Raw genomic sequence first — 144,179 nt, 5'->3', positions numbered from 1 at the left:
GCAATGGCACTGTGCTTAGAGTCAGTACAAGATAGGTGTGGTCAAGGTCAAAGATTGATGGGGAAAATAAGACATTTTTCAGGGACTAGCAATCTGAATCTGCTCCAGTAACGTAATGCACATTCCTGTTAGTCCATAGTCTAGTCACTGCCCCTTCCTTAAATATCTGGTCTTGCAAGACCTGTTTACCTAAGTACTACTCCCATTTTACAGAGGCCATAAACCGTGAACAATACACAATCCCCAGATGGAGTTATCAGCGCTGGGGCCAGGCCAGGCCTTTAGGTGTGGTTTCACAGCCCCCATCCCAACACACGGGGCTTTTAGCAAAGCCTGCGAAAGGCCCAGAAGTCTGATCCTTATTCGGGGGACAAAGAAACCAAAGGGGTATAAAGAGAGAGCTTCCTCCATATTGGGTTGCTCAGGATTTGGAGAGAAATAGTCTCCCCTGAGTCCTGTACTCGTACATGCAAAACATCTGAAAATAAATGGGTTTTTCCTGTGTCTCCAGTACTCCTGTGTATTTTTCAGTCGCCTGGTAAATTCTGTAACAAGATGAAGAACCTGATCATTTTTATGACACTTGAGTTCAGCACTTTTTTTAAAAAAATATATTTTATTGATTTTTTACAGAGAGGAAGGGAGAGGGATAGAGAGTTAGAAACATCGATCAGCTGCCTCCTGCACACCTCCTACTGGGGATGTGCCTGCAACCAAGGTACATTCCCTTGACCGGAATCGAACCTGGCCTTTCAGTCCGCAGGCCGACGCTCTATCCACTGAGCCAAACCGGTTAGGGCGAGTTCAGCACTTTTAGAACAAAGACCAATGGGACCAAGAATTTGGTCTTGAAGAGCACCTGGCCCTTTGTGTGTGTGTGTGGGGATACATTAATGTATATATTATTATGATTTTTCAAGCACTCATAAATCATCTTTAGTCTTTATATATTTTGAAATCTATAAACACTGGACAGAAGGTATTATTTCCAATTTTTATAGTAAGCAACTGAAACTAAAGGGCTAACAGTTTACTACAGGTCATGCTGCTGTCTAACAAAGAAAGGACTAGATCAGTGATGGCGAACCTTTTGAGCGCGGCGTGTCAGCATTTTGAAAAACCCTAACTTAACTCTGGTGCCGTGTCACATATGAAAGAAATTTTTTGATATTTGCAACCATAGTAAAACAAAGATATTTTTGATATTTATTTTATATATTTAAATGCCATTTAACAAAGAAAAATCAATCAAAAAAACGAGTTCGTGTGTCACCTCTGACATGCGTATCATAGGTTCACCATCACTGGACTAGAGATTAGTAAATTGAGGTTTACAGTCTTCCTTTAAAGAAAGAAAGAAATAGGATGCCAGATTGTTTATGTTTTTGCTATTGAATTGTATGAGTTCTTTATGTCTTTAGATATTAACCCATTATGAGGTATATGATTTGTAAATATTTTCTCCCATTCAGTTGGTTGCCTTTTTATTTTGTTGGTTACTTCCTTTGCTGAGCGAAAGCTTTTTCATTTGCTGTAGTCCACTTCTTTATTTTTGTTTTTGTCGCCTTTACAAATCCAAAAAAATAACCTCTAAGACCAATGTTAAGGAGCTTACTGCCTGTGTTTTCTTCTATAAGTTTTATGGTTTCAGGTCTTACATTAAAGTCTTTGATTCATTTTGAGTCAATTTTTGTGTATGGTGTAAAATAGTGGTCCAGTTTCATTCTTTTGCATATGGTTGTGTAGTTTTCCCAGTACCATTTATTGATGAGACTATCCTTTACCCATTGTATATTCTTGGCTCCTTTGTCATAAATTAATTGACTATATGTACATGTGTTTATTTCTGGACTCTTTCTATTTTGTTCCGTTGATTTGTGTGGCACTTTTCTATTTTAAAGAATTTTGTGTCCACGTTGGTCAGGTGTATTTTTAAAAAAATATGTATTTTTATTGATTTCTCTCTCCTCACTTCCCTCAATCAATGGCAAAAAAATATCCTCTTAAAAAAACCCCAATTAGTTGACACCAAAGAATAATTTAGAGTTCAGAGCTAGTGTGCAATATCTTTTAGTTTGATCAGAGTACTACTGGGAGGGGCAGGAAGGGGGAGAATTGATGTTTTATTTTTTATTGTGGTAAAATATACATAAGAATGGCTAAAATGGTAAATTTTATCTTAAGTGTATAGTTTAGTGGCATTAAGCACATATGCATTGTTGAATACCCTTGATCTTTTCTTTAACTTACTTTCATAGGTAAAAAAAAAAAGGCTGAGGGATTTAGTGACACACACACACATATACACATTTTCATATATATATATATATATATATATATATCCAGTGACCAAATGGCGGAATGACCAGAATGACTGGTTGACTAGTCACTATAATGCACACTGACCACCAGGAGCTGCCCCCTGGTGGTCAGTATGCTCCCACAGTGGGAGCACCACTCTGCTGACCAGGATGAGCTGCTGCTCCCACTGTGGGAGCAGCTGCTAGCAGGCCCAGGGTGAGCCAAGTCTCTGCACCTATCAAATACCTGAGATAATCCAGACTCTGGCCCGACCCCACCAGCTGATTCAGGCCCGCTAAGGTGTGTTCTAGAAAGAGCACGGGGAGCTAGTATAGGTGGATGGCAAGAGGGGAAATGACTGCAGACCCCCCAGGGGAGGCTGTCCTCATGGCTGAGGATCCTGGAGCACAGCTTCCTGAACATCCCCAATGGTGTCACTGACCTGGCATCACATATCAAGGACATTCACCGAGTGGCTTTGGGGTGCAAAGCTCTCTGCCAGGTTCCTCCAGGACACAGAACACGCCTTCACCCGAGACATCACCCTGAAATATCAGCTCAGACTAATTTCCTCATTCAGCAGCCACTCAGAGGGCAGGTCCATAGCTGCTCGGCTGACCAGGATGAGCGGCTTTCCCACAGCGGGCCAATTCCTGCAGGCCACACTCCCTACCAGTGCAAGAATCAATGCACCGGGCCTTTAGTTCTTATATATTAGCCAATGCCCTGGAGCTGTTGCCTCTGCATAGGCCACCAAAATAATAGTGATGACTAAGGCATTCCCATTTTGATAGTAATTATTATGTTGGTTGTAACTTATCTTCCTTAGAAAAAAATGAAGACCTGAAGACTAGACCAACAAAGGAATATGATTAGGTTTTCGGTGCATGAATTTTACTACTGTACGTAAACAGAAACATGCACTCGGCACCCCCCCCCCCCCCCCGCCACTCCCCAGCCCAACACACACTACATACCTCTCTTGCCACCCAACACTAGGTCAAATTAAGCTTTTGACAGCTTTTAGTTGCCATTTGTCTAAGTCTGGGCACTGTGGTATACTCTGCTAACTCAAGCATTATAAATCATCTTTATCCAGAAGGTCCAGGCACTGATCTGCATGCCTACAACACCAAACTGAAAATGAACATAGTGTTCAAAAGTGCTAAAAATAACTTGGCTCCAAGTTTAGACTTAGAAAGACCTGGTACTAAGTATGTCAACTCTATCTGATTTCTGCTTTTCTCTTCTTTAGGAAATCATTGTGGTTTATACCAGTTTCTACAGATGAAATACAGTTGAATCCCAGTCCCTTTTGGGCTGACTTTAAGACAACGCCAGAAGAGTTAGGATTATCAAGTTCTAATTAAACTGACTTCCTTTTTAAAGGAAAAATAAAAACCTGAAGTTGGCATCATGATTTTGTTGAAAAAATTTTTTTTTACTGTACAAAAAAATAATTGGTATGCATTTTTTCTTAGATACCTGATCCCTAAAAAACCCTAATTCAGTGAAGGTCCCGATTTAGTGAAGGTGTATTTTTAGATACTATTATTCATTAAGGGTATGGCTTATTAATTTAATGTTAACTATTAGGTATTTCATATTACCCATTTAAGTTTTATTTTCTGTTCTATGTAGTAAATTCAGCAATATATCCTCAATGACAATAGTTTAATCTATTTGATTTGAACCTCTGAAAACTGTTCTAAATATTTTTTTAGCAAATGTGCCAGAGACTAAAATTTGTGCAGAATTTAAAATGTAATATACTAACTCCCAGGAGAGACCAAGTCCTTTTTTGTGAAGATGCTCTAACTTATGTGTGCTCTCCTAATTAATCAGTAGAATCCTAAAAATAATGTCCATCATAATTGAGTAATTATTGCAGAAGAAATTTAGTTTATATTCTAGAATTTAAGAACCACTCCCTTAATTGAAATTTGAAGCCATGTTTTCCTTTCTCCCCCATATGATTCTTCCACACTTGAAATAATTGATGATTGAGGCCTTTAAGCATAGCATTGTCCTGCCACTGAAGAGCAATTCATTACCTGATCACCCACCACCAGCTGTTTATGCTCTTCTTTTCACTAAAGAGGGAGTCTACCTGGCAATACACCAAAAAACCACTCTTTGGGGAGACTTCTTATATTCAATTGCTTAGTGAAATGTACATTTTGGGTGCTACATTCTCCTGGAAACAGATTTTGCTAAGATATTTTTCATTAAGTTTTTAAAATTTAAAGTGCTTCTATCTTACCATTTTCAATAAGATGTTGCATTTGGTTGTTTACTTGTTAAAGAATTTAATCATTGTCCTAACAGGCTTATCCTTTGGCAGTTAAGACACAGGTAATAGAAAGGCTTAAAATGTATGTCAGTGATACTACCAGCATACTGTGACAACTTATTTAATCCTAATAACCCAAAGAGTTATGCATTCTATTAATGTAAAGATCTTAGTTGCTAAGGCCTTTACATCCATTCTGTCCCTGAATAACTATTCTCTAAGGTGGATACTATGAGCTTAAATTTACAAATGAGATAACTGAAGTCTTAGAGGTTAACTAAAGTCTTAGAGTTTAAGTAACTTCCTCACACAGCTCTTTCTGCAGTTCTAAATTTAAAACAACGGTGGTCAAAGGAATACTTTTTTTTCACTTCCTCATTTCTTTCTTTCTCTTAAGACACATTCTCTTCCCTTTCTTCTTTAGTATTCTATTTGCAATGGCTCTGGCTAACTGTTCTTCCTCCATTCCCTGCCCCTTCCTAGTCCTCTACCCATAGTTTCTGCTTGTATTTTTTTTCCTGCTTGTATTTCTTTTTTTAAAAAATATATTTTATTGATTTTTTACAGAGAGGAAGGGAGAGAGATAGAGAGTTAGAAACATCGATGAGAGAGAAACATTGATCAGCTGCCTCCTGCACATCTCCCACTGGGGATGTGCCCGCAACCCAGGTACATACCCTTGACCGGAATCGAACCTGGGACCCTTCAGTCCGCAGGCCGACGCTCCATCCACTGAGCCAAACCAGCTTCGGCCCTGCTTGTATTTTTTGTTCCAACAATGTGTTAAGCAATTATCTCAAAGTCAGAGATAGTTATTCCTGGCGCCACTTTCCTAACCAACACTATGCCTCCAGGAAGCACATTCTCCAGTTCCCAACAAAACATTTTCACTGCCTCCTCTAAAATGTTGCCGAAGGCAAAGATCCAATAAGCCTGAGTTAGAGGAGGCCACTGCTTTCTGGAAAAAGACACTGTAGTGGTCATTACTGAGTGTCTCCAGTGTCTCCTACCCACGGCAAGATGGGCTTGAGAGGAAAGAAGTCTGTCAAGGCCTGAATCCTGTAGAGTCTCTCTCCACTGTCTTTCTTGTCAAAGGTGTCACCCAGGGGGCCAATGAGGATGTCTGCAAAGTGTTCTGCTTGGCTGCTATGTAGAGATTTGGAACACTGAGCTCTAAGATGGCTTCCTCTTAAAATTTGACTGTGACTCTGGTGCCATGGTAAAATGATACATAGAGTTATATAGTTATTTATTTGGAAAATGTGGGCATGGACGCCCGTACATGCAGTTGTATACCCCTTAGATATATTCAATCCAAGTGTTTGCACCCAAATTCGGCTGCCAGCTCTGGCAATGAGGGCAGGCTGGACACACTTGAGGTAAGGAATTTGGTCAGTGAGTTTCTGCATAAACTCCAGGGAACAGTATAAGGGGCAGCCAGGTTCTGATCTCTACCTCCTCCAATTGCTGGCTGCATGGCCTTGGGCAAGTTACTTAACACCTTTGATGCTCAGCTTCCTCACCTGTAAGATGGAAAAAATCATGACAATATCACCTTTTCACATGGATGTTGTAAGAACGAAATCAGTTAACATAAGAACATTTAGAACAGCGTTGAGAACCAAGATGGCGGCATAGGTTAACGCCGGAGTTTGCTGCTTTGAACAACTACTTCAAAAGTGAAACTAAAACACGGAACGGACATCACCCAGAACCCCAGGAACGCTGGCTGAGTGGAAGTCCTACAACTAGGAGGAAAGAGAAACGCATACGGACACTCAGAGGAGGCGCAGTGCTGAAGTCAAATTCTGAGGTGCGGAGTGCGCGGAGCGGGCTGGCGGCGGAGGGCGCGGTTGTTGTTTTCAATCGGGAGGGAGTCGCAGACTCTGAGCTCCAGATACGGGCGAGTCTTTAGGGACCCAGACTCAAACGGGAGAAGCGGGACTGTCTGGCTTCCGTCAGAGCGAGTGCAGCTTTCTCTCCGAGCTTTGCAGCGGGTGCTGGGACTCGGAGAGGCAGAGCCCCTGGGGACAGGACTGAGAGCCGCCATAACTGCTCTCTCCGGCCCACCCTGTTGATCCTGTGCGACCCGCCCCGCCCAAGCCCTGCACAGAGGCATTTGCCGGATAGCCTCAGGCAAAGGCTAGATTAGCACCTCCCTAGAGGACAGAAGTTCTCTCACTGCTGACACAGCTGATTCTCATAGCCACTTGGCCTGGAGGTCAAACCCTCCCTGGAATTAGCTACAACAATCAAGATTTATCTATAAGACTGCGAACAAAGACCACTAGGGGGTGCACCAAGGAAGCATAACAAAATGCGGAGACAAAGAAACAGGACAAAATTGTCAATGGAAGAAATAGAGTTCAGAACCACACTTTTAAGGTCTCTCAAGAACTGTTTAGAAGCTGCCGATAAACTTAATGAGATCTACACGAAAACTAATAAGACCCTCGATCTTATATTGGGGAACCAACTAGAAATTAAGCACACACGGACTGAAATAACGAATATTATACAGACGCCCGACAGCAGACCAGAGGAGCGCAAGAATCAAGTCAATGATTTGAAATGCGAGGAAGCAAAAAACATCCAACCGGAAAAGCAAAATGAAAGAAGAATCCAAAAATGCGAGGATAGTGTAAGGAGCCTCTGGGACAGCTTCAAGCGTACCAACATCAGAATTATAGGGGTGCCAGAAGATGAGAGAGAGCAAGATATTGAAAACCTATTTGAAGAAATAATGACAGAAAACTTCCCCCACCTGGTGAAAGAAATGGACTTACAGGTCCAAGAAGCGCGGAGAACCCCAAACAAAAGGAATCCAAAGAGGACCACACCAAGACACATCATAATTAAAATGCCAAGAGCAAAAGATAAAGAGAGAATCTTAAAAACAGCAAGAGAAAGAAACTCAGTTACCTACAAGGGAATACCCATACGACTGTCAGCTGATTTCTCAACAGAAACTTTGCAGGCCAGAAGGGAGTGGCAAGAAATATTCAAAGTGATGAATACCAAGAACCTACAACCAAGATTACTTTATCCAGCAAAGCTATCATTCAGAATTGAAGGTCAGATAAAGAGCTTCACAGATAAGGAAAAGCTAAAGGAGTTCATCACCACCAAACCAGGATTATATGAAATGCTGAAAGGTATCCTTTAAGAAGAGGAAGAGGAAGAAAAAGGTAAAGATACACATTATGAACAACAAATATGCATCTATCAACAAGTGAATCTAAGAATCAAGTGAATAAATAATCTGATGAACAGAATGAACTGTTGATTATAATAGAATCAGGGACATAGAAAGGGAATGGACTGACTATTCTTGGGGGGGAAAGGGGTGTGGGAGATGTGGGAAGAGACTGGACAAAAATCGTGCACCTATGGATGAGGACAGTGGGTGGGGAGTGAGGGCGGAGGGTGGGGCGGGAACTGGGAGGAGGGGAGTTATGGGGGGGGGGAAAGGAACAAATGTAATAATCTGAACAATAAAGATTTAATTAAAAAAAAAAAAAAGAACATTTAGAACACACTGAAAGCGAGATGAGTGAACTTAACTGGTGGGTTCTTGGGGAAAAAAAAATCAACATTTCCTCCATTAAGAAAAAGCTATATTGACCATATTAGGGAGCATAGTTAATTTTACCTGAAGGCTGAAAATTCTCCCTGTTAATCATAGTTATTTTTAAAAGTTGTGGTTGAAAAGGGGCCACATTCTAAACCTGACAAGCTCAGGGGAGGCCTGTGTGGTGGCTTTGCAAACACAGAGACCGAAAGTAACCACAAAGGCCCTAGCGCCGGTTTGGCTCAGTGGATAGAGTGTCGTTCTGCAGACCAAAGGGTCCTGGGTTTTATTCCAGTCAAGGGCATGTACTTCGGTTGCAGGCTCCTCTCTGGGCCACACCCTGATTAGGGCTCATGCAGGAGGCAACCAGTTGATGTGTTTCTCTCACATTGATGTTTCTCTCTGTCTTTCCCTCTTTCACTTTTCTTAAAAATCAAAGAAAAAAATATCCTCAGGTGAGGATCAACAAAAATAACCACAAAGAATGGTCTGAAATTAAAACTTTTAAAATAAAAGCAATTTATGGTGGGTAGTCACGTCCTAGGCCAGCATCTTCCCTGACAAAGGTCAATCTTTATCTTAACTGAGCCTGTCTATCTCCTTTTTGCATTTCTGGTAATAGATTGTTGTAATGTCAAAGTAATTTCCCTTTTTCTGGACCCCTCGAAGCACAGGCATGGCTCTGAAGAGACCACAAATCCCCTTATTGTTAGTGAGTTAATCATTGACTGTTAACTATCCTGAACCCATCTATGTAAAAATATGTTTCTAACATCTTACTTTTCATCCAATCCCAGAGGTTTCCCCACTTTGCTTTCTCCCACCTCCTTCATCTATCACCAATGGATTTCATGTAAACCACAAGAGTAAAGGAGCTATGCCCTGACACAGAAATCATGATTTAGATTAGGGACTTTGAGAGCAAGGTCAACATTTATTCTTCAAAGCATGGTGAGAAACTGCAAAGCAGAGAACTAAAGAAATGAGGGCTTTAAAGTCACATGGATCTGGGTTCACATTCTGATACTGTGTTAATTTGAGCAAGTTACTTAACCTCTCTGACCTATTTGTCCTCATCTGTAAAGTAAGTATAATAGTAACAAATACTATTTCAACGGTTTTTATGAGGGTGAAATAAAAGTAAAGCTAACAGGAAACAGCACCACAATTCCTGGACATTGGTCTTGCTGTTGTTGCTCTGGGTCTCTGGTCAGGTATTCAAGGAAGGTGGCACAAAGCCTCACACTTCCACTGTGGCTCCCCCATACCCTCTGATGACTTCAATGGTCTTCTTTTTAAGGTGGAAATTTGATGTTAAAGCTCCTGATATATCTGGCTCCTGATTTATAAATCTACGGCTGAAGTATTTATATATCTGATCTATAAATTGTCCTCTCTTCAAACTGAACTGAATCATCCACAATATCTATAAGTTCCATACCCACAAGTTACTTTTATCTACTTGTTTACCATATGTGCAAAGATCTTTCTACATTACTAATTCTTACATCTCTCCTTAATAGTTATATATATAACTATTTGTTTTTTAGTACATTCAACGATCATTTAGGGAGTGCCTACTATGTGCTATGTGTTGTGTTAGGAGTTTGGCACATAACAGAGAGTGATATTAAACACCTGGGTAGTCTGCATAAATCTTTCTCTTTGCATTTCTGAGGTCATATAAGTGAAGAGACAAAGGTATTCTGTTCAAGTTTGGACTCAGCACTAGGCCTTTAAGACCACCCCTCATTCTGTGAACAATATTTTGTCAATTCTGTGGAACATTAGGAGGTTGATATCAGTTAGTCTCAGACTCTCTCTTAACCTTGGCATCTTAACCATATTTATGGAACTCATACTTGGCTCAGGGTGAGAGAGAGAGAGAGAGAGAGAGAGAGAGAGAGAGAGAGAGAGAGAGAGAGACTATCAGAAGAGATAGTACACTTTCAATGTGTAACATGCAAATTGATGCATATTTATTTTAAATAATTTGAACATTCAGTTTGAGAAAACAATTCTTCAGAAGTGATCTGAAAGCAAATTTCTTTTGAGTTTGGGGAAATAAATGTAGTGTGTAGTGAGAAAAGAACTGTTGCTTGTCAAAGAGGAAGCCAGATGGAGAGTGGATAAAAAGCATGTGCTAATGCATTGTCAGAAGGAGGAAATTCTGTGGTGGGGAAGAAATGTTAGCTCAATTATCTCTTCCTTTCAGGCAGTCATGTGATCAAAACTCATCTTGATAAATTTGCCCCCACCAAAAAGCAAAAACGATTTTATCATATGTTTCAATGTTCACTATTGGGAAAGATGACAGAGCACGGGTATAAGGACCTGTAGTGTGGGCGCAGAAGATAATACACACCTCAGAAAGTGTAGGAAGAAGATGCTGGTGGAAATTGGTATATGAAGCAATTTGGAGGTTTGCATTTTTCAAGGTTCTATTGAAATTTCTTACAAAATAGCATCATGTCCAAACACCGAAGACCATCCTCCATCTGTTTCCTGTCTAAATCTCAAGTCTAATTTCTGATTATTTGTTGCACACATAATGAACTATTATATACTCCCAGCAAATACCAAAACAGGCATTTCTTCAGGTCTTTTCCAGCAGAGGTGGTGTAATTTCACTGAGGGTGAGGAAAGGAATCTCCTGAGCCTATGTTCAGCAGCCTCTGACATATTGTATCATTAGTATCTCATTTGTCGTTCTATTCTGCTGTGAGCTGGACAAGGAACGGGGACCACGGTACTCATCTCTGCATGCTCAGTGATACCAGCAGTACCTGACATGCTGCAATAAGTCCTTTTTGGATGAGTGTATAACTGAATGATGTTTATTTCTTAATTATAATAACACATTGCTCAGGTCCACCAATTCCTGAAGACACAGTGGGAAGATGGCACATGAGTTCATAAATTTTTGTTACAAAAGGCATACTAATACATATATCTTCTAGTGTCCTCTGTTCATATAATTATCTTAGTTTCCTGGAGAATTCGGATTTTATCACACCTCAGAGAAACAATCCAGATGATTAGAGGTACAATTTGTAGTATCTTACAGTTTAATGAAGAGGCATTCAAGGTTATGTCTATAATTAAACTGAAATGAAAGTCTGTGAATCTCACCTGTATATTTGTTTTGTGATAGTCTAGCTAGTTATGCAATTAGAACAAACACATTGGTTTACTGGTAGCTCTAACCCTAATTGTGACATACTGCTCAGTCCAATGCTACTGAGACCTACTCATAGGATTTGCCATCAAGTCCATGTCCCTCAGTGTTTCTGCTAGCGCATCTTGGTCATCACAAAAATCAAAGCAGCAGACCATTAATAATTTAGCGGACAATGGAATCTTTAGTGTGAAATTGTCTCAGTCTGTCAGGAATAGTGCACAGCAGGTAGAACTCTCCCTATTTAGTTTCTGAGACCATCTGTGGCAGAGCCAGATACATTGTGTCCAAAAGAGAGGAAGAGAGAGAAAGATAATAAATACTGAAGTCGGAGATGAATGCAGAGATCCAGAGGCTAAGACATACTCCTACTTGTGAACCTAAGTATGATTTAAACAGGGATGGTAGGCTTTTCAAAGGTACCATGGGAGAGCTTCCGCCATAGAAATGGCTGAACTGGGACGCAAGTAGAGAAGGACAGCTCTCTCTGTTCTGTAGTGTTTTTTTCTCACCTTCTCAATCATCATTAAACTGTTTCATTTTTAGGTCTGTGAATCCTGCTGGTCTCAGGCAGAGTTATTTTACAGCAGTCTCAGTAGACTACTCAATTTTTCCCTCTTCAAAATAGCAAGAGAAACCCTGTTGATCTTAATCAGCCAGTAAATTTATCTGCCTGACGAATGTCTTAACTATAAAGATAATCATTAATGTCATGAGCCAATCCATTTTAACTGTCCACCCAGAGCACACCCTGAGAGGAAGCACACCAAGGCTTGTCTGTCATTAACAATATTCTTCATCACTGGATAGCTCAATTAATTTAAAAAAATGGAGTCGGAAAATAGAAGCAGAGCAGATCTTGCTCTCCCAAATCCACAAGGGCCCTCCAGGTAGGCACAGGTTATTATTTTTTTCATTTTCTGTTAAGTAAATCCATGTTACCTACCTTCTGACCTATTTCTGTTTTTTTTCTTTTAATCTTTACTGTTGAAAGTATTACATAGCTCCTCCTTCCTTCTCCCCTCCCCCATTAACCTCTTCTAGCCCGCTCCCGTCCTCCCCCTCCCCCTCCCCAGGCCCTCACCACCCCATTGTCTGTGTCCACGGGTTATGCATATATGTATGTATACAAGTTCATTGTTATTTTTTTCTATGCTCAGTTATTTAGTGATCCAGACAGAGATAGTCACAATGGTGGGGAGATGGCAATGCATGGACTCAGTCACAGACCTATCTGGTTTAATTAATATATTGCTATACCTTACCAGTAGTTCTCTCTGGTTGATGGGGAGGAAGGTTTGTACTCAGCTTGTGAAACGGGAATAACTTAAGTTTCCTAACAATAGAGAGAGCCTCACATTCTAGGTATGAGGTAGGGGAGTTTGTTCTATCGATATAGGTTTCTAGCTCCGTGTCTGATGTGTGCTAAAGGACAGATGCTTTTAAAAATGACCCTGGGCTCCTTTCTGGGTAGTCTTTGTTAACCTTAAGCTGTGGAATTCTGTCCCACTGTTTTGAGGGGAAATGTTCTTGGAGTGAAGGCCAATAGAGGTGATAATTTAGGTTTACTTTGAATAACAAACATGAACACATGTTAAGACTTTCCTTTGAACAGTTTTGGGAGAGGCTGAAAACAGAACTTTGAGAATCAATGTTGGATTGTTAAATGTTAGGTGTATTCCAAATCTTTAGAAGGGAGAGTATTTCCAGTTAACCTCCTCTGAGGATGAAAACAGGATTAGAAATTCAATTAACCCTTCAAAGCCATTACTTTGAAGGCACATGAAATTGGGTGTGCCAGTGAAAAAATATAGCCACACACATTTCTACGTTAAAAGGACTGAGATATGCATAGGTAAACATGTTTGATCGCTTTTATTTTCACTCATCAGCACAGATTAATTGGGAGAGAACTTGGTTTAATTCTTGGGTTAATAAAAAGACTTGGCACAGTTTTCATTCCATTTTGTCTGCTCAAGTCACTGATTCGATAGCGATCTTGACTAGTTACTTGGACCCTTTGAACCTTAGTTTTTTATTCATTGCAATAAAAATTTTAATTGCAAGACTGTTTTGAAAAAGTAAACAATGAAAGCTTTCCTTTTTGTGAGTTCAAAACTGGACATAGAAAGCTAGAAAATTTTCTCATGACTAAATTTCTGTTTAAACTTCACAGAGTGTCTGAAATTGAACTTTCAGAAGCACCTTTTCGTGAGAGCACCCTACTGGAGAAGGCTGCCCCATCACCACGCCAGACATGGCTGACATTTTTGAAAAGGGAGCTGGAATTCCTAGGGGTAAGTGAGCTTTTTTCAACCTCAATTAAAATAAGGGCTGGTTCTAGGAAAGAGCATTAGGTTGCATCAACAGTTTTCTCAGTAGGATTCATGAGGAACAAAGAATTCAGTAGATGAGTTGACACCAACTGGGTCCTGTGGGGTAGAAAGAAGCATTTCCTCATGAATATTAGAATGAGAAGGCAAATAGGATCTGCCAACTCAGGCCAATAGCTGGTGGCTAATGTAGTATCTTGCTCTGAAGGATTTGTAATCTTTATCTTCTCTTAGATGGAAAGGACAATTATTGATGTCCACCATGTCTGACTGAGTAAAGGCGATGAGAATTATATTGGCCATTCCTGCATTAGGTCATGCTTGTATCAATTCTTAGAGTGATCAGAGGATGCTGGAAAATAGCACATGTGGATCCTTTCTCAGGGCTGCCTAAGGCACCAAAGCAATTTCCCACATTTGGCCTTAATTGTAAGGAAATTGATACACTCTCAGGGAAATATCTTTTTATTCCACAAGAGTTATGCATTTCTCTACAGGTAACACAAATTCTGATTGGTTTCATGTGTTTTTGTTTTGGAACAATTGTTTACTCCGTGTTCAAGATTTCAGAATTTGAGAAAGATTTTTTTTCATCATTTAAAGCAGGCTACCCATTCTGGGGAGCAGTAATTGTGAGTATATTCCTATAATTTTCTCTGAAATAACACTGCACATAGCTTTTCTCTTACCCAGAACAGACCTACCTAGTTGTTTATCTCTAGTAGTCAGATTATATATAATAATACATTTATATTATATTATATATAATAATACATTTATATTATATTATATATAATAATACATTTATATTATATATTTATATATATATACATACATATATATATATATATATATATATATATATATATATATATTATAAAATATATTTGCAGTTTATAAAACTCCGTGGGTTAAACATTTCAGGTTTAACAGTTTTATTACATAAGAAACCTGAGATTAATAAAAGTTAAACAAATTGTTCAAGGGAAATTTAGCCAATAAAAATAGAACCTAAATGTTTGAAATCCAATTCTAGAAAATGTCTCTAATACTCTCATTAGTAAAGTTAGTTTAGTAAAGAGAAGGAAAAGAGACTGCTTAGGTGAGGAGACAAGGTCAAAGGTATTTGATGAACTTCTCTCATGCCCTAGAAAATTTTTCAGGTGCTTTCTCATTGAATCTTTTTTAATCATTTTACTATTTAAAAACTAGATGACTGAATGAAATTACAAACATATCTAGCTTTATTGAGTTATAATTGACATACAATAAATTGCACATATATAAGGTGTATAACTAGATAAATTTTCACACATGCACACATACATATAAAAACATTATCATATCAATATAATGAACATATCCATTATCTCTAAAAGTTTCCTTGTGTCCCTTAGTAGTCCCTCCTTTCTTATATTCCCTGTTTTTCCATCCTTAAGCACTCACTTACTCATCTGCTTTCTGTCACTATAGATTGGTTTGCATTTTCTAGAGTTTTATATAAATGGAGTATTATACAGCATGTTCTCTCTACTGTCTGGCTTACTTCACTCAGCATTAATGATTTTCAATGAATTCATGTCATTTTCTGTATCTATACCTCATTCACCTCATTTTAAGTCTAGAAAATATCACATTGGGGGAGGGTGGGAGGTAAGGGGAGAGATCAACCAAAGGACTTGTATGCATGCATATAAGCTAACCAATGGACACAGACACTAGGGGGCACAAGTGGGGGATGGGTGGGGGACAATTGGGGAATAAGGACACATATGTAATACCTTAATAAATAAAGAAAAGAATCCCATTGGTTTGTCACTCATTTAAAGACTTAGGACTAGATCAGAACTCTCATTGAACGTTGGCTATATTTTATTTGAAACTTCTCTCTACTATCTTTTCATTCCAAACACTTAGCTTATTAGTGTCTCTCAACACATCAAACAATCTGAATCTTTGAGATTGTTTTGAACTTATGCTATTCATTAATATTTTCACATGTACGTTCTCATAATTACTAAATGTCTAGATGATATATGCCAGTCTCTAGAGATATATGTGCCACAAATACATTTCTTACTCAAATGAGCTGACAGTCTAACATAAAAGGTTCTCATACAAACAAATAGTTACAAAGCAATGAGAGTAGTGTTATGACAGAATCATGGAGCAGGTGCTGCTAGACCTTGCTACTCCAAAGGTAACCCATGGCCTGTCAATCTTAGCATCCTGCTGGAAGAAATTAAGAATCTCAAGCCCCTTCCGTGACCTACTAAATAACAATCTGCATTTTAACAAGACTCTCACTTGATTCCTGAGTACATTAACTTTGAGAAGCACTCCATAGGAAATAAGAGTAAGAAAATAGTGAGCTTATGGAAAACCTGAAATGTTAACTTTGTAGAATATCCACAACTTAATCCTATATTTGGAGGAGGGGGAGTGAAAGGGACATAGAGAAGGGCAGAGACTCACTGTGCTTCCTCTCTTCCTTTGGACAGTTTGCTATTTCTGGATTTTTGTCAATTATGTCTGAAAAGAAAAATGCAACATATCTGGTGAGTTGCAATTCTGTTGTTCATCCTTGAGAAGGTAAGAAAAGTTGAATTTTAGGAGTCTTGAGGGAGACATGCCATCGTCTCTTATGTTATGAGATAATGTAGATATGTGACTTTTCCTCCCCACTCTATTTTGTTTTGGTTATAATCATTAAAATATCAGTTGTGTCATTTTAAAACTATAAAGTGTAACTACCTTGCCACTTGTTTAGAAAATATCCTCATACCAGCCTTATCCTTGTAAGTATAGACCAGGGGTCCTCAAACTTTTAAAACAGAGGGCCAGTTCACTGTCCCTCAGACCGTTGGAAGGCTGGACTATAGTTAAAAAAAAAACTATGAACAAATTCCTATGCACACTGCACATATCTTATTTTGAAGTAAAAAAACAAAACAGGAACAAATACAATATTTGTATTTGCATGTGGCCCGTGGGCCGTAGTTTGAGGACCCCTGGTATAGACATTTCTATACTAATAAAAAGGTAATATGCTAATTAGATCAGACATCTTCTAGATGTCCTTCTGGACAAAGCCACGGAGGCGGGGCCTAGGCAGAGGCAGTTAGGGGCAATCAGGATGGCAGGGGAGAGCAGTTAGGGCAATCAGGCCAGCAGAGGAGAAGCAGTTAGGGGGATCAGGCCAGCAGGGGAGAGCAGTTAGGGGTGATCAGACTGGCAGGGGAGCAGTTAGGGGCAACCAGGCAGGCAGGGGAGCAGTTAGGGGCATCAGGCAAGGCAGAGTGGTTAGGGGCAATCAGGCAAGCAGGCAGAGTGGTTAGGGTTGATCAGGGAGGCAGGCAGGTGAGCAGTTAGGAGCCAGTGGTCCCGGATTGTGAGAGAGATGTCCAACTGCTGGTTTAGGCCTAAACCAGCAGTCGGACATCCTCTGAGGGGTCCCAGATTATAGAAGGCGCAGGCCGGGCTTAGGGATCCCCTCCTCCCCCCGTGCACGAATTTCATGCACTGGGCCTCTAGTGATCATAGAAATGATTTGTTTCCAATTAAGGAGACTATCTGAGGAGAGACTGTGTGCCCATGTAGGTTTTCCTGAATGCGGTCCTAGCAAGAAAGTTATAAATCCTTAATAAACAAATACAGTTTAAAGAGCTCCTCTTTTAATCTCTATTTTGTATATATGCAGAATTTACTGTGTACATCCAACCCTGAAATGTTGATGGGTTAATTGAATGCACTGGCAAGTGCAGGAACAGGTCTAAGTGTTTTTATTATCAGGTGCAAGGAAGCCTGGGAGCGAATTTGATCAGTGTCATAGCTGCAGGAACAGGAATCTTTATCCTGGCCACCAACCTAAAGAACAGCTTGGCTTATATTGATATTTGCCAGGAAGCTTATGAAGATGACTTCTGTATGACGGCCTTTTTTTCCGCAGTATGTATTTCTTAATCCTAATCTAAGTAAAGAAACCCCCATTTCCTTTTTTCATGGACACAAATCTTTTTTTGCAACCTCTATCACATAATGTGGTATTCTGTAGGTTCATGCACAGAGATGCTGATGACCTCTTCCCCTCATCCCCAGCTCAATTCTGCAAGGTTGGAGTCATCTGCCTTGAGTAACCATCTCCTGGTTTTCGTGTGTGTGTGTGTGTGTGTGTGTGTGTGTGTGTGTGTGTGTGACTCTGTAGGGACTGATCATGTGGGTGCGATGAAAATGGGAGCTGCTGTAAGGGAATGTACCTCAGGAACACCTAACTTGTGACCCACTCTGTCTTTTTTTGGTTATTGTTCAACAGGAACTTGTGGCAATGATCCTGTTTATTACCATTCTGGGGTTTGGGGCTGCTGTATTACTCATAGTCTACAGAATTGGAGAACTAGTCAAAGAAAATCAGGTAGGCAGAGGCCCGATACTAAATCATGAATGACAGGCTAAAGAATTTGAGCTTATTCCCTAAAACATACGGCCTAAATTTCCTAGAACATTTCTTCCAAGAAAGTATTTCTTGGCTCAGCCGGCATGGCTCCATGGTCGACCTATAGATCAGGAGGTCACGATTCAATTCCAAGTTAGGGCATATGCTCTGGTTGTGGACTCGATCCTCAGTGTGGGGCCTGTAGTGTGCAGGAGGCAGCCGATCAATGATTCTCTCTCATCATTGATGTTTCTCTCTCTCTCTCTCTCTCTCTCTCTCTCTCTCCTCTCTCTTCCTCTCTGAAATCAATAAAAATATAAAAGAAAAAAAAAAAGAAAGTATTTCTCTAAGTTTCAGTGTTTTTGTTCCCAAATCTCATGTTTCAAATCACATTTCCTACTTCTAAGTAGCATAAATATCAGTATAGTTCTGTGACTGAGGGTTAGAAAAACTGAACCTTTATAATTTAAAAAATGCAGATGGTTTGAAATGTATTAGGCATGAAATGAATGAGCAGGTAGCATGTGATGGAACCACTCAGATACCTGGGCTTATTTTCTGTCCCAGAAGAGCTCCCTTATATTTGTTCCCCTTCTGTCTTTTTTCCTTGGCTTTCACCTTACCACTTGCTCTGAAGCCTCAGTTTTTTTTCCTCCTTAATTTACAACTATCACCTGCATTTCCTCTTGCCTTACACACCCATTGCACCTTGGATGTAGGAAAAAGAATTGCTAATACTTGATGCACATACACTTACTCAGATCTTCCAGATGAAACATATTCTCTCGAGTTGCCCATCTGTCCACTTGCCTGAAGCATTCAAGAGTGGCTGTCTTGTTTAGACCACTTTCCTCCAAAGACAATCAAGACAGTAGATGTACTAAAGTTCAGACACACTCACCAACTTGTCATTGACCAACATAATTTATTTTGGGCCCACCAATCTGGCTTGGTTTGTTGGAGATGGAGGGAATAATTAGAGTGTAATGGGAGAGAATATGAGATCCAGAAAGACAAAAAGAGATGATATATATCTCTTGAACAAGTATTCTTGGTGATTAATAGTGAATAATTTTTTCTTCACCAGATTCCAGAAGATCGTCTCTATGAAGAATTAAACATATATTCACCAATTTACAGTGAGTTGGAAGACAGAGGGGAGACATCTCCCACTGACTCATAAGAAGCACATTCAGAACATTCTCATCCATAGCAAAGGATATAGGAAGCCAAGATCTTTGTTTAAGGGGATACTGGCAAAATTTCAGATCTCTCAATGATCCACCAATTTTACATTGTGATTTATTTTCCCCATGGTAATATTCTGTTTCTGTACATCTAAGTATCCCCGTTGCCCAATTTGTCAATATGATTGATTCCTGTTTTTCTTGTTTTCTTCACACCCATCTCTTCTGGGAAATCAATATGCAATAAGCATTTACTGTGTGCCTTTAACTGTGCAAATAGGGAAAGCAAGAGGGAGGCTGGTCAAGAGTTGAGTAAAATTTTAACAGTTTTATGTAGTTTTCAACCCTTTTAGAATTCACAGAAGTGATGGGCATGATACATGTCTCCCACTAGGTTGTAAGCACCATTCAGCAAACATATCCTGAGAACTAATGAAGTGTTTTAAGTTTTCCACACTTGACTCTTTTACATTGTGTATCCCAATATTTCACCCATAGTGGGTGCTGAGTGTATATTTATGGAGTGGATGGGTGTAGATGCAGGGAAAATATGCCACCAGGCCAGGCCAGAGGTAGAGTAGATAAGGAGAAAAAAATGATTCTGAAGTGAATTTGGAGGTAATAAGGAGACCAAATTGGTACATATTAAGCATAGACTTAGAAAGATAGTCAGAAATTTGAATAGAAATTCTGTAATTATGTGTTAAATATTTTGGTTAACAATGGATGCTTCCTGCTAATTTTGATCTTATTATATGGAGAAACATATTATAGTATGTTAGAAAGATCATAGATCTTATGAAATGAAGGGAGTCTACATTGGAATCCCAGGCTGATTGCTTACTAGTTGAGTGAGTTGTGGCAAATAATTTACTCAATATGGGTTTTCTCATCTATAAAATTAAGATTAGGCATAATTTACCTGCCAGCACTAAATGTCTGTTGTGGAAATACACACATACACATATGTGCTATAAATTTAAAATGTCCTAATATATATTATTATATAAATTACCTAATTTATATATACATCTAAGAAATCTCCAAATCTTACTAATCTCCAGTGATATAAAACTTAAGTTTATTTTATCGTAATTTCAAAAGCCTTACTCTCTTGTCCCACTTCAACTTTCTCTTTAATATGGTTTGTGCTTGACCACTTCACATTAGCACCCTGACTTGAAATGTTCTGCTCTCTCTTCTGTACTTCCTTGAATCCCTGCTTTCTTTAATGCCTATCATAAATCCCACCTCATTCTTTAAGATTTTCTAGCCAAGATTGCTCCTCTATCAAGATGATGACTTTTGCCGAGACCGGTTTGGCTCAGTGGATAGAGCGTCGGCCTGTGGACTGGGGGGTCCCGGGTTCAATTCCGGTCGAGGGCATGTACCTGGGTTGCGGGCATATCCCCGGTGGGAGATGTGCAGGAGGCAGGTGATCGATGTTTCTCTCTCATCGATGTTTCTGGCTCTCTATCCCTCTCCCTTCCTCTCTGTGGAAAATCAATAAAATATATTAAAAAAAAAAAAAGATGATGACTTTTTCAAATCAAACACATACACACACACACACACACACACATCTTACACTATGTATAACTTTCTAAATGCAAATATTTTATATTCATAATACATTTATTTTAAGATTCAAAGTTTCCTAAGATCAGTATATTGTCTGAATCATCAGTGCATTCATGGACAAAATACTCAATAATATTTGCTGATTGATGAGTGGGCAGTGGAGAGTTTAATGAAGCTAGTATCTAACGAGATAATAGGACATATCTAAGGAAGAATTCAAAATGAAAGACGAGTAAATTAATGAAGATCTTAGCTAAAATGAAATAAGTGGGCATGGAGAGAAATGATCATATCTAAAACGTGGAGAGAAATACTAATCAGTCTTCTTTTTAACAAGTTGAATAAAAGGATAAATTTAGACAAGCAATTGGGAGTAATGCGTTAAGCGTTTGATTCTAAGATCAAAGGAGAACACCTGGGAATGTTGAAGGAAATGACTGGGAGTCAGAAATATGCATTAATGGGAAGGAGTCCAGTTAGGCCTAAATTAAGCTTCGTTTTAGATGGTCATTTTTAGGAGACCAAAAGAAATGCAACTAGAAAGGGTCTGACAGCATCCACTACAGAGCGCTGGTAAAGAGGTAATATGGTGATGGAGATTTCTGTCATAGGAGAGCTCATTATTTGGTGAAGCAGATTAACACTCTAAGAGAGTTATTTTGAGATAAAAGCGAAGCCAAGTTAACCTTCACATGCCTATAACCAGGGGGAAAGTGGAAGGAAAAATATATCTAGGGTGGAAGATATAAGAATTGTTCAGAAAAGTGCATTGTGAAACAGTAGATAGCGGATAGCCCAAAGTGGAAAGCGATTAGACAAAGAAGGAAAAAGGTAACTGATCAGAGATAGTATCTGCAAGTTTGGGCAAAAGAAAAGTCTGCAGAGATAAATCAACTCCAGGTAAGGCAGGGAGAGGGGGGCAGAGAAAATACCAGTGGTGAATAAATGCAAAGGTGCAGAGAAATTCAAAACAGGATATGGTGATGAGGAAATGAATAAAGCATTTGCAGAGGCATTTAAAGGGAATTGGGGTATATGTGGTGTGAGAAATAATAGAGTGGATTGTGAATACAAAGTAGTGAAGAAAAATTAGCAAAATAATATTGCCATTGATATTATTAAGAGAAGGAAAAAAAAAATTCAAATCTTTAGCCTAAGTAGAAATGTCCTATGGAGGTACTGAAAAATCAGTGTGGGGAGATTATTCACAATTCATTAATAAAATAATTAATTAAAATTTATGTGTTTAGGATACCAAAATTAAAAAGGACAATTAGAAGTGAATTTCCCAGACTATGAAAGTGATCACATAACCACACAATGAGCGATTGACTTGGTATGACTATTTAATTTTAGGACCTCAGGTTTTCTATTTCCATTTTCCCCTCAAAATTTGACAACAGAATGAAAATATACCCTTTCACTGTGTAGCTTGCTAAGCTGTATCTCCACAGATATTGATCATATCACTTCCATGGCATACGTATTCATATCCAAACACTAAGCCTGGTCTACCAGGACCTCTTGAAATGGATCCAGTCTATCGTTACACTTGTATAAGATTTTATAATGCTCTTTCTCCCACTAGATTAATATTTTAACCAAATTGTTGACTGTATATTTTCTATATACACAACATATTTTTTGTCTCCAGACCATTCTGATAGTTTTCCTGTCCCTTACTGTCTTTTATCACATGGCCACTTCAAGTACACACTGAGTATACAACTGCCATGTCTTCCACCCTTTCATTGCTCCAAATTATCTTTCTAAATATTTCAATGTAAAGGTCATCTTCTCTGTGAAGATTATCGACTGCACAGCTATTCATACAGCCTTCATTTCTGGCTTCATGACCACCTTACCCCATGATACAGTATATTGTCATTTATTATCTGTGTACTTGTGATCTCCTTGATGTATCAATGACCAGTATTTCTACAATAAATTGGAAAAATTTAATTTGATTTCTTGTCTCTCGGTATATGTACCAGTATATGAGGGTGAGGGGCTAATCAAAAATAATAGAACTGAAACATCAATTCAGTAATGCCAAATACCAAGAACAGTCTAGACAGTATTCATTTTTTCAATGTTTTATCAAATGGGACAATCTACTACTAACCTCAGAGACAGCAAACAGTTATAAGAACAATCTTTAGTCATCTCTTGTCACTGGGTAGTCAATAAATGGTGGGATGAAGTTGAAAGGGCATTTGACCATGAGTCCCATTTTTTAATTGGTCCTGACTCTAATTTATTTGTGAGCAGTCTGTTCTCTTTGTGCACCTGAGGTTTTCATCTGAAAATGAGCAGTATGGAACAAAAGATCTCACCTGATCTTTCTGTTTCCATGTCCTGTGTTTGTGGGAATCACAATTACTAAGTTTGTGTCTGGGGTAGCAACAGCAATAAGAGCTCTTTGATATACCATCTAGCAAGACAACTGGGACAATAACATTTGTTCTGAACTCCCAAAGAACTGTTTCTGAAAATTATCTTAGAAGTAAAATTTCCCAAACAATTCCCATTCTATGAAGTATGGCTCTACCTACAAAAATTACCTGCATTGGTGCTCCCATGATGTATTGGCAAATGTTTGCAATGGATTCCGTTACTTCCTTCCACAAAAGCATTGGGAGGCTTGTGGTACACAGAGGCCAAAGAACCAATATGGCAGATGAGCTCATCCAGCAGAGTCAGCCTAATAAGATCTGTCTCCTCAGAGATTAGTGGCTTCTCAAGCAAGACTACTTCTTTGGCTGTGACATGGTCCATTGAGAGAAACTGCCAATAAATATGGCCCCTATTTCGAAGATCAGGATTATTAGAATCCTGTGTTGCCAAACTCAAGACCTGGTGTACCACCTCCTGTGTTTCTGATGGTTTCTTGAGAAACAGCTTCACTATGGCAGTGAGCAGAGTGAGCTGTCCCTGGGTACTCTCATCATGAACACCTTCCAGGAAGCTCTCTAGCAACTTATCAACATTGTCGATTCCTTCAGCATATTCTCCCACAATCCAAAACATCTGACTTGAGCATCTGGCTCATCCAGAGAATCTAAGTGCTCATACAGAGTGTCCATGATGCTTTAACACTTGTTGGAGTACTTGTGCAAGATGTCCCTGATGACAACAGTCACCTCTTGGACCACATAATTTACTTTGGTCTGGATGAGATCAAGCAGTGTGCTTATATGACATTCTGTAGATTGCTTTACCTGGATGGTAAAACTGGACACTAAATGTGTCCAAAGCTCCCTGTCACTACTGAGTCAAAAAGCAGAGACAAGGTTGAATCATTTATGAGTCTTTATTTCATACTAGAGGCCTGATGCACAAAATCTGTGCATGAGTAGGGTCCCTAGGCCTGGCTGGCAATCAGGGCTGATCGGGGCCTTCTGGCTGCTGACCAGGACCTTTGTTCCATGCCGCCTCTGGTGGTCAGCACATGTCATAGCGAGTGGTTGAACTCCTGAGGGGACAATTTGCATATTAGCCTTTTATTGTATGGGATTGGTGCCAATATGGAGTGAGGAGTGGTCTTCATGCCCTGGAAAAATCCTGCTCCCCTTTCTTCTGCCAGCTGGCTGACTATATAGGGGTGAGGGAAAATAACTACGTGCAGCTGGGAGTGTAACAAGGGAAGAGGAGTGTAACGTCTGCAGTCTGGCCTCCAGGAACTCAAAGTCTGATAACAAGGTGGCTAATCTTCTATGATGTTAAAAACAGCTTAGCCTGTTCCTGGAACCGGAGAATGGTTGGCGTTCCTGAGGCAAACTCCCAGATGGGGTCAGGGTCCAGACACAGCAACCAAGTCAAAGCATCTCCTGTCTTTGGTCTGCTTTTAAAATATATTTCTTTTCTGAGTAATGGACCCATCTGGCTTCAAGGTTGCATTATCTTTTACAGCCCTGTTTTTCTTCTTGCAATACATCCTCCAGTTTCCCAGGGTCTATAAGAAAACCTCTTATCTATAGTTAGTAAGGTGAATAATCACTAAGCAACTGTGGTCCTATTCCTATTACATGTCCTTCCCCATGGTACACTGTCCAGTGGCCCACAAAGCTTTGTGAACCGTCAGCATCCACCTCTGTGACATATTCCTTCAGCTCTGCCAGAACCTGAGCAATATTGGCTTAGGATGCCAAAGGGATCTGATGTCCAACTTCTGTAGTTTAACACAAATGGAATCATTCTTCACAAAGAAGTCTGTGACTTCCTGATTTAAGATTTCAGGCCTTTTCTGGACAATTAGGTTGATGTTTCTCAGGGCGACGTACTAAACCTCTGGCTTCCCAGACAGCAAAGTGACAGGAGAGGGCCAACTTCTTCAGCAGCATATTGTAGTAGTCAGATTCCTTGGGTAATAACTCTAGAAGTTTCATTAGGATTCTTACTGCTGAAAGCACCACTGCTGTTTTGGATGAGATAGCTGGGGCGATACTTATTCACAGATGCTCTGAGTCTTCTGATCATCTCTAGGGCTGTAATTGGACAGAAAGTCCAGGATGAAAATCTGGCCCTATTCAGTGCACTCATTCAGGGATGTCAGCAGCTTATTAATGTTCTGTGGGTTCAGATCCAGTAAGTTGCTGTTTAGGTGAGAGTCACTGATTTCAGATAACACTGCTACAGCATTAGCCACCACCATTAGATTTGAATCTGCTATGAGATCACACAGAGAATTCAGAAATCCCTGATCTTCCATCATTTGGGCATTGATATCATAGACTTTTGCCATGCAGATAGCTGCTGTTTTCCGAACATGGGGTTCTTCATCTTTCAAGCACTTGGGAGGGGGCTCATGGAGATATTCTGTCATCTTGTCCACCTGGATGCACTCCATGGTACTGACTGCCAAAGCCAGAATCTGAGGATTGGGATAATCACAGTTCTTAGCAAAGCTGTTGACAGCCATGATGCCATATCTGGCTGATTCTTGGCATGGTTCATCCAGTAGAGATACACAAGCTTCTTTAGTTCCAGGTCCTCAGTCTGCACACACTTCACTATATCTGGAAAGAGAGAGCTAACATCCTCCCCTACAGTCATAGCAGCAATCCCTTCTTCCCAGCCTCCTTCCTCTTTTCTTTCTTTTCATTACTGAGCTTAACCTTTAATTCAAAGACTTCTCCTTTTTTTTTGGTTGTGAAGTACTTGGAGTCCATCATGGTGTTGGCTCTTTAATGTGCACTGGAGGCAGGGGCTGGGCTCAGCATTTCTTTTTAAAAATGCTTTGACTTGATGCACTCATTCCATATGATCTTTAAATTAACATCAAGTTCCACAATGGTTTTTTTTGGTAATACATTTTGGAATAAATGACATCCAGAAATATGTCAATGTAGTCAAGTCTCTTTTTATATTCTGTAATAAAAAATGCTCATCTTTCCTCATATAAGTTCTTCACACTTCAACTTTACTGATTCTTTTACCCATCTGGAGCTTGACTCCTTTTTTTCCTCCAAAGAGCCCAACCCTTCCTCTCTGCCCCCCAGGCCCACTCAAGTATCTTTCTGGCACCACTCCTGCTAGATCAAAAGAAAATCAGTATATGGTGGAAATTTTGCATCTTAACTCTTTATGTCTTAGATAATGCTGAATATTCCATCTGCTTTCTTAAAGTTTCGCGAGCGCGTGCGCGCGCGCGCGCGCGCGCACACACACACACACACACACACACACACACACACACGAGTGTACCAGTAGAACACTACACAGAAATCAAAGAAGATCCATTCATTTTTACAGCTATCATGGATTTGAGTACTTTTTACAACTGCCCAGCAGATGGTAGCAAAGTGTCCTGAGAGAGGGTAGAGGGCATTGTAAATGTTAGTGGCTAAGCTGTCCATTTGGAGGTAACAGGACTTAAGTAGGCAGGAGACTGCTCAGTTTCATCTGAGACCCAAAGAGAATAGATAACACAAGGGAGGGAGGGGGGCGGGTAGGGGGCAGTGGGAGGCATCTGGGCCAGGAACAGGCCATTTTTAGATTGGAGAATTTATCATCAATATTGTTTAGAATTGCTTTACACTTAGGTGTTAAAGACAGATGGAAGGTTTGGTGTTGCTTTAAAATTTTCTATAGACAATGCTCCCCCTTGTTGCCTGCACCTGGAGGGACCACTCTTATCACCCTTTTCTTGATTTGCCTGGTAGATGACCATTGCTTCCAATTTACAAAATGAAATGCCATTCACCCAAGAACAAATTAAAAAAGAGCCCCAAATGGTTTTCTCAACCAGCCTTTAAAGAAAAATAAATTTAAAGATTTAGATGGGACTAAGAGAATTTTATTAGAAACAGAAGATTGCTTGAAAACTTTGTTGGAGAATTTCATTATTATGCTAAGTGAAATAAGCCAACTGGAGAAAGCCAAATATCACATGATCTCACTTATTTGATGAATCTAATGAACAAAATGTATTAACCAACAAAATAAGACCCGAAGTAGGGAGGCATGGAACGGACTGACATACTTCAATGTGGGTTTGGGGGGTTGAGAAGAGAACTTAAATATTTATATGCATAGCCCATGGACACCGGCAATAGGGTCGTGAAGACCTGGGTGGGTGGTGGGGCTGAGTAAAGGAGGGGGGATGGGAGACATCTGTAATCAACAATAAAATAAATAAATGAAAAGCAAATTAACTTCTGTGTGTCTTCCCTCTTCCTCCTACTCTATATGAGGAGGAAGAGGGCATTTCCCCCTCTTCGTTAAGCTCAGAGAGACAGGATTCAATGGGACCATGTGGGGATCTTAGCGTAAATAGATTATCACAGTTTGGGGAAGGCAGTAGATGTGAGTCTAACATACTCAGAGGAACCCAAAAAAGCTGAGACTGGGGCTTTGGACACTGATGGCCAGTGTATTTATTTACTTCTGAGTAATGAATTATCATAACCTTAGAGGTTTAAAACAACACACTTTTATTATCTTAGTATCTATGAGTCAGGACTCTGGGCATGGCTTAATTGCATTGTTTGCTTCAGGATCACACAATGCTGAAATCAAAGTGTTGGCAGGGTTTTGGTGTCAACTGAGGCTTGACTAAGGAAAGAGTCAAGTTCAAGCTTCCACTGTTGTTATCATAATCCAATTCTTAGTAGTTGTAGGACAACGGGCCCCATTTTCTCACTGGTGTTTATTGGAGGTCTTTGTAGGCTGTTGGCTAGAGGCCACTCTCAATTCCTAAATGCTGTCCACAGTTCCTTGCCACATAGAGGCCCCTAAATAGCTGTCTGCTTCCTCAAAGCCAGCAAGGAAGAGAAAGAGACAGATGCTACCACCTTCTACACTGCAACTATTTAACCACCTACACATAGTCACATACAGCCTGGTGCCTTTGCCTTATTCTATTGATTTAAAGCAAGCCACTGGTCTTGCCTATACCCAAGGGAGGCAATCACGAAAGACATGAGTTCTAGAAGGCAGGAATCCTGAGAGCCTGCCTAGAGTCTGTCTGCTACAACTATACAGGAAGAATAGGTGGTATTGGGATGGCCTGCCCTACATGTAAGCCATGTGAAAGAAACCATAGCTAGGTGGTCTTAGAGCTCGCTCCAAAAGGACATCAGGAGGAAACAAGGAGATCTTGAAGCTGGAGATTTTCTCAGGACACTCAGGGATGGGGCAAAGGAGGAACTATGAGCAACCAGCTGAGTAAGTGCCTTAGAACTTTGAGGGAACCATAGCCAATGAACCCCATGATGGAACCACAGGACATCCAACCCCTGACATCAAGTTGGGAAAGTACCAATGAAAGAAGACATTTTCTGCTCCTCAGCTCTTCTCATTTCTACCCTTAGCTCAGCAAGAATCAGAAATCCCTTTAGCAAGCTAGCAAAGGACAGATTTAAAAAGAGAGAGAGAGAGAGAGAACATTTCTTTCTTCTTCCCATTTTAGACAGGTGTTCTGTCTAAAGCAGACCCTAAATGAGGAAAGAAAAATGTGTTCACTGTCATTGACAACTGAGTTTTGATTCTTGAGTAAGATTGTGCATTTTGTTACTGAAGGGACAGGAGAACTCTTCACTTGCTGTCAGTAATTCATCTTATATTTTAAATAAGAAGCTGAGGGGAACTAGGCACACTGAGAATGTTTGGAAAGGACAGTTGTGGGGAAAGAGTAAGGCTGTTTCCTTTGAACACTGTGAGGCACAAAGATTTTGAAAATCTGAATAGGAGAAAAGGGCTATATTAGTTTTGGGTTCTCCATGTTGCATATATTCATGCTTTAGGAATTGAACTATTAAATTCCTTGATGCCATAGGATTTCCTTAAAGAAGACTTGGTTATTTGCCAATGATACATCTGATAAGGGGTTAATATCCAACATTTAAAAAGTACTCATATAACTCAACAAAACAAACAAACAGTCCAATTAAAAAATGGATGGAGGACCTGAATATAGACTTCTCCAAAGAGAACATATAGATGGACAATAGCCTTATGAAAAGATGCTCAACATCACTAATCATCAGAAAAATGCAAATTAAAAACACAATGAGATATCACTTCATACTTGTTGGAATGGCTATTATCAATAAATCAACTGACAACAAGTGCTGGCAAGGATGTGGAGAAAAGTGAACACTGTTGGTGGAAGTGCTGATTGGCATAGCCACTATGGAAGACAGTGTGAAGGTTCCTCAAAAAATTAACAATAGAACTGCCTTACAACCCAGTGATTCCACTTCTGGGTATATATCCAAAGAAACCCAAAACACTAATTCGAAAAGATACATGCACCCCTATTTTCACTGCAGCATTTTTTATAATAGCCAAGATATGCAAGCAATTTGCATTTCTCTAAGGAAATATCAGAGAGCAAATTCACTAAGCACTTACTGAGGGGGAAAGTATGGGGTTTTCCAGCTGGTAAGAAGGATGCTTTCTGCTGGTTATGCAAATAGTATACTGAAAACTTGCACTCTGTGTGGGAAAAATGAATTGTTTAAAACAAGTCCTGTTGTTCAAAGTTTATAATCATTCTCCAGTTTCAGTGGATTAAAGTAGTTGTAATGAGACACAAACTCGGCTTTGATTTATTTCCTAGAAATAATTGTCTTTTGTGGTAAAAATTAATTGCTAGCCAAAATTATAGAAAAACATCGATGAACAAATTTTTTAAAATGTCATTAAAATTTGATATAATATAGGGGTTGTGTGAGGGGGTTTAAAGATGAAATATAAAATTCTTTCAAATAATGTTTTTTAATAATATCTGCAAAGTGATAGTAAAATGGTTCTATATCCACTCTCACTGTCTGGTTTAAGAAAATACTTAGGAAGACATCTTACCAAGTCTTAAACATGCCATTTCATAATTTTTTAAATATTTGCAGCTAGATCTTTAAATGAGCTCATAACTAGTTACTTGAAGTATGCAAATAAATTATCATTCTTTTGACTATGGGAAGACAAAAGGAAGCTGATGGTGAATCATCCAGCTTGCTATTGTACAGCTCCCATGAGGATGAAACCCAGTTCAACAAGGAATTATCTTGCAAATTCAACACTAATTGTAAACAGATAATTTACCTCTCTCTATCTGGCCTCTCTGTTTTTCACCAAAATGATGGTGACTTTATTCAGCAATAGAACAGTGCACAGCTAAGAGACTATATTTTGCAGTCTTCCTAGTGGATAGAAATGTCAGTATGATATGGCTCTGGCCAATAACTCCCAAGAGGAATTTTGCTGGAAAGTGCCAATTTCTTATTTAAGGCATCACTCCTCCTTTTCCTATCTTTCTTCTTCCTATGGGAAGGTGAAAGGAAGCTGATGGTAAAGCATCCAGCTTGCTATTATACAGCTCTCAGGAAGATGAAAGCCCACTATGAATAGTTGAGCAGAAAGATAGAGGAGCTCAAAACACTGAGGATATCATGAATCTTCTTCATTAGCTCCAGACAGCCTCCTCTGACATCTTGGATAACCTTACTTTCCTAAGCTTTGGTGTTCAGGAATCTGTGGCATAGAACTAAATACAATCTCTAATTGATAGACTAAAACAGGCATCTCTAGAAAGAATAAACATAGTTCATGCAAATGAGAAAATAAACCTGAAGATATCCTAACAGAGCAAGGCTCAAAATGATCTTCACTAATAATTACCTTATATACCTCTTCCGACACTTTGGGACACGCCATTATTTAATACTAGAGGCCTGGTGCACAGATTTGTGCACATTGAAAGGAAATTAATTAGAAGAAATATTTTAGAGGATGGGGAGGAACCATGGGAGGTTGGCCAGTCCAGCCCGTCTAGCCCAGTCCTGATTGATTGGCTGGACCACAGCTGCAAGCTAACCTACCAGTTGGAGTGTCTGCCCCTTGGTGGTCAGTGCGTGTCATAGCAACCAGTCGAAACAGTTGGACACTTAGCATATTAGGCTTGTATATATAGACTAGAGGTCCGGTGCACAAAAATTTGTGCACTGGTGGGGAAGGGGGGATGGGGGGGTCCTTTAGCCCCACTTGTGCCCTCTCACAGTCTGGGACCCCTTGGGAGATAACGATCTGCTGGCTTAGACCTGCTCCCCTGGTGGCAGATGGCAGGCCTGATCCCTCAGTGCCTGCCCAGCCTCCCAGGGTCGCGCACACAGCAGGGCCGATCCAGGGGTTGGGGTGCCGCCCTGGGTGGGCTGGTGGATCACTGCTGCCCCACCTGGCTGCCCCGGGTCTGGTCGCACACGGACGCCCGCCACCCCAGGTCGCAGGTAGCAGGCCCGGATGGTGGCAGGGCAGGCGGGATGATGCTGTCCTGCCCCACCGCCCCAGGTCGCAAATAGCAGGCTCAGGTGGTGGTGGGGCAGGCAGGATGGTGGTATCCCACCTTGCCTGCAGTATGTAAATTAGCTGCCATCTTTGTTGGCAGTTAATTTGCATATCATGCTGATTAGCCAATGGGAGGCATAGCGAAGGTATGGTCAATTACCATGTTTGTCTATTACTAGATAGGATTATAGTTGTAATGGCCTTAGAGAGTCTCTGGTTTTGTTTATCTCTAGTATTAAACAGGTTGGGAAATGGGGCTGCCCTGAGTTACGATTCAGACTCAGAGCTCCTAACTCCAAGGCCAGTATTGTTTTTATATGGTGTGTTGCCTACAGGGATTCATATAATCTGTTTTCTTCCATTGATTGTTAATGCTCTACAGAACTATTATTACCTTAGGGAAGCAAGATTAGTTAATAAGGGAACAAGTGATGTTATAATACCAGCCTATTATTACACCAATTATCACTAGCCTATTATTACATCAATTTGGATTTTCAGGGTCTCATAAATGCTTTTACCTATAATTGCATCAAAATATCTCAAGGTGACTCTGGACATAAGTAGGTCATGGGTGTAGGCCATTAATTATCTTCAAATGCAATTGTTGAGGAGACCACAGATTTAGTTAGCAAATTGCCTGTGCTATGACCAGGGACACCTCAGTTTGTTTCCGTGAAAGTTTCATGTATGAAAAACACAATGAGCTTGGCGTATGAATAGGATTCAATTTCTAGCTTGAACAGTTACAGCTGTGTGAATAATCAAATGGAAATTTTGGCAGCAGAATTATTTGTGTTGCATTTTTTATTGAGGGAATTGTTTGTATGTATGTCTGTGTCTGCATTTTTTATGTGTTTTTGTTCTCCTGGTTTCTGTATGGCTTCTCATGTCTATAGCAGCGACATCAGCCCAGGTAGATTTCGTAGCCATCAACTAGACATTGGCTTCCCATTTGTTCACTGCACACATAGAAAAATGTAGAATAATCAGATGTGTGACTTTATCATATGTGCACGCTTCCAGAATTTCCCATTCATAATGACACACGAAGGGAGAAGCCACTTCATGTCAACAGAATGGTCTATTGCCTCCCGTGAAGATATGTGGGTAAGAGATGCTCTTCTGTGCTGTGGATAGTGAGCAGAGTTGTGAAGAATTAAAACTATAATTTATTAATGTCTTTCTCCTTAGTGATATAAGAATGATCTAACCTGCTCTAATATCCCTTACATAGAGACATAATTCTGGCCCCCTTGGCTGTTGATACTCTTGCTTTTAAATATAAATAGTACAACACAATGCAAGTGGATTTTATGTTTGTGAATTTAAGGCATTTGAAAACTATGTAGGGGGGAACAAATACCATTACTGTACCTGCATTTGAAAAAAAAGGGTAAGGCAAAAGTCTAGGTGGCCTAATTCCAAGGCCAGTATTGTTTCTTACGGTCAACCAAGAAGTTACCAAAAGAGTGACACTTAACGTAAAAAAGAAAAAAAGAGAATGATCCCTGGTGGAATAAACAATGTTAAGGAAGAGAAAAGGCATTTTTACCTACTTATAGAGAGAAATTAACTTCATTATAAATTCTCTCAAATTTAATGAAGCCCTATTCTAAAAGTTTGTAAAAATTTAGAATAATAGGTATAGGGGACTCTCAGAGGAAAAAGGAAAAAGCAAAGTGTACAAAAAGGAACAATGTCATTTCAGTTAGGGGAAGTGGACAATGACCTGGCGAAGATAAGAAACAGATGTGCATTGTTATCAGGCCCGTTTTAAGAAGTCCTTTTGTATGCAGCTACTTTTTAACAGACATTAACAACAGAAATTTATAACAGTGCTAACAGTATTTGGTTTAGAAAAAAAAATGTGTAAGACTTACTTGACTCTCCTAATTATGGCAAATTTTTGGAACAGATAGCTTAGTCAAATTTAATTGCAAAGACAGTTGTCTGTCTTCTCCCCAAATTTATCACAGAATAAAGAACCACAGCGGCCTGTCAATGTTTTTGTGTTCGGAAAATTCAATGATTATATTACAAAGGTTGGGAAAGCAAGTTAATTGAGGCTTCCTAAAGTTCCTTACATGTCTTCTAAATCAGATAAGTGGTCACCACTCACACTAAACATTTGATGCTATGTAAATGTAAGCATTGGATTGTAATAACTAACACCTTAATAAAAATGAACTCACATCCAGACAAGTACTACAAATTATATGAATAGTGGACTAATATCAGAGTGTGCCAATATTAAACAGAAGGAATTAATGAAAAATCTTTGTTAACAGGAGTATTTTAAATGATTTAAAATTTATAGATAGAATGAAAATAATTCCCTACACTTCCATTTTTGTGCTTATATTCAACAGTTTTGTTCCTCATAACATTCAAATTAGAGGGTGAAATCAATAGAGAAAAACAATTGTCATATGTTTGATAAAATGTCACTTATATTTTAAAAGTAAAAAGCAATATTCTAAGTAATATTGTCTTCTAACAACATTAAATATTACTGTATTTCAATATATATACTATGTTAAAGTTAATTTTTTTCAAGAAGATTGAGAATATAGAGGATAGAATTGGTACCTAGGTGGCAAAGTTTTTGCCTCATCTCATGGAAATTATATTCAAGCTTTTAGGAAAAAAATGATTTTTATAACTGGAAAATGAGGTGCAAATGTGTTAACTGCTAATTTTCAGAAGGTGTCCTATTAATAAGTAAATTATATCTGCTCAATACATGCATAGATGCCCTATAATCTTCTTTCTGTGTTTTAAAAAAATCTTTATTGTTGAAAGTATTACATAAGTCCTCTCCCTTTCTCCTTCCCCGCCCCTGCATTGATCTCTTCCATCACGTCCCCATCCCCCATCTCCCACTTCAGGCCCTCCCCACCCCATTGTCTGTGCCCATGGGTTATGCATATATGCATAGAAGTTCATTGGTTGATCTCTTCCCACCCACCCTCCTCTGCTTTCCCTCTGAGGTTCGACAGTCTGTTCAATGATTTTTATGTATCTGGATCAATTATTTCATCAGTTTATTTTGTTCATTAGATTTCACATATGAGTGAGATCATGTGATACTTATCTTTCTCTGGCTAGCTTACTTCGCTCAGCATAATACTCTCCAGATCCATCCAAGCTGTTGCAAATGGTAAGAGTTCTTTCTTTCTTTTTCATAGTCACATAGTATTCCATTGTGTAAATGTACCAGTTTTTTATCCACTCATCTGCTGATGGGCACTTAGGCTGTTTCCAAATCTTAGCTATTATAAATTGTGCTGCTCTGAACATAGGGGTGCATATATTCTTTCTGATGAATGTTTCAGGTTTCTTAGGATATATTCCTAAAAGTGGGATCACTGGGTCAAATGGGAGTTCAGGTTTTAATTTTTTGAGGAACATCCATACTGTTTTCCACAGTGGATGCACTCTGTCTTATCTATTTCTTGAGGAGAAGAAAAAATCTCTGTCACCTCCATTCAAGGTCAATAGAGAGCTGAGACACACTTCCACTTTTACGAGCTTCACAGTCAGCTTAGGTGGGAGGACGGGAAATTGGGAAATCCTTAGACGAACCCTTGAAGAGATTTTAGCACCACGAGTCGTTTGCCAGTCTAGAGCCAAGGATTCTTTGGAAAGGGCTGAGGATATTTCAATCAATGAGAGAAGAATGAGTTTAGAGTAAACGTAAAAATAATTACACATAGAGGCTAGAGATTAATCTAGAGAGGAAGTACATTTTTCAATAAAGAGGGTGGAAGAAGATGTTGCACCAGGAATACAGATTTTCTTGAATTTTATTATATGTCACACTCTATGCAGGGAATTTTATATAGGACACACATACATGACTTTATGTATGACTTACTCCTCACAACAATTCAGACGAACTTTTTATTATGATTTTACATATGATAAAACTGGCCTGATATTCAACTGATTTTTCCACACATTCCTTCTGAGACACAGGAGAGATGTGAGAGAAGCCCAAATGACCAAGATTCTTCTTTGGCAATTTGTTCAAAGCAGGTCACAGACCCAGAGGAAGTTCTGGACCATGACGGTGTTCGTAAATTAAGATGATGTTGGTCATGGGGATGGAGATGACAAAATGATAGACTGTTGCTGAGGTGTAAGCCTGAGCTCAGCTGCCAAGAGATTTGGATCCTCATCCTGTTTTCCCCCCTGACTTGACCAGTGATCTGTGGTTTGTTCAGCAATATCTGGTCTGGAGACTAAAGAGATGGGATTAAAATTCTCTCCAAGCATTTTCTAAGTTTTTTAAACCCCACTGGCTTAGATTTTCTCCTCTCTTAGGGGCCAGTCTTTCCAGCCTTCAGGAAATTGAGAAAGCATGGAGCATGACATGCTGCCAGCTGTTGCTACTGCCACCTTTGCCATGGCCCTCCTTCTGAGCAAAGACTGTTCTCCCAGCCGCCTTAAAAGGAATGTGAAAATAGAAACAATTCCCTCAACAATCTGTACTTCCCAGAATATGAGCTTGTTTGCAGCCCTGATGGCTCTGCCTCTTGATCCCAATCTACAGACATCCTTCCAAAGATGTGCCTGGACTTCGCTGAGCATGAAGTTAGGAATTTATGAAGCCAGAAGGAGAGAATGAAGAGGCACCCAAAAGAAGTACCAACTAGGAAATGAGTTCCCACGGGTTGCTTTCAGTTTGCCAAGACCTGGGAAATGGGAAAATAAATTCTGCCAAATTCCAATGAACATTACCATTATCACTAATTATTGAGTGCCTACTTTTAATGAGCTCTTAACATCCTTTCTCTTTATTTTTCCCAACAGCCATATAGTGGAATTATTATTCTCCATCCCCATCTAGTAGGTAAAAAAATTCCGACCAAAAGGAACTAGCTGAATTACCTATAGGCATGCAGGAAACAAATTCTAAACAGGACCATGCAACTCACTCGCCCTCACTAGCTCTTCCTTGTGTGTTACTTCTAATTTGTGTCGTTTTCCAGACCTTGAAATGTAGAAAGAGGAAACTTTCTGAGGTACATTTTTTGTATAAACTGCGCATAAGTACAGCGAGACTCATATCTTGTGTAATCATAAACATTACTCTGGATGAGGGACAGGAAGTCTCAGAGATTGGAGAGCAAAGCAGCAAAATCTTTGTGGCAGGAACAGTAGGAAGTTCTGGCTGAGAGCTCCCCAGAAGTGACCTGGACCACCAGCCACAACACACAGGGCTGGGCTGCAGGAACAGGGAGGCACCTTGGTTTGGATCATAAATTTTGGGGGAGATTACTGTGTTGTTGTTTTTTAACAGACAGCCAGGAATTAGAATCTTGCCTTGTCTCTGCTGCTGACCACCTGCATGAATTGGTGAGTTGATTTCCCTCTATGGGCCTCAGTTTACTCTCTTTCCAAATAAGAGAACTGGGTGAAACCATCCTTAAGCTTCCTTCACGCTTTGAAGTTGTGATTTTCTACAATTCTCTGTGTTTTTCTGATGTTTCACTCAATCTTACACAGAATATGCTCTCAACAAATTAGATTGAATCCTGCATTAAGACCCATTGTTCCATTTTAATTTTGTATTAGAGAAAATTGCTGTGTGCAGAGAAGTTGTTCTCCAAGCTATGATTTATTTGTCTCCAAAGTGGGGGTTTTTAGAACTGACTCAGAAATTTGGGGGCTACCTTACGTTTGTATCCATGTGGTGAATGTGGAGGACAAAGGATCCTTCACAGACTGTAGAGTTTGGAGATGATGGTATCAATGTGGAGATTCCTTGTGAAACCATCCTCACGACTGAACTCCACAATTTTTTCATCTTCCCAAACCGAAACTCCATGCCCATTAAACAGTAACACCATGTTTTTCTCTCTTCCCAGCTCCTGGTAACCATTTAATTTTTAAAAAAATAAATTTATTGGGGTGACATTGATAAAATTTTATAAGTTTCAAGTATACAATTCTATGATACATTGTCTGTATATTGCATTGTGTGCCCACCACACAAAGGCAAATCTTCTGTCACCATATATTTGACCCCTTTACCCTTTACTACCCTCCAACCCCCCTTCCTTCTGGTCACCCCATTCTGTTGTCTTTGCCTATGAGGTTTTTTTCTTGTTGGTTCATTTGTTGCTTTCAGTTTTATATGTTTCTATAAATTTAAGTACTCTGGGTACCTCACAGAAGTATAATCATACAATATTTGTCCTATTACTGGCTTACTAGTATTTCAAGGTTCATTCATGTTGTAGCATGTGTCAGAATTTGCCACTTGGCTTTTAAATTTAGGCTGGGTAATATCTATATGTATTAGTGTCAATGATGTCCACAGAATAATGTTTAGTGTAATGGTTAGAATGATTCTGTTTATGTAGAATTGTTGTGTGTTTCCTTCCCACGTCCCACGTGGGTCAGGGTTCAGGAACTGGAAGCAGAGCCGCACACAAATGAATATGAAAAGACAAGAGCTAATTTGGGAATATTGGGGGGCCAGGCGAGCAAGTCCAACTCAAGGGGAAGGACTTCCTCCCGTGCTCAGGCCTCACCAAGCTTTTATTGATCTGGGATGCACCCATAGCATAGCCCTTAGGCAGGTGACCCCCTGCAACAGGCAGACTAGCCCATCAGCAAGGATTTACATAATAATAAATGGGGGAGCAGTTTCAGCCACCACTGTCTGGACAAACAGAGGTGGTGCCTAGCTCCAACCTTTGCTAGGGCTTCAAAGGCACCCAGCCTTCGGGGGGGGGGGGGGGGGGCGGGGGGGTTCTCTATCTATGCTTATCAGATAGTGAAGGCAATAAACTGTTTCCTACATAGAATTATGATGTGTATAAACATATATAAAGAAAGAGGAGGCAAAATGAGAAAGGAGAAAAAGAGACTGTAAAGGCTATATATAAAATAGTAGTAGGTGATAGTTAAGATTTAAGGAAATTTTTTGTTTTCTTCTTCAAACCTTATTCCCCTTTTGATTGCATTTGCTATGTTACACTCTATTAAAAACAAAACAGACAAAATACAATAAAAGAAAATGAATTTGCATGGTATCTGAGAGTGCAGTAAGCTAGAGGCTACCAACTAGACCCCAGGTTCTAGCTTCAGGCTCAGATCAGCACATTTGTAGCCTTTGGGCAGAGAACTGAAATCTGCAGAAAGAAATTCAGAAGTATAGAGACTTTTAAAAAAATCCTTAAGTTGGGGTAAATCTTTGATTTCTTTCTTCCCGATTTTCTTTTTTTTTATTGCAGTAAAATACTTAACAAAAGATTTATTCTCTTGACAGCTTTTTAAATGCACCATGTGGCATCGCTATCTATAGGCACAGTGTTGTGCAGCAGACCTCTAGAATTGATCTTGCACAATTGAAACGTTATACATGTTGTACAGCAGCTCCCCATTCTCTCCTCCCCCAGATCCTGGCAACCACCAATTTAGTCTTTGCTTCTATGAGTTTGACTATTTACCATACCTTATATAAGTTACAGTAAAGCATGTCCTCCTGTGACTGGCTTATTATACTTAGCACAATGTCCTCAAGGTCAGCTTTAAAATAAGAAAGAAATCTTGCAATACATGACAATATGGGTGCAGCTTAAAAGACTGGTTATTAAGATTAGAAAAAGGGGTCAACATGGCATATTTGGTCTATTAAACCACAGAGCAAGGAAGAAGCCAAGTTGCCAAAATATGGGAACAATTCTGGAGCTAGAGATCATCAACTCAAATTCCCTAAGGTCAGAAAGAGTGAAATGATACACTCAAGTCTGCAAAGCAAGTTGTATATAAATTGTCTGCCTCTCGGCTGGGGAGACCTCTAAATGTTTACAGTTTTTTCCCAGGGACATTTTTTTTCTGTCCTCAATGGATGGATTGTATCAAGCTTGCTAGCTTTTCAATGCTTCCCTTGCTTCCCATATTCAGTTATGTTCCTGAAGGACTGATCACCTCTTGGAGAATGAAGAAAAATTTTAAGTTCCTACAAAGTCTGATCTGTGGGAGTTTCATATCATTAAGTCAAACCTAGGGTCCTAACTGAGTTCACTGCCTCTTCCAGCATCTTTAGCATCATGCTGTCACAGTCCAAGACCAAGGAAGCCTTTGACTCCACTCTGAAAGACATCATTATCCCCCCCAAAGAGAAACCTGGACACATTTACCAAAAAGAAGATACACTGCAGAATGATCTTCAAAAAGAAACCACAGTTGTTGGAGTAAGTCCACCTCATTATAAGGAGAACACTAGGGGAATATTGTGAATGTTTCCTGACTACAGATCTACAATGGATCTGGGAGATTCACTTATTTTTCTGTGTGACTCCAGGCTAATTGGGACATGGAATGGGACTTTATGGGAAGATTGTCCTCCCCAGACCTTTCTTTAAATCAACAAAAACCACTGGGACTTTTCTACTTGTAATTTACACAATAAAGTCTCTTATAAATTGGCCTTAATATAGTGGAAATATTGATTTAACTGTATAATTTTACTCAATATGATTAAATTAGGTCACCTTATTTCTTACACATTTTGAGCTCATTTCTTACACATTTTAAGGTGAGACAAATTGAACTAATCTCACCATACATTTTCTCCCTGTTTATCTGAGTAACTATAAGACACCTCAGTGTCCTAGATTCTCATCCTTCAGATTCAGGATTTTAATTCCCACAGGTTCTGAATATCCCCTTTAAGACCCAACTCCTACTCATTCCAGCTTTGGAGACCTGCCCAGTTGTGGCCTCTGGAGTTCAGGGTCAGTTAATTGCATCGTCCTCTTTATTCCCCCAGTTGTGTTTTCCCCCAACTCAAAGGCCTCTTCATCTATGTGCAGACAGAAATCTAGCCCCGAGGGAACTGTTTCCACTCCAACCCTTACTTCCAGGCATGGAAATGAATGCAGTATCTTCTTAGCTTTCCATGGATGCTTCCAGATCAATCTTCCTTTCTCATCTATACTCCTACTTTAGAATCTCACGTAAGCACCCTATTGACTGTGTCCATGGGTTATGCATATATGCATTTAAGGTCTTTGGTTGATTATTTCCAATCCACCGCCCCCCCCCCCCCCCCACCTTCCCTCTGAGATGACATTGGTTTAATTCTCACCCTGCCCATTTTTCTACTCTCTACCTGAATTCACTAACCTTAGTTACACACACACACACACACACACACACACACACACACACACACACCCCTTCTGGTTTATGACCATAACCCCAAATGGACTAAAAAATCTGCCTAAAAGTACCTATTTCTTTCACCCATTCACTTTCTTATTATCCCAGAAAACTATTTCACACATTTCCTCCTTCAAATATCATAAGTTTCTTCCATCTCCATTTATTAGTTTGTTTCCCATAATACTAAAATATTGAGGCAATCTGGATAGAATGTCCATAAGCTGCTACACATCTACAATTACCCATGTCTGTGTCCATACATTCTTTCTCCTCACTCCAGCTACTAAGAATAAAATATCTGTCCAACCAGTGTGGCTCTGTGATTGAACATCGACCTATAAACCAGAAGGTCATGGTTCAGTTTCCTGTCAGGACACATGCCTGGTTGTGGGCTTGATCCCCAGTAGGGGGCATGCAGGAGGAAGCCAATTAATGATTCTCTCTCTTTATTGATGTTTCTATCTCTCTCTCTCCCTCTCCCTTACTCTCTGAAATCAATAAAGATATATTTTTAAAAAGAATAAAATGTCTATCTAATTAGTGACAACCCTCCCTTTGTGCAGTAAATTCCATCCCTTATCATTTGTTCCAGTAATTCTCACTGCAAAATTTTTAATCAATTTCATAACAAAGAATCTAACTCCGATTTTTCTGTCTTGAAAACAAAAAAGCAAAGTCAAATACTTTCAAGTTCATGTTCTCCAGCTAATGCCCCATTCATTACTTGCCTTTCCAGCAACTGTCCTCTAAAAGGTAGGAGGTCAATGACTCCAAATTACTCTTTTTTCAAAAAAAATTTATTGATTTCAGAGAGGAAGAGAGAGATAGAAACATCAATGATGAGAGAGAATCATTGATTGGCTGCCTCCTGCATGCCCCTACTGGGGATTGAGTCTGCAACCTGGGCATGTGCCCTTGACCAGAATTGATGTGCCCTTGACCAGAATCGAACCCAGGACCCTTCAGTCCACAGGCCAATACTCTATCCATTGAGCAAAACCGGCTAGGGCTCTCCATTTACTTTTGAATCACATCCAATGGCATTTGCCTCCTTTACTCCACATTACTAACCCAATTTTCAAGTCTCTGTTGTTAACTTTATTGATTTAATGAAAGTGTTTGATGCAGTTAACCACTCTTCTACTTGAAACATTTCGTTCATTTGGCTTCTTGGACATCACATTCTTCTGTTTTCTTCTCTTTCCTCCTTGGCTGTTCTCGTTATGCTTTTTTTAAATAGTTTTTTTTTTTTTTTATGAATTTTCCTGATCCTAAATTTGGAGTGCTCTTTAGCTCAGTCCTTGCTTCTATTCATTTTCTATATCTGCTGCAATGGCAACCACATCCAGCAATATGACTTTAAATATTATCTCTAATATGACATGGGGAAATAAAACTATCCTTTGCCTGGATCTCTGTTCTAAACGTAAGACTCATACATATAAATGCCTTGGTATATCTCCACTTGGATATCCACTAAATGTCTCTCCTTTATCCTACATAAGACTGAAATCGTGATACTCCTCCCCAAACCCACACCTCATACAATATTTTCCATCTCAGATCAATGTCAACTCCATCATTTCAGAAGCTCAAGTCAAAACACTTGGAGGCAACTTTTATTCCTTTCTTAAAATTTTTAAAAATTGATTTCAGAGAGGAAGGGAGAAGGAGAGATAGAAACATCAATAATGAGAGAGAATCATTAATTGACTGCCTCCTGCATGCCCCCTACTGGGGATTGAACCTGTAACCCATGCATGACAGAAAATTGAACCGTGATCTCCTGGTTCATAGGTCAATGCTCAACCACTGAGTCATACCAGTGGGGCTCATTCTTCTTTCATAATCCACATTCAAACTTTTAGCAAATCCTACTGGTTTAATCTTCATAGTACATCTAGAATCCAACTACTTCTTGCTATCTCGAAATCATTTGGTCTGGCCCTGCCAAGGCATCAGGGGTGACTTAATTAGATGTTTGGCCAAATATAGCAGGCTAATTTTTAAGTTGATAATTTTGTATGGCCCTAGAATGATGTTATAAATATCTAAATGGTCCTTTGCAGAAAAAGATTCCTCACTCCTGAGTCTTGGCCATTTGTGTTGGTTTATACAAGTTATTTTAACTTCTGGTATCTCATTTTTCTTATCTGTAAATAAGATTAGATGAATAGCCAGAATGTAGAGAGTGTTCAGCAAACCCATTATTATCATCATGGATTTCATAAAATAGCAATGATTATTAAAATCCAATGATGAATAAGATAAGATGAATTACAGCACTAAAGAATTCCTGCTCTATTTTATTTCCATTGAAATTGACCCCTTTATTAGCACTTTCTTGGTAAGTTTGCTTTCTATATCCATGTAACTGGACTGCTGTCCAGAAAAGATTTTCTCCATCTACTTTTCCTAGAACCATAAAAAATTTGTCAACATTTTCAAAATAAAGTTAAAAAATGTGCATATAATTATTCCCTGATTTGCTAGTTTAATAATCCTATCAGAAAACAAAAAATGTTAGTAACATATGAATTCTCTTAGAGAATGCCTATTAGCTCCTTCTAGCACATTTTTCCTTTTTAATATGACAAATTGTAACATATTAATCCTATATAATAAAAGGGTAATATGCAAATAGACCAAATGGCAGAACAACCGAACAAACAATCAAAGAGTAATATGCTAATGATATGCTCGGGCTGCTCAACTGCTCGCTATGTATGTCTGCTACCACCAGGGGGCAGACAGTCAACTGGTCGACCAGTTGCTGATGGGCACTGACCACCAGGGGGCAGATGTTCCGACTGGTAGGTTATCTTGCTCCTGGGGTCTGGCTGATTTGGACTGAGTGAGATGGGATGGACATGCCCTGGAGCCCTCTCGTGGGGTCCCTCAGCCTGGCCTGCACCTTCTTGCAATCCGGGACCCCTTCGGGGGATGTTGGAGAGCTGGTTTCAGCCTGACCCCACAGGCCACTCCCCTTGGGAGGGCGCCAGATGCAGGGCTCATGGCTGGTGAGTACTGCTGTGACAGCATGAGCCTCTCCTTATTGGGACTGATTGGGCACAAGCCCACTGCAGGCATAGTGGGGCCAGGATGAGTGAGAGTGGCAGGTAGGAGCTGTAGGTGGCTTTGGACTGTGGGTTTTGGCCAGATACCTACAGGCCACCCAGAGGGACCCCAACTGTGCAGGAATTTGTGCACTGGGCTTCTAGCATTCTTTATAATTCACAATGTACATTCAAATGCCACTTTTATCTATTTAAAGTGTATTCTAGTATTTTTCCTCTTGTCTCTTATAGAGTATCCATATCCTGTGTTGCCTGATGATTTCAAGTTTTGGAGCTATTTTGTTTTTTTCTCCCTACTCTTCCCACCTCAAGCCAGCAGTTTCCACCATGTTGATGTCCGGGTACCCATTTGTAGGAGCTCTGTGCGTGAGTAGAATGGGGTATCCAAGCGGGAATATGCTTTATAAATGCTAACAGCATGCTAAGTAATGGAATAACTCAGTTCTTAGAAGTGGAGAGAGAGGAGAAAAAGGCTAAGACCTTCAATTTTCCTTCTGTTATCATCTCACATCATGTCTCTGCAATTCAGGAAGAACAGAGAGAGGCTTAATCAGTGGTCTTATGTGAGAATCTAAGGGAGTGAATGGGTGGGACAGAAGACAAGAAGATAATGCAGTGGACACACCAGCATTTCTAACCTGGCTTTACAGTATGCCTCTGGAAAAGTGGAACATTTTTTGCATTCTTCTTTGGGCCTTCAATGAAGCCATTGGATTCCCTCCAGTTTAAGAATAGTCTACCTGTCATATAGAGTGAAAAGGTCATTTTTATAATAAAATGACCACAAGTGGTAGGTGCCACAGGTTTGCAGAGAATTAAACCAGCAATTGCCGAAACCGGTTTGGCTCAGTGGATAGAGCGTCGGCTTGCGGACTGAAAGGTCCCAGGTTCGATTCCGGTCAAGGGCATGTACCTGGGTTGCGGGCACATCCCCCAGTGGGAGATGTGCAGGAGGCAGCTGATCGATGTTCCTCTCTCATCGATGTTTCTAACTCTCTATCTCTCTCCCTTCCTCTCTGTGAAAAATCAATAAAATATATTAAAAAAAAAACCAACCAGCAATGGTAAAATTTATGCAAGACAGGGTACTCTTGCTATAAGTTCAACGGCAATCCTGAGCACTTGGAAACCTTGGTTGCTGCCTTCCATCTTAGGACTCATGAAGAAAGGACCTTCTTTTGGACACTAGTCATACCTCTTACACACGCTTCTTTTCTATGTAATATCCTGTACAGAGGAGGAAAAAAGTACACATTCTGGGCAAATGAATTTTATCAAGGCATCACTCCTGTATGGATACAGTCCTTGTGTGGACACAAATTGTACGGTGATGTAAGAAGGCCCTGCTCCTGCACCAAAAGCATAATTTGCCCTTGTCCTTTCTGTTTAACCAGTAGTTATAGCTTCCACATTAGAATTAATTCATTCTGGATCCTCTTGGTGACAACCAGATCTCTAAGCCACAGCTTAACCAACATTTTAGCTTCTCAGAATACCCTTTTCCCACCAACTGGATCCTTTTTTTTTATTGCTTAAAGTATTACAAAGGGTATTACATATGTGTCCATCCCCCCCCCCCCGCCCCGCCCTAGACAGTCCCCTAGCCTCCCCTATCTCCCAGTGACTTATGTCCATTGGTTATGCTTATATGCATGCATACAAGTCCTTTGGTTGATCTCTTACCCCCCTACCTCCTGCCCCCCAACCCTCCCCGGCCTTCCTGCTGCAGTTTGACAATCTGTTTGAGGCAGCTCTGCCTCTGTATCTATTATTGTTCAAAAGTTTATAATGGTCTCTATTATCCATGAATGAGTGAGATCATGTGGTATTTTTCCTTCATTGACTGGCTTAACTGGACCAACTGGATCCTTAACACCATATTGACTTCTGGGGCTTCATGATGAAAGACTCTTCACATCTGACCCTGTACTTTCCATTTTCCTTGGCTCCCAGCCTAACTCAGGCCACCTACACCAATGGCTTGAAGCCCATGTGCTTCTGCATCTTGAACCACCAAGTGCTTCTGTTGGCTGCTCCCATCTTTCTCTCCCTTCAAGTTATTGGTCATTCTCAATCTCCTTTCTTTCAACCATATAATTTTTTTTAATGCACAATGAGATTTATTATGGAATTATTTTAGAAAGTGAAACATTGCAAACAGTGAAATGTCCAACAATAAGAGATAATCTGAATAAATTATACATCAGCCATATGATTAAATACCTTGCAGCCAATACAAATAAGACTTTAAAGGAATAATGATTTAGTGAGAAAAGGCTAACAAGATGATTGTTAGTGAAAAACAACAACACCCACATAAAACAAAATTGTATTTACAATTAAAGCCAAGGAAGAAAATCCATACACATAAACTGTATTTACAATCAGATTCTGTGATTAAAAAATGGAGTTCTAACAATAAATATAAATAATTAAGAACCCCCACAACCTATTAAAAACAGTTGATTCTAAGTGGGGAGTTTCCTGATGCTTTCCATCTCATATCAAGTGCTTTGCAGATACAGCTTCTAGACAAGTCTGGCCTGTTGCAACAACTAGATATCCCTAGACCTCTGCTGTATGGTGATTTCTAGCTCAGACACTAGGCCTGGGTTAGTAGTCAACCTTGTAATTTATAACTCTCCTCCCTCCATGCATACCTCCAGGCTTCCTTAGCTCATATTGATTTTCAGTAATATGGCTCCAGGCTTCCTTAACTCATATTGATTTTCACTAACACGACTCCAGTTCCTGCTGATTCTTCAGTCAATGGTAAACATCCCAAGGGCAGAAATCAGACCTCTCTATCAATATGGACCTACACCATTCCTACAGTGCCATCTCCCTGAAAGTTTTACATTACTTATTGATTGAGTGATTGATACATTTCCACAAAACAAATGAACTGATTATTTCTCTCTTTTCTGAGCAGTTTGCCATTACTGGAATCCTTTCCATTATCTCTGGGAAAAAATCAGCTAAGCTCCTTGTAAGTATAAAAGGAACTTCAGAGTTAATTCTTTCAGTTCAAAATTTCCATTTGATTAGTTAGGGAAACAAGGCTCAGAGCAAGTGAGGGAGCCCAAGTTCTCCCCACTGGCCCACTGGCTGAACTAGGAGTAAAGCCCAAATTCTTTGCCTCCAGACCAGTATTCTTTCCCCTACATAATGGAGCTCCAAACAGTGGAAATTTTTACATATACTAAGGACTCTTTAAAACGTGCCTTGGCCCTGGATATGGTAGATAACCATCCCAGCTAGATCCTAATGATTATTTTTTTTCTAGAAAAATCTATCCAATAATGTGTCAATTTCCCTAAATAGCATGGACAGAAGCAGAGGTGTGTGGGCTTAGATCTTCTCTGGCTATCTCATTTACTCCTTCGAGAACAAGGAATTATCAGACTGTAGTCACTCTCCTGACAAAGGTCAGGAGTTGGGAGGCAGTGGGTGGAAGTTGAGGTCTTTGATCTTCTCCATAGCAACCTTTCCTTTTCCCCTGACATATGCCCACAAAGATGAGTTAGGGAAAGGCCATATCCTGACTCAGGTAGATCCAAGGTCTAGTTAGCCATGGATGAGAGAACATAAGATGTACTATACTGGTATATGCTCCTGATGCTTGAAGCTTGAGTCTGAACCCCAGAATCAGTGGAGAGGGTGTTGAAGAGTTTACAGCATGGATGGAGTCAGAATTCTGGACTTGGAATCAGGAAACCTTTACTCCCATCCCAGCTCAGTCCCCTATCCATCTGTGTGCTTGAAAAAGTTCTTGCCTTCTCTGGACTTCAGGTTTCTCATTTACAAAATGTGAAAGATGAACATGTGTATCTCACAGATGGCTTCCCAAGTGCCTGAATACACTGAAAGGAAAAACTATGCTTGGGATGACCTGACACAATATGGGCTCCACATGTGGGACACAGAATAATATGAGGGCTTGCTGCCCTCATGGCAGCTCCTGGCCAAGGTGCTGCCCATTCACTCTGTTCTTCCTTCAGGGACTCAGAAACTTGAATCCATATAGCTACTGGGTCAAGGCAGAAGAGGATAGGGCAACCATCCTCCCCAACACATGGTATCCTACAGTGGTGTTTAAACAGAAAAGAGCATGCTCTGGGAATCTGGTACATCAATGTCTTTGCAGGAGTCACATCCTGTGAGAGCCCATTTCTCCAAAATGTAGACTATGACCCGGGAGAGAGTGTGGTGATGAGGTTCTTATAGGCCTGACCCACCTATAGAATGTATTCCAACTTCTCCAATTTGCTTCTTCCTTTTTCTTTGAAGCTGCTTCTTTATGAAAGAACAAGCCATGGATTGGTCTTCCCAGGAGGGACCAAAGGCCATATTTAAAATGATTCTAAGTCTGTTGAGGAGTAAAGGGAGATATTGGCGATACCACTTCTGTCTTCATTGTTGCAGAGAGTAAGGAACCCTTCTCCCAAAGCAGGAATTAATCCATAGATTTTCTAATTCAATAAACATTTACTAATTATATAAGGCGATGAACTAGATAGTGAGGAGGGATACACAGAGATGAATGAGACACAGTATGTGCCCACTAGGATTATGCAGATTAGAGGGAAGCTTAGTTGCAGTGCAGTGGATGGAAGGAATCGGAATCATGTGCTATTTCTCTGATGAGACCCCAGTGCAGAATTTCTCTTCCAGGCCATCGGCAGCCTGACCTCTAATGCAGTGAGTTCTGTTGTTGCTGGAGCGGGCCTCTTCCTCCTCGTTTACAGCCTGGTAGCCCTGAGGACGGCCTCTCAATTGTGTGACTCAGAAAAGGAGCATCTATCCTCCTTGCCTTATTCAGAGTACCCTAATCCAAAATATGAAGTCAAGGACTGTGTCCTGGACGGTGTCAGTCTCACAGTAAGTACTTTCAGATTGTCTCCTGTCATGTGAAATCTCTGTCTCCCTTTTGCATAATCTTGCTTTTTCAGCAGTCCCGAGCCCTGTTGGTCTGAATGTCTGAAGACAGACAGAAGAAAATATGGTTGAAAGAGGTCCGTCAGCAGACTGCAAATATGGGGCATGCATTGTGCAAAGTTGAAAAAGGAAATCAAGAAGGGATGTGGGTAGTCCATTCCTATAGTAGTCTTTCTTAAATTAAAAAAAATTCCATTCTCAGTAGGTTTAACTCTCAAAGTGTCCCCTTTTTTGAACAGGCATTTCCCCCCCTCAATGAATATCCCAGAAACACACCTCTTTGTTTGAATTTCATTTGATTTGAGATACAAGCATCCTATATTAAGTTAGATATGGATTTTGAACCTGAAACCTAAACACATAATTACTATACTTTGGCCTAATAGGTCTGGCAGAGAGTGAGAGGAGGATGGGAGATGGATCACCAGTGGATTCGACTTCTAGCAGAAATGCCAACATCTCTGGGCAGCATTTTCTTACCTCCTTTCCCCCAAACTTGATAGTCACCACCTGTTGATGATGATAATCCTGACTTAGTTAATCCTCTCTATATACTGGATCAGAGGTTAAAACCATCAACTCTGGCCCTTTATGGAGAAAGATTTCTTCCTTTGTGATTCCTCTCTATAGGAGCTGTAGAGACAAAGACACTGTCTCTCATTACCTGGGATCTACCTGTCTCATGAATCACAGAGAATGGGTGCCAACTGTCTGGACTCATACCCTTATGTGCAGCTATCCATGTGATCCAGAGGCTGTCCAAACTACCCTTGATCCAGGAGCTTGAGGAAGCAGAAGAGCACAGAAACCCACCTGGTTAGATACCAACATGAAGAGCCCAGGAGATAGTATAACTGTTGTGCAGGGCAGACATTAAGCAAAACAATGGGGCTATGAGATTCATCCTCCCTACTGGGATAGTGGGGGCTGTATTTAATGAAAACTAATCTCAATACATCAAACTGCCTCCCACTCTCACATAACAGGAGTCAAAGAGAACTACCTGCAACATCAGAGGAGTTGTACCTTTGCTGACTAAGCAGTATTAAAAGTTCACTCTCTTTATTAACACAAGGATAACCTGGGCAAGAGCAACAAACTAAAAAATATTAGTGATACATACCCCCGGTTGGAAGAAGGAAGGAAGGAAGGATGAAAGGAAGACAGAAATCAAGGAAGAAAAATATCATATGTCCCAGAAACTAAGAAAAATCCTAAAGCCAGGTCACCAAACAAGAGCTGAGACCAGAAAACCATGGAGGCATGGATAGGAACACAGGTGTTGGAGGCTGGGATCATGAAGTTTTAATGCCCAAGGCAGGATTTGAGGCTCCACAGAAAGCAGGGAATGCACACAGAGGGCCCTGTAAGAATGTTAGATGCTGAAATGGAATATTTATGAAAATAAGACAAGGAAAACTCTGCCCAACATACTAAGTAGCTTTAAGAAAATCTGCCATAAAGGTTTCTGGGATGAAATCACCTCACCAAGTCTTGTGCACATATGGCATCCAAATAAAAAAAATATATATATAAAAGAGAAGAACCTCAAATAAAAGGATTAACTTAAAAACTTCCTGGATCTGTGAAACTCCTAAGATTCTGTCAGAATCATACCTAAAATTAGCCCTAACCAGTTTGGCTCAGTGGATAGAGCATCTGCCTACAGGTTCAATTCCAGTCAAGGGTATGTATCTTGGTTGCAGGCATATCCCCAGTAGGAGGTGTGCAGGAGGCAGCTGATGGATGTTTCTCTCTCATCGATGTTTCTAACTCTCTATCCCTCTCCCTCCCTCTCTGTAAAAAAATCAATAAAATATATTGTATTAGCCTTTGAGTTTGACATGCTTGATCTAGGGCAGTGATGGCGAACCTTTTGAGCTCGGCGTGTCAGCATTTTGAAAAACCCTAACTTAACTCCGGTGCCATGTCACATATAGAAATTTTTTGATATTTGCAACCATAGTAAAACAAATACTTATATTTTTGATATTTATTTTATATATTTAAATGCCATTTAACAAAGAAAAATCAACCAAAAAAATGAGTTCACGTGTCACCTCTGACACGCGTGTCATAGGTTCGCCATCACTGATCTAGGGAGATGTCCATAAACCCAACTTATAAGTTTCCTATATATCAAAGAATCCCCATACCCCAATAACACTCACGCACTGAAATTATATAGTTGCCCAAGAATTAGAAATTATATGATAATAGATTAGAAATGAAAATTATAATATTTGGTGTTAAGAGCTTAGCATATCAGTTAAATAGCAGAGTCAACCTGTCCAAAGAAATAAACAGCAAAATGAAATGCAGGTCTGATTATATCATATGGAACACAACAAGGTAAGATAAAAATTTGGAAAATATGAATGAGAAATTAAAAGACATGGAGGATACAGCAAAGTGAAAAGGTTCAACACACATCTAATCTGAGCTTTAGTGGGACAGCATGGGAGAGAAAAAATATGCCAAGAGACATCACTGAAAATTTGTCAGAATTTAAGAGACATCACTGAAAATTTGTCAGGCTGAAGGAATGCACTGAGTCAGATGCTGCATAAATAAAAACAGATCTACACCTGAAAATACCATTATGATAAAACTAAGCAAAGAAAAAGCGGAAATAATAAAAGCCACCACGAATAAATGGATTACTCTTATTTCAGAATGTGGGACACCAAAGATCTGAGATGAAAGTTTTTATTTTATTTTAATTTCTCTATTTTCTTTATTGTTGACATTATTACAGATGTCCCCATTTTCTCTGCCTTTGCCCACCTCCATCCAGCCCCCACCTCACTTCCTTCTGGCCATAACTACATAGTTGTCTGTGTCTATGGATTATGCATATATGTTCTTTGACTAACCCCTTCACCTTCTTTCATGCAGTCTCCCAATCCCTCTCCCCACTGACAACTGTCAGTCTCTATTTTGTTTGTCAGTTTATTTTATTCATTAGATTCCACATATAAGTGAGATCACGTGGTATTTGTCTTCCTCTGACTGGCTTATTTCACTTAGCATAATATTCTGTGAGATGAAACTGTTGCTGCTGATTCCCCTTTTTCTGTTAAGAGATCCAAAAGAGAAAGCAGGAGAGAGAATGAAACGATTTTCTCTGTCTCTTGTGCTCTCCATTACCAGAGCCTTCATTCCCCAGTTTCCTCTCCGTCAGGCACAAGGGCTGGCTTATGGCACCAACCATCCCTGTTCTGATTTGCAGGGTGTGCTGGTGGTGATGCTTATCTTCTCTGTGCTGGAGCACTTACTAGCTGCATATGCTTCTGTCTTTTGGTGGAAACAGGTCTACTCCAGCAACCCTGGGGTGAGTACTCTGACGTGTCACATGATGCCTGCTGGGTCCCAAGGTTTGAGTTATGATGATCAGGTCACTGGGTATATGTGGAAGGCAACTTTTATAGTGAGAAAAGAGTTCAATTAAAGGGCTCCTTCATGATGACATGCTGGTCATCAAAGACCAGCTGATGCCTAGTGCGTAGCAAACCAGTTAGAGAATTACTTAAGATGAAGCTAGAATCAACGGACCCAGTTCCTTATTAAAGAACCAAGGCTTGGATAAGTCACACAGAGAATGAATGATACGGACTAATGAGCCGAGACTGAGAACTTGCATCTCCTCACTCTTGTCACGGACAGCCACCTGCCTCCCTAGCCCAGTTCCCTTGTGAATGTGATGAGATTTACTAGGACATCTCTGTTCCACTTATGCGTTCCTGTGTTCTTCCTTACTTCTCCTTAGGTCTTGACATTATAATTTTAAATTTAAATGGGACCCAAATCCTTTTTTAAAAAATATATTTTTATTGATTTCAGAGCAGAAGGAAGAGGGAGAGAGAGAGAGACATCAATGATGAGAGAGAATCATTGATAGGCTGCCTCCTGCCTGCCCCCTACTGGGGAGCAAGCCTACAACCCAGTCATATGTCCTTGCCCAGAATCGAACCTGCGACCCTTCAGTCCGCAGGTTGATGCTCTAGCCACTGAGCCAAGCCTGCTAGGGCTGGGACCCAAATCTTTGAAAGCTGTAGTAGAAATGAGAGAGAAATATTTAAGAGGATTGAACAAATTATGATTCAATTATGATCTTATCAGAAGATGACAACATAATTAGCAGATTGAAGAATGGCATTTGTTTGAACTAATATTGTTGCAATTATATATTATAGGAAAGTTGGGAGAGCTAGTACTCTACAACATTTGGGGGGAATGCATTATAAATATGTATTTAAAAAGTCTCCAAAATCAGAGTTTTAAAACTATTAACAATTTTGATCTTTCCTAGAGTTCATTTTCCTTGCCTCAGTCACAAGATCATATCAAACATGTCAAAGACTTCTTCAAGGGTATGGCTATGAGTAACTGTTGGATGTAGAGGAAAAAGGAAGGAGAAATCCAGTGCTCATGACAAAGTGTGATTAGGCTTTCCTGAAATTTCAGCTACTCTAGACTGTGGAAGAAACTTTTTAAAAAATAGCTTTTGTTTTTATTTTGTCCATATGAGTAATTTTATTGCTCTTATAAATAATTTCCCCAGGGCCCAGGTCAGTAAAATTTTATTAGCCTGTCTTCCAAAATGGACATAAAATGTATAAACTTTTTAAAAAATTTATCTTTATTGATTTCAGAGAGGAAGGAAGAGGGAGAGAGAGATAGAAACATCAATGATGGAGAGAATAATTGATTGGCTGCCTCCTGCACATCCCCTACTGGGGATCAAGCCTGCAACCCAGGCATGTGCCCTTGACTGGGGGCCCTTCAGTCCGCAGACTGATGCTCTATGCACTGAGCCAGCTAGGGCTGTATAAACTTTTTTTTTGGTAAACTAAACAGAAAGTGATTGTCTATCCATAAATAGCAAGAGAAAATTTGCTGTTCTGTGCTTGTGTGAATTGGTAAGTCATGTGTCTGCAGGCTCTATTTTCACATGCATATTGCTTAAATAATAGATATTAGGATTGTGAGAACATTTTAATTAAAAATACTTAAAAATATATGGCTCCATTTCTGTCAATTGAATGGATTAAATTCCTCTACATTAAATATAGCTCAATGTTCTGTCTCATTTAATGACTTTATTCTTAAATCTGGATTCAAAGATTATAACTTATCACAATCACAATGCTTTCTCCCACCTAAGTTCTGGACAGAATAATAAATTAGACATATAGAAATAATATCAACTTTATTATTGTATTGGAGTAAACAACATGGCCAACCAAATAAAGAGATTCCTAATATTGCTCCTGAGTCTAGGTGTTGGGTCCTGTCTCAGAGGGAAATATGCAGCAGATGTGCACATGTATATTTTCCAAATGACATGTACAAAAATGGCCATAGAAGTCATACACATAATAGCCCCCAAAGGCAAACATCCAACTAAACAGTAGAAGAAAATGAAAACTGTGTTATATTTAGGCAATGGCGTAGTAGATAGTACTGTGAGTGAACAAAGTACAATGCAGCCACATTGATAAATCCACAAAATAATGTTCAGGGGAACAAAAGCTACATATGAGAATACATACTGTATAATTCCATGTTTATAAAATAAAGTTTGAACACAAGCAAAACTAAAAGAGTGTTAGAATCAGGAGCATGGTCACCTTTGGGGACAATAATTGGAAGGGGACGCAGAAGACCTACTGTTCCTAGAAATGTTCTTTTTTTCCTTTATCTGGCTGCTGGTGCTGTGCATATATGATGTGTTCTCTTGTTTCTCTACTGTAATTGAATAAAAACATTTTTAAACAGTTACTTTTGATCTCTTGTGCTTGTCTAGTTATTGAGCCCTCCCTCACTTCTCCATAGTCAAATTCATTTAAAACATCATCTCCCCAAAGCCTGGAGTCATCCTTGACTCTTCTATTTGCCTCACACACCATATCTAATCTACCATTAAACCCTGCTAGATCTAACTTCAAATATATCAAGTCTGATTACTTCTCACCATCTCATGAGTACTCTGGTTTATCATTTCCTATTGGCTTTATTGCAATGAACAACCAACTGGTCACCCATATCACTCAGCCTTTTCTCCACACAGCAGACGAGGAGAGTTTTAAAAATCTAAAATCATATCATGTCATTTCTTTGCTCAAGCCCATTTCATTTCATTCTGAATAAAAGTCAGAGTCCTTAAAGTTCTTATAAGTCTAAACTCTCTTTCCTCTCTAATCCATTCTCTGACTTCTCTCCTGCTTGTTCCCTCTACTCTTGTCACATTGGCCTTGACATATTATTTTTCCAGAGACTTTACACTTGCAAGCCCCTCTTTCTGGAATGCTTTTCTTGCAATTATTTTCATTGCTTGTTTTCTTACTTCTTTCAAGTTGTCAAATCTCTCAACCTCAATATAACTTTCTCCCACCAAATTATATAATATTGTAACCCTCTTTACCCTTCACTTGCTAATTTTTCTCCATAGTACTTACAGCTACCATTTGAGTCTTTTTAAGTGTATGTGTATGTGTGAATATTTTAAACTAGGGTGCAGAACCTTTGAGATTCCTCTTTATCCCATAAGTCAAGCTATGCAATGCAATTATATTTTATCCAGGATCTATTTCTTATTTTTTTTGTTTTTGTTGGTTCTTTTTCTGTTAATAGAAAATTTCTTCAGACTAACTGGAGAATTATATTCAGAATTGTCTGGGATAATATTCCAAACTGATGGAAGGTGCAATAAGGTTGCACCTTTTGTTTTTAACTCTCCTCCACTCCTCCCACCACCCCAGCCTGGTGGTCTTTTGCAAATGAAATGACCACCCACTCAGTTTCTAAAGTCAGAAATTTGGGAGTCATTTTGACTCCTTCCTTTGCCTCACTACCACATTCCCTTTGGGAAAACAGTTAGGCAAGAACCTCACAGGAAGGTTTAATAAACTCATGGGAAGAAGAGTGAATGGTTTCAACCAAGTCCAGGCAGACATTGCAAATCTTTAACATACTATACATTAGAACTTTGAGTTCTCACTCTTCATCTTTAAAAAATGCAGCTTCCCCAAAATGGTAACCCAAAATTAGTGACTAAGCCACATATACTCAGATTTTTAACACTAACTCTCCAATCCTTCCTCCAATCTTACCTAACTTGGTAAAAGATTCTCCTTGTTCGTCTGATGAAGTAAGTAAACAGCCATGTGAGGTAGCAAGGAACTGAGGGCACCCTCTAGGATATGACAGCAGCCTCTAATCTCCAGCCAACAAAACCTAGAGTCCTTACTCATGCAACCGTAAGGAAATAAATTCTGTCAGCTACCTGAATGTGCTTAAGAATGGGTTTTCCCCAGTCGAGCCTCCAGATGAAAACACAGCCTGGCTGGCACCTTGATTGCAGCCATGTGAGGCCCTGAGCAGAGGCACCCAACTAAGCCATGCCTCACCTCCTGATCCACGAAAGTGGCAAGATAATAAATGTGTGCCGTTTTAAGCCACCTAGATTTGTGGTAGTTACATGACAATAGAAAACAAATACACACTGGATTGGTGCATGGAAAATGGAAGAGGAAAAGCCAAGTTCAAATTTCAGCCCCACCACTTACCAGCAGTAACTAAGGTACTCAGTTATGTCTTCAAAATGGGTATGATAATAAAACTTGTCTTCCCAGGTTGTTGGCAAGGTGACATGGAAACTCAGGAAGAAGACAGATTTAATAAGGGAGTAAATATCTCATTTTATTTAGGCCAGTGTTGGCACATATTAGTGGCTAAGTGTTACTTGTAAAACTCAAGGAAGAGAGGTCTTTTGTAGGTTGAAAGCAAGAGAAAATACATTATCCACTTAAAGAATGTCACCCTCTTATAGATCCCCTAAAGGGTTCTGTCATTTCATTTCCCTATACAATAGCTTAGTTCCTGCCCATTGGTCTGAGTCCATAGGCTGAAATATTAGAAACCCATTTTAAAGAAGTTTGAAAGAAGCAGGAGGAAAAGGAAGAGGCTGACAATCAAAATGATAAAATGAGATGCATTTTGAAATAACCAAGGCATTTGAAATTATAAACTTGTCCTGCTTAATATCAGTAAGTTATTCCTAAAAATCAATAATTCTGCATGAAGACAGTTCTTTTTCATAATTTTAAAGGGAAAAAATATATATGCTATTATTCAACCTAAACTCTCATCCACTTCCCTAAAATCTAAGTAAAAGTTAGTAAACTATCTACATATAAGAAATAAATTAACAGGTTATAAATTACTTGCTCACCAAAATAATCACAACGCTGGTAACAGCTGCTATGTGTGAAGTGTGTGGCTACAGTTAGAGTCAGCACCATCTGGGGTGCATTTCCTTTTATTGCACAGCAGGCTTTTCAAAACTCCACATGATTCTGATGGTCTGTCAGTTCTGCTTAGAATTTAAATACAGACTTATCTCACACTTCTTGTTTAAAATGTTGTGTTGCACTGTAGGCACATAAATTAAAATTTACCTGAATAAACATTGGCAGGAAAATGTTGGGTTGAGAAATACATACCTTCTCTGATGTTTGGGTGTAAAAACCAATGAGGCAGTCTATATATATATATAAAAAAAATAAAGAGGTCACATTCTGCAATTATTTCTATACATCAGTGGTTTTCAACCTGGAATGATTTTGTTCCCCCAGGAAGCAAATTTGGCCATGTCTGGAGACATCTTACAATGCATTTTACTCCCCATAACAAAGAATTACCAGGACCTATATGCCCACAGTGCCAAGGTTGAGAAACCTGTTATGTGTGGTTGCCACAAACTAGGAAATACTCAATATAATATTTGTACATGGTTTTTTTTGAAATTGTTTGCCTTTATGATTTAATAATTAAAATAATAGCAAATATAGGAATATAAAGGATTAATGTGGAAAGAAATATTCCAAAAAGACACTTTATATTACTTTATACTATTTTAATTGTATTTGTATCCTTTGAACCAGGAAGACCTTGAGTAGAATTAGTTTTCCTGGTCTTTGTGAAAGCTAAAATATGCTCTATTAAAGTGGCAACTGCAACTGGGCCTTCTTAATGACTTATTTTTATACTACAAAGGAATATGGTTAAACAATACAGGAGACAGTTCATTAACTACAAGTGGGAATCTGCTTTTGAAAGGGGGTGGAAGCATGGTTGAATAGAAATGGCACAGATTTTGGAGACAGAAACAAAGTTTGACTCCTTCCCCTATTCCATGGTATGTGATCTCAGGCAACTTAGCCTTTCTGTACCTCAGCTTCAGCACTGCAGAATTGTTAAAATATTTTCAATACATGTTAAAAACAAGCACCTTGTACAGCACTTAGAGCATAGTAAATATTCTATACATTTTAGTTCCTTTATATTTCATGAATATAGATACTGGAATTTGTTTTTACATTTATTGTCTGTTTCTAAATAAATTGATGAGAAAGTAAGTCTTGTGGATAACTGGATTCTTCACCAGGAAGGTAGGGGGCTGGATATGCTCTGGAATTCTAAGACACTATGACTTAATGACTATGATTCTGTGGTTCTAGTACTGAGTGGAGAAGTCACTATGGGCTCATTGCTAGGGACTCCATGTAAGACTGAGGGAAGACCATGATGGTGGTTACAATGTTCACTCATTCCATCTTTTTATAGAGCTTGCCATTGAATCATGGATCCATCACTCAAGGTCAAAAGATCGGCCCATACCATCTCTGTCCAACCAAAAGAAACTATACTGACTGCGTTTCCCTATTGGCCTCATAGCTCTCTGCTGGATTTCCTCAAAGGAGAGCCAAGAGTCTTGGGGGTAAGTCCTCTCCCATCCATGGGTCTCCCTGGAAGGGAACAAAGAGGTTATTTCTCCATGTATATTTCCAGAGAGGCTTTTCAGGAAGGGAGTGGGCTCTCCCCTCGTCCCCTTCAGCCACAATGTATCCTTCCTGATTAATCATAAATACTTGTAAGTCATTTGCTTGTACAAATAATTAGATCATCAGTAGAAGAGCCAATGATACGATTTCCCTAGATTTTTTTTTTAATAAACAAGATAAATAGAAATTCTGTTTAGAAACATGCAGTGTGCTTCATGTCCTAGTAATGTTTCTGAGGGCGTATTTAACGCTGAGAAATAGAATATTTACCTATAATTACAAACTCCCCGACCCCGAGGAAATCCTCACGCTGTTTCATGAAGAGTTAGTACTGTCTTTGAATCATAGCAGAGGGGATGTAAGAAATCGGTGTAATTTTTCCAAATATTTTATTGAGGAGGTGACATCAGGGTGTGGTGGCACCTCTGAGCTTGGAGCAAAAGCCATTGGAAGAGAGCTCAAACTTCCACTTCGTGCTGTTAAAGGCATTGGGAGTTCTTTAAAAATCACAATGCTCCAAAGTCATCCACAAAGTGGACATACACATACGAACAATTTCAGTCATACATGCACATTGAAGGGACAAGAGTAAATTCACTACTTGTGGCAGGCACAGTGACACAGAGGTGTGGCCTGGGAACAAAGCCTGGAATGCTGAAGGAGCAGCTCTGCCCTGAGAAGAGCCACTGACCCTGCACGACCACCATGGAGTTCCCCTCCCTGCAGACTGATAAGTCCACTAGGTTACTCTCCGCTCTTGTCAGGCCGCTGCATAAAGAGATGAGACACAACCTTACCCTAGTCTCTCTGCTCTGCATCAGCAAACTTCATAAAGTATTAGAGAAGTGGGCTGAGCTACAATCCCAAAAGCATACAGTGAATGTGGGAAATGTGTGTGTGTTGGGGTGTGGGGATAATAATAGGATGCAGATGCTACAGAAGGGAAAAAACGGTAAGGGTGAATAGTTTGTAGTCTCTGTCCTCAGGAAGAGGACATATACTCAAATTCATCTGATGCAAGATAAATTGGTAACACCAGGAGATATAGCAAGTAGTGTTGCACAAGAGTAAACCATCTGAACTTGAAGGACCCAGGCAAATGTGATGAGGAAAGAGACAATGGGCCCCTGAAAATCTGAGCGTGGTTGGCCAATGGAAAGAGGAATGCATTAAGGAGCTTAGAGGGGAGCCCAAGGGACCTGGGAGAGCAGGTCCAAAGACTTGGGCACTTGTGACCTCATGTACCCAATTCTCTCTTCACAGGCTATCCAGATCCTGCTTGCCTTGATCATTATGGGCGTTGGAACTATATTTGCAGTTAATTACTTCCTTTTCTCCCAAAAATTTCCACTTGTTTTCTGCACAGGATATACATTCTGGGGAGCACTTATTGTGAGTACTGTCAGGAGCTTTAGAAAAATTATTATAAAGACTGTCTTGCCACTGGGGGGTAGGGAAGGCCAGGGGATTGTCAAGGGCAGAAAAAAAAAGGACACATATGTAATACCCTTTGTAATACTTTAGCAATAAAAAAAAAATAAAGACTGTCTTGAATCCTAGAATAATGAATCCCGTGAACATGGTCCCCAAGGAGACCAGGCCCTTCCACAGTAAAAGTGACTCTATTTAGACACTATCATCATCATCATAGCAATAACTACTCTCAGGTATTCAGTATTTAAAGGTTTCCATGCCCATTGTGTATGTAGTAAGGCAGTAGCTCTTTTCTACCAATCTAGGGGATTAGATGGGTAAATATCCCATTTTCCCCTTTGCAAATAAGGAAATTGAGTTTGAGAGAAGTTAATAATTTAAACATATCTAGCGAGCACTCATAGAATCACAGACTTCCATAGCTTAACAAGAAGTTTAAGATAATTATTATGGTTCAATCCCCTTGTTATCCCAAAAGACAATTTTATGAGTGTCACTCATCTCGTTAATTATAGAGCCATAAATAAAATTCTTAGTATAGTGCTATTTCCATCCAATCCTCACAGCCATGGTTCCCATTGTTGTGCCACAATATTTAAGGGTAGACTCATTAGAGTTTCCCCCAATAGAACATACACTCCTAAGAGGGTAAGGATATTGTCTCAATTGCCGTTACATTCTCAGGACCTAAACTCATGCTTAATGCACAGTAGATGAATTAATGAATCATCCAATAAACAAATGGATGAAATGAAAAATAGTAGTCTCATTTGTTAAAATCCCTGCTCTCTTTATTTTTATTTTTTAAACATCTTTTTATTGATTTCAGAGAGGAAGGGAGCGGGAGAGAGAGATATAAACATTATTGATGAGAGAGAATCATTGATTGGCTGCCTTCTCCTGCATGCCCCCTACTGGGGAGCAATCTTGCAACTCAGGCATGTGCCCTGACCGGGAACCAAACAGTGACCTCCTGGTTCATAGGTCTATGCTCAACCACTGAACCACGCCAGCTGGGCATTCGCTGTTCTCTTTAGATGAACATAAATATTTCATGCCTTTTAAATAATTTGCATTTCAAAGACAATTAGTAGAGTTTTCATTTCTAAATATAAATAACACTGAATATGATTTTCAAACTAAACATATCACACTGTAGAAAAATCAAACCGAACAACTCCTCACTTGCCCATTTCACAACAGGAATTTTCCCAGTGTGACTTTGTGTGATCTGCAGGCATGAATTTTAAATCCTGGCAGACTGCTTGTTAAAAACTCCACTCTTCATTGAAAAGATATTTACTGAGCACAAAGTATATCTTCAGTAGTGTGCTAGGTGCTGAGAGTTCTGATAAGTAAAACCTCTCTGAGAGAACTGGTGAATTGCTCTTAGAATTAGGTGCCTTATCATGTAATATGCCTCCGTATTTTTAAAACAAATTTTTTTAAAAAAAATTTAAATTATTTATTGTTGAAAGTATTAAATACGTCTCCTTTTTCCCCCATTGACTTTTCCCCAACCGCTCCCACCCCCAGCACATGACCTCACCCTCTCTACTGTCTGTGTTCTTTGGTTATGCTTATATGCATGCATACAAGTCCTTTGGATGAACTCTTACCCCTCTTCCCCTCCCCTGCCTTCCCTCTGAGGTTGGACAGTCTGTTCAATGAGTAACAGGGAATTTTGAACAGCAATCTGGCCCTCATCATAGACTACTAGGCCTTGCAGGACCTGATGTTGCTTTGTCAATAGCCTCTTTCATGAAGACAAGAGGGTTTTAGTCTTAGACACCCAGGTGGCTATCCCCATAATCAGACAGCCATTTCAAGAGAGTGTTTGAATATTTTAAATGATATGACTTAGAAACTGGTTCTCTGCCAAGAAGCTGCTATTACAAATGGAAGAGTAATGCCTTCCTCATACTCAATGGAACCTAAGAAATTGAATTCTCCAGAAGAAACTACTTTTCAGACCCCAAAATTTAGTCATATGCCTCAACCTTCATTGCTACCATTAGTAAAGACATCACTGGTTTTCTCAAAATTACCAACACCGATGTTGCAAGTCCCCTTGGGTCCCCATTTGGCTCTAGTGTAATGAGTTGGATGGATGGAACTTTTTATGTAAACGCCTGCTATGGGTCACCTCAGTGTTCTCAGCTAATAAGAAAAGGGCCAAGATTATGGACTTCTGCTTCTGATCAGCAAATGAATGAATTTTCTAGACAGCCCAGGGTGATTTATTATAGATTTAGAATAAATGTGAACAAATTAAGAATTTCTTGTCAAAATGGGTGCTGATAATGTATTTTTTCAGTATGCATCCAGAAGCCTCCATTCAGGCTGGGTTTCCCCCCCAGATATTTGGGTGGGCATTAGAAGGTCTGTCTCAGTGGCAGCAGCATTTACAGAAGATAGATTTGGTATTGTCCAATTTACACTACCAGTAATTATTGTTAATGCTACAAGGGGTAGTTGACAAGTACTCCAAGCTTCTTCATGATTCCTAAATTCCACCTTGGATTTCAGGAACCCTGTGGATGCTTCTTATAAAAATTAAGATTTGTATTTACAGCACCACTAAAAACTGTTGTCTATCAAATAACTACTACATTTGTCAACATCTGAATGTTGTTTAAGCATCTGCAGAAGATCAGCAGAGACTTCAACAGTTCTTGGAGTTCAGAGAATAGTTAGTATACACTGTGTTCATTACACTGCTGATACAACTATAGATGGGACAGTAAGTATTCGGCATTCGTGCAACAGAAGAAAATAGACTAATTCGATGCTTCCTTTGTCATGGTGGTTGCTTTGAAAACTGTACTTTAATGGGAGAAATCATGGAAAGAAATTATCAACAGAATTACCAGAAATGGCCTTTTTTGTACTAGTTACTTATTGTGTGCGCGTTACAATAAAATCTTTCTTCAATTCTCCCCCGACCCCAAAATGGCTGAGATCATTATACTAGATTCTGGCCCCCATATCAGCCTTTGCTTAGAGAGTTCCAGCCTGAGAAAGTCTCCTGCCATCTGCTCAGAGCAGACACAGTTCACCTTTCCCCTTTTCAGACCCAGAACCCAGAATTATCTTTTGTTTTGGAGCCCAGCTGGGCCAAACATCTGAGAGGAATACCTTAGAACTCAAAGAGGGGCCTGCTTCTCCCAGCTGATCCTAGCAAAGAGTCTTTGGGTAGTGCTGAGCATCTCTTACATCTCCTCTTCTGATGCTCAGGTGGAAAGACTGGGAGGTTTGGGAGAATCACAGACAAATACATTAAAATATAATCTCCAGAGTAAACTATGTTGAGGTGGTGAAATTTATCACCTGTTAACTTTGGTCTCCTTTCTTTTTAAAAGTTTATTACTACAGGATATTTCACAGGACTCAACTGGGATAAAAAACATATGGTAAGTCATTTTTTTGTGACTTCTTTATAATTTAAAATTATCTACTTGCTTTATCTCATCTTTGTGTATAAAGCCTTTAGGAATCTAGGGTCTCTCAGGAAAATCTTTATACATCAAATTTGCAGTTCAAGTAATTCCTGTTTGTCAGTGTAGCCATTAACTCTACATCTTTCTACTGGTTCCTTATTCTCTGGTCAACTAAACTGAAAGAATTGCTTATTAGAAACCGTCCTATGTTCCTCTGACTCAATGATTTTCAACTGGTGTGCCACAAAAAAAGTTTAAAACATGCAATACCTGACTAGTTAGTCATGGGCACTGACCTCTTTCCCCTTAGATTGTCAAATAAAAAAATGACAGTAGCCAACACAACAATATCCATCTAATAGGTGAATCAAAATTATACCTATTATTTTGTCAGATTGGCAAAAATATATTTTTTTGGAGTATTGTAAAAGTTTAGTAATTAGTTTCTTTGTGCAATGACATGAAAAATGGTTTTTAATTGGGAACAATTTGTGGCCCCTCTCCCACCTTCACCTTCCCAGGGGCCCAAGTCAGTGTCTGACATATAGCTGGTACACGCTAAGTATTTATTAAAATAGGTCAATAAATGCATGCTAAAATTAGATGTCATCACTCTCATTTTTAAGGATACAAATGGAGATTCCAAGAGATTAATTCCCTTGTAAAAGGTCCTAGTTGACTAGACTGAGAATCAGGTCCAATTATAATGCCAAGATAATTTCTACACACTATTTTGCTTATCTATTGTGAAAGGTGTTGCATCTGAATGAAATAAACATTTCCTTAAGTATTAACCATAGTGCATCCTTACTCCACCCGTTCTCTTTCTTGGCTTCCTGGCTTATATTAAAGCAGATTGTCTTCTGTCTTTGATGAATCAGGATTTAAGTTAATCAAGCCTTTTGAGCAGACTGACCTGATGGAGCAGTTCATCCTAGAGGGGTATCTAGAAAGATAAATGCATTAAGAATTTCTTACAAGGTATTTTTGTTTTGGTTTGATTTTTAAATTATTTACTTATTTTAAAAAACTTTTCCAGGGGCAAAGCGTCATGGCCATGAATGTGATCAGTACTTTGGCTGCGGTGGCTGGGATCACTCTCACCATTATCAGCTTTCAATATCAGCACCATTACTGCAAGATGCCTTCCCTCGAAGGAATATGTGTTATAGGTAGAGTCCTTTACAATGTAAGTGGTTTCATTCTCTACAATGAATCTGTATAATCTTATCTGAGCTATAGTCACGCATCAATTCACTAATTTTTATTTCAATAATTGATGATGTATCTACATTTGAACTGAATGCTGAGGACCATATTGTGATTTAACAGCCACAGTGTTTGGATTTGAAATCCTGGTTTTGTCACTTATAAGCTTGTGACCTTGGCCTAACATTTTGTCTTCTCTGAGCTTCAGTTTTCCTCATGTGGAAAATGAAGACCATAAGAATGCCTACATCATCGGGTTGTTGAGAGGATTACTTAAATTATAATACTAGCTGGTACAGTGTAGTCAATAGGTTCTAGCTATTACCATTAAGGTTGACATGGATTGGATTAAAATTTATCTTTTCAGCATTAATAAGGAACAGAATGATCTAAAATGTTTACTCAGTACTAAAACCAAAATGCAGTAGGAGAAGGTGTTTAATTCACTTAGTAAAGCATGTTAATAATTTTAGAAATAATTTTATATAAATGTAGCAATGTTATTCATTAAAGCAGATGAGAGGTATCTTTACTAGGAAATAGAACTGTAGGTATACTTTTACATATTTATCTAAAAGGCATCCAATGGGATTATTTTTATGCATGTCAATAATTCCAAAAGGCATTTCCTTCTACTTCCCCAAGCAAATCCTGGGGTTTTATTTTATTTAAGCCACATCTTAATGGCTTTGATCTTATATTGTTAATGAGATTTGACCCATTTGGGTGGAAGTGAAGTGAAATCATGAGAAACTATCTCCCCCAATGAAGAAGGAAAGGAAAAAGAGCTATCAGTTATTCAATGTGAGATCTTATTTAATCCTCATAATCACTCATTAAAGTGAGTCTCAGGGTGTTCCCATATGTTCTGAGATAAATTCCAGACTTAAACTTATAAAAGGTTATTAAGGAAAGCAAGGGACAAAACCTGGTCCTAATTAGGCCAACAATATTATTTGGCATTATAATTCGTACCCTTTTCCTAGTGAACAGAATGCCACTACTATACATTACTTTAGTATAAACCAGGAAGAAATGTATACTGGAAGGGTTAAGTCCCCATGTAAATGAAACTCTGCTGCCTACTTGCCCACGTGGTCTGGCATTGCAGGATTAATCTCTGTATATAGAACCATGGAGGATTTCTTCCAAGACCTCCCTTGTATTACTTCACTATTCCTTGCTGTAACCCTCACATCATAAACTAAAAATGCCAGAACAGTGGACTGTAGACAACTCTTGGACTGACCTCTGTTGCAAAGACCATCCATTGTCTACACTGAAGCCAGTCATCACTTTGAAAGGCAAATCTGAGGACATAAGTCAATGGCTTCTGGTAAACAATCTTAAAAGGTTTGTAGGACCCTGTAGAACCTATCCTGCCTACTTTCTTGACATTATTTCAGGCCTTTATCTTTCTTACTCTATTCTCTTGCCACTTTCTGAAATTCCTTATTGTGTCAAGTACTCACTGCCCCAGGACCATAAGATCAGCTTTTTCTTGCTTCAAATGTTTCCCAGCCCAGTGCCTACCCTTTTCCACCTACTCAATGAACTCCTCCTCATTCTTTAATTTCAGTATAAACATCACTTTTTAAAGGAGGTCCTTCCTGATTGCATCTCTACCCTCAATGCAAACCTGGTCAGATCTCCTGTGATAACTGTGCACAGCTCCCAATACTTTTTCATAGCACATAACACAATTTAGTTAAGTAAATAATTACCTAATTATTTTTTACTGTCTGCTTTCCTTACTATGACAAAGTTCCACAAAAACCAAAACCAGGTATCTTATTCAATAGCTGAAGCCAGTAAATTCACAGTAGGCACTTCACACCTATTGATTTATCAACAAATGGGTTATATCCAAGCTTTTGAATATGTTGAAGAAAAATCAAGATTCATATAGACTCAGTCACCGTCCAAGGTTAAGTGTAACCTTGGACCCAATTGCACCCTACTGTTTCTGTTTCCAGTGTCTAAGCTTTTTGAAAACCATGGTATTCCATGCTGCTTCTTGGAGCAGAGTGTGCAAAATAGCAATCATCAGACTATATTCAGGCTGAAGATATGTTCTAGTTGATTTACACAAGTAAATAAATAACTGCAAAATTTCACATAAAAATATGTATATCCAGCTTCCCTGGGAAAGAAAAATGACAAGGCATTATGGAACCCATATTCCCACATGGTAACTATTGCCTGGAACTGAGTAATGTATGAATCCTAGAAATACCTTTACTTTCTACCATCTCCCCTCCTGTTTCACTCTTTTAAGATGGTTGTCTGGCCTCTGTATGCATTGGAGTTAGTTCCACCTCCTTATCAGGAAGATACAAGATGAAAACTTTTCAATCACTGATGGCTACAGACACATATAAAATATGGGTTTTGCTTTACCTGGTCATACAGTGTAAGTGGTATTTGGCTTAGATCTTTAAAATGGAATAGCTTTGATCCCAAATGCATTTACTCATCCTCATTTTTTTGCAGGGAATTTTGTCGGTCTTACTGATCCTCAGCATAGCAGAGCTCAGCATCTCGGTGACTACAGCCTCCTTCAGAAGCAAGTGCTGGACCAAGTCAAATGAGGTGTGTACAATGTTGTTATGAGAATGGTTCCCATTGGAACACTCCAAGGTGATGTCTGGTCTATCTGTGTGCAGAGCAATGTTCTCAGATGCTGAACTAAAACTTTCCACTTTAGGAAAAGCTTAAAACTGAAGGCGCACTCCACCCTTTGAGACAACTATGCTTTATTTTCTTGCTCTATCTGCTGTCCCCAGTCATTCCAACATAGCTTCTTACCTGACTACCAAAATATATGAAAGACCAGGACTTACTAGGAACCCATATGACTGTAACATGAGGAACTTATACTTAGGTCATAAGGGTGTGTGAGGTAATTCCCTCATCAGAGATAAAGCAGAATAATTTAACAGTGATACTAATATAATCTATAAAAATCATTAGAGCCAATACTTACTGAACACTGTCAGTCATTGTTATAATCAACATCAACTTACTCAATCTTAACAAAAATATTAGAACACCTTTATTTTACATATAAAAGAACTAAAGCACAAGGAGTCACCTCTCCAGAATCCTATATCATCAGGTTTTGGACTCAAGTAATGTGGTTCCAGAGAGTGCTCCCTCAATCTCAGATCATAATTCCAGGCCCTGTTTTAGGTGGTCCCCACCCCCTCTTTTTTTACATCAACTTTATAGAAGTATAATTTGAAACCATTAAAATGCACCAGTTTTAAGAATACCATTGAAGGAATTTTGACAAATTGTATATACCTGTTTAGCTAACATCACAATCAAAATGTAGAGTATTTCTGTCACCCAAAAAGTTTTCTTGCAATCTCTTTTGCAGTTAAATAGTCTCAAACTTCCTTCATACACCTGTAATTTTAAATAAGTACTCTTTGTGTCTGGCTTTTTTCACTCAGTAACATGTTATAAGATTCATCTATGCCATAGCATGTATCAATAGTTTGTTCCTTTCTTTAAAGATTTTTATTGATTTTTCTTTTTTTGGGGGGGGGGAGAGAGAGAGAGAGAGAGTGAGAGAAACATCGGCTGCATCCTGCACACCCCCTATCAAGAATCGAACCAGCAACCCCTGGTGTACTGGACAATGCCTAACCAATTGAGCCACAGTAGCTAAGGCTGGTTTTATCCTTTTATGTAAGGATATACCACATTCTGTTTACCCATTTACTTTTTGATAGGCATTTGAGTTACTGTCTTTGTGTGAACATATGTTTTCATGTATCTTGGTGTGTTGTATCTAGGATTTGATTGCTAGGTTATATGGCAAGTGGATGTTTATTAAGAAAATGCCAAACAGTTCTTCAAACTGACTATACCATTTTGCATTCTTATCAGCAATATGAAAGGTGCAGCTGCTCCATATAATTAGCAACATTTGAATTTTCAGTTGTATTAATAATATAGTCATTAATAATATAGTCATTCTAGTGATTATGTAGTGTCCATAGCTTTAATTTGCATTTCCCTGATGAAAAAAGATGATGAAACTATTTCTATGTGCTTATTGTTCATTTATATATCCTTTTGTGAGATGTGTCTGTTCAAATTTTTAGTCAACTTTTTTTAAATTTAATTTTTTTTAAAAATTTAAATTCTTTACTGTTGAAAGTATTATGTATGTAGCTCCCTCCTTATTGAGCTCCCCCCAGCCACTCCCATCCCCTAAGACATGGCCTCACTCCCCTACTGTCTGTGTCCATTGGTTATGCTTACAAGTCCTTTGGTTGTTCTCTTACCCATCCCACTCCCCTGACTTCCCTCTGAGGTTGGACAATCTGTTTAATGCTTCTATGTCTCTGGATTTATTTTTGTTAATCAGTTTATGTTGTTCATTGTATTCCACACATGAGTGAGATCATGTGATATTTTTCTTTCTCCAACTGGCTTATTTAGCTTAGCATAATGCTCTCAATGTCCATCCATGCTGTTACAAATGATAAGAGTTCTTTCTTTCTTTCTTTCTTTCTTTCTTTCTTTCTTTCTTTCTTTCTTTCTTTCTTTCTTTCTTTCTTTCTTTCTTTCTTTCTTCCTTCCTTTCTTTCTTTCTTTTTTTTTTTACAGCAGCATAGTATTCCATTGTGTAGATGTACCACCATTTTTTAATTCACTCATCTGCTGATGGGCACTTAGGCTGTTTCCAAATCTTAGCTATTGTATATTGTGCTGCTATGAACACAGGGATGCATATATCCTTTCTGATTGGTGTTTCTGATTTCTTGGGATATCTAGGAGTGAGATTGACTACTGAGTCAAATGGGAGTTCCATTTTTAATTTTTTAAGGAAACTCCATGCTATTTTCCACAGTGGCTACACCAGTTTGCATTCCTACCAGCAGTGCACGAGGATTGCTTTTTCTCCACATCCTCACCAGCACTTGTCATTTGTTGATTTGTTGATGATAGCTATTCTGACAGGTGTGAGATGGTAACCTCATTGTCATTTTGATTTGCATCTCTCAGATGATTAGTGACTTTGAGCATATTTTTCATATGTCTCTTGGCCTTCTGTATGTCCACTTTTGAAAAGTGTCTATTTAGGCTTCTTTGCCCATTTTTTGATTAGATTGTTTATCTTCCTTTTGTTAAGCTGTGTAAGTTCCCTATAAATTTTGGAGATTAAACCCTTATAGGATATAACATTGGCAAATATGTTCTCCTATGCAGTGGGTGCTCTTGTTGTTTTGTTGATGGATTCTTTTGCTGTGCAGAAGCTTTTATTTTTTATTTTATGTAGTCCCATTTGTTTATTTTCTCCTTTGTTTCCATTGTCTTAGCAGCTATATCGGTAAAGATATTGCTATGACATATGTGGATATTTTGCTGTCTATAGATTCTTCTAAGATTTTTATGGTTTCCTTTCTTATGTTTAAGTCCTTTATTGATTTTGAGTTTTTTTTTTGTATGGTATAAGTTGGTGGTCTAGTTTCCCTTTTTTTTTTTTTTTTTGCATGTATCTGTCCAATTTTCCCAAAACCATTTACTGAAGAGACTGTCTTGACTCCATTGTATGTTCTTGCCTCCTTTGTCAAATATTAATTGAGCATAATAGCTTGGGTTGATTTCTGGGTTCACTGTTCTGTTCCATTGGTCTATATGTCTGTTCTTGTGCCAGTACCAGACAGTTTTGAGAACAGTGGCTTGGTAATACAGCTTGATATCTGGTATTGAGATTCCACCTACTTTGTTCTTCTTTCTCCGGATCACTGCAGCTCTTCGGGGTCTTTTTTTTATTCCAGATGAATTTTTAGCGAGTTCGTTCTCGTTCTGTGAAATATGTCATTGGTATTTTTTTGGAAATGTGTTGAATTTATAGATTGCTTTGGGTAGTATGGACATTTTAATGATGCTGATTCTACCAATCCATGAACATGGTATATTCTTCTATTTGTTTATGTCTTTCTCTATCTCTTTTTTTCCTATGTCCTGTAGTTTTTTGATCACAGTCTTTTACCTCCTTAGTTAAGTTTGTTTCTAGGTATTTTCATTTTTGTTGTTGTTGCAATGGTAACTGGGATTTTTATTTTTTGTTTCTCTTTCTGTGAGTTCATTATTGGTATATAAAAAGGCCATAGATTTCTGGGTGTTAATTTTGTATCCTGCTACATTGCCGAATTCATTTATTAAGTCTAGTAATTTTTTGATGGAGTCTTTAGAGTTTTCTATGTACAGTATCATGTCATCAGCGAATAATGACTGTTTTACTTCTTCTTTTCCAATTTGGATACCTTTTTATTTTTTCTTCTTCTCTGATCACTATGGCTAGCACTTTAAATGCTATGTTGAACATGAGTGGTGAAAGTGGGCATCCCTGTCTTATTCCTGTTCTAGGGGAAATGAGTTTTTGCCCATTGAGTATGATGTTGGCTGTAGGTTTGTCATATAAGGCTTTTATTAATGTGAGTTATGGTCCCTATATTCTCACTTTGCTGAGAGTTTTTATCAGGAAAGAATGTTGGATTTTGTCAAATGCTTTTTATGCATCAACTGATATGATTATGTAATTAAAATTTTTTTTTATTGATTAAGGTATTACAAATTTGTCTTTATCCCCCCATTGTCCCCTCATCCCCCCAGTCTTGCCCCCTCCCTCACCTCCTGTTGTCTGTGTCCATTGGTTATGCTTATATGCATGCATACAAGTCCTGTGGTTGATCTCTCCCCCTTAGCCCCACCCTCCCCTACCTTCCCTCTGAGGTTTGAGCATCTGATCGATGCTTCTCTGTCTCTATATCTATTTTTGTTCATCGGTTTATGTTGTTCATTATAGTCCACAAATGAGTGAGATCATGTGATATTTATCTTTCCCTGACTGACTTATTTCACTTAGCATAATGCTCTCCAGCTCCATCCATGCTCTTGCAAATGGTAGGAGTTCCTTCCTTTTTAATGCGGCATAGTATTCCATTGCATAGATGTGCCAACGTTTTTATGTGTCTGCAACAAGCAGAATCCGAAGTAACCGCTTGAGCTAAAGCTGACCCATGCCAACGTTTTTTAATCCACTCATCTGCTGATGGGCCCTTAGGCTGATTCCAAATCTTAGCTATGGTAAATTGTGCTGCTATGAACATAGGGGTGCATATATCCTTTCTGATTGGTGTTTCTGGTTTCTTGGGATATATTCCTAGAAGTGGGATCACTGGGTCAAATGGAAGTTCCATTTTTAGTTTTTTGAAGAAATTCCATACTGTTCTCCACAATGGCTGCACCAGTCTGCATTCCCACCAGCAGTGCACCAGTGTTCCTTTTTCTCCACATCCTTGCCCGCATTGCCATTTGTTGATTTGTTGATGATAGCCAGTCTGACAGGTGTGAGATGGTACCTCATTGTCGTTTTAATTTGCATCTCTCAGATGATTAGTCACTTTGAGCATGTTTTCATTTGTCACTTGGCCTTTCTTATGTCTTATTTCGAAAAGTATCTATTTAGATCAGTTGCTCATTTTTTGATTGGGTTGTCTTCCTTTTGTTAAGTTGCATGAGTTCCCTATAAATGTTGGAGATTAAACTCTTATAGGAGTTATCATTGGAAAATATGTTCTCTCATGCAGTGGGTTCTCTTGTTGTTTTGATGATGGTTTCTTTTACTGTGCAGAAGCTTTTTATTTATTTTTATTTTTTTATAATTGATGTTTCTTTTTTTTTTACTTTCTTTTATTTATTGCTTAAAATATTACAAACAGTAGTACATTTGTCTCCTTTTGTTTCCCTTGACCTTCCCCCAGCCTCCCTTACCCCCCAGTGTCTTGTGTCCTTTGGTTATGCTTATATGCATGCATACAAGTCCTTTGGTTGATCTCTTACCCCCCACCAACCCACTCCTTCCTGCTGTAGTTCGACAGTCTGTTTAATGCTGTTCTGCCTGTGTATCTATTTTTGTTCATCAGTTTATAAGACTCTTTATTATCCATAAATGAATGAGATCATGTGGTATTTTTCTTTCACTGACTGGCTTATTTCACTTAGCATAATGCTCTCTAGTTCCATCCATGCTGTTGCAAATGGTAAGAATTCCTTCTTTTTTTACAGCAGCATAGTATTCCATTGTGTACCACAGTTTTCTAATCCATTCATCCATTGATGGGCACTTAGGCTGTTTCCAAATCTTAGCTATGGTAAATTGTGCTGCTATGAACATAGGGATGTATATATCCTTTCTGATTGGTGTTTCTGGTTTCTTGGGATATATTCCTAGCAGCGGGATCAATGGGTCAAATGGGAGTTCCATTTTTAACTTTTTGAGGAAACTCCATACTGTCTTCCATAGTGGCTGCACCAGTCTGCATTCCCACCAGCAATGCATGAGTGTTCCTTTTTCTCTGCATCCTCTCCAGCACTTGTCGTTTTTTGATTTGTTGATGATAGCCTTTCTGACAGGTGTGAGATGGTACCTCATTGTTGTTTTGATTTGCATTTCTCGGATGATTAGTGACTTTGAACATGTTTTCATATGTCTCTTGACTTTCTGAATGTCCTCTTTTGAAAAGTGTCTATTTAGGTCCTTTGCCCATTTTTTTATTGGATTGTTTATCTTCCTTTTGTTAAGTTGTATGAGTTCCCTATAAATGTTGGAGATTAAACCCTTATCGGTGATAACATTGGCAAATATGTTCTCCCATGCAGTGGGCTTTTTTATTGTTTTGTTGATGGATTCATTTGCTGTGCAAAAGCTTTTAATTTTGATGTAGTCCCATTTGATTATTTTCTCTTTAGTTTCTAATGCCCTAGGAGATATATTGGTGAAGAAATTGCTTTGGCATAAGTCTGAGATTTTGTTGCCTTTAGATTCCTCTAGTATTTTTATGGTTTCCCGTTGTACATTTAAGTCCTTTATCCATTTTGAATTTATTTTTGTGTATGGTGTAAGTTGGTGGTCTAGTTTCATGTTTTTGCATGTATCTGTCCAATTTTCCCAGCACCATTTATTGAAGAGACTGTCTTGACTCCACTGTATGTTCTTGCCTCCTTTTTCAAATATTAATTGAGCATATTAGTTTGGGTCAATTTCTGGGTTCTCTATATTGATCTATATGCCTATTCTTGTGCCAGTACCAGACAGTTTTGAGAACAGTGGCTTTGTAATACAGCTTGATATCTTGTATTGAGATCCCACCTACTTTGTTCTTCTTTCTCCGGATCACTGCAGCTACTCGGGGTCTTTTTTTTTTTTATTTCAGATGAATTTTTAGCGAGTTCGTTCTCATTCTGTGAAATATGTCATTGGTATTTTTATGGAAATGTGTTGAATTTATAGATTGCTTTGGGTAGTATGGACATTTTAATGATGCTGATTCTACCAAGCCATGAACATGGTATGGTCTTCCATCTGTTTATGTCTTCCTCTATATTTTTTCAACATCCTGTAGTTTTCTGAGTACAGGTCTTTTACCTCTTTAGTTAAGTTTATTATTCCTAGGTATCTTAATTTTTTTGGTGTGATAGTAAATGGGATTGCTTTTTTAGTATCTCTTTCTGTAAGTTCACTATCAGTTTACAGAAATGCCATAGATTTCTTGGCATTAATTTTATATCCTGCTACATTGCTGAATTCTAATAGTTTTTTGATGGAGTCTTTATGGTTTTTTATGTACAATATCATGTTATCTGCGAATAAGGACAGTTTTACTTCTTCTTTCCCAGTCTGGATGCCTTTTATTTCTTCTTCTTGTCTGATCACAACGGCTGGTACTTCCAGTACTATGTCGAACAGGAGTGGTGAGAGTGGGCATCCCTGTCTTGTGCCTGTTCTTAGGGTAAATGGTTTTAGTTTTTGCCCATTGAGTATGATGTTGGCTCTGGGTTTGTCATATATGGCTTTTATTAAGTTGAGTTATGATCCTTCTATTCCCACCTTGCTGAGAGTTTTTATCAAAAATGGGTGTTGGATTTTGTCAAATGCCTTTTCTGCATCAATTGGTATGACTATGTTGTTTTAATCTCTCAATTTGTTTATCTGATGTATTATGTTTATTGATTTGTGGATATTGTACCATCCTTGCATCCCTGTGATAAATCCTACTTGGTCAAGATGTATGATGTTTCTGATGCACTGCTGGATCCGATTTACTAGGATTTTGTTGAGGACTTTTGCATCTATGTTCATGAGGGATATTGGCCTGTAATTCTCTTTTATTGTGTTGTCTTTATCTGGTTTTGGTATTAGGGTGATGCTGGCTTCATAGAATGAGCTGGAAGTGTTCCTTACTCTTGAATTTTTTGGAATAGTTTGAGGAGGATAGGTTTTAGTTCTTGCTTGAATGTTTGGTAAAACTCCCCTGTGAAGCTGTCTGGCCCCAGGCTTTTGTTTGCTGGAAGCTCTTTGATTACTGCTTCAATTTTTTCCATAGTTATTGGCCTATTGATATTTTTAGATTCTTCCTGATTGAGTTTTGGAAGGTTGTATTTTTCTAGGAATATGCCCATTTCCTCCAGGTTGTCTAGTTTGTTGGTAGTAGAGTTGTTCATAGTATTTTTTAACTATGTATTTCTGTGGGGTCTGTTGTTATTTCTCCTCTTTCATTTCTGATTTTGTTTATTTGGGTCCTCTCTCTTTGCTTCTTAGTGAGCCTGGCTAGAGGTTCATCAATCTTGTTTATCCTTTCAAAGAACCAGCTCTTGGTTTTGTTGATCTTTTGTATTGTTCTTTGCTCCCTATGTCGTTTATCTCTGCTTTGATCTTTATTATTTCCTTCCTTCTGCTTACACTAGGCTTTTCTTGTTGCTCTCTTTCTAACTCTTTGAGTTGTAGGGTTAGGTAATTTATTATCATTGTTTCTTGTTTTTTTGCAGTAGGCTTGTAGAGCTATGAACTTCCCTCTCAAGACTGCTTTTGCTGTTTCCCATAGGTTTTGGATTGTTGTGTTTTCATTGTCATTTTTTGCCATGATGTTTTTTATTTCTTCTTTGATCTCTCTGGTAACCCAGTCATTGTTTAATAGCGTGCTATTTAGTCTCCATGTTTTAGATTTTTTTGGATTGTTTTCATCATAGTTGATTTCCAGTTTTATGCCATTGTGATCAGAGAAGATCCTTGATATGATTTCTATCTTCTTGAATTTGAAGAGACTTTGCCTGTGACCCAATATATGGTCTATCTTTGAAAATGACCCATGCGCACTTGAGAAGAATGTATAGTCTGTGGCTTTGGGGTGAAATGTTCTGAAGAGGTCAGTTAATTCCATCTGATCTAGTGATTCATTTAGGATTGATGTTTCTTTGCTGATTTTTTGTTTAGAGGATTTGTCCAATGGTGATAGTGGGGTATTAAAGTCCCCTACTATGATTGTATTGCTTTCAATCTCTCCCTTGATCTCCTCCATAAGTTTTTTTTTTTAATGTATTTGGGTGCTCCTATATTGGGTGTGTATATGTTGACCAGAGTTATTTCTTCTTGTTGGATTGCTCCCTTTAGTATTATGAAGTGGCCTTCCTTATCTCTTTTTATGTCCTTCACTTTGAGATTTAATTTGTCAGATATAAGTATTGCTACCTCAGCTTTTTTTTTCATTTCCATTTGCCTGAAAACCCTTTTTCCATCCCTTCACCATCAGTCTGCGTGCGTCTTTTTTTCTGAGGTGGGTTTCCTGTAGATAGCAGATATATGGGTCATGTTTTCTTATCCACTCAGCTACCCTATGTCTTTTGATTGGGGCATTTAATCCACTTATATTTAAAGTTATTATTGATAGATACTTGTTTGTCACCATTTTTATTCTTTTTTTAAATTTTTATTTAATTTAATTTTATTTTTTAATTAAATCTTTATTGTTCAGATTATTACATTTGTTCCTCTTTTTCCCCCCATAAATCTCCTCCTCCCAGTTCCCGCCCCACCCTCCACCCTCACTCCCCACCCACTGTCCTTTTCCATAGGTGCACGATTTTTGTCCAGTCTCTTTCCGCATCTCCCACACCCCATTCCCCCCCAAGAATAGTCAGTCCATTCCCTTTCTATGTCCCTGATTCTATTATGATCACCAGATTATTTATTCACTTGATTCTTAGATTCACTTGTTGATAGATGCATATTTGTTGTTCATAATTTGTATCTTTACCTTTTCCTTCTTCTTCCTCTTCTTAAAGGATACCTTTCAGCATTTCATATAATACTGGTTTGGTGGTGATGAACTCCTATAGCTTTTCCTTATCTGTGAAGCTCTTTATCTGACCTTCCATTCTAAATGATAGCTTTGCTGGATAAAGTAATCTTGGTTGTAGGTTCTTGGTATTCATCACTTTGAATATTTCTTGCCATTCCCTTCTGGCCTGCAAAGTTTCTGTTGAGAAATCAGCTGACAGTCGTATGGGTATTCCCATGTAGGTAACTGACTTTCTTTCTCTTGCTGCTTTTAAGATTCTCTCTTTGTCTTTTGCTCTTGGCATTTTAATTATGATGTGTCTTGGTGTGGTCCTCTTTGGATTCCTTTTGTTTGGGGTTCTCTGCGCTTCCTGGACCTGTAAGTCTATTTCTTTCACCAGGTGGGGGAAGTTTTCTGTCATTATTTCTTCAAATAGGTTTTCAATATCTTGCTCTCTCTCATCTTCTGACACCCCTATAATTCTGATGTTGGTATGCTTGAAGCTGTCCCAGAGGCTCCTTACACTATCTTCGTATTTTCGGATCCTTTTTTCATTTTGCTTTTCCAGTTGGGTGTTTTTTGCTTCTTCGCATTTTGAATCTTTGACTTGATTCTTGCACTCCTCTGGTCTGCTGTTGGGTGTCTGTATAATATTCTTTATTTCAGTCAGTGTATGCTTAATTTCTAGTTGGTTCTTTATCACAACATCGAGGGTCTCATTAGATTTCTTGAGGATCTCACTACATTTATCGGCGGTCTCACCAGTCTTTTCGAGGGCCTTACCAAGTTTATCGGCAGCTTCTAGACAGTTCTTGAGAGACCTTAAAAGTGTGGTTTTGAGCTCTATATCTTCCATTTCTGACATTTGCGTCCTGTTTCTTTGTCTCCGCATTTTTTTTTATCTTTTCTTGGTGCACCCTCTAGTGGTCTTTGTGTGCAGTCTTGTAGTTAAGCCTTGATTGTTGTCGGTAATACCAGGGGTGATTTGACCTCCAGGCTAACTGGCTATGAGAGTCAGCTGTGTCTCGCCATTTTTATTCTTTACCCCTGTGTTCCTTCTTCGTTTCTTATTTTTTCTTTTTACAGCAGACCCTTTAGCATTTCTTGCATTGCTGGTTTGATGGTAATAAACTCCCGTAGTCTTTTTTTGTCTGTGAAGCTCCTGATTTGACCCTCAATTTTGATTGATAGCCTTGCTGGGTACAGTATTCTTGGATTCAGACCCTTCCTTTGCATGACTTTGTATATTTCATTCCATTCCCTTCTTGCCTGATGTGTTTCTGTTGAGAAATCAGTTGCTAGTCTGATGGGGGATCCTTTGTAGGTAACTTTCTGTCTCTCTCTGGCCGTTTTTAAGATTCTTGCTTTGTTGTTGGTGTTTGCTAATTTAATTATAATGTGTCTTGGTGTCGGTCTTTTGAGGTTCATTTTGGTTGGGATTCTGTGAGCTTCTTGGATTTGTGTGAGTTTTTTCTTCCCTATATCAGGGAAGTTTTCTGTCATTTCTTCAAACAGGTTTTCTCTTCCTTGCTCAGTTTCCTCTCCTTCTGGCACCCACCCCTATTATGCGGATGTTGTTTCGTTTTGTGTTGTCCCAAAGTTCTCTTAGGCTCTCCTCCTGCTTTTTAATTTATTTTTCTAGAAGCTGCTCTGCTTAGGTATTTTTTCCTACCTTGTCTTCTAGCTCACTGATGCGGTCCTCTGCTTCTTCTAGTCTACTGTTGATGCTTTCTATTGAGTTCTTTATAGCAGTGATGTCATTTTTCATTTCTTCTTGGTTCTTCTTCATTTCCTCTTGGTTCTTACACATATTGTTGAATTGGTCTTCCATTCTTTTCATCCACCTTATTACAATTTTTCTGGATTCTTTCTCTGACAGGTTGCTTGCCTCTATTTGTTTACTTCCTTTTCTAGCGATGCCTGTTTTTCTTTCATCTGCGGGTTGTTTCTTTGTCTCCCCATGATTTCTCTTCTCTGGGTGTTTGGTTATGTAGTTCTCTCTCTCTGCTTTGATTTAAAGGCACAAAATACAACACAACAAGGCACAATGCACAAGGCACTGAACACAAATGTGTTCAGGATACTAATAACCCCAAATAAAGGTGACCACCAGAGAAAAGAGAATTAGGGGATAAGAAAGAAAGAAGAAAAGAAAAAGAAAAAAAAAGAAAAAGAGAAAAAATAAAAAGGAGTGCAAAAATGAAATTGGGAAAAAGATAAAAAAAAGTAAGAGAGAAAAGATAGAGAATAAAATAGAAGAGGGGAAGAAATTATTTTTATAGGGAGAAAACTCCAATAAAACAGCCACAAATTCAAACAAATGCCCAGAAGGTTTTTATTTTGATGTAGTCCCATTTGTTTATTTTTCCTTTAGTTTCCATTGCCATTGAGCTGTGTCAGTGAAGAAATTCCTTCGGCATATATCTTAGATCTTGCTGCCTGTGGATTCCTCAAATATTTTTATGGTTTCCCGTCTTATGTTTAAGTCCTTTATCCATTTAGAGTTTATTTTTGTGTATGGTGTAAGTTGGTGGTCTAGTTTCATTTTTTTGCATATGTCTGACCAAGTTTCCCAGAACCATTTATTGAAGAGACTGTCTTGTCTCCATTGTATGTTCTTGCCTCCTTTGTCAAATATTAATTGAGCATAGTGGTTTGGGTCGATTTCTGGGTTCTCTATTTTATTCCATTGGTCTATATGTCTGTTCTTGTGCCAGTACCAGACAGTTTTGAGAACAGTGGCTTTGTAATACGTCTTGATATCTGGTATTGAGATCCCTCCTACTTTGTTGTTCTTTCTCAGGATTGCTGCAGCTATTTGTTTTTTTTTAAAAAATTCCAGATGAATTTTTGGAGAGTTCTTTCTCAATCTGTGAAATATGCCATTGGTATTTTAATGGGAAGTGCATTGAATTTATAGATTGCTTTGGGTAGTATGGACATTTTAATGATGTTGATTCTACCAATCCATGAACATGGTATGTTCTTCCATCTGTTTATGTCTTACTCTATCTCTTTTTTCAATGTCTTGTAGTTTTCTGAGTACAGGTCTTTTACATCCTTAGTTAAGTTTATTACTAGGTATCTTAATTTTTTGTGTGCAATGGTAAATGGGATTGTTTTTGTGATTTCGCTTTCTGTAAATTCACTATTGGTGTATAAAATGCCTTTGATTTCTTGGCATTAATTTTGTATCCTGCTACATTGCCAAATTCGTTTATTAAGTGGAATAATTTTTTGATGGAGTCTTTAGGGTTTTCTATGTACAGTATCATGTCATTTGTGAATAATGACAATTTTACTTCTTCTTTTCGAATTTGGATGCCTTTTATTTCTTTTTCTTGTCTGATTGTTATTGCTAGTACTTCTAGTACTATGTCAAACAGGAATGGTGAGAGTGGTCATCCCTATCTTGTTCCTGTTTTTAGGGTAAATGGTTTTAGTTTTTGCCCATTGTGTATGATGTTAGCTTTAGGTTTGTCATATAAGGCTTTTATTATGTTGAGGTATGATCCTTCTATTCCCACTTTGCTGAGCATTTTTTATCAGAAAATGGTGCTGGACTTTGTCAAATGCCTTTTCTGCATCAATTGATAGATTATGTGATTTTTGTCTCTCAATATGTTTATGTGATGTATCACGTTTATTGCTTTGCGGATATTGTACCAGTCTTGCATCCCTGGAATAAATCCCACTTGGTCATGGTGTATAATTTTTCTAATGTAATGCTGGATCCAGTTTGCTAGAATTTTGTTGAGGATTTTAGCACCTATGTTCATCAGGTATATTGACCTGTAATTCTCTTTCTTAGTGGTGTCTTTATCTGGTTTTTGGATTAGTGTAATCCTGGCTTCATAGAAAGAACTTGGAAGTGTGCCTACCTATTGAATTTTTTGGAAAAGTCTGGGAAGGATTGGTTTTAGTTCTTCTTTGAATGTTTGGTAAAACTACCCTGTGAAGCCATCTGGTCCAGGGCTTTTGTTTTATGGAAGCATTTTGATTACTGTTTCAATTTCATCAGTAGTTATCTGCCTATTCAGGTTTTTTGATTCTTCCTGATTGAGTTTTGGAAGCTTGTATATTTCTAGGAATGTGTCCATTTCGTCCAGGTTGTCCAGATTTTTGGAGTAGAGTGGTTCATAGTATTTTTTTTTTTTTTACAATCCTATGTATATCAGTAGGATCAGTTGTTACTTCACCTCTTTCATTTCTGATTTAGTTTATTTGGGTCCTCTCTCTTTGTTTCTTGATGAGCCTCGCGATAGGTTCATCAATCTTGTTTATCCTTTCAAAGAACCAGCTCTTGGTTTCATTTATCTTTTGTATTGTTTTTTTGGTCCTATGTCATTTATTTATGCTCTGATCTTTATTATTTCCTTCCTTCTGGATACTGTGGCCTTTTGTTGCTCTCTTTCTAATTCTTTAAGTTGCAAGGTGGGATAATTTATTAGCAGTTTTTCTTGTTTTTTTGAGGTAGGCCTGTAGACCTTCCCTTTCAGGACTGCTTTCACTGTGTCCCATAGATTTTGGATTGTTGTGTTTTCATTGTCATTTGTTTCCAGGATGCTTTTTATTTCTTCTTTGATCTCTTTGGTAACCTAATCATTGTTTACTAGCATGCTATTTAGCCTCCAAGTGTTTGACTTTTTTTCATTATTTTTATTGTAGTTGATTTCTAGTTTTATGCCATTGTGATATGAGAAGATGCTTGTTATAATTTCTGTCCTCTTGAATTTGAAGAGACTTTGCCTGTGTCCTAATATGTGGTCTATCTTTGAAAATGTCTCATGTGCACTGGAGAAGAATGTATATTCTGTAGCTTTGGGGTGAAGTATTCTGAAGATGTCAATTAAGTCCATCTGATCTAGTGAGTCATTTAGGATTGTTGTTTCTTTGCTGATTTTTTGTTTAGAGGATTTATCCAGTGGTGTCAGTGGGGTATTAAAGTCCCCTACTATGACTGTATTGCTATTGATCTCTCCCTTTTATGGATTTGGGTGCTTCTGCATTGGGTGCATATATGTTTACCAGAGTTATATCTTCTTGTTGAATTGCTCCCTTTAGTATTATGTAGTAACCTTCCTTATCTCTTGTTATGGCCTTTACTTTGAGGTCTATTTTGTCAGATATAAGTATCACAACCCCAGTGTTTTTCTTATTTCCATTTGCCTGAAAAATTTTTTTCCATCCCTTCATTCTCAGTGTGTGAATCCTTTATTCTGAGATGGGTCTCTTGCAGGCAGAAAATATATGGGTCATGTTTTTTTATCCATTCAGCCACCCTATGTCTTTTGATTGGTGCATTTAATCTATTTAAATTTAATGTTATTATTGATAAGTACTTGTTTGTTGTCATTTTTATTCTTTTTTTAAATACATCTTTATTGTTCAGATTATTATAGATTTTCCTCTTTTTTCCGCCATAGCTTCCCTCACCTGGTTCCCACCCCACTGCATGCCCTTACCCCCTGCCACTGTCCTCATCCATAGGTGTAAGATTTTTGTCCAAACTCTTCCTGCACCCTTCATACCCCCTTCCCCCTGAGAATTGTCAGTCCACTCCCTTTCTATGCCCCCGCTTCTATTATATTCACCAGTTTATTCTGTACATCAGATTTTTTTAATTGACTTAATTTTTAGATTCATTTGTTGATATGTATTTGTTGTCCCTTTGTTGTTCATAATTTTTATCTTTACCTTTTTCTTCTTCCTCTTCTTAAAGAATACCCTTCAGCATTTCTGGTTTTGTGGTGATGAACTCCTTTAGCTTTTTCTTGTCTGTGAAGCTCTTTATATGACCTTTAATTCTACATGATAGCTTTGCTGGGTAGAGTAATCTTGTTTGTAGGTTCTTGCTATTTATCACTTTGAATATTTCTTGCCACTCCCTTCTGGCCTGCATGGTTTCTGTTGAGAAATCAGATGACAGTCGTATGGGTACTCCCTTGTAGGTAACTAACTGTTTTTCTCTTGCTGCTTTTAAGATTCTCTCTTTGTCTTTTGCCATTGGCATTTTAATTATGATGTGTCTTGGTGTGGTCCTCTTTGGATTCCTCTTATTTGGGGTTCTCTTTGCTTCCTGGACTTGTAAGTCTATTTCTTTCATCAGGTAGGGTAGGTTTTCTGTCATTATTTCTTCTAATAGGCTTTCAATATCTTGCTCTCTCTCTTCTTCTGGCACCCCCATAATTCGGATGTTGGTAGGTTTGTAATTGTCCCAGAGGCTCCTTACACTATCTTCATATTTTTGGATTCTTTTTTCTTTTCCAGTTGGGTGTTTTTTGCTTCTTCGTATTTCAAATCTTTGACTTGATTCTTGGGATCCTCTAGTCTTCTGTTGGATCTCTGTAAATTATTCTTTATTTCAGTCAGTGTATGCTTAATTTCTGACTGGTCCTTTTCCAATTTTTTGGCATTCTCATTAAGATCCTTGAAGGTCTCACTAAGTTCCTCGGAGGTTTGTAGAAGATTCTTGAGTAACCTTATAACTGTGGTTTTGAACTCTAAATCCATTAATTTACTTTCCTCCATTTCTTTCATTTGTGACATATTTCTTTGTCTCTGCATTTTGGCTGCTTCCTGTGTTGATAGAGTGGCTTTGTGTGGTAGGTGTCCTATTGGGCCCAGTGGCTCAGACTCCCCAATCACCTGAGGTGGACACTCTTGGTGCACCCCTTTGTGGGCTGGGTGTACAGTCTTGTAGTTAAGCCTTGATTGCTGTTGGTATCCCTGTGAGGAAATGACCTCCAGGCCAATTGACTGCAAGGACCCGCTGTGTCTATAGTGGAAGAACTCCTGTGCTGGAGACACCCTTATGGGGCAGGACTTGCTTCGATGGGGCTTTGGTGATCACTGAGTCTGCCTCTTGAGTGTGTCACTTATGGATGTGAGGAGTTGAAATCTGGTATCTGACCACTTGGTACACTGGCTCCTGGATCTCCAAGGGGGTGCAAATTCAACCACTGTGTGAGTCTGCCCAGCAGGAGCTACAGCAAGATCTGCAGATTTCTCCTATTTGTTTGGGGTTTGGAAATTTTGGAGCTCTCTGACCCAGCTGCAGTTTGTTAGGTTAGGCTGCAAAAGGGCAGGTGATTCATTTGCACCACTGTGCACAGCTTGGGTGGGGTTGTAAATTGGGTGGGGCGGGGTCTCAGAGAATCACCAGGGTGGAGCAAATAGGGATGGCTGTCGTCAGCTGTCTCCACTCGTCTCCATGCATTTCCGAGTGTCTCTGCGACCCCAAGTCCCCGAGTCCCATGCCCCCACAGTAACAATGATCCCTGTGAGCAGTTTTGCAAGAAAGCCACCCTCACTTTCCGAGCTGATACCAGACAGTCCAGCTTCTCCCCGTAGGAGTCTAGGTCCCTAGAATCTCGCCGGAAATGAATCAGTACTGTTGGGAGCGTCTATCTCCTGATTGAAAAAAACCATGCACCCAGGTGCAGCCCGGTTCGTGTGCCTCCATCCCTCTGCTCTTGGCACCTCTGCACCTCCTACCCAGCCTCAATGCGCTTTTTTCTTTTCTTCTAGTTGTAGAACTTCCACTCAGCCAGCTTTCCTGTGGTTCTGGATGATCGCCGTTTTGTCTTTTAGTTTTAGTTTTAATGTGGTTGTGGGGGGCGGCACATATAGGTATATACCTTATGCTGCCATCTTGGTTGTCCCACTTTTATTCTTAATATTTGTGTTTCTTCTTGCATTTCTGTTTCTACTTTTTACAGCAGACCCTTTAGCATTTTTGCATTGCTGGCTTTGTAATAAACTCTCTTAGCCCTTTTTTGTCTGTGAAGCTCCTGATTCCACCTTCAGTTTTGAATGATAGCCTTGCTGGGTGTAGTATTCTTGAATTCAATCCCTTGCTTTGCATCACTTCGTATATTTCATCCCATTCCCTTCTGGCCTGGCGTGTTTCTGTTGAAAAATCAGCTGATAGTCTAATAGGAGCTCCCTTGTAAGTAACTTTCTGTCTCTCTCTGACAGCCTTTAAGATTCTTACTTTGTCATTGGAGCTTGCTAATTTAATTATGATGTGTCTTGGTGTCGGTCTTTTGGGGTTCATCTTGTTTGGGACTCTATGTGCTTCTTGGACTTGTGTATTTTTTTTTCTTGCCAGTATCAGGGAAGTTTTCTGTCATTATTTCTTCAAACAGGTTTTCTATTCCTTGCTTCTCCTCCTCTCCTTCTGGTATCCTTATTAAGTGAATATTATTTCATTTTGCATTGTCCCAAAGCTCCCTTAGGCTCTCCTCTTGCTTTTTAAGTTTTTTTTTTCCAGTTGCTCCTGTGTTTGTGTGTTTTTTCCTACCTTGTCTTCTAATTCGCTGATGTGGTCCTCAGCCTCTTCTAGTCTGCTGTTTAAGCCTTCCATTGTGTTCTTTATTGCAGCTATGTCGTTCTTCATTTCCTCTTGGTTCCTTTTCATGTTGGTGACATTCTCATTCAACTCCTTATAATTCTCATTGAGTTGTGTGTATTTGTCATCCAGCTGTTTGAGCATCCTTATAACCATTACTATGAATTCTATATCTGATATGTTGCTAGCCTCAGTTTCATTTAACTCCCTTTATGGTGATTCTTCTTTTTCTTTCCTTTGGGGATTGCTTTTTTTGTCTTCCCATGTTTTGCTGTAATGTTTTTATTGTAGATCCGATTGCTTTGCTACCCAGGTTCTTTTGGGGATAGTGCTACTGGTGTGATCTCTCAGGTTTCCTGGGCTTGGTAATCTAGCGTAGCTCTCTACTTGAGCTATTTGGGTTCTCTTGATGTAGGCCTGTGAGCTGGAAATGTGCAACTGTGATGTCTAGAAGTCAGCAGCAGCCATGGAGGGGGTTGTCTCAATTTTTGCTGTCTTATGTCCTTGGTTGAAGTTGTACGTGCCCAGTGGGGACTCACAGTGGCACTAGAAAAGCATGCAACTGTAGTGTCCAGAGTTCTGCAGCTGTGGGGTGGGCAGACTCAGTTTTTCCTGCTGCACCTGTGGTGGATAGGCACACACTCCCAGTGGCGGCACACAGGGGCACCAGCAGTGCATTTGCCAGCATAGCTTACTGAAGCACTCTGAAGGGCCCTGGCACTGAAGCCACATCATTGAGGCATCTGTGGGCAGGTATCCAGGGTGAGTGAGTTCGGAATTTCTACTGCTGGGGGAAGTGCGTCCCTGTTTGTTCAAGATTGCACCTAGCAGGGGCTGGCAGGGGCTCCCGAGCGCCCTGTGGATAAATGGGCTCTGGGTGCCTACTCATTGGAAATGCATGACTGTGGCAGTGAGTTTGCCAGCGCAGAGCTCTGACACACTCTGAGGGGCCCTGGTGCTAAAGATGCGTAGGTAGGTTGTCTGTGAGCATTTATTCAGGAAGAGGGAATTCAGAATTTCTACTGCGGGGCAGCACACCCTTGTCTGTTCAAAATCACACCCAGCAGGGGTTCATAGCGCCATCCAAGAACTGCCTATGTAGTGGTGTGCCCTGGAAGTCTGCGCGCTGGAAACGCGTGGATGTTGGAAACGTGAGAATATTGGAAATGCAAGAATGTGGTGTCTGGCATTCTGCCGCCAGGGAGGGGGGAAGTTGCACTTATTGCTGTGGGAGGAGTGCACCTTTGGAGGTGGAGGTCCCAGGGTCCACGGGTCTGTGTGTGGGGCAGCAGGATTTTGGCTGGAGTGGCTGCTGGGTCGCGGGCAGTATCCAAGGCCTGTCTGGGTGGTGGTGCTGATGAGTTCCTAGGAGAGGCCACTCTCCCCTTCAAGATGGTTCCGTGCCTGAGTCCTGCAATCTGGGGAGTGCCTGCAGTGGTGGTAGTCTCTCACTGTCCAAGAGAGCTTGGTCTGCCAGCCTCTGCTGCTTCTGCCAGATTTAACTGTCCCTCCCTCACTCACACACACACCACACACATCCACACACTCTCCTTTCATCCCCTCACTCACTCACTTCCTATCCCTCACCTCCGTCCTGCCAGCTGCCATCTTTCTCTTCTGATTATGTGATTTTTGTCTTTCAATTTGTTTATGTGATGTATAATGTTTAGTGATTCGAGGATATTGTACCAACCTTGCATCCCTGGAATAAATCCCACTTGATCATGGTGTATGATCTTTCTCCTTCTCCTTCTCCTCCTCCTCCTTCTTCTTTTTGTATCCAAAATGTGTTTATTGGGATGGTTTCCCACTCATCTTGATTTGAGGTGATTTTGGTGCTGCTTCCTTCTGAAGGAGCATCCTCCTGTAAGCCTTGCTTTTCCTCCTGTTGGCTGACAGAGAACAGTGGAGCATTCAGCACAGTAGCAATCAAAACTACTGTTTGTGCATGGCTAAAGACGGTGGTGATTTTATAGCATCCCGGGCATTTTACATCCATGAAATAAGAACTGGGACTCTGCACCAGGTACTACTTCTTGTGTTTCCTCTTCTCCTCTTCTGGAGAGGGATGGAGGAGATCCTTTCCGAGCTGGGAGAGCTTGCCCCTGGCTGGGCCTGGTGTTTGTGCAACTGGACTGCCATCTTATCTCCTCTTAGCTCCCATCTATGCAGCCCCCGCCTCCCACCTCTGCAGGCCTCTGCAGTCCCTGTGGTTAATGTCCTAGGGCCAGTGGTCGGCAAACTCATTAGCCAACAGAGCCAAACATCAACAGTACAATGATTGAAATTTATTTGAGAGCCAAATTGTTTAAACTTAAACTATATAGGTAGGTACATTGTTATTAACTTAATTAGGGTACTCCTAAGGCTTAGTAAGAGCCACACTCAAGGGGCCAAAGAGCCACATGTGGCTCGCGAGCCGCAGTTTGCTGACCACAGTGACCTAGGAAATTCGGAGGGCAAGTGAGGCCCTCTGCAATCCGAAACCAGTGTGAAGGAAGCATGTGGACAGAAGAGCAAGATCTCTGCTGAAACCTGCACCAAGGAACTCACAGGCATATTGTCATGGGGAGGTTGTCACCACCTGAAAAGCTGGTGTATGATCTTTCTCAAATAATGCTGGATCTAATTTGCTAGAATTTTGTTGAGGATTTTAGCATTTATATTCATTACAATATTGGCCTGGAATTCTCTTTCTCTTTAGTGTCTTTATCTGGTTTTGGGATTAGGGTTATGCTGGCCTCATAGAAAGAGCTTGGGCGTGTGCCTTCCTCTTGAATTTTTTTGAATAGAGTAAGGAGGATAGGTATTAGTTCTTTGAATCTTTGGTAAAACTCCTCTGTGAAGCCGCCTGGCCCAGGGCTTTTGTTTGCTGGAAGTTTTTTGAATACTGCTTCAATTTCATCTGTAGTTATCAGCCTATTCAGGTTTTTTGCTTCTTCTTGATTGAGTTTTGGAAGATGGTATTTTTCTAGGAATATGTCCATTTTGTTTGTTGTCCAGTTTGTTGGAGTAGAGTTGTTTGTAGTATTTTTTTCTACAGTCCTTTGTATGTTTGTGGGGTCTTTCATTTCTGATTTTGTTTATTTGTGTTCTCTCTCTGTTTCCTGGTGAGCCTGGCTAGAGGTCCATCCATCTTGTTTATCCTTGGTTTTATTGGTCTTTTGAACTTTTTTTTGTCTCTATGTCATTTATTTTTGCTCTGGTCTTTATTATTTCCTTCCTTCTGCTTACTCTGGGCTTTTCTTGTTGCTCTCTTTCTAATTCTTTAAGTTGTAGGGTTAGATAATTTATTACCAGTGTTTCTTGTTTTTAGAGGTAGGCCTGTGGAGTGATGAACTTCCCTCTCAGGACGGCTTTCACTGTGTCTCATAGATTTTGGATTGTTGCGTTTTCATTGTTATTTGTTTCCAGGATGCTTTTATTTCTTTTTTTAACCTCTTTGGTAACCCAATCATTGTTTAATAGCATGCTGTTTAGCTTGTAAGTGTTTGATTTTTTTAAAAAAATTTTTATTGTAGTTGATTTCTAATTTTATGCCATTGAGATATGAGAAGATGCTTGATATGACTTCTATCCTCTTGAATTTGAAGAGACTTATTTGTGTCCTAATATGTGGTCTATCTTTGAAAATGTCCCATGTGCATTTGAGAAGAATGTGTATTTCTTTCAGGTGAAATGTTCTGATGATGTCAATTAGCTCCATCTGATCTAGTGAGTTGTTTAGGATTGCTGTTGTTGATTTTTTTGTCTAGAAGATTTATCCAGTGATGTCAATGAGGTATTAAAGACCCTTACTATGATTCTATTGCTGCCAATCTCTCCCTTGATATCTTTCAGAAGTTGTTTTATGTATTTGGGTGCTTCTGCATTGGGTGCATGTATGTTTATCAGAGTTATTTCCTCTTGTTGCATCATTCCCTTTAGTATTATGAAGTGGCCTTCCTTCTTGTTACGGCCTTCACTTTGAGGTCTAATTTGTCAGATATAAGTATTGCTACCCCAGCTTTCTTTTTCCTTTCTCTTTGCCTAAAAATTTTTTTCCATCCCTTCACTTTCAGTCTGTGTGCATCCTTTGTTATGAGGTGGGTCTCTTGTAGACAACATATATATGGGTCATGTTTTCTTATCTATTCAGCCACTCTATGTCTTTTGATTGGAGCATTTATTCCATTTACATCTAAATTTATTATTGATAGGTACTTGTTTGTTGCCATTTTTATTCTTTATGCCTATGTTTCTTCTTCCCTTTCTATTTCTTATTTTTACAGCAGTCCCTTTAACATTTCTTCCATTGCTGACTTGGTTAAATTTTATGTATAGTTGTGAGGTAAGGTTAGACATTCATGCACCCCCCCCGCCCCCCCCCCCCCCCCTCACACAAACACACATTTACCACCATGGAGAGTTCCAGCACTGTTTGTTGAAAATGCAATGCTTTCCCCCATTACCCTGGCACCTTTGTGAAAATCAATTGACCTCTTATTTATAGGTCTCTTTGAACACTTTTATTTTTTTCATTGATCTATGTATTCTTCCACATATTCCACACTCTCTTAATTTCTGAAACTTTAGAGTAATTCCTTCTCATTGTGATAAAATAAATATACTATTTATCATTTTAACCATTTAAATTTACAATTCAGTGGAATTAAATACATTTATAATGAATATAATCATCACCATTATCTATGCCCCAAACTTTTTCATCATCCCAATACAAACTCTGTACCATAAAACACAAAAAATGTTACTGGGATTATTATTGGAGTTGCATTGAACGTATACATAATTTAGGGGAAATTTATTTATTGAGACTTTTTAGTCTTCTTATTCATGTCTGTTGAATATGTCTACATTTTATTACATCTTTTATTTCTCTCAGCAATATTTTGTAGTTTTCAGTGGATAAGTCTTGTGCATATTTTGTTAAAGTTTTCCCTAAGTATTTCATGATTTTTATTGTCATTTACATGGTATTTAAAATTTTTATTTGCCATATATCCATTATTACACATAGAAACATTTAGTTTATATCTACTATATCATCTAAATATTTACCATCTGCCATCACACTATGCTACATCCAAAGTCATATGCTACATATGATTTTGTACCCATTGTTTGCTCAATGTGGATTTTGACTCCTATCTTATTTCATGTTTTGTTGTTTCCCTGACAAATTTTTACTTATCAAAATATAGATCAAATACCACCTCTTCTATGAAGCATTTCCTGGCTCTCTCAGAATTAGATTATCTTCTGCGTTCCCATAAAGCACTTAGTAGCTATTTACATAATAGTATTTGCTAAACTATATTGTTATCTATTTATATGTTGGTCTACCTATAATTGTGAGCACCTTATGGGAAAACCCACATTTAATTATTTTTGATCTCCAGCATCTCGGTGATCAATAAATAAATAAACCAGAATATATGAATATTGACTGGATAAATTAAAATGCTTTATAGGATTTATAATGTTAAGTTATGGGAAGACTTTCAGATTATCTTAATCAAATTCTCCTATTCAATATTTGAGATAATAGATGGTTATAACTTGTCCAAAATAAAACCAATGAGTTGATGGTAAATACAGTACTGGTATTCATTTTCTTATTCCTCATGTAGTTGTTAGTCCCTGTCTGTCTAAAGGCAGAGATGAAAATAATTTGGGTATACAAAAAGGAAAACATCAAAGACGATTGTTAAATTAATGTTTACCCCACCCCTTGGTTTTATAGATTGTCTTTTTCTTGCCTTTGGATGTTACTCAAAAGAATGAATTATCTACAACAGAAGAAGATGCTATAATACAATTTGACTTGCAAGAAGAGTGTTTCAAGGATGAATCAACAGCAAAGATGCAACCTGTTTTCTTTGGAGGCTATACTTTCTTCAAATTAAGAGTCTCAAGAAATCCCTTAACCATCCATCATTCAGAAAAGAGAGGCAGTAATAATTGCTACTCAACTTCTTTATCTGAGTCAGATGAACAACAGACAAATATCCCTCCTTCTTTAAGACGTTACGAGACTGATACTGAGCAGCAACCTTTGTCTGTCATATTAGAGAAAAGGCCCTCAGAAGAAATTGGACACAATGAACACATAAATGATGAAGATCTACATTTTGCTATCGAACAACCTCCAGAAATGCAAACACAATCAATGCAGGCTAACTCCTTGACACCCGAAGTTTTTCCATCCGATTCTGTAAAAAGTCTTGAAGCATTACCACAACCTGACTTGTCATCTCAAGTTCTGTTAGTAAAAGCCCCGCTACCTGAAACCCCACCATCCCATGTTACACAGTCTCATGACACAGAAACTGAAGATATGCCATCCCAAGAGATACCATCTTCAAACACACCATCCCAAGACATGTCTTCACAAGATATGCCATACCAAGATATACAATTACAAAACATGTCTTCCCAAGAAAAGCTTTCCCAAGTACAAGTTCTGCCGCCACTACAAGCTGTGCTATTTGAAGCCCCAACATTCTCGTCCCATGACTTGGTATCTGAAAATATGATACCCCAAAGCACACAATCCAAGGATGTACAATCTCAAAATATGCCTTCCCAAGATATGCTTTCCCGAGTACAAGTTCTGCCACAATCCATGCTATATGAAGCCCCAACATTCTTGTCTTATGATTTGGTATCCGAAGATATAGCATCCCAAAACATACAATCCCCAAAAACACAATCCAAGGACATACAACCTCAAAACATGCCTTCCCAAGATAGGCTTTCCCGAGTACAAGTTCTGCCACAATCCATGCTATATGAAGCCCCAACATTCTTTTCTCCTTCCCAAGATAAGCTTTCCCAAGTACAAGTTCTGCCACAAGCCATACTATATGAAGCCCCAACATTCTTATCTCATGACTTGGTATCTGAAGATATGTCACCCCAAAACACACAATCCAAGGACATACAATCTCAAAACATGCCTTCCCAAGATATGCTTTCCCGAGTACAAGTTCTGCCACAATCCATGCTATATGAAGCCCCAACATTCTTGTCTCATGATTTGGTATCTGAAGATATGTCACCCCAAAACACACAATCCAAGGACATACAATCTCAAAACATGCCTTCCCAAGATATGCTTTCCCGAGTACAAGTTCTGCCACAATCCATGCTATATGAAGCCCCAACATTCTTGTCTCATGATTTGGTATCTGAAGATATGTCACCCCAAAACACACAATCCAAGGACATACAATCTCAAAACATGCCTTCCCAAGATATGCTTTCCCGAGTACAAGTTCTGCCACAGTCCATGCTATATGAAGCCCCAACATTCTTTTCTCCTTCCCAAGATAAGCTTTCCCAAGTACAAGTTCTGCCACAAGCCATACTATATGAAGCCCCAACATTCTTATCTCATGACTTGGTATCTGAAGATATGTCACCCCAAAACACACAATCCAAGGACATACAATCTCAAAACATGCCTTCCCAAGATATGCTTTCCCGAGTACAAGTTCTGCCACAATCCATGCTATATGAAGCCCCAACATTCTTGTCTCATGATTTGGTATCTGAAGATATGTCACCCCAAAACACACAATCCAAGGACATACAATCTCAAAACATGCCTTCCCAAGATATGCTTTCCCGAGTACAAGTTCTGCCACAATCCATGCTATATGAAGCCCCAACATTCTTGTCTTATGATTTGGTATCTGAAGAGATGTCACCCCCAAACATACAATCCCCAAACACACAATCCAAGGACATACAATCTCAAAACATGCCTTCTCAAGATAGGCTTTCCCGAGTACAAGTTCTGCCACAATCCATGCTATATGAAGCCCCAACATTCTTTTCTCCTTCCCAAGATAAGCTTTCCCAAGTACAAGTTCTGCCACAAGCCATACTATATGAAGCCCCAACATTCTTGTCTCATGACTTGGTATCTGAAGATATGTCACCCCAAAACACACAATCCAAAGACATACAATCTCAAAACATGCCTTCCCAAGATATGCTTTCCCGAGTACAAGTTCTGCCACAATCCATGCTATATGAAGCCCCAACATTCCATGTCACACAAGACCTGTTATCTGAAACCATGCAAATTGAAGCCCAAACATTCCATGCTATGCAGGCCATTAATGTACAACACCTAGAACAGCAATCCCTGGATCTTCAACTTCAAAATATCCAACATCAAGACCAGCAATTTACAAGGGTATCATATCAAGACCTTCAATCAGAAGTCAAGTTACTGACCGAAGAATGGAAATTTAAGGAGAAACACCACCAAATCAGGAAATCCACCAAGCAGATTTCCTTCGACCTGCATAACAAACATTCAAGAAAGAAATCTATGGACTTACCAACCCAAGACCAGCAACCCCCAAGGAAGAAATCCTTAGACCAGCAAATCAAAGGCTGGCTATCCCAAAAGAGGCACTCCATAGATAAGCAAGATAAGCAAGTTCAAGTTAAGCAATTCTCAGATCAGCAAACTGAAGACCAGCTGGCCCAAGGAAAGCAATCCCTAAAGCAACAATACCAAAACTTGCAAGGTGAAAACCAGCACGGCAAAGAGGAGAAATCCCTTAAAAAACAAATCCAATTTCAACAAACTCAAGACCTGCAGGTTCAAGAGGAGAAATCCTCAAAGCAGCTAGGTGAACATCTGCAATTCCAAATTCAGAAACACCAAGACTGGCAATCTTTAGGCCAACAATCCCAAGACTGGGAAACTCAAGAATGGATAAACAAAGATCATAAAGCACAAGAAAGCAATTTTGAAATGAAACATTCCATAAATTGGGAATCCCACTCCACGCAAACCCAAGATATATTAGAGAAAGAATTCCTAATGCAGAAAGTTATATTTAAAGAGACCAAAGCTTTGCACACCATACCTCAACATCACCTTGATCAGCAATTACAAGATAAGAACCAACGAAACTTTCGATGCACAGCTATCAAAAAAGAAGATATGCAAATAAACACTAGACCAACAAAAGACAATATGCAAATAAGCACTATACAAACAAAAGACATCAGATTGGTAGAAATGAAAAGTCTATGCCAAAATTCAAGTGATGCGCTATCAGAAGATATGAAGCCAGAATTTCATCATTCCTCCTGCCAAAGCTCAGTACAAGATGAATCTTCCACCTGTGAAGGCTCAGAACAAGATGTGCAACAAAATACTTCAATTAGTTCAACTTCATACAAAGAAGATCCAACCTTAACCTCATGTTATCCAAAGGATCAACAGCAATCTGAAGACTCTGACTAACTTGCAGAATCTACCCAAATACCACACTGCTCCCAATTATGGAACCAAATTGGGGGAAAACAATATAGTCACCTCCTGTATTCTCAAGTGGTGTTGCTAGCTTATTCACTCACCAGAAAATGTAGGGCATGCAGAACACTCAAAGGATTTGTCCTTAAATAAAAAAAAATGACAACAAATATTAATACTATTTCAGAACTTTCTGGGGGTAAAGGAATAATTCACATTTAAATTCTTTGTTATCAATGTTAGTGTTTCAATTTATGATCAGCAATTCATTTTACAACTTAATATTTAGTGGACCTATTTTTCTATGGTGTTGATATTTTTTGCCTTTTCCTCTATGTATTATAGGGGCTTAGCACATCAACCAGGAGGAAGTCTATGCATGCTCTAAGGGCTAAAGAACCAAAAGAGTCAGCAAAGAACAAAAATCAATTCCACCATTCCTCTATTTTGCTGTTCCCAATCACCCAATTTAATCCCTCCTCCCCGAATCTATGTTGAGGATATATACTCTAAGTTTGTTTAATTATTAATGGGATAACATGGTAATGAGGACATAATGTGGTATAGGGAGAGAATAAAACACACCTAGAGATGGGGAAGTAGGAGGTAGAGAAGGATAGAGAATGCAGATGCCATCAAAGTATGAAAGACTGTAATGAGTGAAACTCTAGATCCTTTCCATATGCCTGCACTCACTGCTTCTAACTTCTCAACCCTCATGACATATAATTTCATCCTCAGTAGTCAGAGAAAATTGTGTGAACAAAAGCCATCAGTTACCCTCCATCTTCCAAGCCCAATTACATTTTCCAATCCTCATTGTCCTTGGTCACTTTGATACATTTGGAATTGTTAATCATCCTCGCTCTGTGACCTTCATCACCCTTGTTGGCTTCTTTGTTTTTTCTCTCCCTGTTTCAAAAAGTCAAAAATAAGTATTTCCAGGGGACCTCTCACCAACTTCCTTCTTTTCTGAAATCATATACACTCTTGTAGTTCTCTTATGTTCTTGTGAATAAGCCCCGACTGTCATATCTGCCTTCTACAGAATTCTGCACAAAGGCTTGCTTCCAGCAAGCATTCGATAAATCATTTTTAAAAGCATGAATGGGAGACTGAACCCTCCACCTAGAGATCAGTGAAGTTATGTGTAGCAAAATAATGAGGCATAGAGTAGAGTTAGAGAGACTGGTTATATGTCCCCTGTCTTTGTCACTGTAGTAAGGATTAGTCTTCTGAGCTTCCCAAGGTGGTTCCATCTTGGTAAGAGCCCTACATGAGTTGCCTCCAGTTTGTGAATGGTTGCCACTTTGTATTCCAATTCCCCTAAATAATACTGATAATTCCCCTTTTTGCTTCTGCTATATTAGCACACATTTGCATGGTGCTTGTATAATGGCTTTAACTTTTGATCTACACACATAGGTGTTCAGGAAATGAATATTTTCAATTTTTAATCAAATTCTTTAAGAATCCAACCCATGTACTCATTCCTGTCCATTCATCACCATACCCATCCAACACACACACACACACACACACACACACACACTTATGCACATATGCACAAGGGTTCTGGGGTCTTAAATAGTACAAAGTCATTGGAGAGATGATTCCTGTCATCACTAAGGCATCCACACCATTTACCACTGAGGAACTCATTGTCACAGTTTGCATTGTCCTATCAACTTGATGCTTCTGTATCACACTTGGAAGATAGGGTTTTTCTTTTATTATTGTAAGAATACAGTGCCTCCTAGGGTATAAACTTACAATGTGAAAATGTAAGAATATTTAAAAAAATAATTTCTGAGTTTTTTCATCCCACTGTGAATGATGCTAGGGAGAAAGTCAGAAGCCCCTCATGCCTTTTAGACCCATAGTCGCCTTTCCAATCTGCAAGAATTCCATTTTTCTCTCTCTACTTTTCAGGCATTCTTTCCCTTACCTCCTCTTTCTGAGATATCTAATACAGTCCTGTCAATGAGTTTGGGTCCAGAGTTGACAAAATCAGATGTTTAGGAACCAACAAGGGAATACAATGTGTGAAGTAGCTGTTTATAAGACCAGGTGAGAAGGGCTATAGGGAGCCAGAGCATTCACGATTTACTTAAAAGTAATGTACTTTTTAAAAACTGTCTTATTCTGAACATAATAGGTCTTTCCTAGAATCTATTAGGCTTTTTATTTTGGTAAAATTGGGAAGAATTATTTTCCAATGCTACCACCTTACACCTACAATTCCCAAGAGCACATGGGAGAAATGAGCTCATTATTCACATAGGCACTTCCATTTGCTGAATTACATATCCCATAGCTAGATTACACTTTCCATCCCCTTTGCATCTAAGTTGGTGAGAAGGTGACTATCACCAGTGAAGTGCTGCTGAAGTGATGCTCACCACTTCCAGGTTTGATCCCTAAACCCTCTGCATTGTTCTCATAATTTCTCAGGCCCTGACCACATGCAGAGAATCCAGGACCCAAAAGTGCTCAAATGTTTAGAGAATTAAACCTGGCCCATAAATAATTGCAGAGATTAAATCCATTGCTGATCATTCCATTGGATTGTGACCTATGGTACTAGTCCAAGGAAAACATGAAATTGTTTATCATAGAAGTTACCCTAATCTGAATAATAGTAACTAAGGCAAAAAACTTCAAATCTTGCTTAATCTTGTATTATTTATCGATATACAACAAATTACCAAAAATGTAGCTGCTTAAAACACCACAAATTTATTATTTCAGTTTCTGTAGGTCAGAAGTACTGGAAACCTGGTTAGATTATTTGCTGAGTCTCATTTAGCTAAAATCGTAGAGCTGGCCAGATCTGTGGTTCTGAGGCTTGGGAGCCTCCTTAAGCTCATTCATTGTTGGAAGAATTCAGTTTCTTACAGCTGTAGGTTTCTTTGCCCTCTGCCAGCTGGTGGGGTGGGGTGGTATTCTCTGCTTCTAGAACCGCCTGCATTTCTTCTCATGTGGTCCCCTTCATCTTTAATCCAGCGCTGGTTAAGTCCTTCTCAAACTTCTACTTTTAAGGTGTCCTGTGATCACATTGGACCCACTCAAATATTCCAGAATAATCTCCCTATTTTAAAGTAAATTTACTAATTTTATCTACAAAGTTTCTCTTGCCATTTAAGCTAATATAGTCATAGGTATGATATCATATTCACAGTCCTGAGAATAAGGGGATGGACTTTTCTTGGAGGCCATACTTCTTCCTATCACATCCCTGATGAATGATAAAGGGAGAAGAAATATTATTTAATATATGTTGATGCATTATTTTTCCTTTTAATATATTAACTTACCTTGTCACGTATGAAACAAAAGTGCAGTAAACCCTTGAACAACATGGCTTTGAACTGTGCAGGTTCACTTATACATATTTTTTTCAATAAATATACAGTCATCCCTCTGTATCACTGAGTTTCACATCTGTGGATTTGATTAGCTGCAGATGAAAAACAGTATTTTCCATTTGCAGTTGGGAATCCACAATGTGGAGGGCCAATTGTATGCATTGTTCTGTGACATTTTACATAAGGGACTTTATCACTTGAGGATTTTGCTATCTGTGTGTGGTGGGTCCTAGAACCAATCCCCTGTAGATACTGAAGGATGACAAAAGTTTTGGGGGAGTCAAAAGTTACATGTGGATTTTTTATTGCATTATTATTGGTGTCTCTACCCCCCTGTTGTCCAAAGGTCTGTTGTAGACAGTTTTTAAGGTTTCAATAATCATAGTTCACATGGTTTAAAAAATTAACTAGTTATACAAAATTATCTTGAGTAGCAAATAACCCCATTTGGAACTCTAAATGCCTCTAATTTTGCAATATCCCAGACACATATTTTCTGAGTGCCTTTATGTGAAAAAAGTTGAGAAACACTGATATTACTATGGAAGATAGAGATTTAACCTTCCCTTTTCCAACACCCAATCACCACACACATGAACATTTCCCTTATCCATTCTCTCTATTAAAGCTCATAATTTGTGGCAGAGAGACATGTACTTATTTGTATTTTTATGACTATGTATGCTATCAGAACTGAGCCATTTAATAATTTGTCCCCCCCCCCTTGAATTGTGTCTTTTTTATTCTTCTTTTGGTTTTGTTTGATTTTAATCCCATACTCTCCACTAGTTTTCTAAATCTCTTAAACACATTGACTCATATTCCAGTTTATCATTTTGAAGGAGTCTGGAGATGCCCAGCCTAATCACCCTCCATTGCTGTACAGAGTTGTCAACTCAAGGACCCCTTCTTCTTTTTCATCACCTTAGAATTTTTTCATGGTTTCTTTACTTTAGACATAATTTATTTCTCTCTCTTGCTGTGCTCCCTTGATATGAAAAATAAAATAAATACTCCAGTAGCTTTCTCCCCTCGTTCTCCATGCATGGATGTAACACATTTATTGATTTTAATGTTCCCAATAACTGTTTTCTGGATAATTTTTAAACATAGAAATGAATATATAAATATAATTTATCTTGTTTAACACTTCAATATGTATTTTTTAACTTATCAAGCCCTGTAAAGTTTTCTTGTTTTTACATTTTGAAGTAACTATAGATTCACTCAAAATTCCTTGAAGCTGCAAAGATAGAGGCTGATGTATCCTTCATCCAACTACCCAATGGTTAAATCTGTGCAGATGGAGCACAATATCAAAATCAGGAAATTGACAGTGGAACATTATAGTTAATTAAACCACAGACCTTTTTTAGTGTTTTTCATATTTTATTCTGCATTTATTTGTGTGTGTATTTAGTTGCATACAACTTTATCCTATGTATATGTTTCTGTAACCATTAGCATAATCAAGAGACAGAACAGTTTCATAACCAGATAAAACTCTTTCATGCTACCTCCTCATAGTAACACCTCACCACCAACCCTATCTCTGTCTCCTGGTAACCACTCATTTGTCCTCCCTCCCCATTATTTTTTCCATTTCAAGATTATTGAAATGAAATCATACAATATTTAACTTCTTAAGACTGAGTTTATTCACTAAGTATAATTCTCTTGAGGCCCATCCATATTTCTGTGTGTGTCAATAGTTCTTTATCTATCAGAGTTTTCACTTTCTCTGTATGATATATATATATATTTTATTGGTATATAGATCTTATTGGTGTATATATCTTATTGGTATATCCTCCTTCCTATATAATAAAAAGCTAACATGTAAATTGACCTAATGGCAGAACGACTGGTTGCTATGATGTGCACTGACCATCAGGGGGCAGACACTCAATGCAGAAGCTGCCCCCTGGTGGTCAGTGCACTCCCACAGGGGGAGCGCCACTCAGCCAGAAGCTGGGCTCACTGCTGGCAAATGAAGCAGCGGTGGTGTGAGCCTCTCTGCCGGACTGAGGGACATCCCCCTCCCCCAGCAGTGGATGAATTTCATGCACTGGGCCTCTAATATATATATATATATATATATATATATATATATATATATATATATATATATATATATATATACCAATTGGTCTGCTTTTCTGGAGAACCCTAATACAGATTTTATGGAAAGTGGTACCTTGAGGAACAGAATTTTAAGGATGAATTTTTTAAAATATATTTTATTGATTTTTTACAGAGATGAAGGGAGAGGGATAGTTAGAAACATCAATGAGAGAGAAACATTGATCAGCTGCCTCCTGCACACTCCCTACTGGGAATGTGCCGGCAACCTAGGTACATGTCCTTGATCGGAATCGAACCTGGGACCCTTTAGTCCGCAGGCTGATGCTCTATCCACTGAGCCAAACCAGTTAGGGCAAGAATGGATTTTCTTAATTGGTTCTGAGGTTTCTGGAATTGGCTCTGTAATCTCATTAGATTTAAAGATGCCAATGACTCTATTTCCAATGGTAAAGAGAACACTGACAGTCTATGGAAATAGAGATACACAGTTATTGAATAATCCTGTCAACCACTTACAAAAAACGAGGAGCTAGGTAACTCCATAGACTGCTTTTGAACATTTTTTGGAAAACTAGTTAATTAGATTGACAGATCACTCCTATTGGTCACTGGACTAGATGGTGAGAGAAAATGCTAAGCTCAGGAATTCAAATTCCTAGCTCAACTGCCACATAAATGGCTAGACAACTTAGAAGTTGTGAGCCCTGAAGGAGACCCATACATAGAAACCCAGACATACAGTGAAAACTAAGGACTCAACAGAAGCAGAAAATCAAAAGTCTAAGATCAGCAAGAAATATAGAAGCCCAAATTGCTTTCCTCATTTCTACTTGCTCCTTCTAAGATGTATCTGGGAGAGAAACTCGGTTTTATCATTATTCATGGATAAGATCTGGAGCTATTATCATTTATGAATTAAAAGTCAAGAGAAAATGAAAGGACTTGGAAACCCTTAAGTAGGGGATATCTGGTCACACTAATTGACTGCTTCTGTGGAATTCTCTAGAGTGTGAATATGGATCTCCCCAAATGGGGAGATTTTGCAGTAGAGATGAAGATTAGATTCTTAAAAACAAATAAAATTGAGCTTCAGTGGCAATAGGAGACTAATAAGAGGAAGAGCACAGAGAACCTTCCTTGGAATTATCTAGCAGGAGAATCAGAGCAGAAGAAGTGAGAAGGAGAGGCCTAATCCTATAAAGAGAGTAGGTTTTGTCAGATTAGGAAATAAGAAGAAATCTAAGGCTATGGAAAGAAAAAGTAGTGCACAAATACACATTATCTATGTACTAATGGGCTTAGTAGATTGATTAGCAGAAGACTGTGAAGTTCCACAGCCATGTTGAAATGGAGAAATGAGGTAAAGTAACTTCTGGAATAACTCAGTGTGACATTTCCAATGTTTTTATAGCTAAGCTCATAAAGATACATAAGACATTTAGCTGATAAAGAGCCAACCAAAATGAGCTTTCGAAATAATGTGGACATAAAGCAAGAGCAAAACACCTGGCCACTGTGATTAAAATGGTAATAATAATTGTCTATTTTAAGCAGTGGCTAATTTTATGGCAAGAGGGGTTTTTCCCTTTACCTGCCTTAAAATAAATGTTCAAAATACTCTTATTTGGAAATTGAAATGTCTTTATAGATTTCTAGTCCAACCTGATCAATGTACATATAAAGAGGCTGAAACCAAGAGAGGGGGATATGACCTTCCCAAGGTCACAGGGAGTTTCTGACTGAACCATAATCCCAATGTGAACCAGGACTACCAGTCAGACCCTCTGATCCCCCAGTCTTGGATCTTTCACTCACTCACCTTCTTGAGATCTTGACCTGAGATTCCATGACTTTGTGACTTTATGGTTCTAGAATTCCAACACAAAGCCCAACAATGCCAGTGCTCCAGACAGCCTTGGGACACAATAAGAGCATGGTCTAGATTGAAGTACCAACTAAATAATTTTACACTTCAAAATATCAACTATACCATCATGGATTCAAACACTGCACACCGTCCTGTGTTTATGGTATTTCCTCCAGAAGTCACTGCTTCAGAATTTCAGTCAATGAAAAATATAGCCACAAGCTATGAATCTACCATGCCTTTTTTCAAATTATGTACTACAAAAATAAAAATCTTTGGGGTAAGTAAGATTTGCCCCAATGTAAATGCTAATGAAGGTGTGTTAGGAATTTAATATAGGTGTTTCCCCAAATTTCTATTTGAAGCCATAATCCCAACGTGATGGTAGCTAGAGGCAGGGACTTTGGGGGTAATTATTTCATTAATAAGTAGGGGTCAGAGTGCTAGGTTTCTTTGTGAGGATACAACAGAGAAGTCTGTAGTCTATAAGCCAGAATTGGATTGTTCTGATACCCTGATCTCAGACTTTCAGTCTTCAGAACTGTGAGAGATAAGTTTCTGTTGTTTATAAGTCACCGGATCTATGATACTTTGTTATAGCAGCCCAAGTTGACTAAGACAGAAATTGGTACCAAAAAGTGGGCTGCTGATATAACAAATATTTTAAAATGTGAAAGCAGCTTTGGAGATGGGTAATGGGCAGAGGCTTGAAGAGTTTTGAAGTGCCTGCTAGAAGAAGCTGAGATTGCCCTGAAGGAACTGCTAAAGGCAATTTTCGTGAGAGCTCACAAAGTAAAGAGGAGAGCTGTAGAGAAAGGCTCCATCTTCTTAGAGAGTGAACTTGACTGGATATATTGAATATGAGGTGGTGTTATCCATGGGATATTCAAGTGGGGATGTCTGACAAGAGCTAAAAATGTGAGTATGGAGTTAAGGAAAATGATATTGTTTACAACTCAACTACATTAAGGTAATAGTTGCAATGGGAGTAAATGCGATTCCTCAGATGGAGAAGGTGGATGGGAATAAAAGAGGGCAGAGGACACAGACTCTTATATTGTATACCTTCCATTCTTCATGTCATTCTCATCAATCTTTCCCAGCATTCGTCAAACCACTGCTTGGTGTGGTAGTGCATCACAAGTGTGGCATAGAGTAAAAAAATAGAAAAGATGGGGAATGCTGTGAACCCTGGGACATGACAATACCTCCATAGGCTCAAAGGATGGGTCATTGACAGAAGTGTTTCTGACAGTCCATTTCTATTTGAGGCCAGGCCTGCATGGTGATTTAGAATTCAGTACTTTTCAAACTTTAGCATTTATATGCCACAGACTTGGTGGTTTCCCCCCCAGCTTTGTTGAGAGGTAATTGACATATAACTTTGTAAAGTTTAAGGTGTATAATCTGATGATTTGATATGCATGTATATTGCAAAATGTTTACCACAATAAGGTTAGTTATCACATCTTTCACATAATTGCCATTTTTGTTGTTGTATGGTGAGAACATTAAAACTCAACTCTCATAGCAACTTTCAAGTATACAATACAATGTTGTTAATTGTAGTCACCATGTTGTACCTTCGGGCCTGGAACTTAACTGGAAGTTTGTACCCTTTGACCACCATCTCCATATTCTCCCAACCTCTGAGCCTCTAACAACCACTATTCTACTCTCTGATTCTGTGAGTTCAATGTCTTTAGATTCCACATACTTGTCTTTCTCTTACTCCACTTAGCATAATTTCCTCAAGGTCCGTCCATGTTATTGCAAATGGCAGAATTTTCTTTTTTTATACTGAACTAGTGCCCAGTGCATAGATTCATGCACATTGAAAGGAAATTAATTTGAAGGTGGCCGGTGGGGCGGGACTGGGTGAGACGGGCCAGACACACCCTGGAGCCAACCTCCGATGGTCCCTCCCCAGTGGGCTGCTCCTGGGGCGGCGCTGTGGCTCGAAGGCCATCTGTGGAGTGAGCGGGATCCCTCTGGCAGGTGGGGTCCCTCGGCCTGACCTGCGGGGATCAGGCTGAAACTAGCTCTTCAACATCCCCAAAGGGGTCCTGGATTGAGAGAAGCCAGTTCTCAGGTGACACATCCAGAATCAGGCTCCTTCCTTTCTGGTTCTGGGTGCGTCACCAAGTCACCGCAGCTCAGCAGCTTCTGCATTGAGCATCTGCCCCCTGGTGCTCATTGTGCATCATAGCTATTGGTCAGATGGTCAGACAGTCATTTAACCTTTTATATATATAGATAGTATTTCATTTTCTTTATCTACCTAGATTGTTTCCATGTCCTACCCATTGTGAATAATGCTGTGATAAACAGGATAGCACAAATATTTCTTTGCGAGAGTGATTACGTTTCCTTAGGATATATATACCCAGAAGTGGGACTGCTGGACCATATGGTAGCTCTATTTTGAATTTTAGCCAGGGGATTTTATTCAGTAAGTATAGGATTGAGCATGATAATTTGCAGGTGATCCTATGGCTGCCAATTCATGGATTACATCTTCAGGAGCATTGATTTAAATCATTTTTCTTATTACCAAATACCAGGTGGAGGGATCCAAAAATACCTGGGTACATAATAAAGTGGCTTCTACTACCCTTCCCTTATTTATAAAAGAGTATAATTGCCAAATCCTTTTATCAAAAAGAGATCTAAATTTTCTAAGGGGAACCCACCATTTTGCTTTTTCCTTACTGTGTCCTTTTCCTCTCTTTACAGACTATCCAGATCCTGCTTGGACTGATGAACTTTTCTTTTGGGGTAATTTTCTTTTTCATGTTTGAAGAACCGTACCCAAGGTTCCCCTTTATATTTATTACAGGATATCCATTCTGGAGCTCCATTTTGGTGAGTATAGTCAATCAAGTTCAATGTGAAGCCATGTCAACAGGGATATTAGAGAATTCTTAGTTTCAAAAATGAGCTATATACAGTTGTATGATAGACTTTGAAATGTCAAAATGAAAATAAGCCTTGTTGAAATTATTTCCCCATTAATTCATCAGTTACTGATATTCCATCATTGTGTCTTGAAGTTCCTTCGGGAATATTTCTTTGGGTCTTGAGGTTATTTGTCCATTCATTCATTCAAACGAGTTACCATCTGAGTCAGATACACAGAAGAAGGCAATCAGGACTCAAAGGTTAAGAATACATGGGCCCTGACTATGAAAAGCAGTGTGGCTATTCCTCCAAAAAATTAAAACAAGAATTAGTATGTGATCCAGCAATTTCACTTCTGGGAATATATCCAAAGGAAATAAAAACACTATGTCAAAGAGATATCTATACCTCCAAATTCATAGCAGCATATTTACAACAGCCAAGACATGAAAAAAAGTTGTGTTCTACAGACAAATGGATAAAGAAGTTTGCACACACACACACACACACACACTGGAATATTCTGTCATAAAAATGAGGATATCCTGCCAATTGTGACAACATAAATGAAATTTAAGAGCATTATGCTAAGCAAAATAAGCTAGATAAATAGAAATACTGTATGATCTCATTTATATGTGGAATCAAAAAGGGGTGAGGGTAGAAAGGATTAAACAGGGTCAAATATACAATGATGGAAGAATATTTAAATTTGGGTGGTGGGCACACAAAACAATTTACAGATGATGTCATAGAACTGAAACCTATATAATTAAAAAATATATATTTTTTATTTACTTCAGAGAGGAAGGGAGAAGGGAGAGTCACAAACACATGAATGATGAAAAGAGAATCATTGATTGTCTGCTTCCTGCATGCCCCACGCTAGGGATTGAGTCCGCAACCCAGGCATGTGCCTTGACTAGGAATTGAACTGTGACCTCCTGCTTCATAGGCCAATGCTCAACCACTGATCCACGTCAGCTGAGCTGGAACCTATATAATTTTATTAACCAACATTATCCCTAAATTTTTAATGAAAACAAAAGAGATCAGACTTGACATACCAAAGGCAGGGGTGGTGTCAAAAGGCATCAACTTCCAATTATAAGATTAAAAAGTACATGATGACTATAGTTAACACTGTTGTATAATATATATGAGATTTTAAAGAGGGTATCTCCTAAAAGTCCTCATCACAGGAAAAATATATGTTTTCTTTCTTTTTCCTTTTTGTTTTGTATCTAAATGAGAAGATGGATGCTAACTAAAGTTATGATGGTGATCATTTTATGATAGATGTTAGATCATTATGCTGCACCCCTTAAACTTATACAGTGATGTATTCCAATTATTTCATAATAAAACTGGGGGAAAACAAAAACAACCAAACAAAAATAATAATACATGGAAAACATTACCCTGTAGTGTGATGAATGGTGACAGAGGACACACAAGTTTCTCTATAGGAAAGGCACTTACAAAATGGAGGGGAGGTTTCCCAGAGGTATTTCCAGCTTGACCAAGTTTTAAAGAACTTTAATCAGATGAAGACACATATGGAGGAAGGGAGTGGGGGATGGTTGGGTGTAAGAGGTAGGATGTCTTGCTGTATGTCAAGGAAAAAACATGAAAAACATAAGAAAAAGCTTAAAGTATGGAGGAACACCTTTTATTCTGAGAACTATAAGAGTTCAGTGCAGAGAATAAGATGGGAAGGGATGAGGCTGAAGAAATACCACACAATGAACTAGAAATTTAAAAATGGATGAACTATGTTCAGATTTGAAATTTCTTTTAGACAATGATCCCACCACTATGACTCATCACAATGAAAACTTTGGTATTTTATGTAACGCCCAGAATATTAGCTGCAACTCTGCTAATGTTTCCACCCAAGAGAACACATCAGACTGCACATAGGTAGGAAGGATGTTTCCTACAGGAATGATGGAATCTGATCTTATTGGTTGTAAACTGAATTGACACCAGTATGTTACGATGTCTGCAATAGCTATAAAAAGAAGATGGATGAGAAAAATGAAATCCCAGTAAAGTTTTAAAACATTCTCATGTTCAAATAAATAGTTACAGCTAAAGCAAACTTCCAGTCCAGTATTTTGTCCACTATTCATTTATGGACAACCCATACAAGGCATGTCACCTTTCTCACTCCCCTGAGGACTGTGTGAAGTACAAGGAGGTTCTGTGAAAGGGACATGTAGAAGTCTATCCTCTGAGAACTCTTTATGTCCATCACTAAGATATGTATTCTTTCTAACAGTTCATTTATTCTGGAGCCTGCCTAGTTGCATTGGAAAAAAAAGGCACACAAACTTTGGTGAGTTATATTTCCCCTTTATTAAAAAGTATCTATAACTTTGAAATAATTCCTTTGAGTCCTGAAAATGAATTTGGAAAATCATTAAGCCACTATAACTCCAAAAACTGTCAATTACTGATACCAATCAATGCTATTTGCTTCTTTTTGTCCCATAGAATCATAAAACATGAAGGCCTAAAGCAAGTTTCCTAGGTCATCCAGTTTAATTCTAATTTTACATATAGACACTGAGGCATAGATTAAATGACTTGTCCAAGTTCCTCAGCCAGGTGGCAGAATGGCATTATTAAAGTACCTCATTCATTCTTTTTTTTAAAAAAAATTATTATTATTGCTAATACTCATCCGAGGATATTTTTCCATTGATTTTTAGAGAGAGTAATTTTAGAGAGAGTGGAAGGGAGTGGGAGAGACAGATATAGAGAACCCTCTCACATTGATTGGTTGCCTCCTGCATGCTCCCCAGCCTGCAACCGAAATATGTGCCCTTGACCAGAATCGAACTCAAGACCCTTTGGCCTGTGGGCCAACATAAGTATTTCTGGTGCCTGCTGAGAGCCAGATACTTTGACAGGCAGTCATTTGACTCTTTGTAAATGACATAATTTAACCTGATATTCAGAATCAGAAAATAAATAATAAGTGTTAATGAATGCCAAACTTTAACTTACAGATAAACTATAAGCAGCATATTTTTACTTTTCTCAAAGAATCAAAGCTATGAGACATTAATAAGCCAATAAATTATTTTCAGCAAAGAATGCCACCTATAGATTTGCAGTTTTGGTAAGAAAAAAAGTTGCAAGTATATATATGTATGTATGTGTGTGTATGTATATATACATTTTATATATATATATATATAGTATATACTAATACATATTAAAGATATAGGTGCATATATGTATTAATATAATATATATTAAACATAGTCACAAATAGGTCATGACTTTGATCAGAGCATCAAAATGCAATGTGGCTATCCCTAAGAACTTACATTGTCCAGTGTGTACCCCTCCCTTTAATTAAATAGGATTTAGATTAGGCACTGATTATGGGGGATGTAAGGGTTATGAAAAGTTCACTGGTTCCCCTTATTCTGTAGATGAGGACCTAAAGCCCAGTTAGGTGAAGGGACATTCATAAGATGATATGGCTGCTTCATGGCATTGTAATGCTGAGACCAAAATCCTGCTGCCTATTGTTTTGTCTCCTCACCCATTGTTTTGTCTATAGACTCAGATAGGACCTGGTCATTGTGTTATGTTTTTACTCTCTTTCAGATGAGGATGAGCCAAACAATCAATTGTTTTAGTGTTCTGGCAGCAACAGCTGGAATCATTCTCCTTATATTTGGTTTCATTCTAGATCAAAACTACCTTTGTGGCTATTCTGGAGAAGTTAGTCAGTGTAAGGCTGTTAACACCCTATTCATTGTAAGTATGCTGCATTTTTAAGGTGAGGAGTTTCCAAGAGGCTCCTACCCCATTGTCCTGTAGACAGATGAGTTAGTGGGAAGAATGTCTTGGCCCACAAATTTTACATGGATCATGCAGGATCAATATTATCAACTTCTAACAATTACAATAGTAACAATAATGAGGGAAAATATTGGTAAAAGCCAGTGCAATGTTCCAGGCACTGTATGAAGTGTTTTATGTATAGGACTCATTTCACCTCACAAAAAATTCTAAGAGGCAAATTTTATTATGAAACTCATTTTATGAACAAGGAAGCTGATGCACAGAGAAGGTAAGTTATGTACCCAAGGTCAGTTGCAAGGGCAGAGCCATGCTATCAACAGACAGTGTGTTCCCAGGGCCCAAGGTCTTAATACATATACCATAAAGATTTATTAGAACCTAATCAGCACCATCCAAATAATGTTGCACACAAATGTATTTTTAACTCACAAACATGTACAGAAATCATAATATCTAATAGGCATTCAACCAGGCATTGTAGAATAGAACAATAAATGTATTATTACCCCTAACTTGAGCAATTCACAGATGAGCACAGGAGATAAAGCATGTACATCAATGAGAATAATATATAAAAAAGTGATATATTAGAAGAAAAAGCAGGTATAGCAGTATTGTAGTAGTTATAGCTCTGGATGTACATTAGAATCATGAGTGGAGCGTTTTTATGGTTTTGGTTTTACTATTCAGACTAGGTTTCTGATAAAACATGATAGATTGAAAACAGGCATTTATTTCTGCTTTTCTGAACTTAGTGTAAAGGCACGTAAAAGATATGAATCTGCATGGAGAGAGAAAACAGCTAATAGCCAATAAAAAAATTGCTGAGAAATTTGAAAACTAATCATCTAAGGAAAAGGGGATCCTGATAGTAGGGGATCCATAATATTTCATATGGAAGATTCGAAGGAACAGAATGTAGCAGGACCACAGAAAACAGGGGAGAAGAGAATAGATTAATTTTGGTAATAGTAAAATGGGATGTGTGAATTGATCCTAGTCTGGAAACAAAGAAAAATGCTACATGAAACAAACAAACAAACAAACAAACAAACAAACAAACACTTTTTAAAACAATTTAAAAGCCCTGAAGAGCTGCTAAATCACCTAGACCACCTAGATCAATTTTTTTAGGTGAAAGCCTAATCTGAAATCTGTCAATGGAATGCCAAAGAGCAATAATGCTACTTACACCTCAAGAAAATTTGCCAATGTTGCCCATTTGGAATCTGATTCCAGTCTAAGTGCAATTGAAGAAGAAAGAAATGAAGGCCTGTGCAATTTTGTGCTCTGCTGTAGGGTACCACACTGTGCTGTGCTATGTAGTACTGTGCTAAAATATCTGTATATTGCAATGAGCCTCTACTAATTTGCTTTGTAAGCATTAGCTACATTTGATATGTGGGGGAACTTTCTTATCTGGGCATTGCTACCTCATTATCATCTGAAAAACCATTATTGTGCTAATACCATGATTCTTTTACTTTTTTCTTCTGTTACAGGGACTTTTGATTATGCTGACAGCCTTCAGCACTATTGAACTACTCATTGCTATGTCTTACTCAATTTTTAGCAGATCCTTTGACTGCTGTGATTGTGAGGAATGGTGTTGAAAATCACTGTGCAAATAAAGAAGTGAGATAATATCATGGCAAGATGAATTATATTTGTGAGGAACAGCCAACAGGAACATAGGATGTTAAAGCTGGCAACTCTTTGAAGCAAAGGAGAGGGACTCAGGGGAATGGGGCTGGGGAAAATTTTGGCTGATAAAACACATCCTGCCTCTTTGCAAAGTTATCTCCTCCTCTCCCAGAATCACATGGTCACTTTGGTGTCAGTCATGCATTCACTGAAGCAGTGTGGTGTTGCCGCTGCCACAAACAGATAAAGGAATCAAGTCCAGGGTGTGCAGTGACCAGGTCCTACTGATTTCTCCAGGAGGCTCTGTCTCCAAGAGGCTCCTACCCCATTGTCCTGTAGACAGATGAGTTAGTGGGAAGAATGTCTTGGCCCACAAATTTTACATGGATCATGCAGGATCAATATTATCAACTAATAACAACTACAATAGTAACAATAATGAGGGGAAAATAATTGGTAAAAGCCAGTACAATGTTCCAAGCACTGTATAAAGTGTTTTATGTTTATGACTCATTTAATCTCACAAAAAATTCTAAGAGGCGAATTTTATTATGAAACTCATTTTATGAACAAGGAAGCTGATGCACAGAGAAGGTAAGTTATGTACCCAAGGTCAGTTGCAAGGGCAAAGCCATGCTATCAACAGACAGTGTGTTCCCAGGGCCCAAGGTCTTAATACATATACCAACATCTTTGAAACTTTTGGTCTCAGAACCCCTCTTATACTTTAAAAAACTATTGAAGACTCATTACATAATGCTACAAACAAACCTTTTATTAACATAACTATATTTTTAAAAATAGAAAAAAAAATAGTGTGGAGAATGGCACTGACAGGAAGTTTTGCAAATCCCTTTTTATAGGTTACTTAACATTCTTTTCTCATTTTTAAAATCTTTATTGAGTCATAGTTTGTATACAAAATGTTTTACATTTAATGTATGCATACTCCCAATATCATCACCATAACCAAGATACTAAACACATCCATCACCTCCAAAAATTTCCTTGTATTCTTTTAAGTTTTTATTTTGCTTTTGTTTTTGGTACGAACATAACATGAAATCTATCCTCAGAATATTTTACAGCGCACAATACCGTATTATTAACTGTAAGTGCCCTGTTGTACAGAAGATTCCTAAAACATACTCATCCTCATAAAAAAAAAAACCTTTATGCCCATTGAAAAACAAATCCCCATGTAATTTTACTGTCTATTCACATCACCTGAAGAACTTTTATAAACCCAATGCACCACATACTACCATATACCAGTGAAATCAGAATATGATGAGAGCTGGGCACCAATATTTTTCAAAGATCTCCAGGCGACTCCAATGCAAATGTTAGGAATCACCATTTCTTTCCATCTTAATGGGAGACAAACAGATTCTCTTGTTTTGAATTCAACCCATTGTGACATCTCATCTTCTGTGGGCTGTGGAGAATACCACTGCAAACTCATGGAAAGGGATAAATAGGTCTTAGTATTATTATGAAAATTGTTTTGAGTTCACAGACCACCCCCCCCCCCAACCCATCTAAAAGTGCCTCAAGGACTTCAGAAGTTCCCCAGACCACACTTTAAGGACAGCTGCCTTATATTGTATCCATTGACAGACTACCTGCTCAGTATTAGAGCTCTTCTGCCATCTCATTTAATTGTCATGACAGCCCCCTGAGAGGTATGACTGACCTATGTCACAGTCATGAAAACTGAAACTCAACATGTTTAACTTTTCTGAGACCACAAAGGGGAATTAGAACCAGGATTTGAAGCAAGATCTCCAACTCCAAATCCCATTGTCCTATGCTTCTATTAGCATAAAAGTACTTGGCATATTCAAAGAAATAAGCTATCTGACTTTCATTTCTGCTGTGAGATGGAAGGAGATCAGCCTATAGGTGCATATATAAAGGCAGGGGATGGGAAATGAAGTTCTGATGAAAAATATGTTTTTAAAATATTTATTTACAGTGGAGTGAGGTTCTGATGAAAAAATATTTGGTGGTGGCTGAGTGAGGTTCAAATGTGTGAGGTTTGAGATATATTTAAGGGTGAAAAGCTTTCACCTCATGGTCAGGGCTTTTAAGTCAGACCTAGTTTTAAATGTCAGTTTTGCAATTTACAGCTAATTGACTTGAACAAATTAACCTGCATGAGCTTTAAATTTCTAGATTAAGATGTAATAATACCTCCTTGGGGGGTTTCCATGAGCCTTAAGTGAACCATGTAAACTGGTTTTATCAGTGCCTGGGATTTAAAAATAACTTAGGAAATGGTACGTTTTCTTTTAAATTTATAATTGAGGTTTTCTTGCTTTCCAAAATCACATTTTATCACTTACTCTATGACTATGGGTCAGTTTCCCCCACTTCCTGAACATTCATTTCCACTGATTATAAAACAGAATCAAATTATAGTGTTATATCAACAATGCTTGGCATATAAATAGGTATTCAGCTGATGTAACTTTCCTAACTGTCAAAAATGTAAAGTAGTCCCCCAAAACAGAAAGAGGACCTCTTAAACTACAAAGCTCTTAAGTACTCAAATTTACATTTTCCTGAGTTTTAATTATTTATAAGTATAACATTGGGACTTTCCAACTTGTAACCAAGTTCTGTTTGCAACTTGGTAGGGTTGGCGTGGAGTAAAGGGTAAAGGGCGACAAATACATGGTGATGGAAGAAGATCTGACTTTGAGCGGTGGGCACCCAAAGCAATATACAGATGATGTACCATAGAATTGTACACTTGAAACCCATGTAATCTTAGCCAATGTTATCCCCAAAAATTTAATTTAAAAAAGTATTCATAATAAGGTCTTTGATTTCACCTCTGAGGGACCCTGAATCTCTCTAACCAATTCTCTGAAACCAAACCCTCCAGCACCAGGTAGCTTCCTGAGAGTGGAGATGGCTGCTGATCACTGACATGAGAGGCAGTACCCAAGCAGAACTGTCATCGTTCACAGCACTGCAGAGAACAAGGCAATCAGACCTTATGAAATTACTGCTTGCAAGGGACACACAAGTCAAAGCCTACAAATAATGATGACGGTACATCGTAATGGCATTGAGAAATGTAGAAACTACATTGCGAAATGTACTTTTCATAAGAGAGGCAAATGTTTCCAGGATAAAAATAAATAGGGGTATTAGGAGGTAGGGAAAATAAAAGGAAGGAAAATTCCTATCAGGCAAATGCTGACAAAATAAAAGTGGAATTGATAAAAGTCTGTGCAGAGTTCAAGAAAGATCATTATATGGAAGTAAGGAGGCCAATACGTAATGACAAGAGGTTTACTTCAGAGAAAAAATTTTTAAATGTATAATTGATCTCATAAAACATCCTCAAACATAACAGAGAAAAAAACTGGGACAAATAAAGTGCTACTGACAAACACAAACTGCAGTGGGATTTCAACACACTCAAGCACCTACAGGTCAATCTAGCCAAACCTGCAAAGGCTAAGTGAAAGTTTATATAAGTTTAAATTCAAGTTTATTTAGGAGCAATCACACTTGTAGCCACCTAAGTTTGGAAAACACACACCAAAAAACAGAGTAGCAAACACTCCAAGGAAGAGTTGGGAAAAGCAGGGCCTACACAGAGACAAGGATATGAAGAATCAGGTGTGCAACCCCAATTTGAGCCTCACTGATGCCAGATATTTGCCAAAACTGACCCTGCTCCCAAGCTCACTGAAATGAAGGCACGTCTCTATAGCCACTCAACATCCTGGACCCAAACCTCTGGCCTCATAGTCATCCACAACTCAGACCCTATGAAATTACTGTCCCTGTCACCAATCACTCAAGCACTTAAGGAGATACCCATAGATCCATAACCAGAATATAGAATGGATGGGTGACAAAGCTTATGCTTCCACTCCTCTCCTCCCTATGGCTTTTATGAGAGGTGACTGCAAGGCTTACCAGTGTATACTTGATGACAGTAAGTTCTCCATTCAAGTGGTAGCCTATTCCACTGATGAACTACTACTGGATGGGGAGATAGCATTTTTAATTTTTTAAAAAATAAATTTATTGGAGTGAGATTGGTTAATAAGATTAATCCCAAAGGCAAGGGAAATAAGAGCAAAATGAAACAAATGAGGTGGCATTTTCTTACATGTTGCATCAAAAATAGCCTCTCCAGACCCACTATTAATCACTGGTTTTTGCCCTTTGATTCCAAACCACCCTAAAGAAAAGAGAGGCAAAGGAAGAAAAAGAGGAGAGGAGAGAAAAGAAGAGATTAAATATGAATTAACCTTAGATTCAGCAATAGAGCTACCATATTTCAGCCCTTTAGAATAGGCAAACAATTACCTAACTACAACCCTGGGTCTCTAATGAAATAAAGCAATGGGGAAGGACATTTTAAAAATAATGAAAAATCCAACAGGTGAAATACGGTAGTCCTCATTGTCCATAAGCAATCTATTTTAAGACCCCCAGTGGATGCCTAAAACCACAGACAGTACTGAACCCTGTATGTATTATATTTTTTCCTACACATACATAACACGTCACAGCCTCTCTTTGTTATATCCAAGTTGCCAGGATCACTACTCTTGCGATTTGGAGCCATTATTAAGTAAAATAAGAGTTAGTTGAACACAAGCACTGAGATACCACCACAGCTGATCTGCTAACCTAGACAGCTACTTAGTGACCAGTGGGAAGAAGCATATACAGTGTGGAGATACTGGACAAAGAGATGATTCATGTCTGGGGTGGGCCAGAGCAGGACAGCATAAGGCCAGAGCAGGACACTACTCAGAATGACACACAATTTATAAATATGAATTGTTTATTTCTGGAATTTTTCATTTAATATTTTCAGACCAAAATTGACTGTGGGTAACTAAAACCCATGAAAGTGAAACCACAAACAAGGGGAGACTACTGTAGAAGCTGTATATAGTGGGGGTAGGGGGTTCAGTATTTGGGGGCAAAACTTTCTTTGGTTCATCTCTTAAATGGTTGAACTCTCCTGGCTACCAGCTTCCTCCATTCCCTCATTTGATCTGGCACTGGGCTTGATAGCTCTAGCTCCAGCCCAGAATTAAAAGAGAGGGGACACAAGGGAACTAAACAGATGGAGGAAAAGGTGGGTGGAGGAAAAGGTAGGTTGGCAGGTAGAAGTACTATTTCAATTTATATCCCCAAACATGAAACTCTTGTCTCAAGCTTTTGGGGATGTGGTCTACAGCACCAGAGTATATTTTTAGGCCATTTCTACTAAATCCGACACAAGACACATGTGGTCCCACTAGAACCCTAAGTGTGGGCCAATGAGACAATATTTGGAGACAGATACACAGAATCTCTCAAGTGTAAGGGCTTAATGATTCTCAATTCTCTCTGCATGGATGCCTCCTTCCTACCTACCCACTCCTAAAAGTGAAGTAAAAAGTTAAAAGTGTTCACAGCCCATCTTTGCAAAATTTCTAGAGCCCTTCTTGCCCTTGGGGACCCAATATCCACACCTGCTTACAGGGTGGGGGCTGCAAAGTTCTTCTAATTAAGGTTGTGCAAAGTACGTCAGGCAGTCCCCTGGGGTCCTTTTCAAGAAGTGAAACCTCCTGTAAGGCAGAAACTTTTTTTCTATGTCCTTCAGCTCTAATAAGTGTATATTAAACTGAAGTAATTGGGGTGATGTCCACGGTAGCAGAAGTCACTGATTTCCTGTCACCTGGTATCTATCAGCGATCCTAGATCTGGCCTAACTCACTCACCCCTGTGCACTTGAGAAAGTAGCAGTCAAGTGAACTCAGCAGCAAACATCAAATCAGCCCTTGAGCCCTAAGGTCTTGGAGACTCAGGTAAGGAATCAATTTTCTATGTTTCAATTACTAAAAGGGAGTAATTGATGGGGGAGGTATAGGATAGTTTTGGAGAGTGGAGATTTTTGCTTTAATTCTAGCACTTTCCTGGTCAGGCTTTCTGATAGTGTCATGATTTGAGGAGGAGTCATATCAAAGCTTGCTGCCCACCCACTCTTAATATTTCCCTTTTTGTCTCTCTCTCTTTCTGCCTCCCTCTTTCTCAATTCTGGCAGATCAACTCTGAGTCAGATTACAGCATGTAAATTAAAACACAATTGCCAACCTGCTGGGCTCAGACCTGCACTCTACCACTTACAAGCCACATAACCTCAGGACAAGTTACTAAGCCTCTGTGTTCTCAGTTCCCTCTTCTATAAAATTGTGGCAATAGTAACACCAATTGCATTATAAAGATTAAATGACCTAAAATCTTGAAGATCTTAGAACCAGTTATGTAGTACGAAACAAGAAAGTAACTAGTTGTGGCTATAATGAAAATAACTCTATTCCCACTACTTTAATTTTTTCCCCTTCAAAAGATAGCCCATGAAATGGAAATATCCTTAGATGTTACTAAGCCTCACAGGCTAACATTTCTGAAGGGGGTTGGTGGACAGCAAAATGAACCTCAAATCCAACACAGACGCTTAGAGTAAAAGTGGGCACTGGAGATGAGAGGAAGCTCTAATGAAAGAGGACAAAAATAAAATTTAACCATGTCATAACTATTTTCTAAAACCAGTATATAATGTGACTCCTTTTTCTGTTTCCCGTAAGATAATTTGATCTCACTGATCAGATTGCCTTTTTGTCCGATGCCCTGTGATTTTGTAAACCTGCTCTGAAGAGGCAGTTCAGTTTAATGTTCTTTCTAACGTTTACTGACCTCATAGTATGGAGAAAATGAGTTCTCTGTGTAATACTAGTAGGAAATGTCCTTGCAGGATTTACATCCCATTGGAGAAGCTACAATATGGTATATAAAGAAAATAGTAAGAAATGCAAAGAGCTGTGACTTTGAAAGAGAAGTCGATGCCATCAGTGAGAAGGGCAGGAACAACCTCGGGTCATGTGTGTGTCTCGTGGGGAATTTGGCTGAAAATGCAGGGGCAGGAGGAGCGTTTCACAGAGGAGAGGACTGAGAGGAGAAAGCAAGAGGCTTGTCCAGACCAGTGGCTCTGGCTCCTGTGGGAAACAGCGGGAAACAATGGGATGGAGCTTAAGAAGTTGGGTAGAGCTGAACTGTGAAGGGCTCCTTCACAGGCAATGACGGTTTGGAGAGAGAGTTCAAGCTCAGGAAGGGTATGACCTAAGTAGTAATTTAGGGCATTGGATCACAGGATAACATTTCTGGAGCAGGGTGGTGGACACCAAATCCTGCTTCAAATCCATCACGGAAGGAGGGAGGGTAGCCCTAGCCAGTTTGGCTCAGTGGATATAGCATCAGCTTGTGGACCAAAGGGTCCCAGGTGTGATCCTGGTCAAGGGCATGTACCTTGGTTGCAGGCTCCTCCCAGGCCTGGGCATTGGTCGGGCTCATGCCGATGTGTTTCTCTCACATCAATGTTTCTCTCTGTCTTTCCCTCAATTTTCACTCTTCCTAAAAATCAATGGAAAAATATCTTCGGGTGAGGACTAAGAAAAACAACAACAAAGAAAAAAAAAAAAAGGAGAGAGGGTGGATTAGAAAAGAGAAAGACTGAAGGCAGAAAAGCAAGATTTTTGTGCTCAAACCAAGAGAGGAAATGAGAATTGAATGCATGAGGTGATAGTGGAAGTAGAAAAAGGTTCACCTGCAAGATAAGGTATAATACAGAGGCCCATACAGCATGACCTGGCCGTTGAGTGAACATGGGAGACAAAGGAGCCCAGTGACAGATGGCTCCAACTTTTTATGCCTGGGTGACAGGGGAAACAGAAATAAAGCAATCTGAGGGATGATGCCTGAGGAAAGGCTGGGGACTCTGCAGCATGGTCCCTGCAGAGAACAGTTCCAGTTGAGTGACTCCCCTACAACTGGCTGTGAAGGATTGATGAGTGAGGGGGCAGAGAGGAAGTGGAGGAAGAGAGTGGAACCATAAGCTTTTAAGAAACTTTGGGTAAAGGACAGGGACACTGGGCAGTGTTGAGGGACACTGCTATATTAAAGAAAGGGCTTTGGGATGGGGGGACACCAGGGCACATTTTACTATTTAAAAAAAGGTCTGGTGCCTACAATTTTCTTTAAATATTACATATTTTATAAATTGCAAGGTATCTCATGTTCTCAAAACAATACTTTGAATAAAGAGATAAAAAAGTAGCAAGCGACAGAGCTGGGACTAGCTCCAGCTACGTGGGTATTGGGAACAGTGAGACTGATGATGCAACAACCGCTCCTTGAAGGACTAAAATCTTGGTGGATGGGGATAGGCTGAGATGCACAGGCAGAGGGAAAGGAAGCAAGAACATTCTTCCTAAGAGATAAGTACACAGGAGGCCAGAAAGGATAAAAAGGCAGAAGTATTTTGAGCGGCAAAGGAGGAAGTTGAGGTAATGAAGGGGGAAGTTGAGGTAACAAAAGCTTTGAACTTCTCAGTAAATGGTGCAGTTATTGGACCTAAAAGTCATAACTCAAACCAAAACCCATGAAAGCTGTGAGCTCTCCTTCAGTGGGTGGAGAGAAACAGAGATTTGCCATAAAATGGGGCAGTGTCTGGTAAACCGAGTCCTTATTTTGATATAGTTTAGTGAAAATAATATACTATTATTACCATATTTTGACCAATGTGGTCAGTAACCCACATTGGTTATGAATTATTAATGTACCAATTAGTCTTTGGGCATACCATGTAGGGCACCATGTAAGTAATTATGAACAATTTTTTTTGAATAGGGTAAAGCTTCAGGAATCTACAATATCCTTAGGAGTATGTGGTCTACTTTTATATATTCCCATAGAATGAAGCTTTCATTATCCAGTCATCCTATAATGCCCTGGAATAATATAATCTATCTATCTATATATATAAAGCCTAAGTGACCATTCAACCATTTGACCAGTACTTATGACATGCACTGACCACCAGGGGGCAGACACTCAATGCACAAGCATGAAAACATGGATCAGACTGATGAATCTTAGAGGGAAGAGGGGAGGGAGTAGGGCAGGAAGAGATTAACCAAAGATCTTATATGCATACTAGAGGCCTGGTGCATGGATTCGCACACCAGTGGGGTCCCTTGGCCTGGCCTGTGGGGATCAGGCTGAAACCGGCTCTTCGACATCCCCAGAGGGGTCCTGTACTGCAAGAGGGCACAGGCAGGGCCGAGGGACCCCACCAGTGCACAAATCTGTGCTACAAGCCTCTAGGATAATATAATATAATCTATACTAATAAAAGGATAATATGCTAATTAGACAGGATAGACCAGACATCTTCCAGACTTCCTTCTGGACAAAGCCATGTTGGCGGGGGCCGAGGCAGAGGCAGTTAGGGACAATCAGGCAGGCAGGGGATCAGTTAGGGGTGATCAGGCAGGCAGGCACAGGCGATTAGGGGCAATCAGGCAGGCAGGCAGAGGTGGTTAGGGGCAATCAGGCAGGGGAACAGTTAGGGGAGATCAGACCAGCAGGGGAGCAGTTAGGGGCAATCAGGCCAGCAGGGGAGAAGTTAGGGGCAATCAGGCAGACAGGCAGGCAGAGTGGTTAGGGGTGATCAGGCAGGCAGGCAGGCGTGAGGTTAGGAGCCAGCGGTCCTGGATTGTGAGAGGGATGTGAGATTGGGCCTAAACCGGCAGTTGGACATCCCCTGAGGGGTACCAGATTGGAGAGGGTGCAGGTTGGGCTGAGGGACCCCCCCACCCCCATGCATGAATTTTGTGCACTGGGCCTCTAGTATAATATAATAACAAATATAACATAACATAACATAACATAACATAACATAACATAATATAATCACACACATAAGTATATATACATGAGAGCATATTTGCATAAGAAATGAAGTAGCATATAGAAACAGGTATGCTTTTGTTTATCTACTACCATTTTAATCTTAATATTTTTGAAAGCTTTGTAGAAATTTCCATAGCAAGACATTATTTTAATAGAGAAAATATAGTTTTCCCTAATGGTCATTACTTCCATTAGCCACTGCAGACATAGCCTAAGTAGAACTTGCTTACATAAATGGCTTATCTCATCAATAATACAGATACAACCTTAGGCCATTGAAAAAATATGGAGAAATTAAAAACAACAGAAGTCCAATCATCTAGATAATTGATGACTTTTGCTCTTTATTTTAAGTCATCCTCACTAAAATGAGCCCTCTGGAGAGGAGTGGTGACTCCCAGCTCATTCCACACTTGGCATGGGAAAATTAACCTCTCTGAACCTCCATTTTCTATGTTTGCAATAAGACAAAACACCTACTTAGTAAAGAAGGTGTTGGGAGAGTTGGAACTAGATGCATATACACTAGTCCTGGCTCATAGTAGGTGCTCAGTGAATAACTGTATGTGGTATAGCTTGCTGTGTGGCAGAAAGAGCACCCGTCTCAGGGCCATGGTGACTGCCTTCTGGTTTGGCTTGATCACTGGGAGCAAAGTCTTTAACAAGGCATGTCCCATCCCTGGGCCGCCATTTCCTCATTTGTCAAATGAACAGAATGGTTTCTGAGGTTCCCCATGAGTAGCTTTAAAAATCCTGTCTGGTGACCAGTTTGTAAACTCTGTAGTGGGCTACACTGATATATTCCTTTTGGTTGGTACAAAGCAGATCCCCAAGACCACATGACATATGATAATCTAGAATTTGAGCAAAATCAAGTGCAAAGCATTCAGTCAAATCCTCCTCTCTTCCCTTCAGCTCAGACAGATATTCTTTCCTCAATTGATTTGTAATCACCCAATTTGAAGGAGAAGAAAGAGGTTCATTAGTAAATAGACTGAATTCCTATTCCCTACAGGGTATAAAGCAGTCTGATACCATAGGTACCTCATTGTAGAGGTCCAAGTCCACATTTTAAATCTCTACTAGTCATGAAACTTTGAACAGTTACCTAACTTTTCTATGCCCTTGTTACCTTCTGTACAAAGTAGGGATAATGACTTATCCCTAATCTACTCTGTGAGGCTCACATGAGATGCCAGATGTGAAAAATCTCTTTGTCACTATAAAGCAGGTACAAAGGTGGGGCCCAGAAGACATCCAATTACCTGTCTCATGGCACACCTGTAGTTGCCCGGCTCTGTGTGACTTCAGTAAGATAAGCAAGGTGGACAGACAGTCTTGGCCTCCAAGTCTCCTTACACAACTTGCAGTCAATAAAGACAAGAACAAAGATGTGTCCCAAAAGAGAGATTTCCAGAGCCCAGGAGAGACCAAATAGAATTCATGTAAGAAATTGACATAAACAAATGAATACCAGAAGAAAGCCCAAGGTAAAGAGGGCTGAGCGGTCTTGAAATATTAGCACTGGGAAGGACCTTGATAATAGGCACTGTCTAACTTCAGAAATGAATAAATTATGAATTCTAAGAACAACTAGTATTTACTACTTTCTCACTATGTACTAGGCACTTTCACGTGTTAACTTCTCACAAATGTCTGTGAAAGGGGTATTGTGCTCATTTTTCAGAGAGAAACAAGAGAAAGTAATGCTCAAAAGGTAATAATGCTAAAAACAACAACAGCAACAAAAACAGCTAATAATCATTCAGACATAAATATCTTGCATACATTTATTTCTTCAATCATACTTACTAGGAAACTACTAAAATACTGGATTAGAGAGAACAAGGTCTCTGCTTTGATGGAATTTACAAACAAGCAATTAAATATAATGGGGTGTTGTGGGAGAGAGTAACTAGAAGGTTGAATCATGGATTGAGGGTTCAGGGAAGGCTTCTCTGAGAATCTGACATTTGAGCTCCATCTGAGTAAAAAGATACCAACCATCCACAGACCATCAGCTCATTTAAACCTTATAGCAACCCTATGAGAAAAGAATTATTATTATCTTCCATAACAATAGTTCAACTTGGGCCCAGAGACTTTTTAAAAATTTTCCCAAGGTTCACAGCAAAAAGAAGACTCATGATTTAAACCTAGGCAATCTGAATCAGGAGGCCCTGGTCTTACATACAACCTTAGAGAGCCTCCTTGAAGTGATTAACTCAAGGTCACAGAGTTAGTAGTAGAGGGCAGACTAGAATCAGCCCTTCCTGACTCCAAGGACAGACATCATCATATTCTGTCATGATGCCTCTGGTCCATCACAATGGACAAAAGCAAATAAGCATAGGAATAAGGGCAAGTCCATACAAAATGCATTTTCCAATATTAAAGCATAAGAAAAGCATCCAGGGTTGAGAGACAAACAGAACATGCAGATATATGAGCATGGTGTTTACAAGATAAATTATGCCCCAAATATAGCTGTCAAGAATACTGGCAGCAAACCCTGGGCCCATATGTCCTTGCCTGAGATGCCCCCTCCCAATCCAGTAGGACTTGCCTCAGATCCAAAGTCACAAGGAAGAGGCCATGTTTACCCTCAAAGATACCCATGGGAAAAAATACTGAAAAAAAAGTATTCAGATCAAATGACACAAGATAAAAGACTACTGAAATCCTGTTCTCTCTCTTCTCATTTTATTATTTGTTTTATTTTTAGGATTTTTGAGGGTGAAATGACGACACCCAGAAATTCAATGAGTGGAGCTTTCCCAGCAGATCCTACGAAAGGCCCTATTGCCATGCAACCGGTTAAAAAAATAATTCCCAGGAAGGTATCTCCTGTGGTTGGCCCCACACAAAGCTTCTTCATGAGGGAATCCAAGGCTTTGGGGGTGAGTCAGTTACCCTCCATTCCATATCCTAGGGATTCTCTGGCTTATAGAAGTAGATGCTGTAGAACAGGTACAGGATTCAATCCAATTTGAAGGTATCTGATCCAACCTGAAGTGTTCTTTATGTCTGAAATGGTGGGTCAAATCAAAGATGTATGGAGAAGTTATCACAGTAATCTTTTGATTTTGAGACTTACATATGATAACCCAGTTCATCACCAACATCCTAGGCATACCTACCTTGGAAATGACCCATTTTCTTCACCCAGGCGGTGAAGAAAATGAATCCAAACAAGACATAGGTCTTGGCATCTTCACCACTTCTTTTAGGCATTTTACACAGGCCCAAGACAGGGCTTCCAGCTTTACCTTTGCTTTCTGACTTGAAGATGATTTAAATTCACTCACCAGGGCCCCTATTTTCTCCACAGGCTGTCCAGATTATGAATGGGCTCTTCCACATTGCTCTTGGTGGTCTCCTGATAATCCACCTGGAGGTCTATGTACCTATCTGTGTAACTGTGTGGTACCCTCTCTGGGGAGGCATAATGGTGAGTAAAAATTCACAACTATTTGGGGAGTGATGCAGACAAAAATTTAAAAAAGACTCCACAGGAATATACCAGATTATTTCTGTGCTGAGGAAAGTTGAGTAGGAGATAGCTTGTCTGATTAAAGTAATTTGTGGAAAGAAACTTGACTAAATTGAGTATGAATGCCATGGTTGAGAGTTAGTCATCATGCTTCATGTGAAGTCAGAGAAAGATATCCTACATGAATCTGCAAAGGGAAGGAAGGGTGTTCAAAGCATGACTTATCCAAAGTCAAGTTGGGCAGGCAAAGGAGCACTAAACATTTGGACTATATAACATGGTGTTTCGGAAAGCAAAAGGGGGTACGACCATCCCACTTCCAACTGGTCCTTCTTCCTTACAATTCTGTTTAGTTACTATTGCATGTGGTGAAATTAGTCCCATCCCAAATGAACCTCCCGTAGCTTATCAGGAGAGCAGCATTCCTTATGGCTGTTTCATGTACATGTTTTTCAAGCTTGTAAGCCTGTCTGGATGTGGTATGGGGCAGTGGTGTTTATATTGCCATTACATTTTAATAGTTGCTATGATAAAGATGAGCCCAAGATTTTCTGAACAAGGGGAGATAGATTAAGAATTTTCTCTATTTTTACAGCTTGGACAGTAGAAAAGGAAAATGAGAAATAATTATCATCACTTCCTGTAGCAGCCAACATTTTAATGGGGTGCCTATGACATTCAGGCCAAATATTTCCTATATTGATTCACTCTTCATTAACATTAGTCATGTAAATTATTGGGAACTACTAAGAGCAATTATACAAAAAATTTTTAAAAGAAAAGCAAAACTTTCAAATTCACAGTCTGACTACTAATTGATATGGAAATGCAAATTCTGCCTCTTTGTGTTTTTTTAATTATTATTATTTTTTAACCCTCACAGGAGGAGTGAAGATATTTTTTTCCATTGATTTTTAGAGACAGTGGAAGGGAGGGGGTGGAGGCAAGAGAGAGAGAAACATCAATGTGACAGACACCATGATTGGTTGCCACCCACACACACACCGGGACCAGGGGGCAGAGAATAGACCTGAAACCCAGATACATGCCCTTGACCTGGGATCAAACCTGAGACCCTCTGGTGAGCAGGTCTACACTCAAACCACTGAGCCATGTTGGCCAAGGCATCTTTGGTTTTATTATATTCCTAGTCACAGCTCCTCAGTTGGTTGAATAAGAGGCATGGATTGAATGTAGTTGAACTTGAATAAAGAGGAAATATGACCAACTGAAAAATAAATGAATCCAATAAAAATGGCTAAGTAAATTAGTGAAAGTGGTTGAAAGTGTGGATAGCTTTTTTACAACCCAGTTCTCACTGTTAAGAAGTAATCACTCTCTCTGCTTCTCTCCCCCTCTGCCAATTCTCCCATCTCTACACCCTTCCCCACCTAACACTTCTCTTTTCATAGTACATCATTTCTGGATCACTCCTGGCAGCAGCCAAGACAAACTCCAGGAAAAGTTTGGCAAGTAATCATATGTTCTTCTCTCCCACCCATCAGAGGATTATTTGATTTCTCAGTTGAAAACAAGGACCCTTAAAGACCTTTGGAATCACAATAGCATTGAGTTCTCTCAACCCTTAAAAGCAAAAGATCCTCTACAATACGATTGTGATTTTATTTAAGAAAAACTTGAAAATGAGATCTACCTGAAATGCATCCACGGAAACAATTTAAAGGCAGATGAAGAGCATGCTCATGATTTTATGACTGATAAATGCTGTGTGAGACTAACAAATCTCCTTAAAAGTTATGTCATTTCTCTCAGGCTGTCATTTAGGACAGCTATCTAATCAATGCTATGATTGACTCAAGTCCTAGTTGATGTTGAGCTGCAATTTTGAGCTCAGTTTATCTCCATGTACCTCTGAGTTTTCACCTGTAAAATGAAGATAACAGTACTTGCTACCACATGACATTGTCATTAGGATGAAATGGAGTAGTATAAAGGAAAGTGCTCCGGAGGCACTTTCACCCCGGAAGAGCTCCCATATTGTATGGGTCACGAGCTCACCAGAAGGTTTTCTCCCCCAATTTTTTTTTACACCTATTAAGCTATTGCTGACTTGAGTCACTTCCAAAGTCAGTGAGGGATTGAGTGAATTGAAATGCTCTACTCTAGAGGTGGTCTGACAAACTCAGTTTGTGTGTGTGTGTGGGGGGGTGGGGGGTGGGGGGGGGGAGAAACTGTTTATGAAGGTCACGTTGTTTTATTCTCCAAATACAGCCAGTCCTACTGACTTGCCATCTGTAGATCATATAGTCATGGATGAAATATGTGTGTCGTAAAGTAATCATCAATAATTTCATATCTTTATGGTACTGGTCACATATATTTTCCTGTTTTGACCTTTTATCATCCTTGCAAGTTAGAACACTCCCACTGACATCCTCTTTCTTGCCTGTGCTACCGGAGACATCAGCCCTAAAGATGGCTGACTGCAATTGATGTCAGTAGGGAGAAAGTGGTGTTATTAATCTTGCTGTTCTTGCTTTTCACTTGATGGTCCAGACTCAGAGGGTTCTATCTGCTCTTTCCCTACATATACCCACTTTATTAGGTGGAAGAACCTTCTTTTTTCTCTCCCTTATACCTTCTTACACAGACAGATATGCTCTGAATACTATTTGTTTTCATTTACCCAATAAATATTTTTTAAATACCTACTAGGATGGTAACAATGGTAGTGAAAGGAAGTGCAAGGGGAAAATTTATAAGAATGAAGGATTATTCCTACAATTATTTCTGGAAAAAACTGATTGGATGGTGATGGCATAAAATGAGATGGGAAATATGGAGAAAGGAACAAAATTGAGAGATGAAGGTTTTTATTTTACAGTAACAGAAAACTAAAAACAACTGAGGGAAGTGTGGTATAGGATGATTTAGTAGTACCTCTGTGAGTCAGAGGAATGAGATCTGGAATACCTTCCTAGCTTAAATTCTCCAAATGGAAATCAAACCCAATTAATGACTCTTTATGTCTTCATTTCAGGTCAAAGGGAAAATGATAATGAACTCATTGAGCCTCTTTGCTGCCATTTCTGGGATAATTCTTTTGATCATGGACATATTTAATATTACAATTTCCAACTTTTTTAAAGTGGAGAGTCTGAACTTTATTAAGGCTTCTGTGCTATCTATTAACATACACAACTGTGAGACAGCTAACCCCGCTGAGAAAAACCCTTTATATGTACCATATTGTTACAGAATTCGAACAGTGTTCTTGGTAAGTGTGAAACATGATTCCTTTTCAGAGAGGAAGTGTGGCATTTTTATTATGAGCATCAACTCTAGATCCAGACTGTCTGCATCTGGTGCTTATTGCCTCATGCCTTTGGGCAAGAATTTTAACCACATTCTGTCTCAGTTTTAATCATGAAATGGAGAAGATAACAGTACTTACTTACACCCCTGTTTTGAAGGATGAGTCAATATATGCAAAACATTTAGAACAGTGTCTGGTACACAGAAAGTGCTATGTATGTGTTTGTTTTAACATTAATATTGCTAATGGTATTTACATTTATTATTATTATTAAGATGAACATTGAAGAACTACCTAAGTTGTTATGAATAACTTTTGCCTTAAGCAGTTTTTTGTTTTGTTTTTAAATATATTTTTATTGATTTCAGAGAGAAAGATAGAAATATCAATGATGACAGAGAATCATTGATTGGCTGCCTCCTGCATGCCTCCTACTGGGGATCAAGCCCGCCACCCGGGCATGTGCCCTTGACCAGAATTGAACCCGGGACCCTTCAGTTCCCAGGCCAACACTAGCCACTGAGCCAAACCAGCTAGGGCTGCCTCAAGGAGTTTTTAGTGTAGAGTTTAAAGGGGGAAAGGTGCATATCTCAAATGTGAAGAGGTTTCCTTGGTGTGATACCACCTAAATAAAGCTGGATACAATTAATTTGTGACTCAGTAATTATTCTTTCCTATGTAGAATTGATTCTTCAACTAATTATTACTCACTTTCTATCAGCAACATGGATTAACAATTTTTTTGGTGTCAGAAGTTGTGCTAAGGCTTAGGGTTATAAAGATACTGGTAGTTCTTACAGATAGTCGTTACTCACCTAAAGAATTTGTTTTTTAATCACCTAATTTTAGTCAACAGTTATTTACTGAGCCCTTACCCTATTCTTATGTTTTTTATTATTACATTTCATCCTCATCTTTTCATGGTTTTACAGAGCCTTTTTGCAGTGATGCTGATCTTTGCCTTCTTCCAAAAACTTGTGACAGCTGGCACTGTTGAGAGTGAATGGAAAAAACTGTGCTCCAGACCCAAAGCTGTAAGTAGTAGCCATTCTGTCCTCAACCTCCCTCTAAGAAAATAATGTCTTACCAAAAAAAAAAAAACACACAAAAAAAGGAAAGAAAGAATGAAAGAAAGAAAAAGGATCCTTTATATAGAAAATGTAATCCAATGAGACTTTGAGCCTGGGAGCTTCATAAAAAATGGCCTTGGCATATTACCAGGAAGCAGAAAATACCAATAATGATGGAATTGAAATTTGAAATAAATCTAAAGGTTAGAGAGATGAAACAGGTCTATAATATATGCACCCTCTTACTAACCTTGACTTCTGCTTGACTCAAGCATCCAATTTGATTCCATGTGTCATGTGTGCAGATGGTTGATGGTTGAAGGTTGATTAAAGACAATAGTTCTTCCACTTGATTTCTCAGTATTCCCTTCTTCCACCCACCACCTTTTCATCCATCTGATCCCTCTTCCAAAACAAGAGGTTCAAAGAAGCTCCACAACCAGAAAATATCTATTATTAACTGCTTCAGAACCATAGAATGTCAGATTTAGTACAGAATTTAGGAATCAGCACTAATTATTTCATTTTGCAGATGATAAAATTAGGATTAGAGACCGAAAATTATATTTCCAAAATTATCTCCAATAAAGGCAAATCAAAATGAAAATATAAATTCCTCTATTATATTGCAATGTTCTTTCCCAAATATTGTGTGATCATTCCAGAAAAGAGGGCAAAAACTGTTGGCATTGAGGATGAATCTTAATAAGTGATTGGGTAAGAATATGAGCATCTAGGAAACCAATCCTGGCACTTGGAGGAACATGGGAAATAAAATAAATAGCATAAAAACAAGGAGTTATTTGATAAATATTCAAAGAGATTATTGAGAAATATGGCAATGATAAAAGTCAAGAAAAGTTTGTTGAATTTTGTATTCTAGGATGTAGTTCTTCTCCTGTCAGCTGAAGAAAAAAAAGAAAAGGCAATTGAAATCAAAGAAGATGTGGTAGAGCTAACTGAAATATCTGCCCAACCAAAAATTGAAGAAGACATTGAAATTATTCCAGTCCTAGAAGAAGAAGAAGAAGAAACAGAAGTAAACTTTCCAGAACCTCCCCAAGACCAGGAATCCTCACCAATAGAAGATGATAGTGTCCCTTAAACTATTTTTTTTGGGGGGGGGTTCTGTTTCCTTTTTCTAAGCATTAGTGTTCATAGCTTCCAAGAGACATATTCCCCCCATTTCTTGAGACTTGAGACACTCCACATATCTCTCTGGTCTTTGCATGGAGTGACCACAACATGTTCTCTCTCTCTCTCTCTCTCTCTCTCTCTCTCTCTCTCTCTCTCTCTCTCTCTCTCTCTCTCTCTCTCTCTCCTTTGCCTTGGATAAGTAGTAGCCATAGTAGCGTTTTAGTGTTTTTTTTTTGTTGTTTTTTTCCCCCCCATTTCTTCCCTTCTCAACAGGAAGATTCTGCACCTGATGAAAAAGATAAATGACTGCTGCATGCCATCCATAAACTATCTCTAATTCCTACCACATCTACATTTTGAGTGCAGTCCTTTTTCACCACTGTTTTAAGGAAAATAAAAATAATAATAATGAGGTGCAATAAGAAGCCTATTCCATCTATCTTTCTAGGGGGCTGACACTGACGCACACTGAGCCTCCACAGCCCTTCAGGGAAACTCTGAGAGACCATCACCCAATCCCTTCTTTGTACAAACAACACAGCTTACAAATGGCCATGTCTCTATCTGTCTTAACTTTCTCTAACCCCTGCCCTAGGCTCTTGGCTTCACTGTCTACCTACTTATAGTCTTTAGGCAAGAAAAGAAAGAATGAAAGAAAAATACCAGGAGTAGCCATATCTCAAATAATAACCAACACTTGTATTTGTAGAATATTTTCTAGTCAACAAAATATTTTATCAAATAATTGCATTTGATCATCCCTGATAAAAAAGAATCCCTATCCCTATTTTACAAATGTTTCAAAGAGGCTAAGTAATTTGTAAATAAGTAAAGGTAATTTACAGCTAATAATTTTGAGAGCCTCTTTCATTGCTAAATCTTCTTACTCAAATCCTGTAATGTTTGAAATAACCAAATTACCTATCCAATGCCCACATAAACTACTAGAGTTAAGTCAAAAGGTTTTATCAAGCACCTACTCTCTGACCAGCATGAAACAGGTGTTGAGAGAGACACACACAAGAGTCAGAAATCAAATTTTACCATGTGGGGATAAAAAGACTTAGACATTCACAACCTTTTAAAAACTACTTACATCATTGATGTATAATTGGTTGTTAGATTACATAATGTAGATACTAAGTTATCAATGCTACAGACCAAGTGCTACAGACATTGTGAGAAAGAAGATCATGCATGAAAATTACATAAATAGTTACAATGCCTAATCTCAGGCAACAGCTATCCTACTTATTGATTCTTGTTCATATTCAGAGAAACTAGTACCCTATGAAGAAAGAATCTTAACCTAAAAGGCCACTATCATCTATCAACTACATTTGAGCATTTGCTACATGTTGAGTGCTGTCAGATTCTGGCAGGTGTATAGACAATGTAATTTCCACTCCCTGTGATATTTCCATTTTGTTAGGGGCCACCAATGGAAGATACTTCCTCTGATTAGAAAGAAAAAGGAGGTAGGATATTTCTCTATGTAAAGTCCTCAAAATTAGCTTTAAATAAATAAAACTATATTTGTGTTCTTATCTGAAATAAATGATTCCAACATGGTATTTCCCCAAGTCTTCTTTATTCCTATAATATCAGACCATGTGAGGCTCCTAAAACCTTAAGTTCATATTCACACAACCCTAATCTGGGTGTGAATTGTGAAGTATCAGGATATTGACTATTAATATCGGTATATTCTTACATATACACTTTCCCAAAGAAAATTTTCGTGGGACAGGTCATTAATAATGTGTTCCTCACTCTCAGCACTTTAGAATTTGACTGAATTATATGGCAGGCACTCCTGCATTGAACTAGAGGAAAGGAAAGAGGGCATGGCAATGCTAGACTCAATGGGAAAAAAAAGAGAGAAAACCATAAAAAAAGACAATCTCTTATTTCTTATTTTCTCCACTTCTGAAATACATATGAGGTTCCCCTTCTAAATCTGTGGTTTCCTTAAGAATTTATTTTATTCATTTTATGATCTCAAATAATTAGTTTTTACCCACCTCACATAACCACTTATAGTATGAGACACTGATAATGTCTACTGTTAAAAAAGGATGAATATCCTTGCTATGACCTTCTCCCCAATTATCCCTTGGACAATTTTTTTCATTATAGGGTGACTGACCACCCCAGATTGTTCAGGACTGAGAAGTTTCCTGGGATGCAGCACTTTCAGTGCTAAAACCCAGATAATCCAAGGCAAACCAGGGTGATTGATCACCCTTATTCATAGTAATACAGAATTTTACCCACTTATGAATGCAGACTTGTGCAGCCACTATGGAAGACAGTATGGAGTTTCCTCAAAAAACTAAAAATGGAACTCCCATTTGACCCTGTGATCCCACTTCTAGGAATATATCCCAAGAAACCAGAAACACCAATCAGAAAGGATATATGCACCCATATGTTCATAGCAGCACAATTCACCATAGCTAAGATCTGGAAAAAGCCTAAGTGCCCATCAGTAGATGAATGGATTAGAAAACTGTGGTACATCTACACAATGGAATACTATGCTGCTGTAAAAAAGAAGGAACTCTTACCATTTGCAACGTCATGGATGGAACTGGAGAGCATTATGCTAAGTGAAATAACCCAGTCAATGAAGGAAAAATACCACATGATCTCACTCATTCATGGATAATAAAGACCATTATAAACTTATGAACAATAATAGATACAGAGGCAGAGCTGCCCCAAACAGATTGTCAAACTGCAGCGGGAAGGCTGGGGAGGGTTGGGGGGCAGGAGGCAGGCAGGTAAGAGATCAACTGAAGGACTTGTATGCATGCATAGAAGCATAACCAATGGACATAAGACACTGGGGGTTAGGGGAGGCCCGGGTTTTGTCAAGGGCGGGAAAAAAAGGGAGACATATGTAATACTCTTTGTAATACTTTAAGCAATAAAACAATAAAAAAAGAATTTTACCCACTTATAGTCACTGTATAATATAATCTGCTTTTATACTTACCATTTTCATAAATATTTTCCTTATTGATATATAATTTTCACAAGTATAAATTTTTAGTTGCAATTTAGCCCTCCATTAAATCAAGATAGAATTCACCATTCTTCTATAATTGGTTACTTAGGGTATTTCCATTTTTATTTCATTTTTTTTGCAAATCACTTTTGGAGCTGCAGAAACCTTGAGAAAAAAAAGTATTTCCTCTTCTCATTATTCAAAATGTGGCTTAACACTTCAAGCCTTGTCAACGTCTGTCAGAGGCCTAAATCTAAGAGCTAAAACTATAGAATCCTTAAAAGAAAACATGGTGTAAAGTTTGAAGTCTTGGATTAGGCAATGATGTTTTAGATATGACACCAAAATCATAAGCAAAGAAAGAAAAAAATAAATTTAATATTACCAAAATTAAAAACCTATGTGTGTCAAAGGGCACTATACAGAAAGTAAAAATAAAACCCATTGAAGGGGAGAAAATATTTGAACATTATGTATCTGATAATGGTCTAGTATTCAGAATGTATAAAGAAAGTTTACAGGTCAACAATAAAAAGACAAATAAGCCACTTAAAAAAAACTTGGCAAAATTTTTGAATATATATTTCTCCAAATGTACAAATGGTCAATAAGCACATGAAAAATGCTCAAGTCACTAAGGAAATGTATATCAAAACCACAATGAGATACCACTTCACACTCGGGATGGCTATAATAAAAAATAAAGTAATGACTGTTGGTGAGGATTTGAAGAAACTGGAATCTCACACACTGCTAGTGGTAATGTAAGATGCTGTAGCTACTTTGAAAAATTGTCAGTTTCTCAAAAAGCTAAACATAAGTTACTATAAGACCCAGTAGCTTACTAGTAGGTATATATACTCAAGAAAATTGAAAATATAGGATCACACAGAATCTTTTCTACAAATGTTCATAGGAGCATTTTCCATAATGGCCCAAAAGTAAAACAACCCAAAAGTGTATTGACTGATGAGTAGATAAATCAGTGTGGTATATACATATAATGAACAATTATTCAGCCGTCAAAAGGAATGATGAACTACTACATGTCACAACTTGAAGACATCATGTTAATTATAAGAGCCAGATACAAAAATCCATATAGTACATGATTCCATTGATATAAAATGACCATAATAAGCAAATACATAGAAATAGAAAGTAGATTACCAGTTACCAGAGGCTGGTGGGGTGGGAAGGAGAGTGGAGAGTGACTGCTAACTAATTCAGTTTTCCTTTGGGGGTGATGAAAATGTTCTGGAATTATATAATGGTGATGGTTGCATAACATTGTAAATATATTAAAAAGATTTTAAAAGGGTAAGTTTTAATGTATGTGAATTAAATTTCAATAAAAATAATTTAAAAAGAGAAAACCAGTGTTATAAGATAGCCAGGAAGGATTAAATAACAGTAAAATGCCCTAGTTCTTAGCACCAAATAATCTATCTATCTATCTATCTATCTATCTATCTATCTATCTATCTATCTATCTATATGAAAGCCAAGCAACCAGAACAACGAAATGACCGGTCACTATGACATGCACTGTGGCAGCCAACTGGCCTGATCACCCTCCCCCCACCCCCACCTCAATCAGGGCCAGCTGGACCCCACCCGTGCATGAATTTGTGCACTGGAACTCTAGTTGTTCAATAATATTATAGGATAGGAATGAGCTCAATGAAGGCTGGAGTATTATGGGAAAATCTCATGGAATAGGGGGCATTTGAATTGAACCTTAGAGAATAGGCATAAAAGAAAAAGGAAAGAATATTTCAGGTAAGGGCAGCAATACCTATATAGGATGAAAACAGAAACATTCTGCTTATATTCAGGGGCACCAACAGAATAACCTGGATGAATCAGAGTGTAATCAGACTTAAGTCAGTAGAGAAAGTCTGGGACCACACTATGCAGGTTCTTCAATGCCTACAGCATCTGGTATGTATGTATGTATGTATGTATGTATGTATGTATGTATTCCTCTCCTGAGGATAGTTTTGCATTGATTTTCAGAGAGAGTGGAAGAGAGAAGGAAAGACAGAGAGAAATATCAATGTGAGAGAAACACATCGATTGGTTGCCTCCTGCACACACCCTGACCAGACCATGGCCCAGGCCTGGGAGAAGCCTGTAACCGAGGTATGTGTCCTTAACTGGAATCAAACCTGGGACCCTTCTGTCCACAGGCCAACACTCCATCCACTGAACCAAACCAGCTAGGGCACATCTGGTCTTTAATCCATAAACATCAGGGAATCAATGGAGGTGTCTGAGTAGGGAAGTAAAGCCTTTATAATTAACAGCCACAAACCACTTCATTTCAATTTCAAAACAAAAGAAAACATATTGAAAAAATGAGTAGAATATAAGTGAGACAGAAAGAGTAAACAAGAAACTAGACCTGAATTAAAGACTAGAAAGAAGAGGGTCATATTTTAGAGATATTTTGGGCTTAATGGATGTGAAGGGCTTTATAATATTTAAAGAAGGAAAAAGAAAGAAATCAAAGATATCTCTCAGTTTTGAGTTTGGATAATGGGGAGTGGGGCAGGAGAGGAAGCTGGGAAAGGAGAAGCATGGGAACTGGATCATGAGCTCAGATATTTTTACACTGGATTTAAGATTCATTATGATGTGTATTACAGATATCTGGAAATGACAGTTTGAAAATCAGATTAGAGAACAGGATTGAAAATATAATTGCATGAAGTATTGACCTAAAATTGATAGTTATAAGAATGAATGAGAACTCCCAGGGGAAGGCGACATTTTGTAAGGAATGACCGCATTTACTTGTCTGAGAAAGTGATGTTAGTGAAGATGAAATTGAGGATGTCTAATAAAGTAGGAGAAGGTCTTAGAGGGTGGTCTGTCTTCGAAGCTAAGGAAGGATGAGTGTGTCAAAGGGCAAGGAAGCAGGCAATCAGTGTTGTTAAGAAATTCCAAAGAATGAGAGTCCAGTAGAGGTCATTGGATGGAGGCATTAGGAGTAGCTGGCAGCATTAAGGGAAACAATTTTAGAAAAGTACTATAGCGAGAAGACAGACTGCAATTCAATGAAAAATAAATGTAACATTAAAGTGTTTGAGCTGTGAAAACAGATTCTGCTTTGGGGATATTTGGTCATAAAAGGAACGAGAGATGACTCAGTGGTTTGAGTGAGAAGCAGAACACGGAATTATCCAGTATGGTGCGTGGTCTAAAACTTGCTGGCACAAATAGTTGCAAGGCTACATTCGTGTAAGAAATCCAAATATGCAGTGAGCACCTTCCTTGGCTTGGTACTGTTCTGAGTGATGAGTATACAGGGTCGGGCAAAAGTAGACTTACAGTTGTGAGCATGCAAAAGTTTATTCTTGTCAATTATTGCATTATTTGTCATACAAACGGTAGGGCACGGCTACAGCATTAAGCCTTGGACTGACCTGTTGGCAAAGCCAAAAACAAGTCCCAGCTTAGAGGGCACAGCCCTCTTAGCATAATTAGGCTTGACCTTATGATGCTCCCTAGATCTTATCTGGGAAGCTAATGGGCTGGGGGAGATGTAGCAAGTGCTGCCAAAACAAGTGAAACTCACAAGAACATTATAACTACGGTGACCACTACCTTTTTTACCTCTGGCTATAAAATAAAGGCTCCGCTTGCCTCTGGATCTCTCTCTGTGTGGCCTCAGCCAGGCATAGGAGATCCATCTACCCAGCTTATTCTCTCTGCCATTTCTTCATCCATTTGCCACCCTCACTCAGGCTTGTGGAACCCTTGGCTGAACTGGCTCAGCACAACAAACAACTGTAAACCTACTTTTGCCCCACTCTGTATAACAAGAGTGAACAACACAGACAAAAATCCCTGCCTTTGTGAAGTTGACATCATTTAGATGCATCAATCTGCTGTCACGAGTGAAGAGGATGTTGCAAAGTTTGGCCACTCTTGTTCACTGAAGAGCTAGGGTTTGTTGTATCACTTCCAACTTACTGGCATTCTAACAACTCACTGACAACTGTGTGTGACTTTTACAATGTTCTTGGTCATCTAACCAATATTTTCCCAGCTTTGACAGGAGCAGCCACCACAGCCAATACTAGAGAAACAAATTTGTGGGCTGCAGCATCAATGACGAGAGCGATACTACTCTAGGAACCAGATGAGATGAAGCAACAGAGAAGGGGCTGGTCCCAAAGTGGTAAAAAGCTCTCACTGTGTCAATAACTCTGACACCATTTTCCACCAGCTTCAGTAAAAGAGCTGCCCAGAGATCTATTCACAACTCGCTGTGCTTTTATCTTTACAGGAAATGAAACTTGTAAAAGTTATGCTTTTGGATTGTGCAGGAAACAGCTGCAGTAAATCTAAGCTTATGACAGGAACAATCCAAGTCACAAGATGGTAGAAAACTTTATTAAAAGTTATACAAAAAGCACATACATTTTTTCTTTTAAGTAAATGTGAATTAGGTGCTTGTCAAAATAACAAGCTGAGCTGCATCCAGGATGTATCATTTACAGACCTTTTGTTTGCCAATGTGGAATGGCAACAGATTCTTTTATTTTTTTTATTTTTATTTTTTTTAAAATATATTTTATTGATTTTTTTACAGAGAGGAAGGGAGAGAGATAGAGAGTTAGAAACATCGATGAGAGAGAAACATCGATCAGCTGCCTCCTGCACATCTCCCACTGGAGAAGTGCCCGCAACCCAGGTACATGCCCTTGACCGGAATCGAACCTGGGACCTCTCAGTCCACAAGCCGACGCTCTATCCACTGAGCCAAACCGGTTTCGGCACAACAGATTCTTTTAAACACTTTCTTTTTCCTAAGCCCTCTTGAAAATTTTACCATTAGGAAATTTCTGAGATAGACAAATTTGGAAACCGGTATCACTGACTGGGGGAATGCAAGGAGTAGGTTTAAGCTGAAATGAGTTTTACGCAGGCATTTTATCATGAAAAGAAGCTAGGATATATGACATTTTTTATTCCGCTGTTTTTCAGTTTATTTGTTGGAATCATCTGGGGAGTTTTTAATCACCCCTGACCCTTGAATGCCAGTCCAGAGACTCTACCAATTGTCCTGGCTTCAGCTTGGGCACAAGAATTTTTTTAAAAAAACTTCTCACAGTGATTCTAATATGCATCAGTTTAAGGACCACTATTCTAAATTCCTTCTATGAAATCCAAATACTTAAGAAAAAGTAATTTAGATAAACTAATATCACTTTAAATAGCTTCTGAAATATATTTTTGAATTGTAAAGACAATATTTCAGAATTTGGAAAAACGACTAGAAAAACCAACAACACAAAACAGGCCCTTTCTGACCACCCAGTTGCACCTTGCTCTTGAGACACTTCCCCCCTCCCCCCCTCCCCTCTTTATCCGAATTCTCTGCCAGGCACCACTTGTCACGGTCGTCTGGTGTTTCCATCATTTATTTATTTGTTTCTCTTTCTTACACTACCCCAGAAAGAGAATAAAAGTGTAATTGCCCCAAACATACATGAAATTTTAGAAAGGCAAAGATTAACCATGGAGGACATCTGGTGGTAAAATCTGTCACCATCATAACACAATGGCTTGCTTCTCTGGACCACGCTTGCCACCAGAGGCTGCTAGTCAAGCTCAGATACCACACAGAGTTTCCAAGCCTTTGTCAGACTTCATCTCTTTCTAAACATTGTTTTAACCACTGTCTACATCAAAAATAAAACTGATGCCAGGTATAATCTGAAAGGTAAACTCACCTCAGCAGGTGGATGAAAAAGTCATTCTGGTGTCTTGCTAAATATTCCATTCATCAATTTCCTTACTTGGCTACTTTTTTTTTTTTTTTAAGTGAGTCATTGACTCAGCTACTTGCCTTTTCATTATCTCCACCGTCGAATCTAAAGTGCATTTGTGGCCAATATTTGAGAGCAGAAAATGCTACCGGTGATGTTGGTCGCTTTGCCGCTGATGTGTGTACAAGAAATGCACCAGAAGGGCCAACGTCTGATGTGGATGTTTGGAGAAGCCGCTTCTAGAGATCCCCAAGTGGTGCTTGGCGGGGGTCAGACTGCATGGCCCAGCTGGCCCTAGTGAGTCTGCGCACAAGCTCTCCCGCCCCGCCCACCGGGAGTGGGCACGCAGGCGCCAAGGACCACGCCGCTGCCCACCGTTGGAGGCCCAAGCAGCGGGAGTGAGGAGCCTGAGGGCCAGCTGGTCCTGGGCTCCTTGCTACCTAAGTGATGACCTCTGGGCAGGGTCTGGCAACCTGGCTCTGAGGGCGCCGCCAGCTGAGATCTGCCTCTTAAGCCAGGACCGCGCAGAGAACACCTTGGCCTGGGCTTGAGAGGGAGACACTCGATCCCTGGGACCTTAAACAAGTAAAATGAGGGGTAATGATGTCGTTTTGCTTATGGGATTTCTTAAGTGTTAAAAACCATAACGGGCACGGAGACAGAATTCGGTGCCACACCCCCTAACCCCCACTCACCCTCAAGAGGTTGGGCTCACCCAGTCTGAGTCTCTGGGTTGCAGCCCAGGACTGGCCCTGCACATTCAGAAATGAATTCCTTGACTTCTGGGAGCTCACACTAACTTCGGAGCCAGTGCTGAAAGCCGAAAGTTAGTTTACACTGTGATAGGAGGCGTGCATGTTCAGAAGGTTGGGGGACCAGGAGAGGAGGCTTCCCTTCCCCAAGAAGGACACTGTTCGAGCTGTTTAGGGCTGAAACCGAGCGGGTGGCCGGGTTGAGGCTGAGAAGGTGGGCAGGGAGCAATTCGTGAAGGGCTTCATATGCCCCGCTAAAGAATTGGAAGACAGTGAGGTTGCATCGCTACTAAAGACGCTAAAGATGGACAAGTGATTTCTAGAAATGAGCTCTCTTGTGACTGTTCCAGAATTTGTGAGGCAAGTTTTGGGGGTCAGCAATAAGGACTAGGGGCTTGTTCTGTAGAAACTACTAAACAATAAATGATTAATTTCATTTATTTATACAAAATGGGATACTTTACTGGGTTGTACAGTAACTGCACATAGAATGGTTTTTTTGTTTTTGTTTTTGTTTTTTGGTTGTTGTTCTAACCATCATTTATTCCAGGAATATATTGTAGTATTTCTTAGTTTCTTACTTTCATCAATTAAGCTGAGGGTTTGTTTTTTAATTCTTTATTGTTGAAAGTTTTACATGTCTCCTTCCCCCCACCCCTTGACCTCTCCCTGCCTGCTCCGCCCTCAGCACCTGCCCCCACCCCCTATTGTCTGTGTCCATTGGTCATGCTCATATGCATGGATACAAGTCCTTTGGTTGATCTCTTACGACCCCTCACCTTCCCCTGCCTTCCCTCTGAGGTTTGACCATCTGTTAGATGCTTTTATGTCTCTGGATCTATTTTGTTCATCAGTTTATGTTGTTCATTATATTCCACAAATGAATGCGACCATGTTAAGCTGAGGGTTTTAAACACACACACATCCTTCTTTTTCTTAGTACTTTAACGAACACCTCATTTTGGGTGGTTTTGGTGGGGGCCAGATAGAGATTACAGATACAAAAAAGGGCTTATTATTTTATTATTTTCCTTTTACCTAAAAAGTGAAATAAAGCAATCTAGATATGGTTTTCCCTCATTATTCTTTCCATATAAATTTTATAATTCCATCCCTTTTATTTAAGCATGACAGAGTGATTAATCTTGGTTGCCTATAGGCCTATACCCTTTGATATTTCTCAGAGGTTGTGTTTGAATATATAAAGCTCACTATTTATATTTCAGTTATTAACATACTGTTTTCTCTGTTCTCTATCACTAGTTGTTGTGTCCTTGCCTAGTTTTTCTTTTTGTCTCTATTCTTTATAGAATTAAGAGACATTCAGAAAACCAGTTTTAGAAACTGAAAACTCATTAAGATAACCAAGCCATGAGTTTTTAAGGTTGCAGAGGATGAAAGGTCATTTAGTCAAACTTCCTCCTGTTTGAAAGGACAAAGGCTCAAGTTTTAAGATCATCCGTCAGCTAAGTGGCATCACTCATGCTGTTGACATAATATAACATGTTAGAAAATGTAGGACAGTGTAATTTCTGATCCACAGAGGATAAAATCCCTTTAGGGGATACAATTATTAGCCAGCTTTTTGTTTTAATGGAAAGAAGATCTAAATACCAGGAAGAAATGCAGGAATATAGAGGGTGTGGAAAACACTAGAAGCCTTTAGAATTGTGGAAGCAACTTTATTAAGTTGTCTGATGAAAGAAAAAGTTCTTTCACACAGAAAGAGGAACTAGGTAGCAGGTATGTGTCAGGGAAAAGAATCACAAGCCTGTGATAAACTTATATTTAAGAACTTGGTTTTGAAAATGCAGAGATGGCATTAGGAATTGCATTGACTTGATTACGAACTGCAAATGAGTTGTTAAAAGCTTTACTGAAAATGTTCTAACACTGTTGCCTAGTTATTCTTTCTACTTTATCATCAGAGACACTGTTTACTACTCACAGAAAATATCTGAAATATACCAATATCTTTTAGTCACAGAGAGGCTTTCCAGTTATGGAAACTTATTCAGAACAGGTGGATGATGGTGGGTGCTGCTAAAAATGAAGGCATGGAAAGAAAAGCTGTTGCTTCTGAGTTTAGGGAGTGGTAGTTGCGAAACAATAAGGAAAGAATTAAACTGAAGTATTTCCTTTTGAGTAAAGTATGTACGTGCGTTTTGTATTATTTTGTAGAAGTGTGCAAATAAAGATATCACCAAAGATTAGAGACACGGTCATCTAGAAGAAATGCTGTTAATATGGCTCCATGTGCATGTTCAAAAATCTCTACAGCAGATACACTTGTCTTAGGGGTAAGTACAACTTCACTTTGACTAACTTTGAGATCATGTACTATGTCAATTTAATAGGGAATACTTTTGGATCTGGAAAGGGTCAGATTTGATTAAGTCAAAAGGGTGAAAATTGTTTGTTTGATGCTGTGTTCTACAAATTTTAAATGATCCCATGCCTCTTCATAAACAAGTATTTGTTAATTTTAAATATACTGATTAAATGAACACACACAGAGTAATAGATACAATACAAAACAGGAATAATAAAAGAGTGTGTGTGTTTTTTTTAACTGTGAGAGAGATCTATTGCTGATCCCTTTTAATTACTGAATTAATATCAATGCAGTAGGATGATTATTAATCTGTCTCTTTAGCTATAAACAGAGAGTTTATCTATCTCCCTTAATAAAAACACCAAAGAATTATGAAGATCATGCTCTTTCACATCTGAAGGGGAAGAAGCTTTTCCACGGGACGTGAACTTTTCCTTTGAATTTGACTACTGTAGACTCACTGTCTAAGTCCCCTACCTGACTGGTTCTTAACCTCTTTGGAGTCATAGACCCCTTAGACACAGGAAGAAAGCTCTGAATCTTCTCAGACTCATGTACATACCATGGTCCTTCACACTCATTTTTGTTTTCTGTGGGAGGCCTGTGTCTTCTTGGAACCCATTCATTGGCTTTTAGGTTAAGAAGCATTTTTAAAAATGTATTGATTTTAAACAGAGAATGGAGAAGAGAGAGAGAAACATCTGTTTGTTGTTCCACATATATATGCATTCATTGGTTTATTCTTTTATGTGCCCTGACCAGGCATTGAACCTGAAATCTTGGCGCATCGGGATAATGCTCTAATCAACTGAGCTACTTGGCCAGGGCCAAGACCATTTTTTTTTTTAAATCTTATTTTTTTAAAATATATTTTATTGATTTTTTACAGAGAGGAAGGGAGAGGGATAAAGAGTTAGAAACATCGACCAGCTGCCTCCTACACATCTCCTACTGGGGATGTGCCCGCAACCCAGACCGGAATCGAACCTGGGACCTTTCAGTCCACAGGCTGACACTCTATCCACTGAGCCAAACCGGTTTCAGCCAAAGACCATTTTAAAAACAAGAAAGCCCATCTTGTCCTTTTTCACACTCTAGTAGCCTTGTTTTCTTGTAGAGTTAATCATAAGCTTTGGCTAAATGGGGGTGTGGTTGCAAAATAATAGATTATATAATTTATAATAATATCATTTCATAGTTTTACATAGAACAATTGCCAGTCATATAAAGTAGAAAGAACAACTAGGGAACAGTGTTAGAACATTTTCAGTAAAGCTTTTGACAACTCATTTGCAGTTGATAATCAAGTCAACGCAATCCCTAATGCCATGTCTGCATTTTCAAAGCCTAGTTACTCCTTTTAACAGTTGGAAAGTCACATGAAATTTATGTTCTTGATACTGATGTGCTTATACAAGAGGTGATTTCTGGGTGCCTGCTCTGCACTAGGCACCATATTAGAGGCTGATAACAGCAGTGAGACAGCTGAAGTCCAGGCCCTTGGGAATTTTGTGATCTAGTAGAGGATTGTCTCCCAATAAAATCCAAAGGACTTCTAAAAAAAAGCCACTCTTCCATATTTGATGCAGAGGAAATCTTAAATTCTAAATCTATAAAAGGCAATGAGATTGTTACTCCCAAAAGTGGCCTTTCTATACAAAAAAACCCCCTACTTCTCTAAAATGTATTTTTTATACCAGCCAATTGGATTTATGTGTTTCATAGAGTACCTGCTTTACAAAGAGCTGGAACTATTAAAATTAAACATTAAATAGCTTTCTATTAAAGTTTACATAAAATGAAAATAATATAACCTCTGAAATATTTAAAGAATAATTAAAAATGTGGTTCAAAATATGAAATATTAGTTTACATATAAATTTAGAAATAAATTTACTGGGACTTATTTACTAAGATTATAATTATATTCTTACAAATTAAAGTTGAGGAGCAGTTCTCCCCTAACCTAACCCATCCCTATTCAATAGGAAGAGATTGTACAAGCAAATCTACTTTGGATATTCTTTGTATCTCTGTGTACCTCAGCCTGGCATACTAGTGAAAAAGATCCATATCAAGTATGCCTTGAAGGAAAAGACATATCAAACTTTTATAAGATTCAAAGTGATTCATACTTAATAAATTATTAATGAACAAGAAAATATTGAATATGTGGCTATCTTCATCCAACTACGTTAGGAACCACATTTTCTCTCAAGTACCCTCAGTATTCTCCTCTCATGCCATTACTTGGTAGATAGGGTAAATAGCCAGTAATAGAGTCATATTGTCAACTTTCTTATGGGAGAATTGGCCAGAGTTATTATACAACAATCTGTTCCTAAGTATGGCTGATTCCTATTTGGTTAACCTCAGTATTTCCTAGTTAGGGCCTTCTTTTTGTGTGAACCAATCCATTAAATACATGGTTAAGTGTAGAATTGCTATTTTACTTTTATCTTTTGTAAAAGTGTTGTATGTTTCTTATAATTAACAGTTATTGGAATTGTGTTATAAGTTACATGATTTCAGAACTAATAGTATTTTCTTTTCACAGACTATCCAGATTTTGCTTGGCATCTTTCATGTTCTCATGTGGTATTTCCTATTAATTTTATATATGGGACAGATTCGAGGAGTCTTTGGGACATATGAACCTATAACATACAGAGTAGGATGTACTTTATGGGGAATTTTTGTGAGTAGAATGCATTTATATAATTTAATCATTCAGAAAATAATGTGCATGCCACTAATAGTAGATAGGGAGCAGTTTCTAAATGAAGTTTTCAGAAGAATTATGTAACAAAATCTAGGTTTGGTAATTCATTCAAAATAAAATTCTTTTTTCAACAAATATTTTTTTGAACACTATTAATTTACCAGTGCTGTTATGAGAGATATGGATACAGGAGTAAATACACAATGACAACCATAGGTCTGATTGTCCTTAGATATGTGAAAGAGAAAGAATGTTAACCATAATATCCATTATGATGGTTAATTTTTATATTTAGGGTCATTACCTTAGCTTCCCCACACAATGAACCTATACTCACACATTTTCTAAATTTGTCATTAACTGTACTCTTCTGTGATTTCTACATAGCCTTCTGGAGTATGGCATCCTGGAAACCAAGTAATCAAAGAAATAGAAAAAGATAAAGTAAGATAAGGGCTGGCTGACCTTTGGAATTAACAATATGGAGGCCAGTAGTAAACCTGATAAATAGTTTCAATAGAATAGTGAGGTAAAAACCTGCCTAGAGTT

General features: G+C 38.8%; 6 protein-coding genes and 3 pseudogenes across 7 annotated transcripts in view; 7 read left to right on the top strand and 2 right to left on the bottom strand.

Annotated features, from left to right (window-relative positions):
- The first annotated feature begins 11,337 nt into the window (after positions 1-11,337).
- On the top strand, positions 11,338-20,671 carry LOC132241110 (high affinity immunoglobulin epsilon receptor subunit beta-like). Its single transcript, XM_059709230.1, has 7 exons — positions 11,338-12,233; positions 13,520-13,640; positions 14,174-14,308; positions 16,178-16,234; positions 17,469-17,624; positions 17,989-18,087; positions 19,196-20,671. Exons 1-7 carry the CDS (start codon positions 12,172-12,174, stop codon positions 19,289-19,291), a joined length of 726 nt encoding a protein of 241 aa, XP_059565213.1. The 5' UTR covers positions 11,338-12,171; the 3' UTR covers positions 19,292-20,671.
- Positions 19,447-26,062, bottom strand: LOC132241910 (AP-2 complex subunit beta-like; annotated as a pseudogene).
- Positions 26,063-36,783: 10,721 nt separating this feature from the next.
- Positions 36,784-54,638, top strand: LOC132241109 (membrane-spanning 4-domains subfamily A member 7-like). 2 transcript variants are annotated; one of them, XM_059709228.1, is made up of 7 exons: positions 36,784-37,028; positions 39,721-39,877; positions 44,159-44,293; positions 46,860-46,916; positions 48,602-48,808; positions 52,098-52,199; positions 53,178-54,638. In XM_059709228.1, the coding sequence occupies exons 1-7, from the start codon at positions 37,021-37,023 to the stop codon at positions 53,265-53,267; spliced, it is 756 nt and encodes a 251-aa protein (XP_059565211.1). In that variant the 5' UTR covers positions 36,784-37,020; the 3' UTR covers positions 53,268-54,638. The 2 variants fall into 2 exon arrangements, with proteins under 2 accessions (XP_059565211.1, XP_059565212.1); XM_059709229.1 differs by lacking the exon at positions 46,860-46,916.
- A 3,873-nt stretch (positions 54,639-58,511) lies between these two features.
- On the top strand, positions 58,512-94,566 carry MS4A14 (membrane spanning 4-domains A14). The gene is made up of 6 exons (XM_059710864.1): positions 58,512-58,649; positions 59,977-60,105; positions 63,510-63,560; positions 64,627-64,776; positions 67,290-67,388; positions 91,036-94,566. Exons 1-6 carry the CDS (start codon positions 58,512-58,514, stop codon positions 94,564-94,566), a joined length of 4,098 nt encoding a protein of 1,365 aa, XP_059566847.1.
- On the top strand, positions 60,716-62,840 carry LOC132241682 (nucleoporin NDC1-like; annotated as a pseudogene).
- On the bottom strand, positions 87,055-87,372 carry LOC132241108 (small ribosomal subunit protein eS27-like; annotated as a pseudogene).
- A 7,456-nt stretch (positions 94,567-102,022) lies between the features above and the next one.
- Positions 102,023-110,237, top strand: LOC132242240 (membrane-spanning 4-domains subfamily A member 5-like). Its single transcript, XM_059711143.1, has 5 exons — positions 102,023-102,175; positions 104,632-104,760; positions 107,081-107,137; positions 108,424-108,576; positions 110,127-110,237. Exons 1-5 carry the CDS (start codon positions 102,023-102,025, stop codon positions 110,235-110,237), a joined length of 603 nt encoding a protein of 200 aa, XP_059567126.1.
- Positions 110,238-115,922: 5,685 nt separating this feature from the next.
- MS4A1 (membrane spanning 4-domains A1) lies at positions 115,923-130,599 on the top strand. Its single transcript, XM_059709227.1, has 7 exons — positions 115,923-116,105; positions 122,774-122,948; positions 123,380-123,499; positions 124,954-125,010; positions 126,543-126,779; positions 127,751-127,852; positions 128,772-130,599. The coding sequence occupies exons 2-7, from the start codon at positions 122,790-122,792 to the stop codon at positions 128,991-128,993; spliced, it is 897 nt and encodes a 298-aa protein (XP_059565210.1). The 5' UTR covers positions 115,923-116,105; positions 122,774-122,789; the 3' UTR covers positions 128,994-130,599.
- Positions 130,600-140,819: 10,220 nt separating this feature from the next.
- MS4A13 (membrane spanning 4-domains A13) overlaps positions 140,820-144,179 on the top strand; it is a 17,853-nt gene continuing 14,493 nt past the window's right edge. The window contains exons 1-2 of the mRNA XM_059711142.1: positions 140,820-140,873; positions 143,466-143,606. Coding sequence (XP_059567125.1) covers positions 140,820-140,873; positions 143,466-143,606 — 195 coding nt within the window. The remainder of the gene's footprint in view (positions 140,874-143,465; positions 143,607-144,179) is intronic.

The sequence above is a fragment of the Myotis daubentonii genome, chromosome 9 (assembly GCF_963259705.1).
Source record: "Myotis daubentonii chromosome 9, mMyoDau2.1, whole genome shotgun sequence".
Taxonomy (NCBI): domain Eukaryota; kingdom Metazoa; phylum Chordata; class Mammalia; order Chiroptera; family Vespertilionidae; genus Myotis; species Myotis daubentonii.
Note: the sequence above shows the minus strand (reverse complement) of the source record. Positions and strands in the feature narration are given on the sequence as shown.

Coding starts and splice junctions, on each gene's coding strand:
- LOC132241110 (XM_059709230.1), top strand. CDS start 12,172: ATGGAGTCGGAAAATAGAAGCAGAGCAGATCTTGCTCTCCCAAATCCA. Junction 16,235..17,468: donor AGAAAAATGCAACATATCTG/GTGAGTTGCAAT, acceptor TTTTATTATCAG/GTGCAAGGAAGCCTGGGAGC. Junction 17,625..17,988: donor TGACGGCCTTTTTTTCCGCA/GTATGTATTTCT, acceptor ATTGTTCAACAG/GAACTTGTGGCAATGATCCT.
- LOC132241109 (XM_059709228.1), top strand. Junction 39,878..44,158: donor AAGAAACCACAGTTGTTGGA/GTAAGTCCACCT, acceptor TGTCTCTTATAG/AGTATCCATATCCTGTGTTG. Junction 46,917..48,601: donor AAAAATCAGCTAAGCTCCTT/GTAAGTATAAAA, acceptor TTTCTCTTCCAG/GCCATCGGCAGCCTGACCTC.
- MS4A14 (XM_059710864.1), top strand. CDS start 58,512: ATGGATCCATCACTCAAGGTCAAAAGATCGGCCCATACCATCTCTGTC. Junction 60,106..63,509: donor CATTCTGGGGAGCACTTATT/GTGAGTACTGTC, acceptor TCTTTTTAAAAG/TTTATTACTACAGGATATTT. Junction 64,777..67,289: donor TAGGTAGAGTCCTTTACAAT/GTAAGTGGTTTC, acceptor ATTTTTTTGCAG/GGAATTTTGTCGGTCTTACT.
- LOC132242240 (XM_059711143.1), top strand. CDS start 102,023: ATGGATTCAAACACTGCACACCGTCCTGTGTTTATGGTATTTCCTCCA. Junction 102,176..104,631: donor CAAAAATAAAAATCTTTGGG/GTAAGTAAGATT, acceptor CTCTCTTTACAG/ACTATCCAGATCCTGCTTGG. Junction 108,577..110,126: donor CTGTTAACACCCTATTCATT/GTAAGTATGCTG, acceptor CTTCTGTTACAG/GGACTTTTGATTATGCTGAC.
- MS4A1 (XM_059709227.1), top strand. CDS start 122,790: ATGACGACACCCAGAAATTCAATGAGTGGAGCTTTCCCAGCAGATCCT. Junction 122,949..123,379: donor GGGAATCCAAGGCTTTGGGG/GTGAGTCAGTTA, acceptor TTTTCTCCACAG/GCTGTCCAGATTATGAATGG. Junction 123,500..124,953: donor CTCTCTGGGGAGGCATAATG/GTGAGTAAAAAT, acceptor CTCTTTTCATAG/TACATCATTTCTGGATCACT.